General features: G+C 36.8%; 1 protein-coding gene across 2 annotated transcripts; it reads right to left on the minus strand.

Annotated features, from left to right (window-relative positions):
- Positions 1-13427: 13427 nt before the first annotated feature.
- Positions 13428-113362, minus strand: CDH9 (cadherin 9). 2 transcript variants are annotated; one of them, XM_009938092.2, is made up of 12 exons: positions 113088-113362; positions 85795-86107; positions 60768-61062; positions 37128-37247; positions 35730-35897; positions 31675-31862; positions 30110-30363; positions 28676-28812; positions 27160-27281; positions 17838-17955; positions 17497-17748; positions 13428-14659 (listed from the first exon to the last, which is right to left on the minus strand). In XM_009938092.2, exons 2-12 carry the CDS (start codon positions 86020-86022, stop codon positions 14172-14174), a joined length of 2370 nt encoding a protein of 789 aa, XP_009936394.2. In that variant the 5' UTR covers positions 86023-86107; positions 113088-113362; the 3' UTR covers positions 13428-14171. The 2 variants fall into 2 exon arrangements, with proteins under 2 accessions (XP_009936394.2, XP_075273253.1); XM_075417138.1 differs by lacking the exon at positions 85795-86107 and having other exon boundaries at positions 113088-113205.
- Positions 113363-144179: the final 30817 nt, after the last annotated feature.

The following is a 144179-nucleotide window of genomic DNA, read 5'->3' on the forward strand; positions in this document are numbered from 1 at the left end:
AGGTGACAGTAAATACCTAAAAATATTTATCTGTAGTGATATTTTTTCCTGTTCTTTACCAAAAGTAACTTTTGAAGAAACATGTGTTTTAACACAATTTTGCAGTATTTTCTGTAGAGGAAGTTTCCAACTTGCTATACAAATATGGCACAGACATCAAGTAGTATGTTTATGTTCCAGAAGAAGTTCTGATATTCCTTTAGGTAAGAAAACAATAATGAAAAGTACGTTTCAAAATTTCATAAGAAAACATTTATTAATAATTAAAACTCTGTATGTAATAGGTAAAACTTCATTTTAATAATATAGCCTAATTTTAGAAGTTTGCCATGTTGGTTTCTCTGAATCTTCTTCTAGGCAGAATAAAATTATATGAAAGTTAATGCATTCCATGTGCTCAAACTGTAAATAACCTGATGGGCCCTGGCTCTCTTCCTCTGCATGCAGAAGGTCATCCTTTCTTGTTGTGAGGGTTAGCAGTTGCGCCTGTGTGTGGTACTTTTGGTAGCCTTCTGGGTGGCAGAGGAAGGGGAACAGAAACAGTAGAAGCCAGTCAGAGAACCCTACAGCTACTAGCATTTTCCTACAGAAAACAATGAAGTACTCTTCCTCTTTTTTGGGGGGAGGAGTGGGGTGGGGTTGTTTTTTTCATTCTATTCTGTATATATCCCAGTATGATAATGGTAGTAGATCAAATACACTTTAGCATTGTACTATACAAAAAATGGGAAAAAGTAAAGAAAAGGTCCATGTGGGAATGATAATATTTACACACGAAAGTAGCATACAAAATGTGTGTATGCTACTGAGATTCAAATTTCAGTATTTGACATATTGGTCATTTGTTTTTCTTTGATTACATCCTGAGAAGCAGCACAAGAAATGTATGCTGTTAACAGCTGATACATTGAATGTCATGTTTAATAATTTTCAAATATAATAAAAATATTTAATATTTTCTTGTGGTTTCTTTTGCATAATGCTGAAATCAATGCCAATGAAAGCCATGTATTTTTTATATTCCTTAGACATTCAAGAGAACATAAAAATGACACACACGGGGCTGATTCAAACATTTTGCTGTATTAGCATAAACATTTCTTTCTGAAAACATGCATAAGAAGCACAGCAGGATTATACGTTTGGCATTACCATGCCCCAGAGGGCTTATGCTTATGTAGCAGTGCTAGGAAATGAGAACTTTCTTCCAAAAAATAGAATTTTGCTTTATGAAGGTAATTTGATAGGGGTATTTTGCAGGTATACAAAGGTTTGCCAGTGGAGCAGCTCTGCAGTACCAGGTTCTGCATCTTAATATTATGTAATAAAAAATGGAATCTATGTACAATTATTTAATATTGCAGATGCTACTGCTGTAAAAGCGTGATATTGTCTTAGTAATTACCCCTTCATTCTCGTTCCATCCCTTATGCCTTAGCAGAATGATTCTCTACTATGTTATTATTTGCTCTTCTCTTGGTTAATTTAAATTATAGCAAGTAAATGAGCTTGTACATTTTTCTTGGGGAGATTATTCTCCAGTTTAACAAATATCAGTGCTCGGATATTGAATTTCCTCATAGTCTCTCTATACATATCTATTCCTAATTTTAAGTGGAATACTTTATATTTTTGAAGAGAAATGTCTTGTAGACCACACCTGGTATTTAGACTTTTCCATTGGTTTTCTCATATTTGAATGGTGCATTTCTACTGTGGAAAGCTGCTTGGTTTTAAAGGACACTTCTTGCGTATCTTTGTGTGCTTTTTTTTTTTTTTTAACATCCTGTAGTCTACATATGACCCATTGGCTGGATTATTTTTTAACCTGTGTAGTATCAGAGGAAACTTTACTTATTTTTTCATACCAAAAATTTTCTTCTTCCTTCTGTTTCCTTTTTTATTCTGTAAGCTCTAATTGCAGAACTATGAGGGCTGCACGAGCAGAAAAGGGGCACAGCTTGACTTCCTGCTTCCATGCTGCATTTGGGCCATGACTAAGAAGGAAAACAGTATTTTTACTGGGAGACTCAGTAAATATGATCTTGAAGTCACTGGCAGTTAATAAATTTGGAAACCCTATTTTTTTGCTGAGTTATTTACTTGACTAGGACTGTATTGTCTGTCAGCAATCACAATATATACATAAGTTCACATCTTAGAAGGAAAAATATTTTCAAGATACTACACGAAGTTCTTAAAATAATAATGAGCTAATTTAAAAAATAAAATTCAGGTTTGGGAATTACTTATCTTTTGAACACAAATCATAAATTATTTATAGGATTGGTGGCTGAAAGAGGTTTAAAGGGGATCACAGTTTATCCAATGATCAACAAAACCAATTTACAAATGTAACATTTTCCAGTTTTGTAACTCTCCCCACTACTAAAACCTATATCGTAATGCAGACACATAACCAGAGTGCTGATTAGTCAATTTCTGTTCCATTATCTTTCATCCTCCCACATGTCTATCCTTTTTCATGTTATCGTTACAATATCTGTGTATCTTTCTTTTATGATATATTTTGATGTTTCCTGGACCGTAGTCTGAGATCTGTCATCCACAATAATTAGTAAAGAACTTGTGTAAAAGTATTCTCTTGTTCTGCTCTTTCTCCAAAGATCTGTTTATTGTAGGAAAGTAAAAAAAAAAATAAAAAAAAAAAAAAATCTATTTTCTTTTAATTTTTCATCCTTAAGAAAGGATGCTTTATAGCCTATAATGAGCATACTTAGTATTTTAGGAAACTGAAACAACATTAATCATCTGCGAATGACACTATATCCTTCTAAACCTCAGTAAGTTGCTAATGCCATTTAGCCTCCAGGGTTTTTTTTGCCAAATTAACTATTCAAAATCTATTTATGCATTAAAAATTAATTTAGTAACTGTAAAACTTGATCTCATAGTTTTTTGAGAAAATCAGGTAGCAAGCTTAAAGCAAGTGTAAGCCCAGATCATAATTAAATAGAAGCTATTTAAAGCATAAAAGGAATCATAAGAGATTTTAAAGCTTCATGGAAGATGGATGTATTAGTAGCTGTTAAAATGGTAGTCCAGAACAGGGCAGGAACAATACTGAACCAAGCTCATCTCTTTTATTTATAGAGGCTGCTTGTCAGAGCTTACTGGTGTTACTGTTAGACAGAGCAAAAAACACATGTCATTTTGCTGGGGTGGGGGAAGCAATAACATAGGTCTCTTGTATTCCTGAAATAAGAATCAACCAATCTTTCATAAATGAATTTAGAGAAACGGAAACATTAAGATAATCTAATTATTGTTCTACAATGTATCTCTTAGGAAAAATAATAGTGCTCCAATATTTAAACCAGTCTGAAAGAGCTGAACTCCTGGAGGAATCTCTTTGTGTGTCAGCAGGAAGCGGGGAAAGAACATTAGTTCCCTCAGTTTATTCTGTTTACAGTCTGCAGGTTTGGGTGCTTGTGTAAACAAAAGATTAGCAGTAAGTCATCATCAGCAACAATATTCTGGAGAGCAAAACCACATTCACAGTTGCCTCTGTAGTTATACTCAATGAGGAAATTAATACTACAAAATTAGAAGGCAGCAGAACACAGATGTCTGTGGATGCACAAGGTATTATATAACAGTGAATAATTTCCTATATACTCAGAGACTACAGGTGAAAGTCCTGGGGTTCATTGCAAAAGATGGGGAGAAAACAATGGAAAAAAAGAAATTCTAGGAAAAATGATTTTGTTCTTGAACTAGGTAGAACATATCAGTGTTGTTCAGACCTGCTTATAGGCACTATATAGGTTGAATGACTAATGTATTATACATCTAGGCAGCATGAATCTATGTATTTTTAGTCAGTGTATACTCTCTATTAAAGGAATTTTGTACAAGTTCATCGTGACATCATTCACTTACATCATACTCCATAAGGAAAGGATGTGATGCTATGGGACAGATGGCTAAATACTCCATCCAAATCCAAATTAATTTCATCTGGAGAGAACAGAAAATTAAATCTGGAGCTGCTAAGTGTAATGCAATAATTACTTTACCACGTTCTGCTCAAAGCTGGAAACCATTAAAGATCTATCAATGAACTTGCATTTTCATAGCTGTATTGACCCTTGTCTGCAGTGTTCTGGTTGACCAAGATATTTAGAACAATACTGTCACTAACAGAACTGCAGGAATCCACATAGTCATTCAGGCCTGATTCCATGATGATGTTGCAACTTGAGAGAGTAGCCTGTAACAGTATGCGACATCTGAACATTTCTTGGAAGCAAGACTTGGATTTAGCTGAGACCTTTATTGAATCAGAAATGTAACTGACTTTGGAAGAATGAAGGTTCAGAGCCAAATGTTATGTTCTTGCTCTTTATTTTTGCCATCCAGGGCTGCAGCCTGACAGTTGAGAGTTCCTGTCTTTGGCAGGATAACCAAGATGTGGCAGGAATCTTCTTATAATCCAATGTTTGGCTCCTGTGACCCACTGGCTTCAGAATTGTTTGCAATACTTTAAAGAAATGTGTATATTACAAGAGCCACAGGATGAATTACTATTTAATTGCACAGTAAAATTTATTTAGAATATGTATGTGTGGCACATATGAATTATGTATTATTTTGTTACGAAATGGTTTATCTAATAATTTTTAACTAGCTGCTCTGAAATTCTGCTCTTGTGACTCTTTGAGTATGCTGACAATCCTGTCCTACAAAATTCAGTCAGTGTGTTGCTCTACTGGCTGAAAAGTGAGATTAGAAGAATGTTTTCCCATAAACTTCTTTGCTGTATTTATGCACATATAACAAAAATTAATTGAAAAAGTATTATTTGGCAAATGGCCCTAAATGTAGCTATAGGACACATTAGCACATCTATCTTGAAAATGTTGCCTTACCACAATACTCAAAATTTTCAATTTATAAATGATAATTTCTGTTAATAAACAATTAAAAAATTAATTTGGCATTTGGACTTAAAAATCTTATATTTCAGAGAGGCATTAGAGATTTTTCTAGCCTTTGTCAGTCCTGATGAGAAGGGATCCATAAGCCTAAAAATTGGTCTGTTTTTATTAAAGCAGCTAATATAATTGGATGAAATATATTACCTCTCTCCTCAGGCTTTCCTTCTATTACAAGTGTATAAATATTTTTTATTGGAAAGTCTGTATTTACTAGGTAGAACTGTAACACCTTTCTCTTTTTTTCTCTATTGTATATAAGACAGTATAGATTCATAGCTTTTGTAAGCTTATTTAAAAATCTGTACAAAGAGTCTTTCTGCAAGTTACATATACAATATATAATACAGTCTAACACTTTAAAATTTATTTAAACCTGCTTTATAGGATTGTTAGGATCAAGCCTTTAATTTACTTGCAACTATCAGGTTTAAAACATTGAAAGAGATTTCCTTTATCTCACTCAAATATATGTGTAAATTACATCAGATTATTTCACTTGTACAGGCACGTGTTTGTATTAATGATGTAATGCAGAACTGATTTTCATTTAATTTTTAAAGGCTTTTCATAAAATCAAGAGACAGATCATTAATGTGAAGGTTTTGTTTGCTCGAGAAAATTACAGTGCACGATTTTTTATAGTGCTTTCCAATGAGTTTGGTGTTGTGAAGTCCAGCAGCATTTCACTGATTTTGGAAGAAAATTGCAGTGGGTGATATCTGGCCCTTACTGGTAGTGCTGTGCAAAAGCTGGCTGTAAAACAGTGCAGGGTTGGGCGAACATCAGTAACAACAAATATTCTGGCACTATTGCACAAGATGGCTGAAGGCACTCAGGCATGGCACAGAAGAAAGCACACTGCCATTGCTTTGGAAAAGATCAAGCTTCCCCCTTGGTCAGCGAGTTGCAGATGGCAGCATATATGTTAGCAGGTGGGGAAGCTGTTTACTTCCTTTGGCTGTCACCCTGGTTCCCACTGGATGGTGCCATGATGCCTTGTGTCCATTCTGTATCCCAATTTGAGCATCAGTCAAAACAAAGCCCTTCACTTACACAGGGGATGGAGTTGAAGAGCCTCTTCAAGTCTTGTTTTCTCCCTGCGTCGCTGCTGAGTGCTGATCAGGCTTGTTCTTAAAGACTTGTCACTAAATTACCAATCTGACACTGCTGGGGGGAAAAAAAGCATTTTTTTTTCAAAAATCAAAAGAGAATTTCTCATCAAGAAAACAAATGGAAAGGAATGGAAGGAGTTTTTAGAAATAAATCATAATTCATTCTGAAGGAGTGAAGACGAGCTGATGTTTGGTACTACAACCTGATATTCTCCCACTGTCCACCCCTTCTGTTCCACTGTCATCTGCTTTAAATGAAAGATTAACTTTTAGATTAAAGATACTTCTTGGCCAAATCTGGGCATATTCCTGCAGTTTTTAGGGCTTACTCCACATTTCTTTGTCTCCCCTTTTCGCTCTCTGCCTGGACTTAAAAGCCTCTTTTGTTCTCTTTCCTTCAGGAAGCAAGCCCAGAGAGCACCTCAACCTCTTATCTTGCAGCTGCCTTGGACCTGTCTCAGAAACACAGACTTGTCCAAAGCACAACCTTAATTTGGGAAGGATCTTTGACTCATGGTGTCCCATGGAAAGGCACCTTCCTTTAAGATGTCTGAATTTGTGGGGCGGTAAAATCTAATTAAAAGCAAAATTTCTGATAAGTTTAAGCAGTGAAGGTACATAAATTAAGACCTCCTAAATTATTAGCTGTTCTCAAGGCAGTGTGGCCTGTGAAGAGAAGAGCAGGCTTCTGCTTCTGTCTCCACTACTGTCCTGCTGGGTGTTCTTGGGGAAAATAGTGCACAAATAACTGGTTTTCCTACCTGTAAAAAGGTGATAATGATACTGACCTTCTTTGTAAAAAGCTTTAAAATCTAGGGATGAAAAGCATTATATAAAAAGTAAGTAATATTATTGTTGCTCGTAGCAACTAGCAGCCTGCTTCCTGACAGCTGCAAGAGCAATTCTCAAGTAACAAAAATCCCAGCTTTAATTTCCTTCTCTCCGTTTTTGCTAGTGAAACTCCAGCTTTCACCTCTGCTTCCAGTACGAAGTGCCAGATATGTACTTACATGATGCAGTGACTGGGAGGGTCATTCTGCCTTCTTCTGCTGCAGGGAAAGGAAGACTGTAAGGATCCCAGACTTCCAAGATTTTTGATCCTATGCTGCTCTGAAGATATTATTGCACTACTCTAAGAGGTCATAAAGTGTTTCTAATGCTGTCTAAATGTTTACCAATAACTGTAAAGGTAAATTGAAGGACAGAACTATGAGCAGTGAGCAATGTTATTATCATTTTACTCTCACCAAAAATCAAAATCTGTGTTTGTGCAGGCTTACTTTGTACAGCCTGTCATTCCCATGTGAGAAGTGATGGGAGAAATGCTTGGCACACTGACTCTAAAAGCAAATGCTTTTTAAAATTATAGAGTTCATTCGAAGCTTGATGAAGTATATTAATATGTGTTATGACAGGAGCTGTGTCAAATTCCGTGGTAAAATGAACAAAACCAGGAATATGCTCATATTTTATGTCACAAGACGGCTATGAAAATGTATTTCCTGCTAAAATATTGCACACCAGCAAGGGGAACGAAGATGACGAAGTTGTGACAAGACACTGTCACTACTGCTGCTTTTAGTGGTGATCTGAAATTTGCTAAAAAGTATTCCAATGAATTTTACTGGAGTGGGGGAAGGGTGTTGCAGAGTGTTTGCTTTGAATAGGGAAGGTGGGAAGCGGGGAGTAAAAGGAAAGAAGTAAATGTTCCTGGATGTCCTCTGTTGCATGTTGCTCCTTGACAGCCAGTGGGCTGATTCCACGCAGGCACTCGCTTCCCCCATAGAAATGACGCCAACATGGTTTCTTTAGAACACCAGAACAGTGATATTCACAACCCTCTTTTCTGCATTTCCTTTTCTGTGAGATTTTAACGAAGATGTAAAATCCCAAATTTGGAAGTGATTTTTAAACAGAGTTCAGGCCAGATGCCTCCTAGTTTGGACTCTGATTCATGAACTGAAACTGAAGTGTAAAATATACCATCTAACAGCAGGATACTAGAACAATATAAAACAATCTGTAAAATTGGATTGTTTTATGTCCTTTGGTTTGCACATAGTTGAATGTGTCTTGTACTCTGTCATGCTTTTTTCCTTTTAGGTGGACATCTCAGAATAGAAGTAGTACCTAGGTGTTTCTGTTGGTTAACCTTATAGATACTAAAATGGTTTTTTTTATATGTGCATATATATGCACTCACCCATACACATAGACAGATGCCTAAAAACTAATATCCACGTTATATTCCTGAAAATTGCTTCTAGATTTCATCTATCCCCCATTCATCTTCCCATAGCAGAGGCAAAAATTATGGATTTCCCCAGCATGTACTTTTTCTTTTTTTTCTTTGCTTTCTGGAACTGCTCAAGTTCATCTACAAATTAAATTGTAAAATATAAAATTTAACAATATGCAATGGCCCAAACACGTGTTCTAGCTGTCTGCTTAGCACAAGCGCAGAGTGAAGTGTAAATACGACCTTAAAATACAATTTTCAGTGTAAATTAGACTATTAGCAGTTGAAATGACTTTGGCAGAGCAGAAGGTGTTAATGCCTGTTGTCATCAATGCATAAGAAAAGTACTAATGGAAATTTTTATGTATGTTATTTTTGTGTGACTATTCTGTTCTGAAAACAGCTACTTCATGAAATGACTGAAAATTTTAAGCATGCTTCTGCATGGTGGTGGTTGCAGTTAGGTTGCTTAATCTGGCATGATGAGGAGTCTGTTTTGGCATTTCACTAAAAGATGCAACCTTCTGTGGAAAATTGTCTCCAGAATTATTTTTTACTGATAAGAGTGTTTATCAGGATAAGCTTGTAACTCTGTAAAGATTTACAAAATTCAATTAAAGTGAAAAGAAATAGAAACTACATAAACATTACAAAATAAGACCTTCGTCATGTGTTCCTCTTTTTTCCATTTCCTGCTTTCAATATGGAGTAGATTTAATTTTTTTTTTCTTTAAACTTTCATGTGGAATTTTTCTGTATTAATTTTTACTCCTTTTCACTCTTTTTTTCTCAGCTTCTCTGCTCTTAATCCTAGGGAGGCCCCATTCAAAATCGATTTAAGACTTTGGAATAAGTACTAAATCAGGCTCAGCTGCCACAGTATTTCCTCAGGAGTTGGTAAGTTGATCTTGGCCCTCAGCAGTCACAAGTAGTTTTTCTGCAAGAGATCACGAATTAGCCTTGTACATCCTAAGTGTTTCCAGCTACTTCTTCTCCTTTCGAGTGCACCACAACATATCTGAGTGGCAGAAATGTAGATCCATGGTGAGATTAGCATTATAAAAAATGACCTTTCTCCTTCCTATTGAGCCACTTCTAAGATCTCAAGGCCTTGGACTTCCCAATGAGACATGTCTGAGGTTTGAGGCAATCCCATGGATCTGGAACTTTGCTAAGCACAGTTGATTTTACGGAGGATGAAGATGTGCATAAACATGAAATGGACAACATTTCTGTGCCTCAGTTCTTTCACAGAGGGAGGAACATCTGCAGAAGCATTACAGGAAGGAGTTCCTACCTCTCATCCCTCTTTTTCTTTCCTGATGCTTAACCAGTATTGCATATCCCACTGCGCCAATTAGGACTTCTGCTCAGTATTGGACCAATATTGTTTGCCTATCCAGCTGAAACTTGGTCTTTTTTGTTGCACCTTTTGTCAGTGGTATCCATCAATGTCACTAATCTTAAAATGCCGAAGGAAGCTAATAACTTCATCAGTACCAGCTTGTATTGGACAACTCAAATGTTTTTGCTGTATCAGTCAGCTCCTTCAACTGTGCTAGGGTAGTGGTGTCCATGCTGGACCTCCTCCAATTCCTCTAAATATGGACCTGTAAAACCAACAATAGCATCTAAGAGGCCTCTCATGATCTTTTCCTTCCCTGTATCTTTGTGAATCCAAACGTAATGTAATAGTGGGATCCAGGTGTGATGCTCCCTTTAGGACTTAGAGAAATCACATAGCTATTTTTTCACAGACGCTTAAAAGGAGATGGTCTACCAGTAACTGGACTTAAAAATTAGTTGTCCATATATACATATATTATCCAATCTCCTTTCCTTCGCCCTCAAAATTCCTGTTTCTTCATTGAATGGTGAATTTTGTTAATATATATTTCACAAAAATATTGTGTAAATGATCAAAACATTGATGTACAATATTCTATCAATCTGAAGATATTACTGGAAAATGCAAGTTATTCAAAGGGTGATCTGAAGTTTTTGTGCCACCTTTGTAGCCTGACAAGCTAGGTTTCTATATCTGCCAATGCTATGCAAATTCCCATTGGTTTCTATATCTGGCCCTCTGCCTGCTCAAAGGCATAGAAAACCTGGGATTTAATTACACCAACTAGGGCATTAAGAGTGGCTGGCCACGCAGAGGCCTCAGTGAGTCACAGGCCAGAAGCTGCCCCTGGTCATCTCAGAATGTCCTCAGCACTGAAGGTGATACAGCATGGGTTTTGCAGGTATAACCCTCTAGCATTTTGGCTGGGCAAAGTCAGAGGCAGTGCAGCTGCTCTGCTGAATACCCATCACAGCACAAGAGCATGCCTCTGTCATAGACAAAGACAGCAGTGGTACCCCTTGAGGGATATGGCTGTTGATGTGCAAAGGGACTCCTCTGTGGGAAATACCCTGGGAAACAGTCTGACTTATGACAACAGAAGAAGCAACTCATCCTGTTGCATATGGCTGTCACTCATTGATTCTATCATATAAAAAGTCATCAAGAAGCGCCCCCCCCCCCCCAATCCCCATGGAAGTAAACAGATAAAAATGGTATACAACAAAATGAACACATCACAGTAGTTTCCACTGTGAATACAAATTCCTCGTCAGTGCTGTGGTATTTACTGTGTTGTTTCAGATGCAAGAGTAAAAGAAGATCCATTTTTCAAAAAATTATTGTAATAGGAAAAAAGTTTCTGCCACTCGAATGAACACAAGCACATAACTAGCAGTTAGGCATGTCAGGTGATAAACTTGCCAACTAGTTCTAGTAATTTTAAGAATGCTTTAAATGTTCAGCAATTCTGAGAAATTACTTGTTTTCCTGTATCAACTATAGGAGTTTCTGTAAGGTGCAAATCCATGTAGGTCAGCTTTTAAGCAAGTATTACTCTAAGTGGTACAGTGTTCTTGGGCTCACTGAAGTGATGGGAAAGCACGGGAAAGTCTCATTCTCTCGCTGAAAACAAAAGCTAAAGCTGCCTCTCTTTGTTTTAGTGGCAATGACTCATGAGATGAGAAAACCTACAGTGAGAGAAAGGGGGGTTGCCTTTTTTTCATGACCATTTGGAGTTTCTGCTCTTCCCGAAGTACCACAGTGGTACTGGGACCTAATAATACTTAGGATATGTCTCTACCAGAGCATTCTGTGACACAACTTCTACAATACCTTTTTTTCCTTTCTGTCACTACTTTCTGGAAAAAATAAAAGAAGATAAAAACCAATACACAAATAAGATCATTTCTATGTGGAAAATACAATTTCTAAATTAAATTTATACGTCTTCAAGGAAGAAGAATTCCTCACAACCTGTTTCGTTCATCCTGCCTTCACCAGTAGCCTCTCTGACATCAAACTGGTACCCTTTGATGTGTCTTGCATGAACCCTTAACATCTTAAAAACCTATTCCACTGATCTATACCTCGCTTGTATCTGTCCTTACTTGGGGACAGACATCTTTTCATTCTCTTCTCTCCTGCCATTCTACATAACTCAGATTTCTGATGACACCTTATAAGATTGCTAAAAGCTCTTCTCTTAGTCCAGTCTACTGTGTTTATCACTGAAGATGAAGTTTGAGTGTACAATTTCTATAAGTCAATGAAATTTTTCTATATTCTTATTTTGTTTTGTTTTGTTTTTTCTTTTTTCTTTTTTTCCCCCAGTCATTTCTCTTCAGGAACATAGCTGTTTTATAATGTTGTTTTTTTTCTCCTATCCCATCTTAAGGCTAGGGCCTTAAAGTTATGAAAATTGCATTGAAAGAGTAATATATTCCTGTGTACTTTCACTTTGCTAGCAACACGGCTGAGAATATACATTCCCCAAGTCTTTTGCTTTCACCTCCAAAAGACACAAAAAAGAAATATGCATTCTTACGCCATCAAGCTATACACTGATGTCTTGTAACTAGACCACATCCAGGTACATGGCTGACACATGGCTGCAGGTTATTGTGACATTTTTGTGTCATGAAGGTTTTTTTGCCTGCAACACAGTGTTGCAGACCTGACATGCAGCTCACAGTGCTCTGTTCAGGTGCTTGTTTGAACCCCTTAATCCCTTGACACCACCCCCACAGCCCCCAAAAAAAAAAAGTTCAGTGTCAGAAAACTTGAGATGCATCCTTAGGACTGTCAGAAGAATATGGTCGAGGGATAAAATAAATAATAGTAAGGAGATATTTTTTGAGAAATGATCTGAAAGTCAACATAGTAGAAAGGAAAATACTGGGCAGGAGTGTGTTCACATGTCTGAGTGAAGTGACCTTTTGTGTAGCTTTTCTATTATCTTTTTGATAAGAGACGAGCGTCTCAGTAGTCCACATTAAATTTCCAATGCGTATGTTAAGCTTCTCTCTGAAAAGATCTGAAAAATTACTAAGTAATTTAGAGAAAACCTTAAAATATTGTTGTTTTGGATGTCTACATGCATTTGATTTTCCCTAAAGTCAATAATAAAAATGGAAATGTTATGGATAGTGTACATTCTATGTTGTTGATGTCTTCGATTCTTTTTCATATATATGAGATGTTTGTTTGTTTGTTTCTTGAGCAAATGTGGATAAACCTTGCAACTCTCACTTAGATCATATATGATCCAAGTAAATTGCTCCTGTCCTGTGTTGTGAAAAAAATGTGCATTGTATAAAAGCTGATCCAGGAAATAGGTTTTAAACACAAGTATATACTTGAAGATTGTCATTAATGCTTTAGAAAATATGCAAATGTGTACACTTCTTTGAAGGAAGAGAACATGAACTTCTTTAATAAAACATTAGTTGGACTTTGTTTTTATTGCTTAGCTCACTTTGATCTAAAAAGAAGCTATTAGTGACACGTCTGATTTGCCTCATTGCCTCGAAACCCCAAAATAAGATTAGAATACAAAAGCCTTCCTTTCATTATTGATTATTCCTGAATTATTATTATTTTTTAAAAAGCTTATTATAAAATTGTTTTCATACCTACCAGAATAAACCATGGTTCCTCAAATCCCTGGACGTAAATCTGTTAAATCCTCCCACTGGTCACCTGTTCATGAAAGAAGGTATGTGGGGGCGAGTTTCACAATGAAACTACGTTTTTATGCCATATAGCGATACACATTGCGAGTCAGACTGCATTTATTTATAATCACTTTTTCAAATAATTTTTCTTTTTTCTACACTGTGTTCCCATTATACAGAGCAGTCTCTCCATATTGTTCTTGCACAGTACATTTCAACAACTAATCCAAAAAAAGAAAATGCATTCAAGAGTTAACTATTGCACAATATGCAATTCCTTTGTTTAGAAAGATTGGACAATTCCTTATGATTAACAAAGTACATGATTAAGTAGTGTTTATATAAATACTAATTTATTTAATAAAAATACAAAAATATAAATATACATATATAAAAATATCATGATGAATCCACACACAGACATTCTTTAACTCAGTAAATATGACAGTAATATTAATCTTTTTTAAAGTGTATTTTTGTGATGATGCAGCAATGTGGGTGCACACTGTCCCAGATAGTAGGAAAGGTAATGCAAAGCAATTTAAAAAAAATGAAGTTTCATCTCATTATTGAAGGCACAAAAAGCCTTTTATTGTCTTTCCATTGTCAATGAAAACCTTTCAGCAGAGATTTCTAGGAAGAGAGGGTGAATTATAGGTTTTTAAAAATCTAAATCATTCATATTCATTCACGTTGATTGATTGATAAGCAAACCCTTACTAAGACAACATCTATTTTTTGTAAATTTTTTATTCCCAAGTAAGAGAGAGTAGGCCACTTTATCTAGTAACATAGACATGAATTTCACTAACACTGACCAGGTCACAGGTTACTTTCTCAGTCTTGATCACTGTCGTCTCCACCATACATATCTGCCAGTTTTTTAAACCGAGGTCCCCAGTCACTGAGGTAATCATAGTCCTGGTTGCCCTCCGTGGTAAGCGATTCTAGGGAGCTGAGTGAATTTGCTATGGAATCATTTCCTTCATAGGCATATGTTGCTAGTGAATCATAAGGAGGGGCACCTGGGTCTAAATCATTTTCCTTTAACCTTCTATGAATAAAATCTTGGACATCAATGTTTTCCCAAAGAGGTGCAGTCCGTCTTATCTGAAATATAGTTTCTGGGATAACATCTCTTCTCATCTTATTTTCTTCCCTTGCTTCTGGATTTCTCAGTGTGCCAATGTCAAAAGCCTGCGTGTCTTCTTCCCCGCCTCCTTCATCATTGTAGGTCACGATGTTGTCCCGAACATCATCCTTTGAGATGATCAAGGGTTCTTTCTTCCTCTGTCTCTTGAGAGCCGTAAATAAGACAACTAATACTGAAAGGAAACAAAAGATGATTGAAGAAATAGTTAGTTAGAAATTAAATAACTGAGCTAATATTTTGCATGATCTGTTGAACTGATAAAGTTTTAAGGCTGGGATGGCATTTTTAGTAGCAAAATAGTGATTAAAGCTATCTCCAAGGTAAAGTTAGAAAGGAAGCATATTCATGATTTCATAGCAGTCAAACACTTATGCTTATTTCAAACTATCGGAGCAGTGATTAAAATATTATATATTTGAAGTAGATATGCAATTAAGCTGAAGTTGAAAAGAAGACAATGTCTTAAAATGTATCATCCTACTAGGACTGGACTTTCATTTTAGTTTTGTGAAGTACTGCCTTCCTGACAGTCACTAGCGGTGATTTCATCAAATGTAGTTGAATGTCCTCAGCAAAAGTAAATTACACTCTAGAAATCTAGTGATTTAGGTACGACTAAGTGCCAGATTCACTTTTGAAAATGGGATCTAAAGGTACTTCTGAAAATAAGAACCTGAAGATCTTCAGCTATAAATAATATTGACAAAACTATTTTTGGCTTCAATGACTGCAAGAATTGAAATCCAGTCTTTACTACTAAATGTTTCTTTTTAAAATCATGATCCCCCTAGTTTAAGAAGTGTTACTTGAATAACTCTTCTTTTGGAGAGGTAAGGATTGACACAATAATGAACCTCTACAGAGGGAGATGAAAAACTGAAGTTAAGATTTATAAATACATCCTCGTGCCTAAATGACATTCATTTCAGTAGGAATGCAATGCTTATATGTGTTCAAAAATCTGACCCTAGCTCCGAGCAGCTGGAGTAAATAAGAGAGGCCAGTGAGATCATCTGCCAATGAGGCACAATAGTGTTGCTGAACCACAAATTACAGCAGTGCTGAGCACTTCTGTTGAGTCTTAGGAGAAAAGGTTTTACTCTGAATGATTTGAGTACTGGTGAATACAAGGCAAGACTGGACGTGCCGCAGGTGGGGAGAGGGGAACTGAGATCTTCCACATGCCATTGTACAATGCTATGAATGTGAAGGCTGTTCTGTTTTGTTTGCAGTTTTGTATATGTACAGGGGCCATTCTTTGCAAGTTTTGCCAGTGCCAGACAAGTAATAGTGCACTTAAGTAACTTTAAGAATTTCATATACAAGAGCAGGGCAGATCACTAAAAGGTTATAGTGAAGAAGTGTCTTTCATAGCCATGCACTGAACAAGGCTCTCCTATTTTGGACACTATGACACCAGTCCACTATCCTAACACACTACATCTTGTTGAACAATGAAAGAAGGTGCCGAGAACACCACCAGCTGTAGACTAACAATTCTGTTTAGATGCTCTTCAGTCTTGTGCTACTCTGGCTTCAGCTATGTCTGTAGCGCCAAGTAGAGCAGGGTCTCTGCCCCTGGGGAGAAGACACATAAAACAGTCACACTGGTTTTGCACAGCACTGGTCCCTGAGCCTGTTCTGAGTCTCATGTGCTATTGCTGTGGTCCTAAGACATGTTTTGATTTTTGTTTTTGGTTCAATGTTTGGTACTAAAGCATTGCAGCCAATCAAAGTGATCTTTTCATAGTGAGTGAGTAAGAGTATGTGTTTCATGGTACACAAATCATGCTTCATGTTGGCACATGAAGGGTGGCTTTGAAGAGGCAGAGCCTATTGACATGGTGAACTATGCAAAGTGGAGAGCCAGATCTGGCAGAGTTTGAATTATAACTGTCTGCTGGAAGTGGTGTCCTGCAAGTTCTGCTGCTCAGACTATGCCTGGGCAACATTCTGGGGAATCCAAGCTGGCTTACGCCGAAACTAGGCCAGCTGAGATGCTTGAACTTAAGCACTATGGACAATCAGTTTGTCAGAGCTCAAGTACCCTCTCTTCCCTATGCCCAACAGTACAGATATAGTTCCTACACATTGTCCCTCTGCTAACAGCCACTGTGGTCCTCGGAAAACTTACTGGAGGTAGCTTGAAACCAGTCTAAAAACTGAAAAAATGTTATCATCTCCTTTGAATTATATAAAATGACGTCTGTAAGCTTGTCACTGCCATGTTGGCAAGCTGTGTTTTGTAGGACAGGCAGAAAGGCAAAGAGGTTTTCCACAGACTTTGACTGGAAAGTAGAGATAATGGTACTTTTAACGAGGCCTTTCACTGGTAAACAAAACAGGCAAGTTGAAGTTTTGATGTTCTTAACACCAGGTTATGAGCTAGTATTTATTCTCATTTCTTCATACGTTACCTCATCTTTCTAATTCTTCTACTTTCCAGCAACCCATCTAGCTTCTGTGCTTATACTTTATTTAATGAGCTGCTGTTGCTATCACTTGCAATCAATTGAACTGTTCTCTTCTGTGCGTTTGAGCTAAATATTTCCTGAGTATGAAAATTACAAATCATTCATGATTAAATAGCTAGTATAACTGATAATTTTTTAATAACTAAGAAACATCACTCAGCTTCAGGAGTATGACTTTAAAGTCCTGGATCTAAAGAAGATATGTTTATAATGTAAAACATTACTCAAATGAGCATGGTACCTAAAACCAACACTAGATTTTCAAGTTTATTTCAGCTAAATAACATTGATAGATTCATTCTTTTTACATTTTCTTCTGCGTAGTAATGATGACAAACAGCCCGTAGTAGCTCCCTCTCCTACTATCCCATCTCCTTTTCCATCTTAGAAAACTGTTGATTAAAAAAAGTAGACTACATCGAGTATGAAATATTTTACTGCAGGAATATGTGAATAAGGAGTTGAAGAATATCAGGGTTCTAGAAGTGACCAGACCTTTGCCCATTCAATTAAACATTTCATGACAGGTACTTGCCTAGCAGGATAATGATGCAGAGGAGAATGGCAACCAGTGCCCCTGTGCTAAGGCCAGCAGGGAGGAGCAGGGCCTCAGCACTGCAGGACTGCATGTTCCCCCTGCTGTCGCAGGCACACACTCGGATGGTCAGTGTGCCAGTGCTGCTCTGGATCGGGTAGTCATTGTCAAATATTATGACTGGCAGGAGATAGGTACTCATCTTACTACGGCTGTATCCATTTCTTCTAGTCATAATTCCTGCTGTGTTATCTAGAATGGAAAAGTAGAATAAATAAACATTGCTGGATGAAGTTTTAAGTGTTAGGGGGGTGGGGAGGATGGTACTGGTCAGCAGTTACCTTTGTTGTCTACAATGGAGAAGTTCGGATGAACAGCAAATTCTGGCACCAACTCAAAGAAAAATCTGTGTCCTCGCAGAGGCTCATCTTTGTCAATTGCACTCACAGTCTGTATCAGCTAAAAAGAAAACAGTATTTCATGCTATTTTAGAAATCTTGTGTTTGAGATAAGATCTCTGCTTTTCAGGTCCGGTAAAAATCTAATGAATCTCTATCAGAAGACACAAACTGATTTCCTAAGCCAAATGTTCCCCTCATAAGCATAAAAGAGGTTATAGTAAGCAAAATTTTGTTTTATTATTTAAACATTTAAAGGAGGATTGAAAAAAGGGCCAGTTCTCACTGCAAGACAGCCATGCTGTTTGATTTGTACTCAGCATCTTGCTGTGATACAGAAACAATTGTCCATCTGAATAAGCCATAAACCTCCTGTGGCCTCATGTAGCAAAGACAGAAAGTAGCGTGTAAACCAGTTGTCAAGTGGGTCTAATTCCCAGTCTGCCTTGTCTGCTCCTGGTGATAAATTGGAGTACTGCACTCGCAGGATGTTTGGTTCTCCTGAGGTAATACAGAGAGATGCTTTTCTCCTTCCTAAACTGAAACCTCTGGCTGTGAAGCTTGATAGCTGCCCTAGCGAGATGATTCAAGCCCACCTGAGGAGGAGTGATAATAGAGCCAGCATAGGGTCACAGCAGAGTGGACTAAAAAAGAGAGAAGCTTTAGCAGTACCTCTGGATTGCACAGGCTTTCCTGTTGCATCAAAACATGTGCAAATATGTGTAGCCATGCATATATAGACACACATATATACTAGCAATTTGATTCTGTTTCTATCAATGTGCTGCTAGACTGCTAGGCAGAGGCTAAGGAAAACAGCTGCAGAACTGAGGAAGGAAAAGCTACCAAGGAGTAGCTGTGGTTTGTGAAATGAGTTGCGATAGTTAGCACCACGCCGAGTTGCCTGAGTCATAGTAAATCCAGTGAGCCATACGAATGACTGCTATGTCCTTTGCACGCCCTAGTGGATGTCACACTGGAGAGTGACCCATACTCCATCTTGGCTTGCAAGGAAGTGTTTTAGTTCAATCACAAGATGACAAAGCTTGGTGGCATAAGAATGGGAATAGAGGATGCTGCAACTCATTACAGGCAAGTTCCTGTGGCACCTGAACTTAAAGGCAGAAAGACCTCAGCAGTCAGACTTGTTTCTTTCAAAGCTGTGAGGGAGCCAATTCCTGTCTTGAGGTTTTCAAGTGTTTCCAGTGCGTAGGGTGTCCTGAAATTGTACAGACATCAAAGCTGCTTGTTATCAAAGACTTACTTCACAGCTTGTTTTTCTGATATTTCCAGGGAAAGTACAGCATGACTTCATCAAGAAATACAGTAATTGACAAGTAACACTGATAGAATTTTTAAGCTTTGCAGCAATCAAGTAAGGAATGGCTTTTTCTTGTGTACTTTCTCTGAACATCAGCTTGAGTGGGACTTGAGGATACAGAAAGATTTTGGAGGGTTTTTAGAATCTCTCAGGATGGAACACTGTATTAGACAAACATAATTATAGGGCTACCAAAAGTATTAAAATATTTTTTCTTACTGCATTATTCAGAAACCTGCTACTGCTAGTGCTGCACTGCACAATAAGTATTTGGCCCATTTTTCTAGTTAATTTTGAGATACTTTTGTTACAGCTAATAATATTAGGTTATTATAAAAAAAACACAGTAGAGAAGGTCTGAGTTTGGTTCATTCACTTCCTAGCAGCTCTTTCTAAAATAACCACAAGATTTTTTTTAAACAATTCTCTTTTTATTTTTGAGACATATTGAGGAACTTCAAAGGTAGTTTGTGAACATCAGCCTTGTACAAAAGGACATGACTATGCCAAAGGCAGGGTTATGCAGTTTTGCTAGGTGAGATTAGAATGATAACTACATATTAAGGTCTCTTCACTTTTAAAGCATTTAATGATCATTGGTCTTTAGCATTTTTTTTCAGTTTTAGCTGTTTCCCAAGATTAGCCATATTCCTATGTATGGCAAAGTAGCGTGTTCAGTATGTTGGTGAGTCTCTGATGAAGTCAACATTTTTGCAGTGTCCCATTGCTTTTCTCTTTACTTAATCTGCCTTTGAGAGTAACAATACAGACAACAAGATCAGGATGGTCTTTAATTTTAGTTTTGCAATTTTTGATGCAAAAGGGTAATGTTCCTACAAAAAGAAAAATCCTTCTAATAGGACTAAAATACAAAACTGAAATGAGAAACTTTTCCTCTCTTATTTTATAAGTTTGAAAAGACAGAAAAAGTGTTCAAGTACCATAGAGAAGACAATTAGAATAAGTGATAATATTTGCGCAATTACATACTGAAAAGCTGAAGGAGAAAATATCCTGACAAAATAGCTACCAGAAATTGCTCTTGAGTATCTTGCGGTTTTTTGAGATGTAATCAGTAGGATGTTTGTAGGATCTGGATTTGGTTCCCTTCATGTGCAAATCACATGGAGGAGGACAATTGTGCCAGGCATAGAGGAACCTAATTACATTGAAAAATTAGTGTTGAGGGTAAGGCTGAAGATGGGAAAAAACCTAAAACTTATTACCTGCTCTAACTAGTGGCTGCATAAATTGAGAATCAGCAGGTCTTCCACCAGGAAAGATGGGAGAATAAAAGAACAAATAGAAAGGATGATTGCAGGTGAATTTTTCCAAATGATGATTACATGAAAGGAAATAAAAAATGTTGTCTAATTAAGGGTTTTTTTCAGTTACACAGCTGTAAATAAAAGACAAAGATGTTCATTATAATCACTGCAGAAATGAAAGAGATGTGGCTATTTTTAAGTATCACAATTACATGAAAAAATTTAGTAGTCTTTCCTGTACATTTTGTAATTTCATGTTGGAAATGTATTCTTCCATTCTGAAGCAGTTATGGGCATTAAGTTATGATCACTCTTCACCAGGAGTTCAGAGAAAGATCTCTGACACTGTAAGATCTATGAGGGAAGATTTATTTCAAGAAAATGACTTTTACTCATATATGTTTCAAGCATATCAGGATTAGAGAAGATAAAAAGCATTCTTTCTTCCATAGTTTCCCATGCAAAGGAGCACAATATGGAAAATTCAGCATTATTGTTATTGGTTTGAGGGTTTTGTGTGCGTTTGCATGTGCCTTTCTGTGTGTTTAAAGAAACAGTCTCATACTATTGAGTGCATCTTATTAGGTAAATTCAAGTTTTTAGGGGTCATTTGTCTTTGAGGGTACTGAAAATTTAAGCTTGGGCATTCACATAAAGTTTTCTCTTTCACACTCAGCACAAAGTGGTTGTAGCAGCTTGACAATTTCAGGTGAGTTATAAATGAGCAATTGTTACCATTGGAAAGATTTATTGAAGAATTTCTTTCATGATGAAGCCTGAGATTCTGTTAAAGGTTTTGGGCCTATTTCCCGTTGGCATAATTTTTCTATATGTGGGAATGATTCGATTAGAATACTGCTTTGTGGGTATTTTTCCTTCTGGATATCGTGTTTTTAAGGCCATGACTCACACCACAATCGAAATTATGATTATAACTGATGTTCAGGTTATTTTATAGCTATTCATACTCACCTCTGAAAAAATGATTGTGGATGAATAGATTGCCTAGTAACAGATTCCTTACGTATACTTAGTTCATCCCTAGACGTAGCCTGCTCGTCAGTGTTCTTCAAGCTGTTTTAAGGACAGAAAGTGAGTAAAAGCTAGGTGGGGGAATTCTACAATAACAAGGGGCCCTGTGCACTTCCAAGTATGCTCTTACTGTTCTTGAGGCTGCATTTTTGGACACAGACAGCTGCACAAGTAGAAGACTTTAGTCATGGGCTCAGCCTTGGTTCTACCTCTAAAAGGAGTTTAGGAACCATTAAAACAATATTAAGCTACTAGTGCATCTTTAACAGTATAGAGTTCAGCACCAGCTAGCCACTTCTTAGATGGGCTTTTCAGCCTGTGCTGGCTGGGCATGTCATGCAAATAAATTACAGTTACACACTGGCTCCAGGGTACACACTTCAAAACTGCAGCACCATGTTGCGAACAGATTTGTGAAAGGTTCATTGAAAAAAGCTGAACAAGATGAGGTTCATGTCTGGACACATGCAATATATTTTCAGCTTAAAAATTTCTGCTAATAAAACAAAATTTTAGAAAATTAGAATTTCCGCTTCTTATAAAAACAGCAGCACTTTTGTGGTTGCCATTGTATTTTTAAATCTTTGTTGCAAAATTCCTTCTTTTAAAATTCACTGTAAATAAGACAGTGAAAAATAATGCCACTATCACAGGAATTTAAAGATGGTCTACGGTAGTAGACAGTACCTTTCTGAAGTTTTAAATTCTTCTTTTCTGAAGAAGAATTTACATACAATTTTTATGTAATTGTCATGTAGCATGGAATTTGTACTTCCAGTCTCAGAAAAGTAAGACCACAGGAGACAGACTTTGTTAAACTAGAGATACAGTAACTGCTGTTTAATTTTGTTGTCTGTTGTATGGGATTATAGATATGCAGAGGAGCAGGTCTTCAGTCCACTTGAATCATTTTGGCTTTCATTCTTGTTATATTATGATCTTAGTTAAACCTGGGTGTTGTACAACAGAGAAATTTCTCACGTCATTTATCTACTTTCAGCTGCTTCAGAGATAAGACTTTAAAACATCAGTAGGCACTTGAGAAAGAAATGTTTGGGACATATTGCTGTTTGATTTTGTCTGACACTTTTTTCAGAAGTACTACAGGAGAGAACAGAACAAATCCTGGATCTTGGAGCACTGGCTTTGTTATTCTTGAAATTTATTAAGCTTGTTTTTTGCTACAAATGCTTCTCAAAGAATCTGGAATGATCTTGTCGCTTTGCCTGCAATAAATTATGAAAAAACATATTGTGAGAGAGGCTATGCTTTTGACAATCATCAGAACGTAGTAGTGTGCAGATGCTGTGGGGGAATGTTGGAAGAACAACTTTGTGTTTCTCCTGTTCTTTCTTTCTCTTGCCCATTTTCCTACCTGTATGATCTGGTAGGGCCAATCACTACCTAATCTTGAATGTATTAAAAATACAGCACAGTGTAAGTGGATGGGATGAAGATTTTTGTAGATTTTAAAGTGGCTACATTCTCTCTAGGAGTGAAGTAATAATATAGTTTAAGTGTCCCCACACAGAAGTGTTTCAAAATCTGTCCAGATGTCAGTGAATACCCATCTTGACATTTTGTGCCTTGAATGATCACACATGTTCAGCTAGCTGCAGAAAGCAGCCCCCATCACATGTGTGTAAGCTTGAATAGACCTTTGATCTTGATGCTTTATGACTTCAGAAATATTCTAAAATGCCCGCCACTTAGCAAAGGTTCATGTTTGGTAATGTGAAACAGTTTGGTTTTCAAGTTTTGGCTCTGTTCCACAAATATGTTGGCAGTCTTAAAGCAGGACTGAATGTTTATCAGAAGGTGGAAAATTTTCCCTTGAATTCTAATTCTTGCCTCAGAAGAGACAGACTATTAGGATAGATTTCTCACTAAATCACACCAATAAGTGTCTATCTGGAGAAGGTAGCTACATCATATAAACAACTCATGAATGTTAATTGTCAATGGCCACATGAAAAATGTGATCTCTGTATGCTCCATCTGAAAAAGGAAGGGGGGGTATGGAGACTAATGAAAAAAATATCTGCCAGCTTTCTGAAAGAGGAAAGAAGCTCTTTCTCTCTTCTGGTGTCTGAGAGCTCCTGAAAGGCAGGAAAGAATATAGCATCAGTTGAAAAAAAGTGACCCAGGTTATTTTCTTGAGTGTTATTATTGATGAGTGTTGAAATTAGCTAAACAGTTACTAGCAAATTGTGCAGTTAAATCAGTCTCCTTTTCAAGTAAATCTTTCCGGTTTCCATGGAGAAGACTCATCCTCTAATTCAGATAAAAAGACCCAATTAATTCCCGTGACAAGGCCATGAGAGATCTTGTACCAGAGTCGTCCCCACAACAGTCCCTGGGGCTCTAGCACACCATCAAAGGATTAAGGCTTTCTAAATTGTACAAGAGGAAGGCTGCATCATACTTTTCTTTATCCTCTGTATTAACCAGTGGAACAGGACTCGCATGGTGACAAATATGTTCCAGCCTAATGAACATAGCTGTTTATGCACCTCTAGTGATAATGTTTCTCCCCAGTCATACCATTGTTTTTGGGAGACAAAAGAATGGCAGGGGAGGAGGAGAGACTATAAGATTTTCTTCCCTCTGACCCTCCTAAGGCTATGTGAAAAAAACACAATGAATGGAGCCTCAAATATCTGCTGATGTTGAGAATGAGTAATTTCACTTGGCGACAGAGAGCAATATTTGATCATTCTGACTAATTCCTGAAGCAACTGAGATTTAGAGATCAGTGTTATTAATATCTGGGTCCAATTAAAAAAAAAAAGAAAAATTAACTAAATATATTTATCTTCTCAGTCTGGCTTTCCTGCTATGGGCACCAGATGTAGAAGCACTACTATGACGTGTCAGGAAGCAATAATGATTTTAATCAGGCAGCCACTTTAGGTGATCTCTAAAATAAGGTGTAGTAGTAGTAAATGAACACAACAAAATTCTATATCTTTATTGTATTCTAGGGGGACAGCTAAACATAAGCAATACAGGCTATCTAGAACTTAGCATCCTTGACCAAAATATTCAAGCCTGTATACATATATTCGTTGTTATTTGCAGGCGCCAAAATAAAAGTAGTCTCATGTACTGAAGATAGTATGGTCTCTGAAATACTAAGTCAAATATATGTAAATGTCCAGATATGAACTCAGGTGCCTTTCTTGATGAACCCATTTGTTAACAAATTAAAGAACAGTCTGGATCTCTCATTATTCTTCAGCTACACTCGATGCACGCTATCTTTTTAGCATTTTGTGGATTTTTCCAAGTAGAGAAGGTAATTCCTGGCTTTACATTGGTACGCCAAATGGAAGGCAGGTCTGAATAATAGTACCCCTATCTAATGGGACTCTGTCATCTCTGTTGTTAGGAAAACACAGAATTTACCAGAAAGGTAAATGAAATTTTATACATTAATGGATATTTCATCAAGTATGGAAAGTGGGTTAAGGAAACTGACAAGCAGTATGCCTGGATCAAATTTGGTTCAAATATATGACAAAACCTGTGTTTGCTAGTTGATAAAATTCCACATGTTTAATTTCAATGAAATCTTCATTTATATGCTTCGGAACCTTTCATTGTGTTATGCAAATAAAATACATGAGTCATTTTGCTATCAGACATTGTACTGAGATTTAAAGGTTTATTTGTCGCAACTTCACCTTGTGTTTCTTGTACAGACAGAATTTAGGTCATATGCTAGCTGTTTGAAATTAATGGCAAGAATTACTTGAATGTATTTGTCCAAAACCAGGACAGTATTCTACCTGGAAAAACAGCTTATAAATCATAAAACAAAACTATAAGGGTACAACAGACAGAAGTTTAGGGAATTTTCACTCATTGTATAAGGCCTGAACTGTATTCTTATGTGACAATTTATGTCACTGGTTAAGACCAAATGTTCTGATCATAAAACTCAGTTGTTTTGAAAGGTGCTCCTTGTTCATTCCTTCCACTGTTTTAATTTAATTCATGACTGCCTTTGATATGCATATTACTGTATTTGTGTCATTTCCATCAAAAATAGTAAGACTTTCTTGAAAAGTATTAAAATAATGGTCAAGTACCTATTCAAAGCCAAGTGATTTAATTCAAAGTGTCCTCTGTCTTCCTTCTCCACTCACCTAAATTCCAGTATTAGATGCAATGAATGAAAAATAAGCAGAAATTAATGCAAACTCCAGAAATTCCTGTATCCTCTTTTTCTACCTTTTTTGGTCTCTGTTTTTTTATTTTAATTTCTTTTCATTTGTTAAACCATTCATAAAACACCATTTGAATTGCAGCTGGTAAATTGTATGTCTCTATCTAGACATCTCTACTCTGTCTAGAGTTCTGTAGGACCTGAAATTCTACACTCAACTCAGGTATCATCTATGCTGCTGTCACTGCAGCCCCTGTGGCTGTGTTAAACACAACATTGGGCAGTGACCAAGGTAAAACATGAGCACACTTCCCGATGGGTGTCCATATCCCCCAGCCCTGTAAAGCCTTTGAGTGATGTATGGTCACTGCACTCTATGGAAGAACAAATGATGTTATGTTCTGATCCTTTCCACATACTTTCTGTGAAGTTAGGCAGCTTTGGTTGGATGATGTCAGCACAAAACTAGTGAGACAGAAGGACAGACCTAAGCTATGTTTGGGGCTTTACCTGGCCTCTCTCGACTAAAGTAGGAACCCACTCAGGTTTGTTCTAGCAAAAAAAATTATCTCAATTTTTTCTTCCACTCAAAAATGCATTAGTCTAGAGAAGAGGATCATGCATGGACTTAGGCCCATGCTTGAAAGACAATCTCAAGGTAGCCAATAGGCTACTAAATCCATTTTTTTGGTAAATACTTTCACAATTTAAAATCAGCAAAGCATACGTCTTTCTTCACAGGATTTGAAATTGAAAGGCTGACTGGGTTTAGCATAAATAGATGTGGGCTTTAGCGGAAGTAATATTAAAGGATTTCTGTAATATCTTCACTCTGAGTTCCGTCGGTCTGCCTCCTTTCTCAGTTCCCAGTTATCACTGTATTTTCTCTACAAATCTTGTTATTGTCTTTTCAGACTATTACAGAAGTGCTGAGATAGATAGTTTAGAAAGGAATATGGATGAGCTTTGACCAAATTCAACTCAATTCCAAATTGAATTTTAATTTATAATGAAAACAGTTGCATTATCTCTTATTTTTGTAAAAGTTTATTTTTTTGCATCTTCTTTAATGAATCATAATAAAAGATTTTCCTACTTTGTGTACTTAAAGATGTGGCTACATTAACTCAGGCTTTGAAAAAAATCCAGAAAGAAACAGAATTATCAAACAGCACAAAGAATTTTGTAGCATTAAGCATAACTATTTATGAAAAATATTTTCTGATACTAGCAATGAAAAAACACCTTAAAGTACAATTTTGTATTATATGTTATGTTGTTATATTAGAGTAAAATCCTGCATTTTTTTATCTCCTCAAATCTCTTCTGAATCAACTGGTAGTTTCTGTAGAAGGTAGGGAATAGAGGAGTGTTGGTCTGCAGTTGTTCAAATTAAGATACACTGAAGTTTTCATGATGATATTCCAGGATAATCTCATTACAAGTTCTTCAGTAGCATAAGTATTTTTTTACCTGTCCTGCTTTTGCATTTTCGCAAACAAATGTTTCATAGTATTTGGCAAATTCTGGTGCATGATCATTTATGTCTAAAATCCGGATGAAGACAGGTATCTGGCTACTTTGTTTAGGATTATCTGAAACAAAAAAATTATTTAAATTACAATGCAAAGATTTACAGTCTGTGGAAAGACCTGAATTTATTATTTTTTCCAATAGATACTAGAAATTTTCATTTATCTTGATTATATTAAAACAATTGTATTTCATTTTCTAGTGACATATATCCCACATGCATAAAAGCTCTATTTATACTTAAAACAATTTATTCTATTGTAGTATATGTATTTTGAAATAATACAAAGTATACTTAAATCGGTTTGCATTGAAAACAAACCACTGAGTTATTATGGACTTCTATTCCATACATCAGTGCAGTAGATGATTCATTGCAAAATCCGTTTCCTGAGGCTGAGCTGTCAAGAACATTTACTTCTGCAAAGCAGTAAAGCAGTTAAACAAGTGTCAGTTAACAGCAATAACACCACACACACACACAAAAAAAAACAACCAACGAAAATTGTCCTTTCTCCCCAAAATGTAAAATCCAAAACAAAAAAAAACTGAGTAAATGTAGATGTTATCATCAATTGATCTTCACAGACTTGACCTCCAACTTCAAGCTATTGCTAGTGATGATTTTTGCAGTACACATACTGAAAATGGAAATTGTATTTGGGATATAATGGAAAAGCATTTATGAGGAAAAAGAATCAGTCTTTCTGAAAATGGAGATATAATTCATCTCTCCATATTACCCAACTCCCAGACTGTTAAGCATGTAGACTCCTGGGAAATCTATATGGAGAATGAAGGAAGCGAGAAAAATTGTTCCCTAAAATCAGCGTCTTTGTTTCCCCTCTGATGACTGTTATCAGTCGGCTGGAAAGAAAAGGCAGACAAGAGACATCCAGATCTAGAAGGGTCCAACAAAATAGTAAAGAATCCAGGTGAAAGACTTAGGGCTAGGGTTTGCTTCAGACATGGAGCAGAAAGAATTTCCTCAAGTCTTCGCTTTAAATAAAGATGTTTCCTATGATCAGTTAAAGCAGTTGAAGTAAACCATAATTTCTTTCCCTGTTTACAGTGGTCATTCTGACAAAGTATTATTTTCCATCACAGACATCTTTTTTCCCCAAGGATTTTCCTGAAGACTTTGCTTAGTATAAAGCCAGTGTATCCCACCTGCACAAAACTATTTTCTAGGAATTCACAGGGAACCCATTAACTTGTCTAATGTGTACTGTACATGATTTTGTTGAGCCTGAGAATCCCAAATTATGTTTTCAAAAATGGGCAAAGTTAATCCTAAAGTAGTAAATTGAACTTTCAGATGTGCGTTTACAGGTGCTGTCTATTGATAATATCTGAATAAAGGCAAAACTAATGAAACTAGATAAATCAGATACTGGAGAATTTCAGTCTTTTCTCAGTTCTAATGTTCTTCCAAGATAAATGATCTCCAACTTACTGATTTCAGTTGCTATGACAGTGATGTTGTGCCAGGGAGTTTCTTCACGGTCAAGTGGCTTTGAGATGAATAAGGATCCATTTCCTGAATAGATGTTGAATATTCTGTCAAGGTCAGTGTGTCGATCCACAGAATATCTGTAAAGACACAGTACAGCTGAGCATCATATCTCCTGTTACAGTCTCTAGTCTAGCTCACAGCCACCTCAGAATCTTTTCTAATTTTGACTGTGGTTAGTCAAGAATGTTTTCTTTACAATTAACCTAAGCTTTCCTGTAGCTACCTGAGGAGTGCAGCATGTTGCAAATATTGAGAGACCAGTTTTCAAGACTAGAGAGTGGGATGAAGACCAAAGTATTTATGTGGGCAGTTTGTTAGACTGATATTTGAAAATACATTTTAGCTTAAAAGTGAATGCTGGAATAACAACTAAAAGTGAACTTCCTTAGATAATATTTTTGAAAATTAATTGTTTCTTGGAAAACTCAGTCATCAAAGGACACACACTGCAAACGTAATTGATATTGCTGAAATGTCACAACGACCATCAAAATCACTAGTAAAATCTTTAGACTAGTTGTTGTTTAAGAAGAAAGTTCTTAAAAATCGTATTTTATGACTCTTGCTTTTGCTTTGTTATTTCCCAGCAATGAAAATCTTATTTTACAGCTGATTTTTAATTAGTAGTCTAGCAGTTTGCAGCTTAAACTGAGATTTTACACGTAGATTGGTTAAAAAAGATTATATTTTCTTCCTCCTCTTACCCCTCCTGCCCCAAACTGTACTGCTGCAGGACAGAATAAGTCATAAATGCAGAAATCAGGTTTTCTAGTAAGTTACATGGTAAATACAAAAATTTCAGTGCTGTGTCTGTCACTGCAGATAATAATAGCAGATGGCTAACAATTACAGAAGTTTCACAGCACTGAACTCTTCCCTCTAACTGTTGTGAGTTTTTCACAATCATTTCTTATTTAACATAATGTGATCATTAAATACTTAAGCTATGGAACATGGTAGATGGTGCTGTGTTTAGGAGATTACAAAGGTACAGAAGGCTGACCGCCATCAACCAGCAGAAAGTGTAGAAATACACAATGTTGAGTATTTTACATAAATTTGCTGTTGGAAACATAATATAAAAGCATAATCTTACAAAGAGTTTGGTGAAAGTACTAGAATACGATGCCAGTCAAATGCTGGCTTCTCCGTCCTGTTTACCTGGTGCCCATAGGCTGTCCTTCAGAAGCATACCCTGCACAGTTAACTGTGTTTGTCTTCACAAGCTCCCGAAGAAATTTCTGTGCTTGACACTTTCAGTAGCCCTTATGGGCTTCATGAATCAAATGTCATCTATTACATTGCACTCTTATGACACTTTGTGCATGAGACCTGTCCCACATCTAAAGCATTATATATTGTGTAATGTCTTACTTTACTGCATTCTTTGTTATATCCGGATCTTGGGCTACAACCTGCCCAATAATGCTTCCTTCCTTGGCATCTTCGTCTACCTCTATTAAATACCAGGGTCTGCTGAACACTGGAGGTTCATCTATGTCTTCCACAGAAATTTTGACCAAAGCTGTGTCTTTGAATGGCCCCAGCTGAAGAAAACGAGGATCAGGATGAGTGTTTGTTGCTTCCACTCTTAAGGTGTATAACATCTTGTTTTCAAAATCCAAACGCTGGGGAGCAAATAACAATTACAAAGAAAATTGTGTCACTTTACAAGATAATGCTGAATTAGAAGTGTAGGCGCTAATTATCTATAAATGTTAAGATTAATCTAAAATTTAATGTATCTTCGAGAAGATGGAGTATATTAGGGCTTATTCTAGGAATAAGAAAAACAGGGAGTATTATAGGGCAATAGGACAACTATGATCCCTCTGCCTACTATTTGTTCAGATTCCTGGAAAACCAGGAGGGTTCAGTCTATGGAAAAATAGAAAGAGAGAAAGAAGCAGGGAAATTGGACTCAATCCACAAGTAGGAATTGCTAAAGGTCTTATTTATCTCATCTTGTTTGTGGGAACAAGAACAATTACCCCAGCTCTAAATGCTCTCTGTCGTATTTTGTTTTTCCTTATTCCTCCCCCATTACCTTTTACCCTTGCCTATCTTGCAGCAGAAGCAACCCCGACCTGTCCCTTGCCTCCATATTCCAGTGAGAAGAAAAACAGTGAAGTCTGGTTTCCAATCTATGTGACATTTATAATAAGTATATCCATATATGCATATATACATTCATATGTGCACACATATGCATGCATGCACCTACATAAATATACATAAGTTTGCAAATATATGTGTAGAGATCTATATTTTTTATATATGTATATATCAATTAAGTGTTACTGATATGTTCTGTAAGGATAGAATAAAAAATAGTGTTCTGAGTTTGACAGTCTGAATGCTAAAATGCAACCACTGAATCTGTCAGACAGGGTATTTTCAATCAAATTTCTGCCCATGTCTTTGCTCTTTGGACTTCCATTGACATAATCTGTAACAATTTAAGTTTCAGCTAGATTGGACTTAAACAAAGACAGAATTTAGGTACCGAAGATACCTGACTGTTGAACAGATTAAAGAGGGACAGTTTAGCCTTGGAGATGTAAACTCATCAAACTTCAAGTGAGCCTCCAACCCTTGTAAACCTTACTGCAGCATTCTCCTGACAAACCCCACTGTGAACCGAACCCCTCCAGGTTTTCACAGCCCTAATTCAAAAGTAGTGTGTGTGAGAGTATATATATTGAAGAGACAGCAACTACTGAAATATTGCTTTATGTGAAGTGACATGCCAGTAAATTTCCCTCGAGACTTGAAAATAACAGATACCTGCCAAAGAAAGAGAAGAACAAAACTAATACAACAACTCCTTGGCAGCCTGACCCCTTGTGAGATCTACCCTTCCCTTCCCTGGAAAAAGAAGAATAACTGTAACACGTGGAGAGCTAAGTACATATAAAACAGAGGAAGAAAAAATAAACCTTTTTGACAGTTATAATCCCTTCCTGTGTGTCCTTGTCAGTGACGATATCAAACATGTCTGATCCATCCCCACTGGAAATGCTATACTCAATCTCTGCATTTTCACCCACATCAGGGTCATTGGCTTTAATTCTGCCAAGAGGAGTCCCAGGCGGTGCAGACTCTGGAAAGCTGAACTGGTAGGTGCCTGGAAGAGTGAAATCAATTTAGTATTTTGAGATGCTTCGTTCTTCTGAATAATAAACATCTTCAATTTTACCTGGATTTTTTAAGTAATCTGAAGGTTGAAACACTTTAAGAAATACGCTGTTCATCATCATACTAAACTTTAAAACAGGGTTTGGGATTGATTGACAAACTCACAAAAATTTCAACTGCTTCTTCAAAGTCATTACTACTGTGCTTTTAATGCTTTTTTTCTTTTCTTTTTTTTTTTTCAGCTATAAGCAACAGAGAAGCTCGACAATAAGGCACAAGTTCTAACCTTGATTATTTAACTATATATATATTTTTTCTCTCAGTTTTCTAGAAAAGTTCCCAGATACATTTTGAAGCAGTAGGGGAATTTCTTTTGTTTTCTCAAGGCACAGGAGTGGTAAAAACCAGTGTTGATTTTGGAAAGAGACTAAAATAGAATAGGCTTATTTTTTATTCTTTTGAAAAATATATTCAAGATCTGTAGGTGTTCTGTGTGAAAGCAATTCATTCATCTGTTATTAGTAATATGTACTAAAGAGTCATGGTAAAAAGGATTTGGAAACATGTTCATGTTAATTGCTACAGTTAATTGAAATGCAGATACATTCAGATTTTCTTTAATTTACTCTACACATACTTTTTGTGCTTTTTCAATTGTTTTCCTTTAATGTTTTTATAATCAGGGTTTGCTAGAAAGAATTCGACTACATAGACACTTTGATCTTGCCTATGTATATGAAAAGTGAGTTTATATGTATTATCTGACAACATTTGCGTTAAAAACCTAATTAACAAGATATGCTGTTGCAGAAAAAGTATTAATCAGATGGTTTTCTTGAACAGTCAGGACGAGACAAAGAAGACCTTTTGTCACTAACGAGGCATAAATGTTTCTAAATCTCTATTTTCTGTTATTTGCTACCAAGAAAATGTAAAAAAAAAATCTGGTGTATGCAATGTTTTACATGTGACATTCCAGAATCTGATGTTTCTTTTGATCTGTTTTCTCATGTAAATTAATATTAATTTACTAAGTGAAGTGGTAGCATTTGAATAATACCTTAAGAGTCTGGACCTGATCAGACTAGCACCTGATAAAATGCACAATCCTTATTTGAAGAATCCGAAAAGAACCTGTATAAATTGTATTGACCTGTACAGTCAAATATCTTTCTTGCAACTAGCCTGTTTTATACATTTGCATGTCCTTTGCTTCTTTTAAAACACTGAAAGGATCCTGAAGATTCCTTTTAAGTACAAGGACTATACCAAACAACCGAGTGCTGAATGAATTTCTGTCCTCAGTTGTCTAGACTAAGCACAAAAGACTGTCACTGCAAATACCTTTTATTTATATACATGTGTAACAAAACGGAAGCTAATGGTTGATGCTAAACTGTATTTGCTGTTACGGGTTCAAGGTGGTAAGAGAAAAATCAGCAGTAAACTGTTTGGCTGCAGTCCACACAGACTAAAATGCATGTTATCACCTTAAACCAGGCTGAAAATGGGATGAAAATTAGGATTCCTGGCAGCTAACCATAAATTTGACAGCTTGCTCAAATTCAAGAGTTTGACAGGTGAGCCAGAAATACTCTAAGTACAGATATAATCATGCTACTTACGACTTTTTTTAAAGTAAATAGCCCCTTGAGAGCTTTCGCATCTTCAAGCATTCCTTATTTTTGTGGTGCTATGTGAGTGCTACACATTTTCGGCATGCAAGATGTCTAATTTGATTTAGAATACAATTGAATTAAAAACATGTGAGATCTTCATTATGGTGCCTTTTAAACTCAGTTTAGGCCTATGTCTTTTAACTGTCTAGGATTCCTTTCAGGAAACAAATTAACCAGAAAATCTGTTCCTTCTTAATGCAGTTTGTATAACCAGTACTCCACAGTGCACTCTGCCATTTTCCTTTCTTCTGTCCCTCTAAGAAATCAATCTTTAGTTCTGCAGTTCCTTGACATTAACTCCTGTTGCTTCCATTTGCAATTCACCCTCTGCTTTGGAAAACATTTTCACATATTGTTGCCTCTCATGAGAGAAAATGAAAGATAACTGTTTTTGGAAGGAGCAGGCTTCCAGAACTGGATAGTTCTTTGAAGGTATGCCCCTCTTTATAACTATCTAAGAAGACATCAAAATCTCCAGGTATTTCTCTATGTTTTATTTTCTACAGAGTGTTGAAAACCACCCTGCTGAGGACAAAGAAAATGAAAGGGAAGGACAATCAGCAAACCAAAAATGGCACCATTGAATAGATCCCACAGCAGGTCTTCTATAGCCTATCCAATGTGTTTCAGTGATGTTCAAAGTAGAAAGCTACAGAGAATATCATATGAGGCGTCAAATTATGTAATTTTCTCAATAATTAAGTACCAAGACCAAAGCTTATTGAAATAATCAGAAGAACTTCCATAGACTCCAGGCTTCAGCTAATCTTGAAAGAATAGCATCATAAGGAACAAAGGCTAAGGAGACTGATAACCCTAAGATATTTTGCAGTTCTATGCATTCTTCATTATATTTTTAACATTTATTTTATTTTAATTTAATTTAATTCAGCAACAATGCTTACAAGGCAATGTGCTACACTGCTCTCTAATTTAGGTTCAAGAACTCATATTTGCTGAAATATTATGGGATATATTATGCTATACATGTTTAAGCAGTATCCCGTCCTGAAGTCAAACAGGAAGGCTGGTTAAAAATTTCTGTTTGAGTTTGCCATATGAAGGTGATACTCAGCAAGTAAACTCTGAATGTGAAATCATATTTTCTTTAAGAGGACTGCAGTACTTCCTCTCCACTCTCTTTTTAAAAAGCTATCTGCTATCATGAATAGAGATAAAAGAGGATGATACATATTTTCAAGAATCCTTTCTCCCACACTGTCCGAGTTTTCTAATACTTTTAAAAATCTGTTTTAGATTGACCTGTTTATACTATTCTGAGTGTACTTATTGCTATAGTACTGAAGTGCTTTTTAAGTTTCTTCAAGTCCAGGAGAGCATTTTCTAAATCAGCTCTGTTTGTTCAGTCCTTGGCGAATCTGCAAAAAGAGCCAGTTAGGTCCCCAATCAGTGCCTACAAGCAATTCAAATTTTACAATGTGGACATTTTTCCACCAAGCACTGAACTGAGGCTGTAAATTTCTTCTCTCTGCAGCCTATCAAACTCTTATCAGATGCTGATTATAACAATTTGGGATTGGATTTAAAGCTGTAGCCTAGGATGAAAGGATCTGTAGTATCTGTGAAGCTTTCTGTATTGTACAGCTTTCTGTCATTTGCCATGTTTTATTCTACAGAAGTACTTTAAAAAAACTTACATGTGTCAAACTGTTCTAGATTATCAAAGTCATTCAAATCAAGAGCTGAACACAAATTACAAGTACCTGAACCAAATGCTTAGACTTGCAACAAAGCATACCACCTGATCAACTCTGCCTGGGCAAGGCGGTACGTTAGAAAATTTGCTGATTTATTTTTCTTGCCTAAACATATGGAACTACAAGTGCCTCCAAAAACTGAACCCTAGATTTTGTAATTAAATTTGTCTAAAGGTTTTCAAGTCCCTGAAGTTAGCCTAAGTTATTGTTACAGCTCACATTCCTGTAAGCAGAGTAAGAACGAGAAGTAAGTTTATCATTCCAAGAAATATTTTACTATAAAAAAATGGGGGCAGAGATTCCCACTTGCCTTAATAATGCTGCAACATAAACAGATACAGAAGTGGGCCAGTATTTATACTAAAAAAAGGGAGAAAAAAAATTCCAGATGTTGACAGTGAAAGAGCTGATTTTAGAGAGGTTCTTTGGAAAACAACAGAACTATTAGATGCTCCATACTCTGGGGGAAGCGAGGCGGATTGTCGTTGACATCAGTCAGCGTGATGTTTACAGTAGTGGTCCCTGATAGTCCTCCCATCTGGCCTCCCATGTCTTTGGCCTGGATGACCACTTGATACTGTTCCCTGTTTTCTCTGCTCATGTCTGGTAAAGCAGTCTTGATTATGCCTTGGAGAAGAGAGAAAAAGACAAAGAGGTGAAGGTGAAGAAGCACCACCAACTTTAATCTCAGAGTTTTTAAATGGATTCATGTAAGATATACTGTGCAGATGTTAATCCATAGCAATCAAAATAATGTATACTGTAATAATTCTTTTAATTTATGGCTGATTTAATTTGATATAAAGAAAAGAGAAATAAATGTAACAGTGATATTATTGTTTGTGATGCACTAAATTAATTTAATTACTCTTTCAATGAAAAAATATATATTTGTTGAATTAATGGAATTTTCCAGCTACTATGCCAGTTATAATTTTACAGCATTATGTAATCTCCATCCCTGATGAAGTTTTCATATTATAGCACAAAGCTGAACTGTGACATTCTCTGGATTCATTCTTTTCGACTGTAATAGATCACAGATTTTAATGCCCAGTGATGGCCACTGTAAGTCAGCCAGGGGTATAGCTAATAAAAGAATCAGACAAGACTGTAAAATTAGTATTGGAAAATCTTTTTTAGGTGCCAGTCTCAAGAATTTCATAAATTTAATTTAAATGTCTCAGATTCTAGTACAGCACACAAAAAGGGTAGGGACCTCCGGTGAGAAAAACTAAAAATCCCTGATTATATCCCTGAAACAGCCTGAACAAAGAAGTTACCTCAGTCCTCTTGGGATCTAGAACCTAAAAGACCTTTTCATTAAAGTGGGCACACATGTTTCCTTTTAGAAAACCAAACAGAACTTTGGCCATGTGACATGACCACGTGACTCTTAGTATACTTTTGATAGTATACTTTTGATATAATGCCCTTGCTTTGTTTTAAAAAGAAATTGTTTCAAAAGGAAGTTATACATCATTTGAGCATGGTCAATGGATTAGGAACTTCAGACATTCTGGGAAAAATTGAACTTCAGTTCTGGATTCTCAAACCAGAACAATTCTGATAACATGCAGGAACAACCTAATGCAATGCCTGCCAAGTCTTATGTGCATTAGAATTAGGTATCTGGAGGCAAATTCTTCTTCTGCAATAATATTATAACAAAAAAGGCATACTTTTATTGTGATTCCAATTTCCATTTAGAAAAGGTGTATCAGCTTGGTGTCAAGTCATATGATGCCATACAACTGTTTTTAATATTTATTTATTTAAATATTTAAATGCAAGTGAAAAGTGTCTTGATTTCTGTCTCCTGTCATTGCAAAAAGTAAGACGGAGTGAATTGCTAACCTGTTTCGGGATCCACTGAGAAATATGGCTGTCCTTGGAGGATGCTGTACACCACTTTAGCACTGTTGCCATAGTTAGCATCATCAGCATCTGTGGCTGTCACTTGAATAACAGATGTACCTAAATGGGTACCAAAGAAGGAATCAGCAGGTTTTAAGAAGGCACCTACTTCTTGTAAACCACATAGGGGGTTTCACTATTGAATACAGTAAAACATCAAACAGCATGCAGTGGACAAATCCAGTGTTATCCTACCCAAGAAGACAGTAAAATAAAGTCTCGTCTTCCTCGTGACTTAAATGAAAAGCATTATCACTTAAGTTTCATACTTCAGTCAAATGTGAGTAAGTGCATTGGCTGCCACATATCTTTGAAATCCAACACAGCATTAGGTTTTTTTAGGTGATCAAACAGGTTTGAAGATTGTTCTCTGGTAATAACATCACCCCAGTTGAGACTTCACATACAAGGTAGGTAGCTGCTGTGTGAAAGGTACCATAATGACTCTTAAGTTTGCCTTAATGAGTAAATTAACCTAAAGCAAATTTCCCCATAATAATTTTCTGCTTAGATGACAACCTCCAAATACCTGGTCAGACTGAATAAATAATTTTGACTCATCCTAACTAATTTTTAAGATGCTTTTAATAAATTAGCTTGATTTTGTAATAATTAATTCTGGGGTGTTTTTCTCTCTTGATCAAAATTATCCACCTATTTGGCAAATAACTGCCATTAAATGATAACTACATTTTTTCAGCATTCATTTATTTTGCATGAAAATATCTTACCCATGTCCTGTGATCGCAATGAAGAGAATATGGGCTATATGCACAGTGAGACAATACATTTGGTGTAGTTTATGGATTAGAAGCAAATGAAAGCTTCTGTAAGGCCTTTCTTGTAAGATATAAACAAAACTGTTCTTCACAAGCTTTTATTTCTAAGCAATTTTCAAGACGTCAAGATACATTTTGCTAACACAATCTAGAGCTGACAAATGTCTGGGTAAATGCAGGCAGTCCAATAGCTGGAAGGGTAAAGGTCTTTAACTCCTTGCCAAGGGCAGAAAGCTTACTGAGAAGTAGCTCTTTACCCGCTTTTTCGCTGGGTATTTTTTATGTATCTCACTTTCCTTAGAAGAAAAATGTCTAGAGAGTGCTATTCACTTAAGTGATATCATTTCCTCTTCCTTTCTTTCTTCACCCTCAGCCTCTCTAGACTGAAGTTCACCAAGATAACTTGCAATCAAGTATCTGTCTTGACTATAAATTTAGAAGATGCTCATTTATCTGTGACTAATGGAGTTGAAGTGAATAATCTCTACTGTCACTCTTCAGTGTATATGAGGGATGGGGGAAAGTCAAAATCCAGAGTAATCAAAACAGATTTATGGGAGCACAAGTTATTATTAGGTCCTGTTAGATGCATGTATTTTCTCGTAGTACGTAGTACCTCTTTACACAGAATGGTTTTACCTACATAATAGTAATAATTCCCACTCTTTCAGGTTATCTGAACAGAATGACAAGAGGGGACTAATATTTCTTTTTCTGCAACAAACGATCAGAACAAAGTTGTAAAAATGCTTTGTCACATTTCATCAAACTCTGAAAAGCATTTTTGCCATCAGCAATCTAGATTACTTTTTGCCTGGTTAAAGAGTTAGAGGTCATCTCTGTGCCAAGCTGAGCTGTAAAGATAATCTTGAAGAACCAAATAAGCACAATTTTAGCACTAACTGTGTCCAGCAGAACTGCTTATCTGGACAAAAAATGAAGACAATTTTTTGAGAAATGTGAATTTCCATGAGTCCTTTTTGTTTTCAGAAAAGCAAATCAGTTAAGTCCCATGCCTCCTCAAGATTAACAGGGAAAGGGGACTCAATATCACTTGGTTGCTTATAAAAAATGTAAAGGTAATCAGTAGAATCATATGCTTATGCTGTGTGCCATTGTAGTGTTTAGAAGTTCAGAATCAGGGGAAATGTATATGTCCATCCTGCCTCCCCCCAAAAAAAACCCAAAATATCTTAATCAAGAAAACTTCTTGCTGTGGCCTTCTGATCTAGGCACTGTCTTGGGACTGACATAGAAGTTTGAGTATGGTCATAACAACTGAATGCACATGAATTTTCTTTTCCTAGCATACGGTTTTGATGAAAAAAGAATGCTGAAGACTGTTTTGAGAATGATTTTTTTTTTTTTTTTTTTTTTTTTAAGAAAGGCATTTCAAAGCTCAGGGCAGTCTTTGGGAAATTTCTGTCTTTGTCTCATTGGAATGTATATCTTTGTTTCATGAGGCTCAAATGCATAGAGTTATGGTTGCTGAGGACAGTACAGAAGCTGTACTTGAATGTAGAATGAGAACTCATCACAGTTTGCAAAATACTGGTGTTTTATTTGTTGAATTCTGTAGAGTGGTGAAAAAATAGTGTTATAAGAGCTGCTGCTTAGTAGTAAACTAATTGTACAATTGTGAAAAATTATTAACAAAAGTATATCCTCAGAAAATTTAGTGTTGGCATGCAGTTCACTCTCTTCTCTGGCAACAGTCTGCTGTGTCATAAAGAAGGATCCTCACAGATGATAGGCAATGCTTGTGCCGCTTCTCTTTAAGAGGAATGAAACTCCTCTTAGTTTTTGGGGTCCAAAATCAAACCCAGAAAGGCAGTGAAATAAAGGAACTCAGCAATAATCACGAAATATTTGGTAATGAGACAAAACTAGTTTGGATCTTTTTAATCAAAGATAACTATGTCCTATCCTCACACCCAACTGAAAGGTACCCACAGAATGTGGCTGTATTTATTCATTTATTTATTTATACTCCAGATTATGTCACAAGCAGCCTTTTGCCCAAATTTTTCAGCAGTAGTCAGCATGATTAAAATATGAATCAGGCTGCTACTTTAGAAATTAGAAGCTTTCTGAGATATTTCCACAGCTGCCAAGAAGAGCAGAAATAAAGGAGTGAAGTAGAGCCTGGGAAGATATGGGGGTGAGGGGAAGGTATTTCAGTTTTTGTCTTTGTTTCTCACTAACCAACTACATTTTTAATAAGCAATAAATTAAATTAATTTTCCCAAGTCAAGTCTGTTTTGCCCCGGATGGTAATTGGTCAGTGACGTCCCTGTCTTTATTTCAGCTCCTGAGCTTTTCCATCATATTTTCTCTCCATGTACCATTGAGGAGGAGGAGTAAGAGAACAGTAGGGTGGGCTTCTGGCAGCAAGCCAAGATCAAACACACCACACAACCAAACTGGTGTGAAAGATGACAGAAAAAATGTGACAATGACTATAACAGCAGTCTAAGGAGTAATAACATCACTTTTCCATAAAACAAAGTGAACTTCAATCCACTCCTACCCAGCAAACCTATCCCTTCTCGGGATGGGAACTGAATCTCAGAGTTTTCAAGAGGTATGTCTGATTTTGTTTTTTCTGTTTTCTTTCTTTTCTTTTCTTTTCTTTTCTTTTCTTTTCTTTTCTTTTCTTTTCTTTTCTTTTCTTTTCTTTTCTTTTCTTTTCTTTTCTTTTCTTTTCTTTTCTTTTCTTTTCTTTTCTTTTCTTTTCTTTTCTTTTCTTTTCTTTTCTTTTCTTTTCTTTTCTTTTTTCTTTTTTCTTCTTTTCCTGATTTTTTTTTGTTTTATTTTGATGAATTCACAATACTTTATTCACACAGTTTGCAGATTGTTTTGTTGGCTTTGTCTCATAAAGATTCTCTCTATGTCCACATGCAGTGAGCATACAAGGAATAACAGTTTGCTGAATGTGTTGAATTAATCAAGCTTTATGAGTGCTGTAGCATCTGCATTATTATTTTTTTGTTTTCTTCTTTGCTTAGATGTACATTTGAGTCTGAAAGCTTAAGTACTTTGACAACACATCCGTGATGAGTGGAGTCTTAATGTAAGAGTGGAAAAATGCAAAAGGATAATTGTGAAGATAACCAGAGAGATGACAAATGTAGACAAAATCTGTGTAAGTAGTGTCTTTATGTGTGTGGGTTTGTGTGTGCATATGCATGCACGTATGTGCATGCAAGAAAGTAGAGTCCAAAAAGGAAAAATAAATTAGATAGGGCATGACTCCATATCCAGGACAGTATAACTCAATGTCGGAAATGAGTCCCACTGACACAGATTTCTAGAACTCATGAAGAGTGAGACGTAAATTTGAAAAAGCTTTTGAAATGAGAATGTTTTTCTGAATTATGTTTTAAAATGCTTTCTCTTTTTTTGTGCTGTTCAGTCTTTGAAAGAGTCCCTCTGGTATAATTCGATTTCCTAGCACAATACCAGAGTGCATTGCAAAGCTGAAGTAAATAGCCTGCAGAGGATTGTTGTAGTGAAGAAGAGGTCTTCCACTAGATGAGACAGGCACACATCTTGATACCTTTTCATGTAAAGTCATAGTCATCAGCACGCCACTTTTGTTCCTATTTGGCTTCATTGATTGACATGAAAACAACTTCTGCCAGTCAGAAGAATTTATCTGCATCTATTTGAAAATATTATTTTTAGTGATAACTTTTCGTATAACCTTCATTTTGAACAATAATATCCAGCTTGGGTGAAGAAAATGAGGAGATTATGTTGTTAGCACAGTGTGTTTCAGGATTGCACCATGAACACTGGATTAAAAATGACATAATGATTTAAATATCATTCAGAACCAGAATTTTTATTTTCCAAAAGAATTTCTGTAACTTCAAATTGCATTTTGAGTTTGATTCTGATATTTTTTATAAAAGTAGGATTTCAGATCAATTCATATCTTTTATTTTAAGAAAAAACAAGATTTTTGGTTTAGACTGTGGCCTTCTAATATAAAGTATTCAAAAAATAATTTGGGCATAAAAAAATATGAAAATACTGACACAAGAGATTTTTTACATTACCAGGCAGCTTTCTTTCCATTTTTTCAAAATTGATGACTATTGAAAAATTCTGATTTTTACAGGGAACTTGTGTGTGTGTGTGTGTGTGTGTGTGTGCGTGTGTGCGTATCTAGCTCTGTTTAAGAGAGAGCTCCATTCAAAGCAGAAAGTCTGTTTCATTTTCAGAAATAGAAGACCAGCTGGGGTAAGTGGAGAAGCAGGAAGGACTTTGTCTCCCTGAAGGAGAACCTCTTATGCTTGCTTCCTATTTTCACGCACAACGGCAGTCTGCTGTTCATCAAGTTTATTCAGGGAGGGGAGATTTGAGAACTGGATTACTTTTACAAGCTGAAAATATTTGGGAGAGCTCTGGAAAATCTCTGGAGGCAAAATTAGGAATTTGGTTTGGCTAAAAGCCTAAAGAAGGTAAGTGGACAGATAGTTTGCTCAGACACCGTGGCTCCAAGGATTATTTTAGTGTCGACATACTATGGAGCTGCCCTTGCTGAAGACATGAACGAAATTTTAAGTAAACTACAGAAATACTGAGAATTATTAAACCACTTTTATTTTTGAGAGCAGGTTGTTGCCTCTGGATAGGACTCTGTGCTTAGGAAATGAACTGCAGAAATGATGAACTAGGAGCAGTCATATGGCACTACCCAAGACTAAAAAGTTTAGGAACACGTAGAACTGACCACCAAGAATGTCATTACCACATCAGTTGGACTACATCACTTTAGACTGCTTTCTATACAAAAGGCAGGGCTAAATAACGTTGAGATATAACTCTTATGTTTTGACTGGAAGACATCTCTATGTAGAAAGCTGAAAGAATAGGGAGCTGCAGAATGAACATGACCATTGTTTACTGGATATTTCACTAGACTGCTTTTTCTTCGATGCAGAAAAGTCCAGAAGGTTGATAGCATGAAAGATTTGAAAGAGCAAAGAAAAAGGAAGAATACAAGCAGAAAAGAAGCAAGTGTCAACAGGTAAACAGATACATGATCCAAGCTACAAGGTGAGTAAATGGGTGTGACTTGGAAAAACAAAGAAAACCAACTTAGAACAAATAAGGAACCTGCAGAAACAGATTCAAAGGAGTAATAATATGACACTGAAAAATTAAGAAGAAACTTAAAATGTATTTCAGCCATATATATAGAGCAGAAATGTATAATACAGAAAAAAAAAGAAGACAAAAAGCTGGCATAGAAGAGGAGATGCAATATTTAATAAATTACATTTTACCAAGTTGATGATTTTTAATACTCCACTATATAAGTATGAGGTGAAATTTAATGTCACTTGAAAACATGCTGTCTCATTTTTGTGCATATGGTCTCACATTATGGCGGATTGAGAAGTCAGTTATGTGCTAACTCCTGTGAAAGGGTGCTGTACATTTGTTTTGGCTACCCACTGATCTCCCATCCAGGAATCACAAATCTGCACCACTGTGATACACATAAATAGTCTCTGTAATCCCTGCTAATGTGACTAAAAATAATGTATAAGAGACACAAGAAAACCAAGCTGTGCTGCATGGTATAGCCTTTCTTCTTCCCTTGCTCTCTATTTTGCATACCAGTAACAACAGATGGACCTCACCACCCATTCTGGAAATATGAGATACTATTTTTACCCAGCTTTACTCCAGAAATAGTTCATTGTATTTTATAAACATAGTGGGGAAATAATTCTCATAGTTTCTCTTGTGTGTTTTGTTTTGATATTTTGGGGTTTTGTTCAATGCTTCCTTTTCTATGACAAAATGAAGTCACATTTTAGATTGTGTTACCAGAACTTGGATTAAAGAAGTACATACATGTTAATAGTTGTCTCACCACAGAGAAAGATGCAATGTGAGAAAACTAGTCTGTCTTTAATATGCCTGAAGTGCCATGTGGGGAAAAGGCTTTTGCCAGTGAATACAACACATACACCACTGTTACATAATGTCTGAAATTGAACTGGAAAAGAATGCCTAAAGCTGAACAAAGCCTGTAGCCCTTGCCCTCCTGATATTCAACACCTTGATACAGTAACTTTAGTGTTTCTTTGGCAGTAATTGTAACTGTGAAGTGCATCAGATGCTCCACATGCGAATTTAAAAAGCGTTACGGATGCAATAACTAATGGGAAACAGTAAGAAGAATGAGAAGTAGTTTGAAGTATAGGTAGGTTAACAACTCTGTGTATCTTTATTCTTCTGGGAAGCTTTTTCCCCTTCTCACCATAAAGACAGTCACTCCTTAAACAGTAATACTGGTGCCATCAAATGGCAGTGATACGGTAGAGTAGCGAGACTCTTTCAAGTCTGTTACATTGCATTTCCCAATGACTAGATAGGTACAGTATAAAGTGGTCTGCCATCCATAAGAGATGGACTGCAGCTTAGAAATCTTTTTTCATTTTGTTCCACATGCTGTACATAATGACAATCAGAAAACACACTTCTTCTAGGCAGAGCAAACATCTGTAGTCGATGTTCAAAAAGAAATTAAAACTAAAAATGAAAAGAATGAATCACAAAATCATCCTCAAAATTTCTATTCAAAATAATGATGAAACTCACCAGTAACATGTTTCTGGGCCTGGAGCTGCGGTGTGTATGGTAAAGTTGTTCCAACTAGAATTAGTTGCTAATGAAACCAATATGTCGAAGGAGCAACAAGTAATGCCATGATATGACAGTTAATTCCCTTGGTTACTCTTCCTCTGAACCAAATGCTTTTACAGAGTATGTGGAAGTAGGCCAGCTTTATGGGTTGACAGCTGCTCGCTATGGCAGGTCAGTCACAGCAACTCAATTGCTGAAGAATCCTCGAAGGCTTATTTCCTTTTTAAAGATGAGAACTGGCAATCTTGGCACTTTGCTTAAAAGAAACAGTTTTAAATAATTGTCACTTTTTGGGACTAAACTTTGAGTTTCTCATGTATATGCCTGAACAGTTTTCTATTTTACAATGCAGCACAGAGAGATTTATGAATTTTTGGGGAAGGAACAAGTTAGCTTTCGGTTCCTATTTTTCATTTGCTCCCTTTTTTTCAGCTCGACTTTTAGATCTCTCTTAGATTTTGGAGAGTATCTTTGTTATAGATTTCTATCTGTGACTGGGAACTAGAACCTCACTCTCTTTTACATCTTCCAAATTCTTCTATAATACAAGTAAATAGAAATCTTTGCAGAGTTTCTGCCTTTTGCCAGCTCTGCAAGAAGGTGCAATTTGAAACCGTGTGTGAATCTTTATTATGACCATAAGAATGTAGTACCTTATCATTGACAACAGGCTGGCCTCATATTTATTTTATTCGGGGGCATTTTCATCATGTGGGAACTCCTGTTTGGGTGGTGATATAGTCTGTTTCTTTAAACATTAAGTCAGCTGTAGAAAATAGTAATTTTCTGTGAAAATGCAGTAAATGAGGATATTATTGGTAAACTCAAATTTACATTTGTTTATAACACATGACTTATGAAAGCCTCTTGCTTCTGTTGTGTTTAGATACTGTGGATGTTGTCTGTGGAAATGAAACAAGACAGGCCTGTAATTTGGAAGAGAAATGGAATCTAAAGCAGAGAAAATGAAACAAATTCCAGGGTTATTTTAGTCATGGGCTTTTTTTAAAATTACATTAGTTAGAGTACTGTTTTTAGACAAAAGCAAAACAGTTCTAAAGTTTGCATGAGTATGTATAAGTAAATACAGATGTAAATATGTGTGTGTGTGTGTGTGTGTGTGTGTATGTACATGTAGACAAACCCCCTAGAATGTTAAGTAGGGTCACTCTAGGGACTTTTCTGTTATTATTTCTAGACATCTCATTTCTCTTCAAAAGTGTTCAAATGTCTTAAATATAATCTGTCAAACAATTCATGTGCAGAAGTGTTCTGCTAAAGACTGTTGAGTTTTCTCTGTGTTTGCAGATTGATCACAAGTGCATTGGCTATTGATTGCAAGATCACAGTCACAGTAAATGACGCATATCATAAGGACAATCTCATTTTGACAGATCTCATAGATTTTTCTGGTTGAAAAAGATTAAAGGTATTTATGCCAAATTGCTTGTTTGGGAAGTACTCTTAGAAATGCCTGAGCTAATTTCCAAGGGTTTAGACAGTGGTGTGTCTAGCTCTCAGTGAAAATTTTTTGGACATATGCTCTTAAAAAAATTGTTTGTCTTCCTCAGGTAGACACACGTTCCTGATAGACAAGGTATTTTTAAAAATCTGATTCATGATGTCAGTAAGTATTAGTCTTCCAGACCATGAAATATGCAACTTTTTCCCCCTGTCCTCTCTCTTAACCACCTCAGTGGGCTGAAGAGCTGGTTATTATTTAAGTGTTTCTTTCACAACTGTCACGTATTTTGACTTTATGAGGAAATAGACTGATTTTTGTTGTTGTTTATGTATCCAATATATTGTGTACGCAGCCTTATTTATCATAGGGTATTTATCATTTGCCTTGGAGCAGAGTGAAGTGATTGTAACTGAGCTGGCTTTCTGACAGGGAGCTTTGACAAGAATTTGCAGTTTATTGACAGCAACTCTATTAAATGCAAGATATTCACACACAGGTACATACTCCAGTGGACAGCAGGTTAGATTTTTTTATTTTGTTTCGTTTAAATTACCATTTAGGTGTGCATAATATGTGTTTTAAATATTAAGATATAAGCAACTTCCTTAAGGAATAAAACTGATACTTGCATGTTCTTTTTTTCCCAGTGTCACATATGCATAATGTTGTAGGAAAAAAACTATTCTGGAAAGGCTTTTGAGGCATCTGGTTAGATAGCAGATAATAAAGTAAATATGAGCATGAGGATTGCTGTCATTGTGAAAACTTGCAGATCTGCATTTTGCTAGCTATTAAGAAAAATACAGCGATTGCCATGAGAAATGCTGTAAGTTATATTATTCCCTGTACTTAGTAAAAGATGAGTATCAGTGGGAATAATATAGAGTAGTTTTCCAATAAGCAGGAGTTAGGCAAGATAGTCCAGGATGAGCCTTTTCTTATCTTCATTTTCTTGACTCTCGGAAGGCTGTGTATGACACAGAAAATTTCCGAAATGACTATATGATTGACAAGAAGGAAAAATGGTGATGTATAATAGAATTCAAGCTCAATTGTGAATTGAAACTCCTATTTCTAGAATTCATCTTCCATATTGCTAGAAACTTACCAATTCTCATACTGATTTACATTATTTAATTGAAAGAAGTATGATGTTTTATTTCTGTAATATATATATACATGCATGTTTATTATATATACATATATATATATTCTCATTTGTTTATTTAACAATACTGTATCCATTATGGACAGACGTTCACAGTTCATCCACCTCAGTAGAGAGCCATTTGATGGTCTCTTTCAGGTAGAATAGTGGATTTCTTTTGGGGAAGTAATGTACCTTTCTTGAGCTTGCTACTTTTAGGCTGGTGGTATGCTGCAGCTAAATCATTTGTAAAAGAAGTTGTCCTAATCATTCAAATTCACATGAGAGAAAGCTTTCATTTCTCTGTAGCTCTACTAAAACTGAGGGTTAGAGGTGGAGGGGGATAGCTCATAAAATGATGTACACAGGATAAATAAAGACGTAGGAGTCTGGACCTTTGTTTTATAACAGATTGATCTATTTGATGAGATGGCTTTGGAAGACTGAAAATTATGTCAAAGCTTCTTTATGTACATTCTGCTGTCTGTGATGCTTAGTTACTTTAATTTATTTTATATTAGATATAAACACAAATATGATCCATTATATCTTCTTTACACATTCTGGAAAGTTATAGAGAAATCTGGTGAAAAAAAACCCACAAATCACCCTTCCTTTGTGTTTTGCTTTCAAAATAGGTTCATGCCTGTGTTAGCATGATTTTAAAAAACAAACCTGACATTTTACATTCAGCTGCACGATGTTAACAACTAAAATGTATATTCAGCCATTCAGAAAGCTGCCTTTGCTTTTAAAAACTTCTAAAAAATCTTCTATGTTCAGAAGATTAGGGTGAGTAAGCATCTCAGATGTGTTTTGATTTAACAGAATAAAAAATTGAAAAAATACTTCTCAATATAATTTTTTGATTTCTTTTATGGCTGTATTTAACCAATTCTCCAACAGATTTAACTCATATTTAGTTAATTACAATTGCTTACTTGGGTCTGTGTATCCAGTCTTCTCAGCCTACTACAGATCCAACATTTGAGAAATTCCATTCTCCAAAATAATTTAAATGAAGAAAAGAATTTTATTTGAGACACCTAAAACTACACAAGTAGCTTAACTACATGGTGTCAGGAAAGAACCTTGTGCATTAGCATGATGTAAATAGAGATATTAATGTTAGCACTTTAAGAGCAAGGCCTGCCCTTAGACAACAGATTACCTCCTCTCCACTATTAGCTTGCTTATTTTAATGTCTGCCATGTTTTAGTTTTAATAAAGAATATAACATGTGTATGCATCTATTTGACATGTTCCTTCTGATAGACACAGGTGTCCCTAATATTAATAATGTTAAATAGTCACAGATATTCTAGTCCTTAATACCAGCAGTTCAGTTGCCACAGGCTCCAGTATGGTCACATAAATGTGAGAAGGAGCTCACTGCACCTATTATACTGTAGTATGTTTTAAAAGAAGCAAAATTATTTGGTGGCTGGTAGCTCCAAGAGCTCATAAGAGAATAAATTAGGTGCCTGTAAACTGTCAGCATGCATTGGAACTCATTATTTACTGTGGCTCTGAAAACAGATTGCACATGGCCGTGAATTTTAACACGTTTATATCAAAGGATGCGTAAAGGATGTACGTTCATATAAAGATGTGTATATGCTGGCTGATGCAACATGGTCGTTCCTTAATATTTTCAGCATGTCAATGAGATTTTTACTTTTTAGATGTGAAGCCATGAAAGATGAAAAGACCTTGGGTTTACATCCTATCTGTAGGACAGGATCTCTAACAATGTAAAACATATCCCATTGTACTGCACTACAGTGTGAGCAAAAGTGCTGATGTAAAGAATTCAAGCCTATTATGCTTTTGTTCAGAGATTAAAGTATTCTAGCTGAAAATCTACTGCAATAAAAAGAAGGAAAATGGACACATCAACAAGTTTTTAATGTAAGTATGATACAGCCACTTACAATCCTACTTTCAGGATCTAATCTAGAGAGGTCCAGACCTCTGGGGTTTTGTTTGTTTGTTTGCTTTTTTCAGTGTACACAAATAATCAGATATAATAAATTTGCTGCAGTAAAGTAGGCGGGCAAACAGTGTTGCATGAATCATTTCAGAGACATATAAAGGGGAGCCACATTTAAAACAGCCTGGGCCTGTAAATTCCGCTTGGTAAGAAGACTGTCACTCCATGGGCTCTGTGATGTCCATTGCCACAGTAGCTGAAGACATTTCGACATATCTATGCAGTAGAGCTGTTCTAGTCTTCCACTAATTGATGGGAAATTGAGACATACAGAGATTAAATGAGTTTGTGGTCACCTTAAAACTACATCTCCAAAGTTTAGGCCAACCAGTTCACAAAGCCTGAAGTCCCATATAGTGCTTTAAAAGTGATCCATCCTGCTTACTAATGGCTGCATTTGAACCACTGTCATCTTCTTTATTCCTACAAGAAATAGTTTAGGTCAGCATGTCATGAAGGATCAGCAGGTAGAGGTTTATGGGAGCTCAAAAGAGGTGGCAAACTTCTAACAATGCGTTGACAGGAGCCCAGGTCCCATGGGATAGAAATGTGGAAATTATTTATACTTTCCTGTGTTTACAGCAAGTGTTAAATACCTTTGCTTGCTGACAGCAATTCTACAAAACCCTGATTTCTTCCAGCAGCAAAAGTGAGTTGTTACTCAAAGGCAGTGAATAGATGGTTCTGGTTTTCCCATTGTGCTGCCTCAGACTTGCAGTGTCTTAATAAGAACCCAAACTTCCCCATCAAAAAAAGATGAGAAAAGTGAGGAGTCCTGTTTAGAAGATATGAGGATTTTGTAGCTGAAGAAAAATTAATATGTCAAGTGATTTTTTAGCTGAAGTTAGCTACTTGTGGATGAGAGAGTCTCTCCAGCTTTTACCTGCTCGATTCTTTCAAGTGTGATATTAATACTTTTTGCATAAACTTTAAAAAGAACTATGGTATACCTGATGACTTATGAGGAATTTCCCAAATTTTATAAACATGATTTATTTATTTAAGTTTCCTCTTTACCTTCATATATATGTATACATAATATATACATACTATTTTTTATGTGATTGCTTATACTATTTTTAAGTGTTTTTTTTCAGTCAGTAAAAAAGAATAATGCACTAACACTAATGGATAAAATGATTTATGTAAAGATAAAATTAACAAAGCTCTGAAGGAGAAAAAATAATATATAAAGTCAATGTTTATTTTTAATTTCATATGTTATGCTTGGATGTTGAACAGAGCTCTACAAGGATAATCATCCCAAAATGTTACTGTCAAAAAAAAGTTAAATGGCTGGTTTGGATCCTAAAAGGAAAATATTGTTTTTCATTTGGATCGGAGTGTTTATTTGTTTGTTTCTTGAGATCACATAATTATTTGGGAGAATTGTAAACTCATAGATTTTTCTCTGAGGATGGTATCATTCTGTTTCTTGAACAGCCATAATGTTTACATTAGATACGATTTTGTTTTCTAACTAAACATAGCAGAAACCTCAGGAAAAAAATAGCAGTTGTATATGCACATCTAAATTTAACAGAAATTATATACATTATGTTGCTATATCATGAAATAAAGTCCATGCAGGGAGATCCTAGCACTTACGTGACATCCAGCTTGAAGTCAATGGAGCTGCACAAATTCAAAATAACCTTTTTAGAGTATAAGAGCTCTGTCAAGTAAATTCCTTGCAAGAGCAGACCTCCTTTTTGCTAGGAAAATGCTATCCATATTATGTACATAACAATACAAATGGTAGAATAATTTAAAAAAAAAATCATGATCTAAATAAATTTCCTTTGGTGTTCCAGTGGTTTTCTATTTTTAACTGGAAATATAAGGTCTTAAGGCACCCCCTCATACTCGAAAAGTTCTGCCTCATGCTGGTGTCACTGACACAACTTTGGCTTTTTTGACAACAGGATAGCCTACACAGCACCAGGCTTGCTGGTATCAGATGGGATCCACCTTTCTCAAAGTGGAAAGAGGGTCTTTGCTCAGGAGCTTGCAGGGCTCATTGAAAGGGCTTTAAACTAGATATGAAGGGGGAGGGGGAACATATCAGGCTTCCTGGTGACAAACTATGGGGTGATACACAATGGTTGGAGGGACGGGGTGCTAGTATGGGCCCTCAGCCAGTTGCCCAGAAGCATGCTGGCGACACTGCAGCACAGTTAAAGTCTTGCAGAAATGAGCTGGGAGCTCCTGAGGCAGTAGGAGCCAACAAGGAAACTTCTGTGAAACACCCCAAGGGAAGGTGACACGGCCAACAACCCAGATGAAATGCCTCTACAAGAAAGCACACAGCATGGGAAACAAACAGGAAGAGCTGGAAGCTACTGTGCTGCTGGAAAGCCATGATCTGGTTGCCCTTACTGAAACTTGATGGGACGAATCCCATGACCGAAGCATGGCTGTCGATGGCTACAGGCCATTCAGAAGGGACGGGTGGAAAAAGAGGTGAGGAGGCGTTGCCCTCTACATCAGGATATCAGTACAGTGTGACGAACTGTCCCTGAAGAATAGCCACGAGCAGGTCGAAAGCCTATGGCTAAGAATCAGAGACAGAGGCAACATAGGAAATCTTGTGGTCGGTGTCTCCTACAGACCACCTGATCAAGGGGAGCCTACTGACAAAGCCTTCTTCCTCCAGCTCCTGGAGGCTTTGAGCTTGCAGTCTCTCATCCTGCTGGAGGACTTCAACCACCCTGAAATCTGCTGGAAAATTATCATGGCAAGCTGTAGGCAACCCAGGAGATTCCTAGAATGCATTGAGGACAACTCTTTAAGCCAGGTAATAGACAACCTTACCTGAGGGGATGCAGTACTGGACCTGATGGTCACCAATGCAAGTGAGCTCATCGGTGACATCAAGATAGGAGGCAGCCTGGGCTGTAGTGATCATGCATTGGTGGAGTTCACAGTCCTGAGGGATATGGGAAAGGCGAGGAGTATAGTCAGGACCCTAAATTTTAGGAAAGCCAACTTCTGGCTCTTCAAGGAGTTAGTCAGTAGGACCCCCTGGGAAACGGTCCTCAGGGACAGGGGGAAGAAGAGATATGGCAGATTTTTAAGGATGCTTTCCATAGAGCGCAGGATCTCTCAGCCCTCAGGTGTAAGAAATCAGGCAAGGAAGAGAAGAGACCAGCACGGCAGAGTCAAGACCTGCTGGTCAAACTAACAAGCAAGAGGGAACTGCACAGGCAGTCCAAGCAGAGACAGGTATCCTGTGAGTAGTATAGAAGGATGCTGCCTGGTTGTGTAGGAGGGTGTCAGGAGGGCCAAGACATGGCTGGAGCAGAACTTGGCAAGAGATGCAAAGAAGAACAAGAAGGGCTTCTACAGGTATGTCAACCAGAAAAGAAAGGTTAAAGAAAGTGTACCCCCCATGATAAACAAGAGTGGCAACCTAGTATCGACAGACGAGGAGTAGGCTGAGGTACGCAACAACTTTTTTGCCTCAGTCTTCACTGGCAGCCTCTCTCCTCACCCCTCCCAAGTCAATGGACTGCAAGATGGGGACCAGAGGGGCAAAGCCTCTCCCACTGTAAGGGAAGACCCGGTTCATGACTACCTGAGGAACCTGAACATACATAACTCTATGGGACCTGAGGAGATGCATCCCAGAGTCCTGAGGGAATTGGCTGATGTAGTTGCCAAACCACTATCCCACATATTTGAAAGATCATGGCAGTCAGGCAAAGTCCCTGGTGACTGGAAGAAGGGAAACATTGTGCCCATTTTTAAAAAGGGTAGAAAGAAGGACCCTGGGAACAACTGACCTGTCAGTCTCACCTCTATGCCTGGGAAGATCATGGAATAGGTCCTCTTAGAAGCTATGCTGGGGCACATGGAGGACAGGGAGATGATTCGAGACAGCCAGCATAGCTTCACCAAGGGCAAGTCCTACCTGATCAGCCTAGTGACTTTCTATGATGGAGTGACTGCATCAGTGGAGATGGGAAGTGCTATGGATGTGATCTATCTAGACTTCTGTGAAGCCTTTGACACAGTCCCTCACAACATCATTCTCTCTAAATTGGAGAGATGTCAATTTCATGGGTGGACTGTTTGGTGGCTAAGCAATTGGTTATAAGGTTGCAGGCAGAGGGTAATGGTCAACGGCTCAATGTCCAAATGGACACTGGAGACAAGTGGTGTCCCTCAGGGGTCTGTACTGGGACTGGTGCTGTTTAACATTTTCATCAATGACGTAGACAGCGAGATCGAGTGCACCCTCAGCAAGTTTGCCGATGACACCAAGCTGAGTGGTGCAGCTGACACACCAGAAGGACAGGGCGCCATCCAGAGGGACCTGGACAAGCTCAAAAAGTGGGCCTGTGGGAATGTCATGAAGTTCAACAAGGCCAAGTGCAAGGTCCTGCACCTGGGTCGGGGCAACCCCCACTATCAATGCAGACTGGGGGATGAAGGGATTGAGAACAGCCCTGCCAAGAAGGACTTGGGTGTACTGGTGGATGAAAAGGTGGACTTCAGCCACCAATGTGCGCTCGCAGCCCAGAAGGCCAGCCATATCCTGGGCTGCATCAAAAGAAGTGTGACCTGCAGGTTGAGGAAGGTGATTCTGCCACCGTACTCCACTCTGGCAAGACGCTACCTGGAGTACTGCGTCCAGCTCTGGAGCCCTCAGCACAGGAAGGACATGGAGCTGTTGGAGCGGGTCCAGAGGAGGGCCACAAAGATGATCCGAGGGATGGAGCACCTCTGCTGTGAAGAACAGCTGAGAGAATTAGGGCTGTTTAGCCTAGAGAAGAGAAGGCTGCGGGGAGACATTATTGTGGCCTTTCAGTACCGGAAGGGGGCTGATAGGAAAGATGGGGAAAATCTTATCAGCAGGCTTGAAGGTAACAGGACAAGGAGTAATGGCTTTAAACTAAGGGAGGGTAGATTTAGACTAGATATAAGGAAGACATGTTTTACAGTGAGGGTGGTGAAACACTGGAACGGGTTGCCCAGAGAGGCAGTGGAGGCCCCATCCCTGGAAACATTCAAGGTCAGGTTGGATGGGGCTCTGAGCAGCCTGGTCTAGTTGAAGACGTCCCTGCTCATTGCAGGGGAGTTGGACTAGATGACCTCTTAAAATGCCTTCCAACCCAAATCCTTCTATGATTCTGTGTTTCTGATTCTATGCCAAACACAAAATATTTATAAAGCTTTCTATAAATTTTCCTAATAAAAATTTAGTGCAAGCCTATTGTGAAGAAAAATGTTATGCATGTATCTAACAGGATTCATGTCCAAAACTGACAAAACACCCAAATACCCCAAATTTCTTGTGAAACTAAATTCATATTTTGAACTGTTTAACCACAAGGCTTTTTTGCCTTTTTCACCTTGCTGGTTGATTATAAGAAAGTGTTATGAGGCATTGAATTTTTATTTTATATTTTCATCTTTCTTCTGTTGAAAGCTATTTTTTTTCATTATAAAGACTAGCATAAAAAATAAAAAAGAAAATAAATTTTAAAAGGATGAAAATACTGCATTTAAAAAAAGAACCTTATGCATATGCTGACAGTTATGGAAGTTTTGAAATTCTTTACTTACAGTGGCAAATGCAAATTGAAATATGTGAAGTATTCTAGATAAGGATTTCTTCCATCATGCTTAATTTGACTGAAAGGAATTCTAATACTGTATTTTAACTGCAGAATGTAAAATATGAACTTATGGATAAAATAATTTTTGAAATATATCTTTGTTTTAAAGCTAACCTAATAATTCTTTTTAAAATAGAGTATATTTTAACAATTAACAGTCTGAAATTTTGCAAGTTAGCAAAGCCGCTATCAGAATCCTGTTGCAAAGTCAAGATAGTCCTTCAGAGCTTTTTTTTATAAGCGTCTGAAACCAGGGAAAATATGCAGCTGAGAAAAGAGAATTATTTCCTGGTGAAATATAAAAGGTGAAAGCTGCTTCCATTTAGTCATTTAGACACATCTGTAGATTAATGCTTAATGACATAAGCAAATTAAAAAATAGAAAATATGATAGTTACTGTATTTGGTTAGTTTCTTTTTCTTTTTTTCTTTACTATAAGGCCTACTTGTTCTTGTAAAAGCTTCCTATACAAAATTAAAAGCTATTCTTGAGAAATAAGTGTCTATGACGAAGTGATGCTGAAAACATGATGTAACTAAAACTAAATCTCAGAATGAAGTCTTATTTAAATCTGGTAGTAGTTGTGGTGCTTATACATTCACAAGAGATGCTACAGAAACAGTGAATAATGATAATGGAACTTCTAACACGGTCATCTTATAATTGATGTTGCAGTATATACTACTGAACTCAGATAGTAGCACGGTAATAAAAATGACTGTATTAACGCATATTACTCTGTGTGTTTTACTGTAATTTCACCTCTTTTTTTCTCTCTTTCTCTTTGTATGTAACTTATATATACAATTTATTTAGTGTAGCTTTTATATACAAAGTGTGTTTCGGCATGCTATAATCGTGTATGTCGGAGTTGAAAAATTTTATTTCATATATGGTGTCCTTCTATCAAACTTTGCTGTTCAGCTAAAGAAAAAATTATTTTATTCTGATTTATTTACAGTAAAAGTAATTTACTAGAAAACTTATAAATTTAAAATTTTAAATTTAAAATATGGCTCCCTATTCTGATGTATTATACAGATCTTATAGTTCTAAAATTCTGAACCAGGATGTGCCTTTGGTTAGGTCTGTATAATCTAGAAAGTGGCAGTGAAGTGCTAAATTAAAATTTATTTGAAGAAATGAGTACTAAATTAAATTAGGCAGTATCCCTTCTCTTAATAGGATCAATTCCAAGATTAAACATATATTGTGACATAATCATCAGCTGCATGTTAAAGATGTTTAATAAGAAATAATTGTAAGTCTCACTCATGAAAATTAGCAAGGCAGGTGCAGGAGGATGTAATAACAGTGACCAAGAAGTCAAAAGGGATGGAACTCCACAGGACTTCTCACTGATAAATTACCTTTTTAAAAATTCTTAATAACTTTATTTATATCCTGAGAAAAGTGGTTTTCACAATGAGGTGTAGGGTTAGTTTTGTTTTTATTTTATTTAGTTTTTTTAGCAATTGTCTTTCACTTGGAAAAATACCTGAATCATAGGTTCTACTCATGTAAGCCTTGAAGAAGAAATGAGTAGATTTTAAGTACGATTAGAGCCGTACTTTTCCTTCTACATGAAAAGGAAATTAAAAGATTATTCTCAAGATGCATAATACGTCTTTAGCTTCTCTGAAGTTTCCTCTAATAGTATTTCTAAAATATAGCCAAATCAGAGTGGGTTATGCTTCAAATCCACGTGCTCTTCATTGTGACCAAGATTGTATCTTACAGATTTGACATTCCATCAGTTTAAAATGTTTAAACATCTTTTATTCCTTTATTTTCTATATTATATTTTGATTAACTTTTATGGGTTTGTCTAGCACCTTTTCCCCTTTTTTTTGAACTATTTTTTATTGAATCAATTTACCTAGGCTGACATAAATCTCAGGATTCTTTCAGTCAGCTCTAGCACTTTTTGAAAATAAAGCTACAGGAGTTACTATTCTCTAGTTCTTCAGTATAGTAGCTGGTTTTAATGAGAAGTTCCATGTTACTGACTTTTAGAACCTCTTAGACTAACTAACTCATTTAATTTTTTAAGTTAATATCACTGTGAGCATTTAGCGTGATCTTTTCCATAAAAGCTATCTGAAATGCCATTGCAGTCAGCTCACTGCAGTGGTTTTGATTACCTCCAATACTAATTTTACTACATAGCATTTTGGTATACCTATAATGCTGTTGGAGATAGAACTGGATCCTGTTTAGGCATAACAAGGTTAATTTATGTATAGTTTAATGGCTGCAGTGTAGATATTACAACACAGGATTAGCACTAGCACATAGTACTGCACAAATAAGCATTCATAGTTCCCCCTCGGCTTGGATAGGTTGTGCTGAAAATCCATGTTATGCTTTCACTGTTTCTACTACCAAACTAGTTAAACATGAATGAGGTTTGCCTATTGGTACTGAAAATCACACATTCGGTCAGAGGTGTTGACTTATCATTTTCCCTGTGTTATCGAGATCTAGTTGTTCCATGAAACAGAGTGAAAAATATGTAGTATGACATGTCATTTGAATAATAAATACACATGCAGCTGGAAACATTGCTAGTAATGATTCCTCTTCAATTTCTCAATCTTAGTGACATTTTCCTGAGCTTTCATAAATATCTGCTGTCATATTTGTTAAACTTGGCAAACATGATAAGTTAAATACTTAAAAAAATTATATATTTTAAGACACAAAATAGGGAGGAAGTGAAGGATAGGAAGAAGTTGAGATTTTCCCACAGATTTTTGACCTGCTCATCATGAGTATATCTGTTTTTCAAATGTGTATACCGTAATTGTACAGTTCTTTCCAGTTAGAAAAGTTATTTGGTTAGGCATCCAAGAATCTGTGTATATATAGTTATAACAAATCATCTTCATCATCTGAAGTATTTGTGCGGTAATGCAGGACTACAGTGACCTTTTCATTTGATGTGTTCTTAGTAAATATTATCACCCTGTCCCAGGGATTCTTGCTTCTATTCAGTTATTCTTACTTTCTTCCATTTCTTATAGAGGAACATATAGAATTAAGATGCACTTAAATGGTTATTCTGAAGTTTTCTGTTTTTCTTGAATGCACTTTTGTGATCTCTGCCTTCTTTCTTTCTTTCTTTTCATTTTCAGTATATTTTCTGTCCTTTTTCGTTCAGATGCACTTACTTTCACAGCAGGAATAACCTGAATATGCATTGCTCACTCAGTAATTCTTCAGTTTGTTCTTCCTTTATGACCTTTTTTACATGACCCTCCAACCTCAAATTCCATTTTAAATTCTATTTTCCAGAACCAGCTAAAAAGTTTCACCCTACTTCATTACCGAATCTAGCTTTTGGACTTCTATTTGACACCTATTTAATCTGTGAACAGCAATATATACCAAAACCACTTAAAAGATTAAGTGTTGACATGTAATGAACCTACCCACATAACTGACGATTTTGTAAATTTGTGATGTTCTGCAATACACATGATGTTCAGGAAAAAATTGTTTGGACTGCACATCCAGACAACAGGAAAGCTAGCAGTTGTTAGTTAAATATCTATCGAATAAAGAATAGTTACAACTGCTTATATGACATTTTCCTAATGCATTGGAGACTTTTTAATGGATATCGTAGCAGCTGTGGAAAGTATGAACCAGGAGCCACTTACACAGTCCATTGCCACACTGTATCAGTCTTGAGTTTAATTTTTGTTATGCTGTCTTTTTTCTTCTTTTCTCTGCACTTTGTGCTAAGTACTGCCTAGTGCATATTTGCTGGCTTACGTTCATGTAGCTTTCTTTTGTATAGATATTTCAAACACTACACTATCTTCATTCTGTATTTTATGTGTTCTTTTGTGTGCTTTATGGGAAGGTTTACAAAAGCACCACTTGCTCACATCCAAGTTGTATTCCACTTATGGCAAGAATCTCACCTTTCTACTCCCAAGTCATTTTCTTCAGTTATGTCATCTGCTTCCTTATCTGGAGAAGGACAAAGGGGCTCCAAGAAGGAGTATATTTGTGTATTCCTCATATATCTATATGTATATATTGACTGTTAAATTAGCATGCTTAGGACTGACTTCAGAAATATAGAATCTCTGCTTCTTGAATGGACTGATCTGAATTTGGGTTCTTATTCTCTGCTACTTTAAGAAATTACAAAACTACTTTCATTCAAATTCAAATGCTAAAAATTGCCATTCCAGTGTAGTTTTTATATCCCCAAAAGCAAATGTCAACTAAACACAGCAAAGAGTAACTCAGATCCTTTTTTTTGCCTTCATATTGAAAGCTAAGGGGCTTTTTTTGCTATTTAAATCCTTTTCCTCTAATTCTTTCTTCACAGTAAAACTCACCTTTACTTGGGTCTTTTATGGACACTTTTCAGGTAAAAGTACCTAATGGTATTTATACTATCAACATCCTCATCAAATATAGACATTTCATGCACTTAAAATTTCAGGAGCAGTGCCAAAGCACTGGATCTTATTCTGTTCTCTTTTATTCATGCTTCTCCATCAAGTCTAATGGAGGTGGACTAAGTGGTAAGGTTAAACATGAACATCATGCTTTATATCCTATCTATTCATATGGAGTACCTTCCTTACAAATATATTTTGAACTAAACATGTCAGGTGCACTGCCAACAATTTTCCTTCACAGATTACCAGCAAAGTAAATTCTGAATGGAAAGAATTTCTCTATTTTCCATAAATCTTTAAAAAAACCATTCTTGTACTCTATTATGCATAGTAGTGTAGTTATTCCCTTCTCATGATTACAGAAGAGAGTTATAAAAGAGTCCTGTTCCGTTGTGCTTCTGCTACTGCTCTGAGAAATAATTATTAACTTCTGGAAATTATTCTGCAAAGATATATATTAGTCATAAATATTGACTGGTATTCTAGCGTCTTTCCTAGCAATGCTGTTATCCAGGACTGGATTTGCAAACCATTACAGTAATTCATGATAATTAAATGACTCTTGAGAATTTATCTGTCAGTTGTTTCCCATAGCCTATGTATTTTATGCTTACTCATCTTATCAGACAGACTGTCTCTGCTGTAAAACAGTGGAGCACTTAGGTAATCATGATCACTTCTGATGAATGTATGTTGGTGAATGTTATCTATCACATTATGTTATTTGAACAGAACTCAGAGAATTATTTTCCTTTGATGCTATATTTCTCACCAGTCTTCTTCTGTCACTCCACATTTTTAGTTTTCAGTTCAGCAGCTGTGAACAGCTGTAACTTTTTATCCATGAAGAAGAACATTTTTTAAACAAAAAGAGTTATTTTTTTGAGGAAGGTTTTCGTACATTTGGTATCTTGAAAAAACACAAACAGACAAGTTTATATTAAAAAAAACCACCGACAACTACTAATATTGATATCAAAGAGAAATAAAATAAATTTTAAAAAACCCCAAATTTTTAGATATTTGCAGGAACATATTTGGCATCATTGTGATACATTAGTTGATTTACATACTTACGTGTTTAAAGGTGTTTGTGTCTAAAGGTACAGAAAGATATGGTACATTAGACTTTGCAAATAATAAGAAGATACATTTTATGCAAGCGATATTCTCAGCTGTGGCAAAACTATGTAGGTACTGATAAGACAACAATATATGATGCATTCCTTGGTGGTTCCGGTGGGCTTAAAAGAGTAAAGAGTAGCTTATAGTATGGAAAAAGGATTAAAAAGTGGACAAAGATGAAACAAATAAATAAAAGCAGGAACCAATCATTTATGATGCATTACTGGCAACAAATAATGTTCCGTGGATATTCACAGAGGCTAGTATTAAGTGCCTCAAATAATAACTTACTTACAAGTTCCATATCAACTCAAATCCGTTTGTATTTTGCATAAAGATAAGTTTTTACCTACCAACTCCAGACATCTCCGGAATATTGGCGGTGTACATGTCCTTGGTGAATTTTGGTTCATTGTCATTGATATCGTGGATTTTAATGATAAATTCAGACTCTGGCTCCACTTGTCTTCCAGTTTTTCTATCTATAGCCTTGGCACGTAGCACATACAGGGACTTTTCTTCTCTGTCCAATTTCTTTGCAGCATGAATATCTCCTGTATTTTCATCTATAATGAACAGACTGCCAGCCCCATCTCCTGTTAATATGTATTTTAAATTTCCATCTCCTTTATCTTGGTCAGTGTGTAGCTTCAGGGAGGTAGAAAAGAAGAATTCTATAAATATATGTATTGTATTACAGACCAACTCATTCAGCATATATGAATAAGTTTGTACAATCTCGACTGTAACTGAGGTCAGCAGCGGTTATCTTCTGTTTCACTGTTGGAAAAAATGCAAATTTGAGACATAATCATATAGAAAAAATAGCTTCAAACAAACTCATAAGAACACAGGAGTATGTATGGAGTAGCATTTAAAATTATCAATGTATAACAAAAAAATGATATTTCTTTGAATAGTTTGTCCGAGAAACTATCAGAAGTCTCCTTTTTGAAGATGACAGGGGGCGTAAAATTCCAGAGTTTCGATGTGCAAAATAACACTTGTCTTTCAATTTAGTAGCTTCTGATGAGGCAACCAGTTACCTTGTCACAACATAGATGAAGTGGCTCTTAAGGATTACACCTTCTGAACTTCCCAAAATCAGCTATGCGTATTCTAATTTAAGGAACTTCTGTTTCTAGTTGTATTCCTTTTTTTTTTTTTTTTCTTTAGGAATATCTTGCCTCAGCCAGTTACTTGCTTCCTGCTAGTCCTCTCCACATAGGAGAAATAGTTTTTAAGAACAGTCGGGGGAAGATTTTCAAAGCATCAATTGGGGTTTAACCGTCATTTTCCTACTACACCTCTTCTTAGGAGTTCAAAACTGTATCCCTGTGAACTTACGGGCACTGATTGGTTTGCCATGTAACACCATTATGAAAAAGTGCCTAAAACCAAAGCCAAAGCAAGCCATTGAAGCTGACCCAGGCACTAGAAATTCTCACATAATACTCTTTTTCAGAAGTCTGTTCCTCTAATTTATTTTACAGTGATCCACAGTTCCTTTTTATGAGCATCTGTAGTATATTTTCCTCAGACATATGCTTACAGTCACATCTGTCCACAGATTGGTGACCTGAGTGTATTTCAAACACGAACAGAAAGAATCTTATCCCAGCATTTTTTTTATTTCTCTGAGTTAAAAAAGTAGTATATCATCCACCTGAGTAAATATTGCTCAATGTCAATAAACATATTACTCTAGTCACTAGAGACAGATGCGTTGATGTATGCCACTTGCTTCCTTGTTTCTGTGTTCCTGCCAGCGTTTATCTCCCTGTTCCATAGTTGAGCCATTGTATCTTTTTATTACATCATCTGTATGAAGGGTGATCTTGTCAGATTTTTTAAAATTTCTTCACTTCGATTTTTTCCCCGAGTTTAACTCTGTAGCCTAACATTAGTCACCAGACATGATCTGATTATTGTTATGGTCTTCTAGAAATAAGACTGGATGAAATGACTATCCAAACAGTTTTAGCACTTCATATATTCAGTATATATTAGCAATAAATATTTGTGAAAATTCTTAAGAATTGCATACAAGGGGTTGAAAGAATTGTATACAATGTAGATACAGCACTTAAAAAATCATCTCTGTCAACTTGCCAACTCTGCAGGTAATATAAACAAAATAAACAAATATTGTATGGATATCTGGACACAGAATGTGGAGAAGTATGTTATCAATATGCAAAGTGCATTAAAATATTTGATTCTTATTTTCATATTTGATCTTATTTTCACATTTGATTCTTATTTTCAGGGAAAAAGATTAGACTTATTTTTCTGTCAAGTACAAAATTTAATGTATTTCTTTCAGTCAGATGTTTTTGCCTTGTGCCACACAGGACAATTTCCTGTCCCTAAGAAACAGTGCACACTTGTTCTTGTTGAGATATTCCTTACCCTGTGGGATAAATGTAACTTTCTTCTTTTTTCCTGAGGTAGAAGCTTTTTCAAAATATGCCAGATAAGAATCAGACCTCAGGACTGATGACTAGCACCTAAACTTAGTTTTCTCATGAAGACAGTCTAGGTTCTTTCTGAGTCTTTAAAAAGTCCAAAGGCCTGTTATGATGCTCTGTGTTGTTATGTGCTCCCTTAACATCCTCAGTAAGCCAGCCAGCACAGCAGCCAGAGCAAGAGCCATGTCTGGAAGTTCAGTCAGGGTTCAGTCCCGTAGGTCAGGAGAAAGGAAATCACTTGACATAATGCATGAGGGAGGCTGAAGCCTCTGTGAGGATAACATACTTTCTCAACACTGAATATAGGGAATTATTTCTTGATTCCTACACTGTAAGTCATCATTGACTGTAATTTATTAAACCATTTATAATACTAACATTAATCATGTAAGTGCTTACATTAATACGTATGTTCTCGAAAGTTGAGTAGCTGCATATTCTGACCTGTATTTACAAAGTTACTTTTTGTAATAATTTTTTAAAATAATTTCTCTCAGTCTCCCTGGGGCTTTTCTTTTTTTCCTGCACATGTAGATACTCCAACTCCGCACATTCTTATTGATAGAAATTTATTTAACTTGCTTATTGTTATATGAATTAATGGACTCTGGCCCACAGCTATTATCTCCATACCAGCCTGCCTGGCAGACTGCAAAGAAAGACACCTAACTTCTAGGAGCCTTGATCTTTAATTGTCAGGACAGCTATGCATGGGAAGAACAGAGTATGTCCAGAGACACTAGAAGTTTCCCACTTTAAAAACAAGCAGCCATTACTGAAACAAAATCTCACATGGTTCTGAACTAGAAAATGAGAGAAAGAAGGGGGTATAATGAGATTTTTATATTGTTCGTCTTGATTTAGAACACAAAACAAAATTCTTAATTTAACTATGCATATAATGTATATGTGAAATTTTATCAGAAATAAGAATTACATAATATACATTTTATTGTTCATTATGTCTGAAATGTTATTTTAATATAATTTTATTCAAAACCATGGTAATAATATAGTTCATATTTGGAAACCTATGAAATGCTTTTCCCAGGCAGTTCTGAACCTAAAAGATCTTTCAGAGACTATAAACTGACTTAAAGTTAGCACTTTACTTACTAAGATTATATATTTTGCTAACTGAAATTTTTTATTCCTACAAACTCTTTCTAGACTTGGAGGGCTGGTCTTCTGCTGAAAAGAGGCCCTTTATACTAAAAGAAGACAGATGCAGATGAGTAGCAGAGATCCAGGCTGTGAATGTAAATAGTGTTAGCTTGCTAACCTCATTTTGATTGTTCATGTGAGCAACTCTGCTGGTAATCCAGGGATGATAACCTCTTGAACAGGGGCGACGATGAGCAAGTAGTGGGAACGGTGATATTTTCTGCACTAACAAGTGGTTGTGGAAAAAAATCACATCTGTCCATTGCCATTCCTTTACCCTGCTCCTCAACTACACATGGATGCTCAGAGAACAGGTTAATTTATTTTATCTGTCTGTTCAAACTGTCTACAAATATGTCAGGCAGCTCAAACCGTGATGGGTATTTTAAGCTTCCTGCTTATGTCATGCTTCTACCAAATGATAAACAGAGTTTTCAGCTATGACAAATTTGGTAGTAGAATACGATTTCCTAGCAATGAAGTGTTCCACCTGCTATTGCCAATTTTCTATTAGCAGATCACTTGAAGTACAGTTGCAAACTATCACTTATTCTACGTGTAGCAGTTTTGAATTCCTGTGTATGTTTTGTTTTGCACTTCACATTTGAAGACTCTTCAATAATCTGTGAAATAATTTTGCAACATCATAATTTGCGGGGAAAAAAATGGGACAATTCTAATATTTAACAATAACTAAGTAAAGCAAAACACTATCTATCATCTTATATAATAAAATTCTAGTTGTGTAAAACAGAACAATCCAAAATTCTCTCACTGTTTTAGAATTATATACTTACATAACATGTTTTTAATTTATGAGACAAAACAACTCCATGTAGGAGTGTAGATGTTTATGCAAAAGAAGTGTAGGGACATATACATTTGTAAAAAGATACTGCAATTTAATTTTTACTAATCTATACTGTGCCTCTTTATGAGTGGTAATCTTTTATAAACTGCTTAGGTGTTTTGAATGTATGATATACGATATAATTTCACCTTTTCAGATTTTAATTGTTCTACAGAGCGCCTACAGAAAAGCACCTACTCAGAATCACATGGAAAAATGTGATGTGTTATAATATGTTTACAAAACACCATACTCTTAATTCATTAAAACCAAGGAACAAGAAAAGAGAAATTTTCTAAATCCTATTTCCAGTTATAGTAAATAATTTTACACACAAAATATTTTGTGATTTTTTTTTTTTAATTAGTAAACTGTTTATGTGTGAAGCAGGCTCATATGTTCAAACCAAAAAAATAGTATTAATAAATTTGATCTGAAGTAATCTTTGACTGCTGTGTTTTCCCTCTGCATTTTACAGACTCAGCAGGTCTGGGTAGGTTTGCCATTTACTAGCATCAGAAAGTCATTCCTGTTGAAATATTTTGTTTTGTTTTACTCTACATGATCTTTTTTCTCTATTTGTCGTGGGGTGGGCTAGCAAGTAAAAACTCTATATGGGTGGAAAATGAACTTGTCAAATGTGTCCTTTCTCATCTCATAAATTATTCATTCTGCATTTTCTGTGAAGAGCTGGCAGGTCAGAGAAGAACCATGAAATACTTTGATAAAGGAAAGTAAACAAACCAACAAAACCAAAACCAGAAAATGTATAAGGTTACTTAATATATAGTGGCCACACTGATAACAAATGCCATCCTCATTCCATTCAATATCCAGCATCAAGTCATCTGAAATATGTTGGAATGAAGACACAACTTAGAAGATGCACTGCTAAATATCTTGATTTCTTCATATAATTTTTCACACATTTCTTTTTCTGTAGTCTTCTGTGTGGCTGGCTAAACATGTTCTCAGCACAACTTTTCCTGTGGATCATGAGAGACAAAGACAGTAGTAATGGTTATGGGAGTGACAATTAGCTATTTCTGTGAAATGTATGTCTTACAAATATGGGCGTATTTGTAAATAAGCTCTCAATCTTTTTTCTTTATTTATATAGGAAAAGTGTGTATCTCAAATTAGCCTATTCAGTTCTCTGAAACTGTATTTTTATGTGGTGTGATAATTGAGATCTTGATTTTCTTAGAAAAACCTTGACATAAATTTACATGGGTCCCTGTTACTGTGATTTCCAGTAAGTAAATGAGCAGGCAAACAACAGATTATCTGAGTTCTGTAGCATAATTCTGCTTCCTCTATATTAAATACCTTGCTTCTTTGGCTTACACTTCATCCTCTTGTAGCACTCAATGTTTATTAGCAAATGATTATAACACCTAACTGCGTGGTTTCAGGAAGTATTTTATTTGAGTATGCATTCTTAGTATGTCCAAGGCTAATCCATAACTTCTTTTAAAACTGCTATTATTGCACACAATAGATAAAATACCAGCATTCTTTGGAAGGAAAAGCCATGTCATAAATTATCAAGTTCAGGATTTAGTATGGAATGGCAAAAGAAAACACAGAGGAAAAAGAAAAAAATTTGTTACCTTAGAAAAGAGTTCCTTAAAGGCCCCGTGTTTACAAGTACTTGATTGTTTCTTATTAATTCAAATTGAATTTACTGAATTTCCTGTAAACTCTGCAGCTGATCTGGGTCTCAGCTGTTTGTGATAGAGGGTAACACCACTAAAGTCAGGCAGACATATAATCAACAGAAGAGGGGAGAACTAATGAACACAGTTAACTAATTATATAACAATATGAATGAGTTTTCCCTATTTAGAAGTAAGAAATTGCCAGACTTCATTTAAATTTCATTTTAATTGCAATTTATTTCTGTACAACTGTTGTTGCAGGTGAAAAAGGGAAAACAGAGAAGATGAGCTAGTTATGACTATTGAGATTATTATGAATAAATACAGTGAAAACATTTATTTGGTTGCCTAAATTCAGAGAAGAGGTATGATCTCTTTTGTGGTGAGGGATGAGCGGAAAGGAAGAATAAAGACATATCAAGGAGAAGGCAGATCCATGTTTACATTGTGGTAGGTACTTTACTAATGCTTACAACTTAGATGGTTCAGGATATGTCTCTGTATCATGGTACTGAAAAAGGGCTATTACTATAGATTTCTTACCTCCATTGCCTCCATCCACACAGTTGTCTCCAGCAGAGGAATCCTGATATCCCATTGTCTTCTGTCTTAGACCCTCTTTGCCTGTAAATGCCTTCTAGAAAGTGTGAGCAATGTTCTTTCCTTACTTTTTAAGCGAAGATACTTGGGGGATTATTGCTGTCAACTGAACTCTTTTTAGTGTCACTATTTTGGGACATTTGCATATTTAGCGGGACATGAAGACCACACTGATTTCCATACCGTTGTGGTGAAACTACTACCAGAACACAAGTGAACCTCTTCAAGGGTGTGCTGAGGGTACAGGGCTGCATGGACCTGCAACCACACCGCGAATGCAGATGCACGTGGGAGAAACAAAAGGCGCAAATACGGAGTTTTAAAGTCAGAAATCTTTTTTTTCGTATGTGTCATAAACTTGCCAGACAGGTAGGCAGGTGATTGATGTCTGACCTGGAGGACAAGTGAATTCATGGGCATGCCTAGTCCCAGGCCCAAACGCCTGAAACTCCAAACTGTTTAACATCCTGGTCACACATCAGAGAAAGCAGAGGTTCCTATCTGTCTCAGCTATTTTTACTTACTTTCCTCAAACCAGCATGGGTAGGAATGGGAGGAAGATGCAAAACTGAGTCTTTTCTTGACATGGGGAAGTAGTTCTGGGTCCCAAAGGTTAGATATAGCTGTGGCATGTTACCTTCCTTCCTGTGTTCACTATCAACAATGTTGCCTTGTGTATCGTGCAATACTGCACTTGGGTGTTCATCCTTACTTGCTATTTACTGTTCTGTGCGTGTAGAAATAAGCAGTTCTTAGAGCAAAAGTCCTACAAATTACATCAGATAATTTTAATGTCCTTACAACATTTTTTTTAAATTCCTCCTGTAGAATTGTGAAGGAATATTCATAATTTCTGTAAATTTGCTACGATAATTGAAAGGGTTTAATTCCACTTTCATATTATAGTTGCGTGAAGCAATTTCTCTATTCTACTGCCGTCTTTTCTGTTATTTCTTTTCACCTTCACCAAGAAAGTTAGATTGCATCTACATTTACAACAACAATGAAAATGCTATGATAATTTTGTGTATGCCTGTATGTGTATTTTAGATGTTTGGAGCTGTAGCTTATTGCATGCTCTTTGTTAATTTTGGCTGCAATATATTTTTGCTTCAATGTGTGTTATTCAAACGTCTTTCCTGAAGGAGCACATTAGGGTTTGTTTGCTGTTTTTTTTCTTCCAGTTGCTGGAGGCATAACAATAAAAGTGTAAGGTGTAAATGGTGCTAGTTATTTTAGTTTGAGGCTATTGCAAGTCAACAGGTGAACCCTGGAAAGTGTAAAAGACAAGGATCTCCTCCCCCCCCCCCCCCCCCCCCCCCGTGAGAATGAAAACTGAAGCATGAGTTACACTGATATTGTCTTTTTATACCAAATGTATTTCTGTTTAAGTTTTAGCTAAACCACAATGCAGCTGTACAAATACATCTCTGTTCTATTTCATGTGCAGTTTACGCTTCAGATGGAAAACGTTCCCCCTCACCCCCAAAACACTTTATATTCAACCTCTTAGCTCCTGATACATTTAAGGTGCTTTCCATACACCAGTCACAACTTTGCCTTTGCTACAAAGTCTTTTTCTGGAGTTTACCTTTCATAACGTTTATGGCTTAAGGCAAAAGACTCAAGCCATGTATAACTTCAGATTGAAAAACTTTCCCATAAAATTAACATAATGAAGCATTTTATTAGTGGTTTGACAGCTACAAAAAGTTGAGTTGTGGCTGCAATATATCCAGACCTACTGACTGGAAAATGTATAGGGGAACCATAATAGGCTGTATATGGCATAAACTATCAACTGGACAAAGTGCCATTAACTATCGCATTTAGTATGATTCTTTCAAATATGCTTATGTCTTCTTAAATGTGAAAGCAATAAGCATAAAGAGTAAGCAATGGGAAGGAACAGGGAAACATAAGCTATTCGGGTGTGTCCAAAGTGATCCTTTCAGAAATGAGAGGAAAAAAAGAAAGTTTCTGTACTATTAGGATTCCTCAAACATCTTTAAACACAGTTTCTAGCTAAAGCTCCTGGGCTGAGGGAAGAAACATGCAAAATACGGACTCAAGTGTATGTTACTTTTACAAAGCCACATGCCTATTTACATCAAATTTCTGTTCATATATGATGATTCTACTACTCTATTTACTCTGAAACTGGCACAGAAAGACTGAGTTTTCTAAGTCTGCCCAGTATGTACTAAAGCACAATTTTATTTGACCCCAGAAAACTTGCCTGTAATTGTCACTACTCTAAGCTTACTCCAAATAAAGAAAGATATGCATATACAAGTGGGAAAGAAGACAGTATTTGTGTAGGAGGATATATAAGTATTACCTAAAACAAAATAATTCATACAAAAACTGCAAGAAGTATACTTGAAATAAGAGCTTGTACCATCCCACCCAACCCTAAAATCTCACAGAACATGTGTTGAGTGCTAGTGTTGAGTGCGAGTGACAGGTAGGATATTAACCAGTGCTCCCATTTTGTGGTTTCAGACCTTTGTGAGATTCACAGCAGCTAGGATACAGCACCACCAGCAGCCCAGCCAATGTTCTCCTTCATCAGCATTTTAACTGATTAAAAACTCTGGATATCTTCATAAATGCAGTGTCTTTTTCAGTGTGGATTGTAGCAGCAGTTATCTGCATTGCATTAATTTTCTATTTATGTATTTTTTAATCATAAGTTTTATGTAGGTGCTAAATGGCAATTTATTTACCTGACTTGAATTTGTGACATCAGCATGAACTTCTTAATTAAACAGCCAAACTCTGTGTGATGGTAGCCTAAGTGACTGTATATTAAAGAAGGCAAATGACATTTACTTTTCTTATCTTATGTTTTCCAGCATCTAGTTCTCGTGTTCAGCTGTCTATTGTTACAAACTCTCTGGAGAATGATGTTGTGAAAAACAGTGCTGACATCAGCTGCAGGTGCTGATTTTGACTTAGTAGCAAAGGGTAAATCTGGTTTCATTCAGGAAGGGTTCAGCAGAATTCTCAGTAGTCTTTTAATTCTGCTGATACAAACTGCAAATTCATTCCCTCTGCGTACATCTCCCCATAGCTAGGGGGGAGTCCCGGAAACCAGAACTCTTTTCTCAGGTGCCTTCGTCCCCTGCATACCTTCAACATCTCCTGTGCCTTGTATGCTAGGCTGCAGTCAAATCTGGAAAAGTGGATGTTTTCTCACGTCTGTACAAAGAATTGGATTTCAGAGCACATATAATTTGTTTTCTTCTTCTTCTCTCCCTATTCTTCAAACCAACAACTGAACTGCAGGTTTTCAGCCTGATGAAAAGAGCCAAACTAGTTTTTTTATGGTTTCCCATACCCTGTAACATGAGATACAGGTTTACAGGAAGTGACTATAGCCACCAGTTACGTCCACAGGTCAGAAATTATCACATCACAACATCAAGCACTGTCACTTTAAGCAATCCCTGGAACAGGTAGTAAATCCGTCATTATTTTAAAGGCTTCAATTAAGAGAGGATATTCTTCTCATAGATTTTTCTCTCACCAGAAACTTCTGAGTGAAATCTGCCCACGTGTGTGGTATTTCTTGCTGTTTCAGAGGCACTCAAAATGCACTGTATTTCCAAAATATGTGCATAGACATAGACAGGAATAAAAGCTCTGGCCCTGGAAGCAATATGAGTTTGTCATATGCATGGATTGTCCCTTACTCTCCATGGAACTAGTTGATCTGGCCTCATCTCTACACTAATAAGCATATAAGATATATTCTAGTAGGAGAGACCAACGGTTTGTCTACCCAAGTGCTTTATCTCAGTGGCAATAAGGGATGCTGGTTTGAGAGAACATACAGGTCTGGTCACTGTAATTTTTTCTTCTTCTACACTCCCCGCCCCGGCCCCAGCATCTACAACTGTCAGATTAGACTAGGGGTGTTAAAGGGACCTGTGGGGCAAGGGGGTCTTTTTTGTTTTGGGTGTCCTTGAACTTGTCTAGTTACCCATGCTCTAACTTTGGACAAGTACTGCACTGACTGAAATTATACTGAAGTGACCAATGCTGTACTATTTACAGCTGGAGGTCATCCCAGTGGTCTGAAGAATACATCAATAACAGGAGTATTTTATTACTTCTAATTGCAATTTTATGTGTTTATATACATACATGTATGTATACTTGTAGACAGATCTCTACAGATCAAGACTGAATGTTTTTCAAAAAGTCTTGCATCATAATGCAAGATTAATAGAGTAAGATGTTAAGATATGTGGTAATCAGATCAAAGAGTCTTTTTTGGCCTGAAATATGTAAACAGGCTTCCAGGTTTGCAGCACCAAACAAATAAAACCAGACTATAGGTCTGCTGATTCAAAGGAAGCGGATCTCAAAATGTGCATTTTTCCTAAGTTGTTCAGCTATATGTTGTTTCCAGAAATATTCAAAATATTTTAAGTTATTTACCATCCTTTCAACATATTTAATTTTACTTGAATGCATTTCAAACCTAAAACAAGAATGATTTTGAGTTCAATGCTTATTGATTCACAATCTTCTCTGCCACAAAACTTCAAATCATAATTTAAAAAGATGTGTTTTTCTGAAGATCCTGCTTTGCAAACTTATAAGCTAAATATTTTGTGGAGACTGTACACACCTCAGAAGAAGAAATCTATTTATTCCTCAACATCCATTTCACAATCTGGTTGTTAACTGGTGACTCTTTAAATACTTTAAATATTTATCTAAAACTAAACTTTCAAATGAACAGCAGTAGAAGGTAGGTAAGGTCATTGCTTGACTTAAATTATCACTAAGGTCCTTTGCTACTGCTTATTCACTGGCAAAGTTAACTAACAGAAAAGAAAAACATGCTGAAATTAATTTACAGCACTATACTGTTTCTCTATTCTGCAGATGGTATTGGAAATGTAAGCTGTTATACCAACTGAAGGGCACTCAGTGAAAGTATACTGTAGAGCTGTCTATCTCATACCTTACTCCATCTGAGTGCAATTCTCCTGCCCTGTGCATGCTCCAAGACACATAGATGCATTCCCAACTCTTGGTAAAAACTGAGAAGCAGATTCTCAAAGGTACGTATGTCAAAGCATAAGGTTTGAAATCAGGACAGGGCATAATAAGCACCAAACCTTGAAGCTGTGTTGTGGTAAAGTAACTTCCTAAGTGAAGCTGTTGTTTCAAGAAGAGTAAGCTGAAAACCAGTAGGTAGGAAAAAAATATTTAGAGTCATGGTTTTTTTGCTTTTTCTTATTTGCCATTGATTTTCTATTTATTGCAATTTGCATTACCAACTTGTATAGTTCTTTCAAATCTTATTTCAAGTACTAGCTTTGGAAGGTCTTCACTGTAATGATGGCAAAAATAAGGCAGTGGCTGGAGCAGTTATCAAAACAACTTAATTATTTTCCTGATGCTACAGAATCTGATAAATGTAATGTCTTTTGGAGGGGGTCTGAGATGGGCAACAGGTTTCGCATAAACCACAGGCTGATTGTACCTGTCTGATTAAGCACAAAGACTGTGGCTTAGAGGACAGCCAAAATAAGGCTGGCTGGGGCTTCAGATGAAAACTCCATTAAAAGAAAGTTGTTCTTAGAGAAGCCAAACCATAAGGCTCAAACCAAGCATAAAGCCCTGCAAATCAACAATGTTGCTTCACTGAAGGTATGTTTAATTTAATAGCTAAATCTGCAAGCTGATCCTCTTTAATATCTGTATCAATGATCTGGATGAGGGGATTGAGTGCTCCCTCAGTAAATTTGCAGATGACACCAAATTGGGCAGGAGTGTTGACCTGATCAAGGGTAGGAAGTCGCTGCAGATGCATCTGGACAGGCTGGATCGATGGGCCAAGGCCAACTGTGTGAGGTTGAACAAGGCCAAATGCCAGGTCTGCACTTCAGTCACAGTGCTATGAACTGATAGCTTCCCCATGCAACGCTACAGGTTTGGGGAAGACTGGCTGGAAAGCTCCCCGGCAGAAAAGGACCTGGGGGTGTTGGTTGACATGAGCCAGCAGTGTGTCCAGATGGCCAACAAGGCCAATGGCATACTGGCTTGTATCAGAAATAGTGTGGCCAGTAGGATAAGGGAAGTGGTTGTACCCTTGTACTCAGCAGTGGTGAGACTGCACCTCGAATATTGTGTTCAGTTTTGAGCCGCTCACTACAAGAAAGACTTGGAGTTGCTGGAGCATGTCCAGAGAAGAGCAACAAAGACGGTGAAGGATCTGGAGAAAAAGTCTGATGAGGAGCAGCTGAGGACACTGGGTTTGTTTAGTCTGGAGAAAAGGAGGCAGAGGGGAGACCTTATTGCTCTCTACAACTACCTGAAGGGAGGTTGTAGTGAGGCAGGTGCTGGTCTCTTCTCCCAGGTAACTAGCGATATGACGAGCGGCAATGGCCTCAAGTTGTGTCAGGGGAGGTTTAGATTGGATATTATGAAAAATTCTATACTGAAAGAGTGATCAGGCATTGGAACAGACTGCCCATGGAAGTGTTGGGGTCTCCATCCCTGGAGGTGTTTAAAAAAACGTGTAGATGTGGCACTTCAGGACATGGTTTATTAGGCACGGTTTTGTTGGGTTGACGGTTGGACTTCATGATCTTAGAGGTCTTTTCCAACCTTAGTGATTCTATGATTCTATGATTCTAAGCGAGATTAATATGGAGACATTAGACAATGGGGGAGTTATTTAAGAGGGATTTTTTAATCTTTTTTTTTTCATTTCTCAGAGCAAATATTATTGAAACAGAAGCCCAGAAGGTCATTCATAAAGGATGAATTAAACTAATGTTAGTTTAACAGCATGGATTGTCAAAGCATTTGCATCCATTTAAAACAGATAAAAATCTGAATGTATCAGTGCAAATTTTATGTTAACTTTATGAAAAATTAAGATTTGTGGGGGAGCTGGAGTCTGCAATGCTGACTACATCCTTTGCTGAAATTCATTTTTGTCTAAATTGTTACTCTGCACTTTGGAGAAACACACAGCACACAAAGTAAAACTGATTCTTTTGCTAATCATCCCATGACTTCATCTAAAAAGTAAAATGTTGACCATGGTCTTGTTGACCATTTAGAGATAGTTTTGAAGATAAAACTTGACAGTTTGCTACTATTCAAAATCAGGAATCAGGAGCGCTCGTTTTTCAAGTAGTTTTCACTCTTGAAGTGCTGTCCTTTGTGCCTTGATCTACTCTTCAAATAGATAAGCCTTGTCATTATGCTGAATTTGTCCCTGTGCAGTGGCTATTCAGTTCTACATTTAACTGTTTCCATGGACTGGCTCTGTGACCTCAAATCACTGTTTCAGCAACTCTGCTTCAGTCTTCTCCTCAGAATAACATACATTAGGTCATTGCCTGCCTCATCATAGGTACTGTTCATTTGGAATGAAATACTTTGATAAATGTAATTGAATGGTACTTACGGAAGTGGAAATTGCTATTAATAATCGTAGCAACATCATTATAAGGTTTTATTTATCCTTTTCTCTTTTATCCTCATCAGAGATCAACATAAATGTTTTCTTTATCCTAAAGAGCAAAGTATATACATATATATATATGCACACATTTATATATGCAAATATATATATATTTATATTTCTCATAGCTTTTTGGAAGCACAAAATGGTTTTAAACTGTGGGAGGGTTTATTGTTTCTTTTTCTTTTATACACTTTAAAGTTAGACCAGATTTAGGCACCTGAGGTACAAAGATAATTGATTGCAGTACCTCTAATAGAGTGAAAACAGAATGGGTCATTCCTGTTTACCTCTATTAACAATATTTTTGAAGGGCTAAAGAGTTTCTTCTGAGATAGATAGATTCACATTTTGCCCTTAACTTCATGCCTTTCTGCATGTGATTCTAAATCTTTCCTACGGAATGGGTAGGAATCAGACTGTGTCCTCTTCCACTTCACAATTACTAACCTGTACAGAGAAGAATGTATTTTCATATTCTGTGAAGCTCAGAGAGACAGTTAAAAATGTTTGAATGGCTTATTTTGATTTCGTGCAACAACCCTGCTTCCATTTACTTCAGCGACAGTATGTACAGAAATAGTTGTCTGCATGCCAAATTCCTCTTTTCATTTATTTCATTGTGAACACCATTCATTTATATCTAATTTATATATATTTAAAATTAAAGATAAATATACACAGTTATTTCTTTTAGTCACTTATGTTACACAGAACATAAAGTAACTTTTCCACTTTTTAAATAATTATTGATTTAAAGTATCTTCCTGTGTTTTATATTTAATTTGTTAATTCAGTCCTATCAGTCAGCTAGCTAACCCAGTTATATTTGAACATTTAATGCTCTGTTACCTCCAGGTATTTCACAGTGTTTATTCATCACAAATGGTTTTTAAAAAGAAAAATATGCTTGCTTCCCCAATCCATGTAAGAGTGATCTTTCAGAAAAGCACCATTTTTAAAGCTTGCAATCAGTACTTGCAACATTTTTAAGTGTGATATCACAACGCTAATTCCACTTAAGTTGCACAGAGGTTGTAAACCAGAATTTTTTTATAAGAACTAAATTTGTTCTCAATATTTAGAAACAAAATCTATTTCAGCTCTTAATCAGAAATAAGTAGCAACAGCTAAATGTTCAAGGGCCAAAAATGACTATAGGTTGTGACAACAGTCACAAAGTTTAAGTTAGATAAATGCGATTCATGAACACTTGAGTAGAGATGTAACAATACCCCACTTAACACCTCTGTGTTTGTCATTTTTGTGCATTAGGAAAAGTTAAAGCGATCATTTGTGTAATAAATTCAAGCATTCAAGCACTCACCAGCTAGGTAGCTATTAAATATTTAGGTATTTTTTTCCCTCCTTTTCATAGTGTGCTCTGACATCTTATTCAACCAAATACTTCCAAGTCCTGCTTTCAATCAAGTGGCTGATTCAAGGCTGTTTTCATGATATTTCAGAGCTTTTTTGGTTAAATTGTGTGGGATCACCTCATACACAGACATGTTCTAAGGAGAAGTTTCCTTAGGATAAGTATTGGCAGTTACATTTTACATCAAGAAAAAATAAAGCAAAATGTACATAAAGCAAACATTCAATCAAATTTTATTAATAATCATTTCCAGCATCATCAATTATTTCTATGGCAGGGTTCGGCTAAAACTTTATTCTGGTAGCTGAATCAATCATTCCAAAGAACTCTTTGAGATTTTTTTAAGAGTTCTACAGCTCAGACAGAGGAGAATTAATGTCATTTCTCCTTAGGTTCTTTATGTGGAAAAGGAGAACACATAATAACAATTTCTCTTCAGCAAAGGCTAAAACTCATTTAATATTATCAGCCTGATCGTCATTTGCTCACACTACCAATTTGACAAAATGGTATGATGGCTTCCACCTGAAATGGTCACGCTTGTTGCTCAAATGGTAAGCAAGACAGGCAGGAATTTATAGCTTCTGAAGTGTTCATGGAATCCAGAATGCTTTCTCACTCTTTTTATCACATTCTGCCGTGTAAAAACAGAAAAGAGAGATTTCAGCAGAATGTCTTGACCACAGCTTGAGGTAAGAGGGAGCACAAGTTAGCCCAGTGTGTTTGTGTTGCTACGGCAATACATACAGCAAGGATTTGATCACAGTTATTTATTTCTGTAACAGATTAGATACCACAGATTCCTTTTCTGATTGATATCCAGCATAGTATTAAATTGACTGATTACGTGGGCTAGACTAACATATTTTTCTGTTTCTAGAAGGCTGAAATATGTGATGATTCCTGCAGTGGACAGGATATTTGATGTATCAGACACATACAGGAAGAAAAGTCTTGCTGTTCTTGACACTTGCTTGTTGACAGCTCCTCTGTTTGTCTTCAAGATGACTATTCATAAACCTTTATCCAACAGACAAGATGTTGCACAATAGCATCTTATGATGCAATCAAATTGCCCTTTCTAAGTAGTCACATATTGATTTCCTCTGATGAGTTTTGCACTTGTTTGATCACCAGGCTGGCAAGTACCAGTAAACCACAATATAGTCCCATAATGTAATCAATGTCATAAATATACAACATCATGAAAAGTATATTGTGAAGTACACTTTCCCCACCATCTCACCTTTTCATGCACAAAAAAATGATTGCCTGACAACAGGTAATGATAGGTCTGCAGACTGCCACTAGTCTAATTTCTTCCCACAGGATTAAAGGTGCAAGGCTGAGAAATACCAACCTATAAAGTTGTAGTAAGAAGTTAGGGCTATTATATGAATAACAATTACCTATTGCGGCAGGTTTCTGAGCCAGCCAGGTATTTGAAGCAGATGTCCCTAGGCCTTTTAGCATAAGGACCTTGCCAAGACCAAGAGGCTTTTAAGCTCAGAAAAGCCAGTTTTTGTTAAAACGGAAATGGCATTTTAAATGGCTGCTGGAACTAACCATTGGAGACAGAAGAAAACTCCATTCGCCATGCCCAGTTTGACTTTAAATAAGGTTTTTTTCACTTTAAGCCTTATTTTTTGTTAGTTTGTCAACACCCTCAATCCCAGCAAACTCCATAGGGGGGCGCTCCACTGTTCGAGCTCCAGACCCATGTCACTCTTGTACTGGCCCACCCCACGGGTGATCAGGAGATCCCTGGGGAAGGAGAGCTGTGACTAAGCAAAGAGCAAGCACTGTAGTCAACAATAAACTAGACTCCACATAGTAGCCTTTGCCGCTATGCTGGGTATCAGGTGAGCGTAATTTTTCCACACCTGCGAGGAGGAATGTGGAGGGAGAGAGGGAAAAGGGAAAAGGATGGGGGAATTACTATTGTTTTGCCTTTATTAAATTGTCTTGCGTTGGCTTTGTCTTTAAAAGTAGCTAGGTAATTTTTCGGATGCCTGTATTTATGCTATGGATGAAGTTGTTTCAGCCTTGGTAAATTCTCAAAAATTATCTAGTAAATTCTCCTTTTTCCATTAAGCACAAAGGGTCCATAAAAGCACATAGTTGGTAGTTTTCTGCCTTTTCTTTTTTTTCACTTGAAAATCATTGCATATTGGATGTTCTGTCTTAGGAGAGGAGAGGAGAGGAGAGGAGAGGAGAGGAGAGGAGAGGAGAGGAGAGGAGAGGAGAGGAGAGGAGAGGAGAGGAGAGGAGAGGAGAGGAGAGGAGAGGAACTCAACTTGTTGCCCTGAACATGACAAGAACTTGAGGTAATTTTTTAGCAGTCTTTTGAACAGTTGAAGAAACAGAAACTTGTCAGATCTCGTGACAGCTGCTTTATCTGTACCAAACAATGCCAACTCACCCTTGTTATTCATGTATTTGAAGTCTCTGATTACTGCAGTTGTTTTCAGAAATTATTCTTTCTATTGTGAAATATGATGTCCAAATTTGATAGCAAAATTCTAGCTTAGGCATGTCAGTGCGACATAACAGTCAAGATATTAATATTTAATCTGTGTATACTTGTGTTATGTATGATGTGATTAGATCTCTTCACTATTTTTGAAACTTCAGTTAAAAATGTATTGAGTTTCTCAGAAATCAGCAGCAGTCCTTTCTCCAAAAGAAAACTGTCCTACTGGTTTTGGAAGATCTGGCATTTATCTTTCAATGTTCTTTTCCCTGGACTTCCAGCCTTCTTTTTAAAGGAAGCAATCAATTTTTATTGAAAACTTTGTTATTTACTATTTTTTGACAAAAAATGTTTTACTTCCAGCAATTTTTCAATAATGTTTACATTGGAAGCCTTCAGAAAATAAGTTGTTTTTAAACAAATAAACCTATGGCTCTTCACTGGTATTTGTAGTTAAGATATGCATGTATCTGGAGACAGTGACTTGTTGTGGCAGAAATTTTAACCTTTTTCTCTTGATTTTCCAGTTTCCATTTTAGTTTTATTTTTGGGGATCATCTGCCTAGATATGTGACTGCTTGAAACTAGATCAAATATTTGTTGAATAAAAGTTGCTAACTGAAAGTAAGTGGAGATAATTTATTAATTTATTAATTTTGGAATCACATAGGTTTTAAGATACTGTCAGACTCTTTTTCTCATTTCTTTCATCTTTTCTGTCTTGTGACTTTTTTTCCTTTGTGTTTTGATATATTATTTTAGCAGTATTCATTCAAAGATTAAAACTTCGTGTCTAAGAGGAAAGTAAAGACAAAAGGAGGAGACTCAGGAGACCCCACTAGTTTTTCTGCTTCTGTTTAATCTTAAAATACTGATTTTACTTAGGAAAGATTCTAATGAAAATACGTTATTACATCTTCTTCAGAAGCTGTGTTTTAAAAGATGGCTTTGGGTTATAGCGCATGTTAGATGGAACTTGGTAAGAATGTGATAAAATCTTCCACCAGTTGAATTACACTTCTAAATGATTATATGTCAGAAACATATGATTGTTTACGATTCTGTTGGTTCTTTTGAAACTTATTGTACTGCTAAGTCAAAAGATGGCAAAGAAACATGCTGGATTTAGTGGCATTCAGGTGCTGTACTGAATGCAACAGTTTTTCAAATGAGACAAATGGGATGCATCAGTAGGAGGGCACACTTAAAGCACTGAAAGAATAGTGCACCTGTATGCTCTTTCACCCTAAGAAGGTGGTTCTTAAACTGACTTTATGGAGGGAAAAGAACGAATGCTGTAAATAGATCCCTATAGATTAATTACATAAATTGATTAAAGGCACAAGTTAAAAAGCAAGTTCTCTCACATACTTGAAAGGCAAGATTAATACAGAATTCAATACCTAAATAAAACAGTATTAGGTAATTATTAAAAAAAAATACAGTGGATGAGAACATTATGCTTCAGGAAGGAGAAACTAAGGTTACTGCAGAGTTTGGCACTGCAGCGTTGTCAAGAGCCAGCGCAGTGGGTCACCCATTTCGGCAATCAGCTTCTTCCTCCCAAATTGCACAGAGCAGAGACTGGGAATGGCCAAGGCCTTGGCAATGTGATTGAGAGGTCATGTACAAACTGGCATAAGACTGATGGAGTAAGGGCTTCACTGATCCCATTGTCTGACCTCTCTGCTGCTTCGCGTATTAAGAGGGAGCCTGCTCTGGACTTCTGTTGTGTACCAACAGCAGCCAGCAAAGTAACATGAAATAATATTTCCAGGCCTTAGTGCATTTTCTGTTTATATTTACAAGGAAATAGTATCCAATTCCATTAAATAAGACAAAAAAAAAATACCAGTATAAGTGGGCAATTGTGTAACATTTTGTATTAAATAACTGCAAGCCTGGTGAGGTTGGTAATTCAGTGAGACTTCTTGAACTGTTACAGGAATTTCTTATTGGCCTTCTGTCTCTCTTTTCTTATAAGGCAGACTGCTATAGTAGGCAACCTCACTTGTGGATGTCTGAATATTTGCAAGTGCAGACTACAAAAAATCAATGGTTGCATTTAAATATATGTTTTAGCCTTCCCCCCCCCCGAAAAACAAAACACCCCCCCCAAAACCCAGACTGAATATTTTTCTTTTCGCTTTAAACTTTTTAATAAGACAACAGGCAAATGTCATAAATCAAACTCACTGGTTAACTGGAGATAGAGATTTTTCATCAGTTTGTATCCAATTTAAATGATGACTATGACACGCAAAGCCTAGTTCATATATTTATATAGAGATTATTAAACAGGTTATTCATGAAGCAGCTAATTTTGATCAGTGTCAGTTCTTTCTTATTTGATTTTGTATTTCCCCTCTTAATGTTGCAGGTGGTGTACAAAAGTGTTTTTATTGTTGTTGTTTGTTTATAGTTTTTAAATTCTGGGATATGACAGGTGTTTGTACAGTTTATGGTTGGTCTAACATACATTGCGTGCAACTTCACACATTGTCTTCCCATCAAGATTAGCAGCCTTTGATTAGCAAACTGCCTGTTTGATACAGGAAGATATTCGATTTCATGTAAAATACATAACTGAGTAACTTATAAGAAGAGAAAATCTCTTGTCTCTTGAAATCATTTAAATATACTGTTGCAGAGCAGTGCATTTTCCAAAGTAGTTGATGATTTTGATTAGGCCTGTTTCTTCCTGCCTAGGTATATTTCATGAGGACTGGAGTTAAAGGGATGGGATATTTGGCATTTTGCACAACTGAAGCAGGTATCAGGTAAGCTATTTAGAAACAATATCACACAAAATCGGTATTAGCTTTGGAAAATAAAACTGATTATCCCTAAAGAGCTCTTGGTTAGATCCTTCTGTGTATTTTATTAGCTTTTTCTTTAGTTAGTGAACATCATCCTCCTGAATATTTTAATACTTCCTAAATCACAGGTCGGTTTTTTTTCTATTATTATCATCTAATCAGATTGTTTGTTTAGGAAGTGAGTATATTTGGTAGATCTTTTTCTCATAGAATGTCAATGATTTAGATTCCATTTCTTAGGTTCTGCATGTGGCTTAAAGTTAGTAGTAGCTGAGAAGTTGGGTTTATGGCCCCTCCCTAGTTAAAGAAAAGAAGATCCCAGTAAACAAGGAATGCCTCAGTATAATATAGTCAGGTATCTTTTCTCAATGCCTTCATATTTCACAAAAATTGCCAGTTGTTTCTTTTCCTTTAAAAAGAAACTTCTCTCCTACATTTAACTCTGAACGTTCTATTGGGGTTTTTTTGTGAAATCTTAGTAGGCAGAATGAGTTTTACAGCTGCCCTCTCTACATCCTCTGAAAATTCCTCACACCATGATCTCATTGAGATATTCAGCATTCACACTAGACAACAGGCATATTGAAATAATATAGTCATTTTTATGATTTAGAATTTTTTTTTTTAATTTTAAAAGGGACTCTGTGATACTGCTTACCTTACCTGTGTCTGACTGAATATTTCAGTTACAAACTCTCCCTATGCATTCTTTATACAATACATAGCATTATGGAGCCACTGGTTTCTCTTATTATTTCCTGAATATAACTTAAAGGGATAAGAAATCAAAGGACGTAATAAATTCTGGCATTGTTGGAAGTATGAGTAAGAGGACCTTACAAATTGTAAGACTTCCTATGCACTTATTTTTTATGCATGCACCAGTATATGAGACAGGTGGGTCCTCTGAGTTGGGAGAAAGAAAGAAAGATGTGTGATGGATATACTAGAGGCTGTCTGGATTTACCTTGACTCCCATCACATTCACAAGGCAATTGTTCTGCATATATCCCCATCCCTGAAGGGTGATTGGTGATTTAGGTTTGTTCTTTGAGTAACTTCCTTACTACAGTTATTCTACCCACCAAGCCTTTTTGCAGCTGTTGACTGCTAACTTCCTCTGCTCATCAAACTATATTTTCTATTTCTGCTGAGTGCATTAGATGTACTTACTGGTCTCCATTTTATGTCACTTATCATCACTACCACTGTCTTTGACTAAAAGCTATCTAACTATAATTGGGAACATAAGCTCTGTTCTAGTCCATTAACATCGTGTTACCCTTGTTAACAGTCTGGAAGCCATGTGCCAGGTTTGCACGGAGCTGGGTTTTTCCTCTATCTTACAAGTACACCAGACCTCTTTTTTAGTTACTTCGTGTCACAGGGCGAAGCCTACCCACAAGCACTGCTCAGGTAAATGAGACTGTAATTGCATCTGCCAGCTCTAACTGCTTAGATTAGTCTGGTATATGCAGGAAACAAACAAAAAACAGTGATGAGGGAGTAACTTTTCATTTTTTTCCATTTCCTTTCTTGGAAGATAACTGGGAAGGAGACGAGAGGGAGAAAGTAACCCCAATAACAACTGTTATTTGGCCTTAGACACAGGGAAAGCGATCATCCTGGGGCTACTTGGCAAGTGAGGCCATTGGCTGCCGACAATCTAATTTTAAAAGTGCTACTGCAGACACCTGAGACATAGGGGAGAAACTCATCCTTCCAGGGACCTCTGACACCAAGTGGGACCCGATCCTGAGGCACAAGTGCCCTTGTAGGGGCCAAACTGCCATCCAGGACTTGGACAGTCCAGTGGTCAAAACAAGCGTCCTCTTCCCCTGGGTCCCTGCTTCTGGTCTAAACTGGGCTGGGGGGCTGAACAGTGAAAGAGAGAGGTGTGTGGGTGTCACACAATATCTCTCCGTGCCATGTACCCAACCTTCTTAGTAAATAAATTTTATCCCTTTATTTCATACTGAGTGATCCTACTTCACTGCCAATAACAGAAAGCACTCAAAATAAAGCATCAACAAAATAGGATCACTAACAAAACACAAACAATGACCTGACAGATTTAAATTGTTTGAAAATTGAACTGAGGAGGGGAAAACCAATTTTTTAGTATTACGGCTACGATTCCTTAGAAGTTTGTTTCCTGATAAAGTTTCTTAATTCACTTTATTTAATTTTCAGTTCAATGTTTCTTATTCTACACCAGTAATCCATCTGCCTGTGCATATCCATATTAAAGAGGGACTGGATAAGAATACTTGCGGTGAACTAGTCCCTGTGGGTTGGAATAAAAGTGATCTCTCTTCACACATACCAAATTGCTAATTACAATCACTTTGAGCAGGAGAATACTAAATCTAAGATTTAAGCCTTTCTCAGAATAATATTGTTCAAAAAAAAGTTGTTCCTTTTTTTTTTTTTAAAGAAATTCCTTAGTTGACTTGTTGTAGTAGCTCCCTCTTGGTATTGTATGTCACGTGTACCTACGATAGTTTGAACTAACTCAAATGGATTTACTGTGATTTTGTACCACTGAGAACAGAACTATGATCATTTTGTCATGTCATAAACTGTTCTAAAGTTAATGCAACCATATGGAGCTTATCAATTCAATTCAACTCCATCTCTTTGGAACATGGGTCTGAATTTTGGGTGATGTCCATCTGTTTAGAGAATCAGTAATGTTAACACCTCCTCTGGGACTCTGTACAATATTTTTCAATGAAACGTGAAAAATCTCAACATGTTATCTGAGTTGTAAGAAATTATTCTTCTCAGATCCAATAACTGTACAGCCATTTGGACTTAACTCTAGGGTAATTAGGCCAAATGGCTTTTAATTAGTCTGGAGTAAGTGGAAGGTAAGTCTGCATCTGTTGCAATATACCATGTAGGCATTCCTTGTGTGAAACAGCGATGGTGATGACAGTCTTGATGTAAGCGTAATTTATTTGAGGTTTAGAATGGCATAGAAGGTTTGAAGTCCATCCATCTATAGCAGTGGGACTGAAACTGGAATCATCTCTTATGTTTGATATTTCATTCTCCTCTGTACAGCTTCCTGTTTTTACAAAAATGATATTTCTGTGACTCTAGGTAGAACTTCTAGCTATGGATATCTATATTATTGTGTACCTTATTGCATGTTTTCTTCACAAGTTTACTCATTACTAAAAGATACTTCCAGTAAAATCTTGTTTAGAAATCTCTCTATGCAGTTGGTTCCCTCTTTATTAAAGATTGCTTTGTCTAGAATAAACTTTTCTGTTTTACGCACTGATAAATAGATCTGGCAATAGTTTTATTAGGTCTCATCTTATTTCCGCTACTGCAAGTCAGAAATTATTTCACTGAAAACAGAATATTATGGGTGTAACGTTGGTATAAAGGAGGTCAGAATCAAGTTCGTAGTTATCATGGTTGGCTTCTCTGATATTTGTTTCTTAATAAAGAGAGATGATTTCCATATTTTCCAGATGGTCCTGCCTCACTTGACCAGACATATTAGGAAATGTTCAAAAACAATTTTTGGTCTTTTAATTAAAAATGTCTCAATCTATTTGGTAGTTAGGCACCAGAAAGTGAGAAGCAACCTGACAATCCAAGCTAGTGACAGCATTGTGGATGAATGACAGAAGCTGGAATGGACTTTTATTAACTTAAGATCTTAAAATAAATGTTTCATTAATTTGTAAGTTGTTCTGTGTGGTTGCTGTGTGTATTCTAGGTCTCTACAAAGATTGTTTAGTCATACCAGATCATAAGGCAGACCCGTGGATGATGAGACACCAGACAGGGCTAAAACTCTGGAAATCTTTGAGTTGTGTATTACCAGAAAAGGTGGGACTGCAGACAGATGGAAGTCAGATGTACTGTTGTGGGCAATAGCTGATGTAGATAGGACTCAAAGGATGGAAAGTGTCTCCTGCCATTAAGTAAAGATCTCAGTTTATTGCAGAAATGAAGAAAGCCAGATATTTCTTCTCTTCAAACACTCGATTCATACTTAGACTCATGCATAGACATCAAATTTATTATTAATAAATAGCATTTTATATTTCACTTGAAGAAGTACACATCCCAGTATACTGGAAAATGCCACAAGGTAGATGAATGAAGGCATAACTTCTCTGGTCCCTTATCTAAATTTATGTTTAACAGTTGAAAACTGGAAATGATTCAGTGATAAAACTTGCATGGGCATATATAATAAGAAATTGGAACATTTTAGTCTGAACAGTTTCCTGTTTTTTTCACTAAACTACTTCATTTCTCCCATAACTTTGAATAATCATGGAAGCCTCAGGTGGTCCAGGATGTGCTTTGTTTAACTTAAATGAGAAATTGGGACCATTGCTGTGTAAAATGCAAAACAACTGTGGAGAAGGAGGGAAAATACCAACGATGTCAGATGCATCACCACTGAAGAATTCTTTAAACATAAGGCTTACCTTGCCCACATATTGAATATCTGGACCTGTGTACTCCTCCAGCAAGAAAAACTGATTCCACATCCAACCACGCTTGGTACGGTGCAGTGTTTTTCCACCATTCTCTAACAATCCTCTTATCCTTTCACTGTGTGAGTGCTTGTTAGTCCTTTTTTGAGATGGCATCATATGAATCTCATGAAACACACAGCTCCAAAGCAAAACTGTCAAGGAGTAAGTCCTCATCATTTACAAAGATGTTGTTAGCCTCCACTCCTCTAATAATTCACCAGAACAAATTTTTCAAATGTTATATTCCTCTTGTAAGTAGGACCTAGGGGATGAAGAAAAGTATTTGAGTAAGTTGCAATAATTTCTTTTCCCTAAGGCAATGGTCTTAGGGAAACAGGGATACCAATAGCCTAGTGATCATGACAACAGCCCATGGAAATGATGTGCAACCATATAAAGAAAGACCATGTGTATGTTTGAACATTTTCTTGAGACAATTACATGCAAGAATTACTCAGAGAGTTTTAAGGCAAGTTCTTTAATGTCTCCTTCATATTCTTCTGTTTCACTCTCTCACAATTTATACAGACATTAATTTAAAACACTATCTGAGTAAAACACTTCTTCATCGGAAAACTTCAGCTACCAGCAGTATCCTGACAGAACAAAACAGCCAAAATAGCAAGAAACCTTCCAACCTAATCTCCCAGCTCAGCCTGATGCTATCCTTTCTTACAGTCTGTTCAGAATTGTCTGAAAATCTGATTTTTTCTGTTATTTCATGATTAAAACAATGGCTTCTTCCTCATTGTTAGCCCCTCATTGTCCAGAGGATCCACTTCTGTTTCTGTACAAAGAAACTTCATGTATGATGAAATTTAAAGTATTCTTGATGCCTTCAATAGATTCCTTATTCAAGGAAGAAAAAGTACTTGTCATATGTTTTGGTTCATAGGAATCCTGCTGGGGATAACAAAGTTCTGCATTTGGGACAGAATTCTGCATTTGGAATGTATTTTACTTTTTCCTCTCCTGAATGAATGAGAATTTTCATGATATAGAACCTTCTTGTTATTATTATTTTTCTGAAAATGACACTAAAGTTTTGTGTAGAAGTTGGTAAACAACATTTAATCAAAAGACCTTTTTTTTTAAACCCTTACTCTTTATTTGGCAGTACCTCTGAGGTGCCTAATGTCCCAGTCTTTTCCATGACCTGGGTTTCCTGTCAAGCCTGCTTTTGCTTTAGGATATTGTTAGCTGAGCTGTCATTGTATATTACAGAAACCACAGGAAAAAAATTCAGCTACAAAATTATCGTTTGCTTTGGGAATCCTTGTCCATGAACAGTGATAGTAGCATGAAGCCACAACATTCAGGAATTTCAGAATACTGAAATTTTGAAAATTTAGAAAAAGATGCCAATCTATCCTCCTTTCTCCCGTAACACAACATTATGAGCAGCTACTTTCACTTTGGTTTGTTTAGGGGAGGGGAAGAGAGTCTTTTCCTCTATAGACAGAAATTTTTTGAAATGCTTTTGTGAAAATTATTAGCCAGTTGAAAACCAAAACTATTTAACTGAAAACATGCAGTGAATTGTACTCTAAAGGCCTTAATGATTAAACTGAAGGAATTGTGTTCCTGTGTGATGTTTTCCTTAAAATGATAATATTCTGTATGTTCTCAGGGTCTTAACCAGCAATCCTGAAGGAGGATCAAAGTCTTAGCATTTTAGTAACTTCAAACAGAGTTTTAGCTGGGCAAGAAGAGAAGGCTTGGAATATTTATTGCTTTCTAACATCATGTTGAGGAACAAAAAGAAAACAATTTAATAGGTGTCAAATTTATGCAGAAAATCATGGATATAAAGCAGGAAAACTTATTTTCTTTTACTTCTTTATTTTAATTGAAGACTCAAAGCACAAAGTAAACTAACTATATTTGCATAATGTATATTTTTATTTGGCCATTTGGAGAAGTGTGACTACATGTTCAATTTTGCGATAATTTCAAATGGAAATGAAATCTCAAATTCCAAAATTGGAAGACCGCACTTTTGCATTTTCAAAAGTACACATTTTTGATTTCCTGAAATTGCCCCCATTCCTTTCTGTCCAAACATTATTTGCCATACTCATTCAAATGCATAAGATGTTTATACTATACTTTATACTCAAAGAAATACTTCAAGGTAGTGATTGACCTATCCATCTTGTCTTGCAGTTATTTGTTCAAGTGGGTCAGGAGTTGCATTTGGTAGACTCAGAAGGTGTATTTTAACACTGAAACAAAGGATTCTGGTGTAGTCTGGTGAAGTAAGAGCAGCTGTTCAAGGGATCATAATGCACTGTGCACAGATGTTCTGATCCTGATACATTATTCCTACGCAAACACCAATTTTTTAACAGTTTTATTCTTGGAGGATTCTAGGTTCCTGTACTTTGTCCCAGCCAGTGCAGAACTTAATCTGAGATTGTTTAAAATGTGTGGTTTTCTGTGTAGTGCAGCCCTCCACTTATTTCCTTGTTAAATAACAGAAGGATAAGACTCTGTTATTGGAATGACAAAAAAAGAAAAGAGAAGAAAAAAGATATAAACCATTATTTCCTGCTTTTGATTTTTACAATAATTGGATATATTAGGTGTAAAGAGAAAATTATTAGCTTGAATCAGTCTGGATCTACTGAACATTATGGTAAACATCCAACTTTGTTTTTTATAGGAGGAGCAAAGATCTTAGGTCTGAAACTAGAGAGAAGAATTTTAATGAGTTTTGTTCTAAGTAACCGATCAAAATTATATACGCAATCTCTCTCACTTCATTTCAGCTTCCACTGTTTACTCAGTACAACATTCAGCTTATTCTTGTCAAACAATGGAAAATTATTTTCTTCCTAGTTGCATTGGAAACTTCTTTTAAGGTGAGGTATTGATGTATTAAACATTTCAATGCTCCATACTGTGGAGAGCCTGCATTCTTTCCCCACTTTGCAAATCAGAGGATCTGAGTGGAGGCAATAAATGGTTTTTATTTTTACAGCTTGAGGGATCTGTGGTGGTAGGCTAGAACCATCACAGTCTCTCCTTGCAGTAAGAACTCTAATATCAGAATCCTACAACAGTTCCGGGTAAATGAATTATCTCTGTATGAAAGACTTTATTCTCCCCAGCACATCAGCAAGTGGAAAAAAAGTATCTTTTAAAGTCCTTTTGAATGTAAAATATTCTATTCAGATTCTTCAGGTGTACTGTGAAATAAGCCCCGCTGGGATCAGTAGCAGGGATTTGTTAGCAATGATGCCAATTTAAATGTTTCTATAGCAATTGCCATGGCAATGTTTTTAATTAGTGCAGCACAGTCACTCACAAGCACGACATGAAGAAAGGCTAACCTTCAGCAACTTGATAATATATACCACATTAGTTTATTTCATTTGTTAATAGTGAAATAAAATTCTGTTCCAAAAGAAAAAGGCCATAGTTCTCATGTATAGCTAAAAATAGCAGAGTTAACTGCAGCAGCAGTGCTTCATATTGCACTCACTAATCTTTAAATAGAAAACATGCAACTGATGTTCAGGATGATCCAAACTATCTGTAAAACTAAAATACATATTTTAACAGGGAATAGGAAGTATAAATCTTGTGTAGCCTAAGTGCACGGAACTGGTCTCATTGACTTTGGCTGTGTTTCTTTTGAAAAATATTTATCTGAATGTAGCTTTAATCTGCCTAACCTGGATACTAAGAACAGTGAAGCTGTAGCAACAAAAGACTGTGCTATAAATTGTACACTGCCACCAATAATAACAAGACTTACCTAGAGGCTAGGTCTGTGCCACTGTAGGTTCACTTTTATTATTCCCTAAACTAATTAAAGGTAGCCGAGATATGCATACACATGCTTCCCTCCGACTTCAACGCTCAAATATTCTCTGACTGCAGTCATCTTAGAAACATGAATATAGACTGTGGATGTATCGATGGCTGACTTTCAAAAAGCAAGCTCCTTTTGTTTTCATCTCCATAATTTTTTCCTTCCCTTTTCGTTCTTTATAGGTAAAGATCGGGTTGGGGGTAACATTGAAAGGATAAACAGAAAACAGCCAATATGCATGACTGCCCTCCCCTGCTGAACCTGGAAGAACCAAAAAAGCAGTTTGCATTAATTTCAATGACAGCTGAAATAGCTTTTGAGGGATCCTCAAAACTTAAGGGACAGATTTTTGACTCATGAATACCCTTTTTTCAAGCACAAGTACTCAAATCCCATTCAGGCAAAGAAACACGGGCCACTGAAAAAGAAACACTTCCCCGCTCAGCAGCTCCCACTGGAAACCTTTTGCAACAGATTTTCAGAACCGCTTTTTGCCCTGTGGGTTGCTGATCTCTTCAGCAGTATATACAGTGGAGATGCGCTCAGCTGAAAATTTTGCCAGGAAGCACCTAAGGGCAGTTCTTTATGTCTGGGACACCAGTGCAGGTTCCCTTAGCTACACGAGTCAGGGAGCCACAGGAATATAAATAAAGTTTGAGAGGATGTGAACTAATAGTAATTTGTATTGGAAAGTCTATTGAATTAATGTCTTTAGGCAAACGAATCTATGGTTTGTAGGTGCATTATAAGAAACATTTATCTTGCTGTGACAAGAGAGAGGAAGCTTTTATTTTAGAGTTTTGCCAGCCTCTTGGGCATGTCCATTGGAGACACTGGTCCAAATTCAACTCCACATGGCTTGAGTCGCACTCTCTATAGCACTCACAGTGAGTAACGCCAGTCCCCAAGGTGGTGGATCTAGGAAGCGAATGTGTGATTCGTGTTCGGACAATCCTGCTGGCAAAGTCTCATGCAGAGACACAGCTGTGATTTAAAGCAACCGTCCCTCCCTGGGTGGTGAAAATACTGTCTGCCCTTCTTCAGAGCAAGTCTCTTCTGAGGTGTAGGTGAAACTGCTTCTGGACTCTTTTTCACCCTACCATCCTTCCATCAGCTAGCAAATGAAGCCTGCAGCACTCCCAACCCGTCCTATATAAGGGTCTCTCACTTGTTAGTAATCGTTTTCAGTGAAGATAAAAAGAGACTTTTAAAATATCTACTCCTGAGGCAGCAACTCACTGGATTACAAAAGCAAAATGTGTATTTTCACATTAAAAAAAAAAATAGAAGACCCTTTTCTCCAGTAACGATCCTTTTTACAGGATCTGCTTTTCATCAACATGAGGCGAACTCAGAAATATAGCACTTGTAGACCCTTAACACAAGGCCTTTTGAAGATATTCCTTTGATTTTTAGTATTGATTTTTCTCCACAGGGAACACATTTCACTCTTATCACATAATGAAGCTGCATTATATGTTTTTATATCACACCTTATTTACAAATGCAACACACTCATCACATTCATGGTTTTAAAAGAATAGCTTTCAGAGACAGAAGGGAAAAATAAATGCTGTTATCAAAGCAAAGTTGTTCTCTTTGTTTTTCACTTTAAGATTGTCTCGAGTTCTGTCACTCATAAACTGGTTGGCTCTACTCTACTCTCAATATCTACTTTGATATTGACACTGCAATACTTAAGGCATGTTTTGTTTGACTTTTTTTGGTGGTGATGGTGTTTTTTGTTTGGAGTTTTTTTTCCCCATAAAGAGCATAGCCCTGTATCTGCATGATACGAAACAAAGCAGTATCTGGAGGAGTAGGCCCCTATTTTCCAGACCTGTCTATTCTCCTTAGTCTCTCTGCATGAAGCAGATGAGATTCCCCTGTGGCAGCACTGCTAATGACAGGATATGCTTACCAGTTCTCCTGATAACTGGGACTATGTGCTTTCACCAAATACCTCTTTCTTGCTGTTATATATATATATAATATATATAATGCAGCAGTCCACTATGGTCACATAGCTAGGTCCTTATGAAGCAGTCTGAGATGTCAGGTGCCTCCTACCTCTGCATATCTCCTGAGCGTAGCATGCACCAGGATGTAAGCTTGCTAAACTTTCTGAGTCTACACCTTGTATGATGGCCCAAGAGTGTGTTACAAGACAGAATTTCTCAGAATAAAGGCATCTTCAGCCTAGTAGTTTCCAGATCTTTAAAAATCATTAATCTGTCCCATCCTCCGTTTTTTTTGCTGATGTATGTCTGATTCATGTTCTTGCAGAGAAGTATCATGAAAATTAGACATAATTACTGCCTGCAAACGAAGATGCATTCACTTCTCTGGACTGGAAAAACTCAGTTGCTGACCAATTAAAGGTAGTTAGCAGATTTGGACTGGTAATTGCAGCCCGTTGTTGCTGCTTCCTTCCTGAAGGAACCCAGCAGCTGCTGAATGCTGTCATTTATCGGAGCTCAATCCCTGTTCTGCTGTCTTCAGGGGGATCACAAAATCAAGAAAAGTCTCATCATCAGAGCTGAGTAGTCCCCTTTCCAGCACAGGAATTTGTGCACACAAATATTGCATAGGTTTAACATAATTTTTCGCTATTTGTCACCTCAGTTAATCTGAACGGAGTCTGATGCTGCTAAAGCTTCAACCTTTATTTCCATAACAAACACCCTAAAATACCTACAAGTAGTAATTCTAGAGCTTACAGGAACAATATATATCCCAGAGACATAAAGTATGACTTTACTTTTTCTTATTTCTAGATTTGAATCTCTTCCTTAAATATAAAAACCACCACCCCACCCCAAATAACCAAAAAAGCCCTTTATTTGCATCTCATTTGACTTCATTAATGATAGATAAATGCAAGATATGAACAAATTCTAAATAAATGTAATAAAGTATTGCTTATTCTGTTAGTATCCTGATAGTCCAAGATGAGGGTGTCTTCAACAAGCAAACATCCATTATAGTATATAAGCATGACAAACCGTATAATGATTTTTCACCTGTATGTTTTCTCAGTCTGCAAATACCAGGTATTTAATAAACCCCAATAGATTCTGTTTGTCCTGAGTTTCTCCATTTCTGCTTTGAAACCATGTAAGCTTCTAGGAGCCACCACATTCTGCAAGGAGACCCACAGTTAAACAATCTTGTGAAAAGAATGAACTCTTTTTGTTTGTTTTTGAACATTGTAAAGGACAGAGTCGTTAGACAACTATTACTGTAATTGGAAGCCACAGTAAACAGTTGTTACCTCTTCGCTCTCTTTGCCACAGATGAATGTATAGACTTAAATCAACTTCTGCAGTTGTCTCTTTTCCAAGATGAAAAGTTCTGGAACTGCCTGCTTAATCATTCCTTGTTTGGAAGCTGTGCCATACTTTTGATCGCACCCGTAGCCCTCCTCTAAATCTCTTCCATTTTTTTGGTGTATCTTTTGAGATTGGAGATCACAATTTATCGTGGTATTCGAGCTTCAGGCCTATATAGACAGAAGCTTAATCATACTCCTTACTTAATTTCATCATGATATATGGCATTGTTTGCTTTTTTTTTGACCACTGCAGAGCTCTGGGATAAAGCTTTCCTCTTACTATCTATTGTTACATTATGGTATTATTCCCCAAAGGCATCACTCAGACTTTATTATTTTATATGTAAAATCTGGAGTTTACCATGTATGTTGTTTTACAGAATTTCATAACTATTTCATCATCCACCATTTTGGTGTCCACTCACTGTATTGCATAGACTACCAATGTGTATAGAGCAAACCACTACAGTTATTAAACCATTGTAAGGTAGAGACTGGTTGGCATGGCAAGGCTCAAATCCATATTGCTAAACTTTCTCCTTTTATCCACTTCCTCCCTCCAAACCAAGGTTTTCATATTATCTCATATTATCTGTGAGAATTGAGGCTTGGTCCTCAAACACTTTCAGGAATTTTCTGGGAAAGTGCTGGTCGGTACAGGCTCAACTGATGTTAGGGACCGTAATAACAGCGAAATGGTATGAACAATTACATTGCAAAAGCCAGTTTCCTTGCCAGGTGAAGTATGTTAGTATAATCATAGTCATAAGATCCTTTTGCAAGCTTTTGCAAAGGCCCCTTGGCTTTATTATGTTGCACGTCACTTGCAAGGTTTTTCACCTGGATAATCAAACCTGTTTTCAGTTTATTTATGAGTATGTTGAACAGTACTGGCCCGAGTGCAGATCCCTCTGGAACACTACAACAGACCTTATTTCAACGTGAAAACTTGTTATTCACTTCTTCCTGCTAGGTCCTGTCATTTAATCAATTACTGATATATGCAGGGACATTCACTTCTAGCTCATGACTGCTTAAGCGCCTTTGGTGAGTGACATTGTCAAAAGCCTTCTAGAAGAACAACTAGATCATAGCAAAAGGTCAATGCCATCCACATGCTTGATAACTCTTTTGAATAGGTCTGTGAGGCAGGACTTCCCTTTCCAAAAACTATACTATACATCCCCAGTATGGCATGTGTCCAAAAACTGTGTTCTTTATAAGAGTTACTAGCAATTTCACTGGTTTGGGCGTCAGATTTTGTCCCTACAACTTATGCCTGGTAGAACTGAAACCGTTTTTTAAAAGTTAGCATCACATTTAATGCTTTGAAACCCTCATGTGTCAAGGAAGTTGAAGTGAAAAGTAGAAGAAGAGAATGAATATTTCAGCAATTTCCTTACTAAGATTTTTAACATTCCTGATAGTATGCATGAAGATGCTGCCATTTCCTAGAACCTGAATTCCCACTGTACTGAAATTAGAACTTCTGATGAGTCCCTGATTAAATAAATTAAAGAACAGTAAAATGATCTCACTTTTGATTGTTAAGGTTTAAAACTTTTTCTATTTTCTCCTGAAAACCATGAAAAATGAATCACAGACCAGTGGGGAGCCACAACTATAGCACTGATGGTAAAGTTTTTCATGGGCCTTCCCAAACATGTTTGCAGTTTTTAATTACAGCAGCTTGTTAAAATCAAAATGCTTCCCCAGCCTCTGATGACATGACAGAAAGGGTATCATGCAGATACATGGTACTGGATGTTGCATGTATGTGCTGTTCTAGTGCAGCCCGTTTCTACTATTTGTTTCCTGAGGGTTTATGCTTTCTCCCAAGAGCTAGCAGCCTAGATGTGGTCAGTCAAACTCCTTCTGGTGCCTGACAGTCCTGCAGAGAAGCCCACCAAGAATTCTGATCAGTAGCTCAGTTGGTTTCCATGCTCAATTTCTTATTGAAATTTTGATTACATGTTTTAAAGCACTCTGGGGAAAGAAATCCTCGAATAACTTATCTTTTGTTTGTTTCCCCCCCCCCCAGCCCGCTGAGGTTTCAAGATTTCCTACAGTATTTCCCAATTTTGCCCTCCTCAAATTTCTACCCTTAGTGCAGACTTTACATGTGGTTTATTGTTGCTACCATGATAGGCAACTTCAGAAGACCTCAGACCCATCTGGAAATGAGTCAAAAGACGGGGAAATACATCATCTGCTTACACATTTAACCATTTAACTGTGCTCCAATGAGACTGCAGTTGTTATTGCTGATACCAACTGCTTTATTATTTGGTTCCTTTGTTTCTAGCAACCAGAGACAAAAATAACTACTTTATCTTTCTTAAGATACCAGTTATCTTTCAAATGGCATGTGATGTTTCCTTTAGTAAAATCTGAACCAGACTTCAGACTCTAATAGTCTGTATTTCAGCATAAATTACCAGGGTATGCAGATTTTAGTGTGATTTATTTGGATTAATTCAAAACACACATAATACCTTTCAGATAACAGTCCAGAATTAACCCCTGTATTTTCCTGCCCTTTTCATTAAAACTCAGTAAGTAAAAGATATAACTGCATGAAACCATATACAAGGTTCCAGTTTCAGAGTGAAAAAAAGAGTAGAAATATGCCTGAAAAAAATTTGATATAACAAAGCATTTGTTTTGTCTGCTCTAGTACTTCTGTCTAGCTGTGCCCAACATGGCAGGGCACAATCCAGCTTTAAAACTTTCTCACTTAAACTCAAATGCCTGTGACTGTCTCATTTCCTTCTCACATCCCAAAAAGATGAGGGAGAAGGGTATATGAGGGACCATAGCTGTGTTAGGGCTCCATACTGCTAAGACAACTCATAAAATATCTGGCTTCATAGAAAACAAATTAACTCAATTGCATAACAGGAAAAAGGAAAGAGTATAGTCAATCTGTATGTAGGGATATATAAGTCGCTTTTTTTTTATCTTTTGCTGTTTTATGTAGGAACATATATTTTACATGAAACAAAGTTACACTTCCTACAAATTAATTTCCTACCTTCTTTTTATCTTTGTTATTTTGCAATCATATTTACAGGCAAATTTTTATGTCACTTTTTAGTAGTATGGCTGGGGGTACACAGTATCTGTTAGTGAAATTGTTTCATTACTGTTGTCAATAAAGCATGCTAAATTGCCCTTTTTTTCCTGACTCTCAAGAACAGTCATTATATGAGCTTTGCACAGGCAGTTCTTCACGGAAAAGAATGTACCTTCATCTAAATCTTGTTACTAGAGTGTTGATTTGAAAAGAAACACTTTATAGTAAGAGTTACTAATAAATAGAGTGAATAATAATGATCCAGCATAGTGTAATGCAATTGTCCTATTGCTATTCTGGATGCTGTGAAGGGAAAACATGCTGCAATGGTGTAATTTAGATGGGTATCATGATATAACAATTTTAATTTGGTTGATATAAATCCAACTGGTTTTTTAATTGTACAGCCCAACATCTTAATGAATGTTGAGGAATGGCTATTTTTAGTAATAGAGAGTGCTTAAAAAAGCCTGTAGAACAATTAATTTATATATACCTACCTGACATCCATATTTTATGTAAAGCTAGTAAAAAAGCAACAGGAAGGATTTCTGAGTGAAGACTGTCTTGTAGCTGACGCAGCAGAAGTCATTCAATAATGCTACTGAATTTTGCATTAATATTTTTATCAAAAAAATCTATTTCTAGTTGTCTCACAGCAGCATACATGGAACATGGAGAAAATTGAACCTGTTATGTAATGTGGAATTATGCCTAGTTATTAATGTAGAAGAATGGTATTATGCCTCCAATACTTGGGAAAGCAAAATCCAAATTCAGAATTAAATATATCTATATCTATACAGCCAACATTATTTGATTACTGGTCTTGAACTAGGAAAAAATCTTAAAATACAGGAGTTTAGTCTAAGGCAGAATTCACTATTTTGTATTCATTGATACCTTTTAATACTTTTATTCCTTCCTCACCTTTCCCATCTAATAAATTACTTTTTATTTTACAGGAGTGATTTTTTTCCTTCTAAAAATGCTATATGTCTTTTAATTCTTCAAGTGTACGTTCAAGTATTTCCTGAAGCCACTGTGTATTAAGTCTGTGGACTTTCAGGTAGCCCACATTTATGCAGAAGATTTTAAAAAAGCAGCCCAAATGACTGTTTATTTTATTCTTCACTCACAGTTCCTAATGAAGTACAACAGTGTAGGAACAACATTCATTCCTTTCTAGTCACTTATCCAGAGTATAAGTTAGCATAAATGCTTTCCATCAATCTTCCGTTTGTTGTCCTCCTTCATTTTATAGTAACAGCACTGCTGAAATAAGGACCAATCCATAAGAGAATTTTCAGTTCCAGTTTTTATAGGTACTTGGTAGACTAACTTTTAATGTATTTCAAAAATATTCTAACTACAGCCCTAGCTGAGAAATGCATGTCTATTTTTATAGAATGTTGGGATCTGAATATAATTGCATTTTGCAAGAAACTTTAAAAAAATCTTGGTTTTATTGGCTGCATTTATCACTGTTAAGCAGGATCAGGAGGCAAAACAGAGAGGCTTGTGTTATTCTTTTTTTTGGTGTTAAAGACATGATGAGCTTCTTACTATTGCATACTAGATATGCGCTATCCAAAAGAGGGAGCCATAACATTATACTATATCTTTCCACTTTATAGATAGTGAAACTGCATACATTGTTTTTTTTTTTTTTCTTAGTTGTACTTAAGGATGATGTTTGCTCTGAGTTTTTTGGGGGTTTATATGAATAAACTATCGTTCAGAACTAGGTAACACATGCTAATGATCTTACTTGAGCTGAGTGAAATGGTTGTACTCAAGTCAGATATGATTAAGCTAAAGAAAAACATCCTGTCATAAAAAACAGGTTTAAGTAATTTATCTTGCTCTTGATTCCACCACATGCCTTTTTAAATTTTGAGCAAAGAGTTTGATCTCTCTGTACTCAGTTCCCACCTCATGAAATGGAAAATATACATACAATTATCAAAGAAGAGGAGGTATTTGCTAAACATATTTCAATTGCTTGTCTCTGTAGAAAGTGAGATCAACGTAAAATATCACTCTTAATAACTGATGAAGTGTTCAGTTCTATCAAACTTGCTTTGCTTGGAAGAACACAGTACTCACAAAGGCATTACGCATATTTTGGAAGGCATGGATTGGATTGCCTTCATACCTGAAAGATCAGTGGACTAGGATGTATCTGAAACAGTGGAATAGAAAAGCACAGAGTGGTCAATAACACTTGCTTTATTTTCATAATTTCATTAGAGCATTATCTTTGCCTCTTCCTGGTAGCACTGTGTACCTTATGGGGAGCCTGGCACACCCCAGCAAGCCTAAGTGAGGAGGGGTTTTTGGTATTTTTGGCGTCAGAGGAGCATTGGTAGTTGTTTAATTCCTTTCTAATATTTTTGAACCAAAGTATAGGTTTCGTTTGCCTGTTCCTTCACAAAAAATCACAGAAACACAGAATCACAGAGCCGGAGAATCACTTCTTCCTCACTGGAGGCACATGTAATACGTAGCAGTACGTTCTCCATGTGTTTTAAGAGCCTCTGCTACTTTTTGTGGAACTTCAAAGACACATGTCTGGGAATAAGCATTGTTCACAGAAACCAGTATTTACCCCAGTGGTATCTGAAGTCACCTTTCTAATGCAATATAATATATAGATAAGTTTTAATGTAACACTTTATCTGAACTTCCAGATTGAACCCCCCCTCCCACTTGTGCTATAATGAAAGTGAATAATTTTGCGCAGGAGTTAATTTCATAAAATAAAATTTAAAAAAAATGTTATCAGCTGCCATTAAGTCATCATAAAGAAATTATAAGCATGAAGTTAAGCCTGTTTCTTGATCTTTAGCTTTCCCTTTTGGTATTGATGAATAAATAAGAAAATACATTTGTTAACACCAGCCTGTGACTGTTGAAATTATAAAAGACAATTAATTGGAAAATACACTACGTGTGAAACTTTCCTCATTTGGATGTGAGCCTTGTGAATGTAATTAAAAAGAAAAGTGCTTACTCCAACCATATTTTTACCTTCTGTTTTCCCTGTTGGCATTTGAAAATATGTTCACGTTTTCTCCAATTACGTTCGCTGAAGTTCTTTTACATGCCATCAGGCCTACTTTGAATACTCCATTACCAAGTCAAAAACATTCATACTTTCAAGTCATTTTTTTTGTTTAATCATGTAAGTCCTCTGTCATACAGTGTATTACGATTTATACTGAATTACTGTTTCTTTTTAATGCAGGTCATATCTGCACCTACACTAAAAAGGATGGTCTTAATAAGAATTAAGGTACTTACTTCATAGCTGAAATTCCCAGTTTCTGGTGATTTCTCTATGACACATACTATTATATTTTTCTTTGTCTTTCTGAAAGCAAATGTATTCCAGATTTTACTGATGTGCTTATTTCAGTATAATCTTTACTTTGGCATGCATTACAAGACAAAGGTGTGTTAAGGCACTCTTTGTTTTCATTCTGCTTTCCTCCATCACTTACACAGGACATTGCTTCAATAAGCAATTAATCTTTGCATGGGTGGGGTTTTTTTCTCTTTCTTATATGCACTGTATTTGCTTTGCTCAGGTGTGCATAATACTGTTCATGTATTTTGCTGTTCTAGTCTTTGCAGGAAATTTTAGAACTTTCTTCCAAGTTGTGTAAGTCAGTAAGAAGATTCTACTATCTTCAGTGGCTCACAGTTAGGTTTTTGTTGCACGTCTGTAGTTTTTCGGCTTTTTGTCTGGCATCATTAATTTAATGTCTCTGTCTTTTAAGGAAATTTTCTTTGATGATTTACACATTTTAATGCCTTCTAAAGCAATGGATTCTTCAATATGTGTTACTAACGTATACATTAGGTTTTGATTTTTTAAAACAAAGATTTCTTAGCCCTGTGATTATTTTAAAATCTGTACTGTATGGTTTCTATTGTTCTAATTATGCAGTACTCAAGTATAACTGTGTATTTTATCTAATAAAAGAATTTATTACTTTCATGAGCAGTATGTTCACAGTATTCTATTTATTCTGTTTTAAGTGATTCTGAAATTACATTTCAATCTCATTTTGATAGTTGAACAAGCTATAACGTTCCTTTCTCTCCCAGCCTGTGCAGAAAGAATCCTCTTTACACTATCTGGATTTTCCTCTAACTTTATCCTCTGATGTATCAGAAATCAATATTTGTTGGCATTTTGCAATACTTTTTCCTCTGACATTTACCTTGCAAGGAACATGGACTTATTCCACTTCTCTTTTTGAACATCGCTGACTTCTGTGCACAAGATAACGCATTTAAAAAAATAATTATCCAAATAATTTTTTTTAAATATAGTATGTAAATTGGTTTCGTCATGTAAGTTTATCTATCTATTCATATTATATTTACATGCACATGATACAAATCAATATGGATTCTACACACATACCAACCCCTATGCAGGAAGAAGTGTGTGAAGAGGCTGGAAATAAAAAACTCACCATTTAACATCAGTCCTGATTACACAACAGTTGACCATTTCCCCCCTAGTTTGGTTGCTATTAACCAGCCTGCGGCTCTGGTATGGGTCAGGTACTTCAGGCATTCCTGAACAAGCTGGAGCTCAGCTGCATAGCAAATTGTGCCCTTTCTGTCCCTTTTGCAGCTCTCAGGTCCTCTGCTCTGCCTATTAATGAGCGTGACAGTATTTCCTCCCTTTCAAAAGACTGAATCTAAATGTTACCAATGTCTATGGGAGTATTCAGCTTGACAATGTTGAGTTTTCCATCAGGACTATGTGCACTTCTGTTATTTATCTGGAGCTTATACTTAACTGCTTTCATAGAACACTTTGAAATGCATTGTAATTACTGACTGGTAATTGGTAATTTCTGAGGTGCACCACCTGAAACCCAATTTTCTTGGTCTCTAATACAACAATGACCTGCTTTCAGTTCAGTTCAGTCATACTGAGATAGAATCATATTATTACAAAGACATTACATATGATGCACTAATATTACTTGCATAACTTTCTCAGGTTCTAGTATTTCTTCTTCAGTGTTTAATTTCAGTATTTTATTCTGTGCTTGGTAAGAAAACCTGGTATTCAGTATAGGGTATATTTTTTTTTAATGAACAGTAAGCTATGACTGTTCATACTCTACTTTTGTAATTTAACATTACTTCAAATTTAGTAGCAAAATTATTTATTTATTCAAAGACAAAACTTGAGCTTAAGCAATGCAGACCTACTTCCATGCAAATTTCTGAACTTGTTAATAGCATATTTAAACTAGAATGGTTAAAACTTCTCATTTTTAGATCTGCACTCTCTGTACCTTCCTGTCTACCCCCTACCCTTCAGATTTATTAGTGACATCAAAATCACAACAAAATATTAATAAAAAATTCTCTACTCTCAAGTCCTTTCACAACCTCTGCCTTTGTGTGCCTCTAGTATTTGTAGTATATGAACACAAGATTACTTAGGCCACATATCTTTTTTTATAAATCCTGAATCTGTCGAAAATGCTGTAGAACAATATTGATCGAAGATGTTTCCTTTTTGATTGCTATGGTTTACAGACACTATAAATACTGTCTATTAGGAAAGTGGGATTCTGTACAGCAAATTTAAACCTGCTTGTGATTGGCAGGGTCTCATACAAATAGGCTCTTTAAAAGTCAGCAGAATCACAGGGTGAAAAACACCCACTTAAAACAGTGTATTCCTAGTGAGTTAGGTATTGTTGTGTCATTCTATGAGAACTGGGTTCAGTGTCTTTAGTTTACAAATTATAAATTGTCTTTTACTTAAGTAACACACAATATTTCCCATGTTGGGGGAATGCAGAGATATTATTAATGTTTCTATTAGTTAATTATGACAATTTTTTCCAGGCTGTCACTATCAGTGCAACATAAATATGATAGAAGACCATATAACTCATGGGTTGCCTGATCAGTGACTACCCTAATAGGATGAAAAGCTATGGATGTCCAGTGATGTGGATGCATGTACTTAGGCCAGGTTGAATCATGCTTTAGCGCAGGCCCTGACCTTTCTTGGAGGTCTCTTAATGATGCAGTACGAACATCAGTGATTGTTAAAACCTTCTGAAAATTTCATTGTTTGAATATCAATAAAGTGTTAAGACAAACATGATGGTGACATTAATTCTTCTGGACAAGACAGCAGTGAGACTTGGAGTGAGCAGAAGAATCTTTTCCTCCACTTGCTAAACCAGTTTCATCTCCAGAGCAAAGAGAAAAGACTTTTTCACTGACACATCATCCCATGATGGAGGGTCCCACTTTCTTTCTCCTTGCTTTCAAGTATCAGGACGACTCCAGAATCTCTGCCTTCCACTGACTTTTCATCAAACTGACAAGTCTCTCTGATCCCACAAAAATCAATAATGCTCCAGCTCAAAGCACAGCAAGGAAACAGCAAGGCCAGTTGTTCCAGAAAGCAATGAGGCCAGGTGCTAGGGAGGGGTACAGAGTATGAGAAGAGATAAATGTGGGAAAAGTAATGATACTGCTGTCAGTCTGGCAAATAATAATTTTTGTAATTGGCACCATATAACTTAAGATTCCACTGGGATCTTGAAATATTCCTGCTCATTAGCAGAGGCAGTCCATGAAATTATAATACACCTGACGTTCACTAGTAGGTCAACTCCAACTTTTTAATTACACTTATTTATGCCCATAAGTACATATATAGAATCGTAGAATAGAATCATAGACCCATTGAGGTTGGAGAAAACCTCTAAGATCATTAAGTCCAACAGTCAACCCAACACAACCGTGCTCACTAAACCATGCCCTGAAGTGCCACATCTACACATTTTTTAAACACCTTCAGTGATGGTGACTTCACCACTTATTTCGGCAGCCTATTCCAATGCCTGACCACTATTTCAGTAAAGAAATATTTCCTAATAGACAATCTAAACCTTCCCTGATGCAACTTGCGGCCATTGCCTCTCATCCTGTCACTAGTAACTTGGGAGAAGAGACCAACACCTGCCTCACTACAAGCTCCTTTCAGGTAATTGCGGAGAGCAATAAGGTCCCCCCTCAGCCTCCTCTTCTCCAGACTGAACAGCCCCAGCCCCTTCAGCCACATCTCATAAGACTTGTGTTCTAGACCCTTCACCAACTTCTTTGCCTGTCTTTGGACACGCTCCAGCAACTCAATGTCCTGCTTGTAGCGAGGGGCCCAAAACTGAACACAGTACTCCAGGTGCAGTCTCACCAGCGCCAAGTACAGGGGCATGATCACCTCCCTACTCCTGCTGGCCACACCATTCCTGAGACAAGCCAGGATGCCGTTGGCCTGCTTGGCCACCTGGGCACACGGCTGGCTCATGTTCAGCCGGCTGTCGACCAGCACCACAAGATCTTTTTCCTCTGGGCAGCTTTCCAGCCACTCTTCCCCAAGCTTGTAACGTTACATGCAGTTGTGACATATATACATTGTGATTTATACATAAGCAAAGCATACCTATGTTCTTGTATTTAAATACTGAGGGTCTTTACACTGATTATGTTTAAATGTCTTTCACATGTACTTTCACAGATCTGTGGTCAATAAACCAAATGAGCACTGTCAAATAGTTCTTATTAAATTCTCTGTGAGATAAACATGCTGCCTCCAAAGATGAACAGCATTACATTTCAGGGCAAATAACAATTCTTCATCTTTTGAATGGCATAGGTGCTGTTTGTAAATTGCACCTGAGAAAACAATTGCTTGTAAAAGGAGGTGGTAGCTTTGTCCTATGACTACCTTTTTATTGAAATTTAACATCTATAATTCTCTTTTTTATAAATAGGATAAGAAATTTTGGATGCTCTGTGGCAGTCCTGAAAACCATCAAGTGTGCCTTATAGTTAACCACTACAGACTACCTGGAAAGTAGAGAGAGCATGTCTCTATCTTCCTTGTCCTTTCTGTCCTTCAGATAACTGATAGTGACCACTGGGATGGAAATTTTTGTTTAAAAGGAGCGTGCTCACATCATTTGACCAGTGAATTATTAGGGTAAAGCTAAACTTTGGGATCAACTAGGTAAAGAAGGAAGAAGAATTCAAATTCATATTTGCACTGTAAAGGGGCATTTAAATTAAAGTTATCAGAGGTGTTGCTTTGTCTACGGCTTAGATGACCATCTATCATTTAGATGACCATATAGTAAGACTGAAGATATTCTGAAAATTGCATTGGAGCAGCAAAATTCCAGGTTTCCTGAATCTTCACACCTGGAGATGAGAAACAGTAAGACAACCTGAAATAGTCACTTAAATTTTCTGAAGGTAAGAATTTTGTCAATACATGTAATCAGGTAGAAACGGTATGGGTATTAAAGTAAATACAGATGCTTCACTGGAAGTGATCAATCATGCCATATAATTGTATTAAGGTGGTTTAGTAATTCCTCTCTCAGGGAATTCTTGCCTCAATACAAAGTTAGTGAATGAAGCAGAAATTGTTTCCTGACAAATCTGAAAGAATAAACTGAGGCTGACTGGTTGGTGGAACCTGGGAAATACCAGCCAGTAAGCTTCACCTCTGTGCCTGTTACGGTCATGGAAGAGATCCTCCTGGAAGACATATCAAAACATATGGAAAGCAAGGAGGTGATTAGAGATGGCGAATGTGGCTTCACCATGGGCAAATCCTGCCTGACTAATCTAGTGGCATTCTACAGTGGAGTGACTGCATCAATGGACAAGGACCTATAGATGTTGTCTACCTGGACTTCTGTAAGGCCTGTGAAATTCACAGGCCACAACATTCTTGCTACTAAATTGGAGACATATGGGTTTGAAGGTTATACATATATGTGGCTATATGTATATATGATGTTTATATATATATACATGTGTGCGTGTTTTCACCACAAGCAATGAAATCTCAGGATTTTTTTTATTGCCTACCAAACTCACAGGCTGAATGGTATGAAATTTAATTAGTGCTAATCAACTTCAGGTGAAGGAAGCAGAAAATTAACCTGGCTCATTTATTTTCCATTCTGCAGCAATGTCCCCCTCTTTATGTTCCTTAAAAGCATGATTTTTCAGCTTTCAGTCTGTATGAATTAACAATTCTGATTCTATTTGCACAGAAAGCATAGAGAAAACCTACAACTTCCGTTTTGTTCCCATTGGTATTGCAGGTGCCCACAGTACTGCATTTAAAAGGAGATCAAGTCAAGTAACCCACAATCTTATGCTGGTTTACATAAGAGACAGCAGTGACAGGACGAGGGGTAATGGTTTTAAACTAAAACAGGGTAGGTTTAGGCTGGATATAAGGATGAAATTCTTTGCAATGAGGGTGGTGAAACACTGGAACGGGTTGCCCAGAGACGTAGTGGAGGCCCCATCCCTGGAAACATTCAAGACCAGGTTGGACAGGGCTCTGAGCAACCTGATCTAGTCAGCAGTGTCCCTGCTCGCTGCGGGGGGGTTGGACTAGATGACCTCTAGGGGTCCCTTCCGACCCAAAACTTTCTAGGATTCTATGATTTACACAAATTTTTATGCTGCTTCATCTTTGTGAATCCACTCTTCAAGCTTTGGAGAGGAAGCCAGTTAGCCTGCCTGCCTGCCTGCCTTCTCCAGAGAACTAGTGATTCGTTCTACCAGGTTGGCAAGTTTTCTTCTAGTGGCTCTAGGCATGTGCTTTAACTGTTGCATCAGGTTACTCAGTGTCTGTTTCTGCTCTGGCTTTGTATTGTTTGGGATCCCCATATGTAGGTCTCAGGAAAGTTCTCAGTGACATGCATGGGACATAGCTACTGTTTCAAAGTACCTGCACTTTCAGAAAAATATCACTTGAATAGTTCTCCTCAGTTTATACAATTTTCTGCCAGTTAAAAAGTAGTGAAAATCTTTTTGAATATAGGTTGAGATCCTCTTTATGTCATGAGACCAGGAACTTTAATCCTGTGCTGGTTAATCCTTAAGACATATTTTAGTTATGTTCAGCATTCAAGCTGTGAATATATGATAGTCCTAGGGTGTTATACACACAGATCTGTACACAAACTACAGAAGTACTGTCTAGTCTCATCTGCAATTGTTAGGAAATTTTCAGATGTATGTTTCTCTGAAATCATCATCTATATATTACTTGCCATTGGTGAATACATCTCCTGAGTAATCAAAAGTAACTATGGTCCTGTGTCTGTACACAGCAGTGCAGTTCACGATTTAATTAAACAAATGCTTAATAAATACAATCCTTAAAGTAGTTTAAAAAATGTGTTTATTCTACCTGTAGGCTTTTAGTTTTGAGAAAGCATCATGAACTAGAATCTGAGCACGTTGAGGACAGAAAAAATCATAAAGGACCTTTGCATATTTGAGTTTATTCTTTGTGGATCTATGTTGTAGGGGGGGTTTAGACAAATTTGCTCTAAAAGGTAAAAGTGAACTGGGTGAGCATAAAGTCAAATGACAAATAAACTATTACAGTAAGCACTATTGGCAAGAATGTTAAATCTTTCCTTCTAGCAGTGCTAACGGTTATGTTTCTGAATGTTTAACACTAGATACATTCCTAAACCATTATCTATTAGATTCAGCCTTTTCAGATCTATATCAGACTGTATGACTGAGCATCTTTCATTTTACTGTTTAATTTTTTGCCAAAAACATCAATCTATGGTGCAGTCTAGCCAATTCCTACTGTACTCCCATTTTTTACGCCCCTAGTGCTATTCTTCTGTTTCCTGAATGAAAGCATCAGTGAAAAGTTCTCAGCCAGTAGGTTTTTTGGCCTCTTGTAGCTGAGAGCAGCTGTGTCAACTTTTTGGAGAGTTTCTTCTCTTTAATTGCCTTAAGAAGTAGCTAGGAGTACATTAAACACATGACATGCTTTTCTGTTTTGAAAGGCCTGTTTGCTGTAGAGGTGGTTTACCATTGTGAGTAGTGAGGATTTTTCAGTAGGACCACGACTGGAAGAGCAGGTAGCATCAGAATCTTGGATTTTACTAAAATGTAACAAATCTTTTCAAAACGTTACAAAACCCTTACCTGAAGTCATATGTGGGTTCTCAGCCTTGATAACACTACTACTGCTGCTATTACTGCTACTACTAAGCAAAGAACAGTATGTTCAGTATCATAGATAGAGAAGTTCTATCTCATTGAAGGAAAAAGAGGAGATTAATTAATTTTCATTAGAACACAAGGGGAGTTACTTAGTATCGTACTTCTAGAAAAGATATAAATGCAATCCAAAAATGTGTCTTGATTAGTAAAGGAGGTGTGTATCACACAAAAATAAAATGATTAGGAGTAAGATCTGGTAATCCATGGGATGTAGATTACAGCAAGGAAGAGTCTGCATTAATTTCTAAATATAGTTCCAGTTTTCAACAAGTCTGAATTCTCATTAGAGGTAAAATTTCCTTTTACATTTGGGAAACAAATTTAAGAATTATTGCAAATTTTGCAGGAAATGAGAAAATAGTTTCTGTAACATAATATTTTTATTTTTACTCTGAGGAAAAAATATATTTTCATCAGATAGAATCATTATGAAAACAGAGATTCAGCACTTATTTTTTACTCTGGGTAAGGGAAATGCACAAAAGCAATTTCATTGGTTTCAGTGGGATCAATTTTATTGCAAAATGTTAGTCATTCTGAATAAGAGTTCCAGAATGTGGCACAAGAACAAACAACTCTCTTTAAAAATAATTGAAACAACTGCAAGAATTTACTTTAAAAATAGCTAAGTTTTCCTTATTTTTTTTCTGTTACTACAGTGGCAGAATCATTTCCATGAGATTTCCCACAACCAGCCCCTACACCTTAAAAATCAGAAGAAAGAACATATTTACAATACTTTCTCACTACAAAACTGGATATTTGAATTCATTATGATACAGTATTATGACAAAGAATAATGCAAATCACATGAAAATATTATGATAAATAACAAAGTAAGCAGGCAAACGGTTTCGGCCAGAAAGTAGCACTGCAAACTTAAGCAAACCCATTTTAATCTGTTCCTTTTTAAGATATTTTATAATTCTTCTTACAATTTGCCTGAATTATGCTTGGACTTATGTCTGTATTGAGATATATATATTTTTGCAAAATGTACATGTATGTATACGAAGAATTTTGTCATGAACTGGGGCTTTATATGATTTATTAAACTCAGGTATAGGTAGTTGACCGATACCTTTAATCATATATAAACAATAAATACTGGATTCTAAAATGTTTCATTTGTACTACACCTACTTTTTCTTTCAAAACAGAAGTAATAAAACTAACTTCACCGTTATTGCCAACTCATGTCATTTTGGCTTTACCTCTTCGTCATCTCCTCAGGAGCAAATATTGAACGATGGATTACAGAGCAAATAAAGAACAATTATTTTGGTAAGCTCTTCAGCTGAGGATGTTAGATCATTATGCTTTTTAAGTTTCCTTTAATGGACACTCTTACGCAACCTGGTGGTTTTCTGAATTCTTTTTTAAGAGGTGTCAAAACACAAAAGTCAATTTCTGCACCATTGATTATCAATGTAATTGATCATTTTCTGAAAGTAATGGCTGAATCTGATAATTTCTGTATATATTTCTAGATAGTCTTGCAAATATTAGTTGCCTTCAGTTGAACTATTAAAACTATGCAAATTGACATAATTTCCTTGTGATTGTTGTTGTGCAGTTTGTGTAAAATGATGGAAAGGCCTGCTGTTTCCATCCCCAAACTTTAAAGCATTATCTACAATTTTCTCTATTCATAGAATATTTTCTTGGATATCATATCTAAAAAGCTTGTTTTGAATTTGGAAAGTAATTTAGGAGCTCTTTTTCAACATACTTACATACAACAGGAAATTTCTTTCAGTATTTTTTTGAAAATGGGAGTCTCTAAGCAATGACATGCATGGCCCAACACTGTAATATTCTTCCAGGCAGAATTTCCATGAAGCTAGTGGCTATTTCCCTTGACTGGGGTTTGTGAGGATGAAGCAATCTGAACACCAAGTAGCACCTAGAAAATTTGTACTTACATAAACCTCATCAACATCTGCGTTTTCATATCAGGAGATTCTAAAATGAAAGCTATGGTCATATGAGACGGGAAAAATTGAATCTAATGTGATGTTGTCTTGATGCTGCTATTATTCATACTACTAAAAGGTTTGAAATTTAAATACAGAAATTTGTATTTAACTAGCAAAGAAATACACTGGCCATAACTCATGCATTCCATTTTGCAGTTACAGAAATATATTTCCAGAGAAATATTTGTGGCTTGGTGTTATTCAAGTATTCAAGGCACTTTTATTTTTGTGAACATTGGTGCATTCATATGGACAAACTGGAGGACTGGGAAAGTGGAGGCCTCATTCTAGCCCTGGCTCTGACACAGAGCTACTCCATAACTGAGACCAAGTCAGCTCAACACCCTGTGCAATAACCTCTGCGTATGGGATGAAGGCAATGCCACCCATCCCCTTTTGTAATCTTTCCAAGATTGTGGAATGAAGGTTGTAAATAACATACTTTGCTTCCTACTTTTCTATAATTACACTACACACTACGCATTAAAAATAATTTCTTTCTAACACATAATAATTTTGGAGCTTTCTTGTAAGCTGCAGTATATATCCAGTATTTTTACTTTTTCCCTGAAGTCAGTAACACCATTTTCCTTCAAGTAACCAAAGCCAATTTTTTCTAGGATTTTGCACTGCAAGCACATAGTATGATCTGATCAGGATATGTCTCTGCTATTCAGCCATGCTCAGCAAGTAGGCCTCGATGCCACTGGGCTGTTTTATCATGATCAGTTGCTGAAAGTCAGGACAGTAACTTGCCTTTTGTCATTCAGCAATTTCCTATCTGTTGAAAAGCCAAAGTGAGAAAGTTATTAAAATTATGCTGGACTGCTTTTACAAAGATTTTTTTGTTCACAGCTAAGAATCATTTCTCTCTGATTTATTTTCCTTCTCCTCCCATCCCCTTTCAGCAAAATTTTGGATTTATTCCTGCAAGTGACTTTCCATAAACTTTCTCACTCACATGCAGAATGTAGTTAACTTTCACTCAGATATCCCTATTCATGTTCAAATATTTGTGCTTCTGCAGATAGCATTTGCATGTCACACCTGCTGCAAGCCTTAGAAATTCAGAAGGCATTCTGATATGAGTGGGAGAGGAATTTTTATGTAGGCTTTTTGCTCCAGTTGCCTTCTCCATTAAAATAGCACTGACTGCATGAAAGAAACATACAAAATTATATACCTCTATTGTCTTATATCCAGGTCTATAAAGCCCAGTTTTCTTATAAGCACAAGATTTGTGCAGCAATTGCGAGAATTTTTAAACAGTGATCATTACTGAGTTTTTATTTTCATTAAGGTCTTGCTGAACTGATCTCTTTCCAGAACAGTTTGCAAAATTGAGAAAAGAGGGAGGAGGAAGAAGAAAAGGAGAACACTTCTGTGTTTCTGTTCATTTCTGAAAATAGGGGCAATATTCTCTGTGCTGTGTGTTGCCCTAGAATAAATGAAAATTCTGAAGTAATTATTGTTCTTTCACGTGTCCTGTTATCATCAGGCTTTGGACAGCAAACAGGAGACATCAGTCTACCTTGTTTTATCTCTTGAACAAACTGGTCACCTGAGGAAACTGCCAGTCCTGTTACTTTCTAGATCTACTTCTAAACTCTTCTGACTGTAGATGCCCTGCAACCTGTGTTGTGCAGCTTCAGAAACCATGTCCTGATGCCAAGGGCATAAGCGAACATCACAGTTAGGTTGTACAGTTCCTTCTGCAGCATTATGGCTGATAACATCTATCTAGTGGATTTAGGTTATTACATTTTGTTTGGCAGGTAAGTCAGGAATGAAGTCATCCTCATTGGCTGATCCAATGATGAGAGGCTGTCTCTGCCAGTGCCATGCAACTGCCACTGAGATCAGTATCCTTGTGGAGCAGCAGCCAAGTGATAGGATAGCACAGGTCTCTGCAAATGAGCTACTGTCTGGAGGGGAGGACGGCCTTTTTAGAATAAACACTTCTGTAGACAAGTATGAAAATGCTGAAAGCCTGAAGCACTTTTACCATGGAGCTGTACATAGCATACAGCAGAGCTGTTTCTCTCCACTTTTTCCTCTCCAAACTGCATCTCCAAACTGCTTTTTGTGTTTAGGTGAAATGTACTAGCTACTCATGCAACACAATTTTTCACAGTAACAGCTGCAAGACAGCCTCTGAAATGAAATACTTTACTTTGTTCACACGAATAATCATATGACAAACTTTGATTGCTGAAATCACTTGATCAAGTTTGAAAAGAATTGACAACTACTTTAGGTACAAGTTTAGTCTTTAGTACTGGTACATTTCCTCATTTAAAATTAATCTAATTTGAAAAAACAAAACAAGAATAGTTTCTTTCACAGGCATTTAATTGTACAATGTGACCTTGTAAAAGTTTTGTACTTTTGCTAATAGAAAATCACATTAGCTGTAAGCATATTTGATTCTATCTTGAATCTATAGTATTACATAGTGCAGCACAAATGACAGGACAATGTATTTTACCTGTCAAACTGAAATATAGATAACAGCACACCATTTTTAAAACTGGCATGTTTCTTCTATAGAGTTCTTAATAATTGTAGAAAAAATATAACACAAGACTTCTAAATATGTGATTAGACCATTCTCATGTTTTGGAACAGAAATTAACATTCTGGATGTAGAAAATGACTTGGAAACAATGATTTTTAAAGATCTGTCATTAGCAATTCCTACCACTACCACCAAAATTATTTATTAATAATAAGCTTTTGATCCCATTAGCGAAACTATTGCAAGTATCACACTTGCCTTTTTATCCATATTTGTTCTTCCCATGAGAAAACTAATGTTACACTTAGCAAGGAAGCATAATCCTGCTGTGATTTAAGTAAAATATGAGTTTTGTCACTGCCTTTAATCAGAGCAAGACTGATACATGGGTTATAAATTTGTCTATTGAAAATAAATATCATCCTAAGAAAATATAATTCTATTTTCTGACCTACTACTTAAACTTGTGAGAAGGCGAGGGGCTACTCTATGTACATTGCCATACAACTGCAAAGGATATCGATTTCTTCATAGTTCATATGCATGATTCTTTCTTTGAAGCTCATACAGTGAAATAGAATGGATGTGGCTGCACTTTTCTTGCATGTGAAAAGAAAAAGCAAAATGTCATTCACTGGGCAATTGGTTTCTGCTGGTTCTTTCAAAAACAAGTGGTCAGTTTGACCTTTTATGCTTTCTGCCTTGCTTTCTGTGCTGGTCTCTGATTATGCGTATTAGGCTGATCAGGTTGTTTGGTAGCACTTCTGGAAAACCACGTTGCACTTCAAGTCAGTTGACTTTGACTTACTACTATGAATATCCAAAGGGACATCTCCCTCAGCTCTCAATCTTTCTGAATAATGAGCTACCACTTCCCCCTGTCAGATGTATTAAAAAAAATACTAATTTTGCTATTCCCACTAAAGAAAAACAAAACAAAGGCTGGGTACTTCAGTCTTATTAGTAGTAAACACCTCCTCCTTTTTCATCCTTCTTAACTGTGTTTGTTTGGATTAGGCGTTTTCCATAAAAACAAAAAAGGAATAAAGAAAAGGAAGATAGCTTCTATCCGGACAGGCAAAAAAGCATTCTGCACAAAAGTAAAACTAGAATAATATCTAATAGTATTACCAAAAAGCATACACATTGCTAGCTTTCTAATATGCATGAGCAGTTGTCTTATATACAGCAACAGAGTTCAGATTCTAGCAATTTAGTACGATTATTTTCTTGCCAATCCGTATAAACGAAATCTCCCCCTAAGTGGTCTGCTGACCCTGCCCCCACCCCGAAAGTATCTGTAAGGCATCTTTAACGTTTTAGACACTTTTTCAGAAAGCATCTGCTCTTTTGCTGTGAGCAATTTCAGTGCTAAAGAAAGTTCATCTACTCACCGTGGCTGTCGGTGTGAGCTTAGCTCTGCCCGTCCGGTGCTGCTCCTCCACCTGCTTCCTCCCCGCTGCCTGGTACCGTATCTCCAGCGCTGTGTGGGCTTGCGTCTCACTAGGGCTCCCTCCCTCCCAGCATCACTTTTAAGTCAGGCAGGCAGGGAGCTGAAGCCAGAGGGACTCTCCATCTGATTGGTTTCCATGCAGTGCCCCTGCTTAATAACAAACGTCCCTCACTGAGAGATGCTGGCGCTGATGGAGATGCAGTGCTCAACATGAGAAGGTTTGGGGCTGGGGGGGTGGGGAGGAGGGGGGGTGAGGCCGCCTTTGCCAGCCATACAGTGATTTGCAAGTGAATGCAGTGGGAGGGTTCAGAGAGGAGGGCTTTGTTAAGGATCCTCTTATTAACTGAGATTTAAATACAGAGACTCATGCTACCAGCTCAGTTTGATCTGTTTTCAGTTTTAATAATGAGGAGAAAAGCATGCCCATAACCTGTGAATTACGTGAAGAAAAAAATTAATTACCTACACTAGCAACACAGCATCAGTTGTGTGCACATACTCATTGAAGAGCGCAAAATTCTCCTGTAACACTACGGTGACAAAAGATGTAAAGTTGAAAGGGGGAAAGGTGTGGGAGATTTCTGTCTGTACTCAATAGGTTCACAGTGCTAGTGTCACAGCATAGATAATGACAGGCTTGTCACTCTATCTGAAAAAGGGCATAATATAAAGTTGCAAAATTTGTTTCAGGAGTAGTGGCCAATAACGCTCAGGTCATTCACAGTAATGTATGGATTTTCCATCAACTGATGAATTTCCTGTTTCGTGGTGCAGCCCGTGTGGGTACATGTGATCACTGTTCCCTGCTATGCCACCAGATGTGCAACATTACAGAATGTTGTGATTTGCTTGAACTAGCATCATGAACTGAAGATGTTGCCTGTTAAAACAGGAGACCTGGAGTGTCATAAATTCAGGTTTTGGATCTGCTATTTGTGCATTTTTGGGGGTTTCTGGGTACTAATGACTATTTCAGTCACTGACATAAGGTAAACATTTTCAGTGGGACTTCTAGGAACTGGTACTTTGCAATCACTTTCTGTACCAACAAACCCTGAAGATAGTTTGCATCAGATGCCTGTTGTGGGCACCAATAAAATAATATGGAATGCTGCAAAGTGTAGTTTTCTGGGCTTGTAGCATAATTAATTTCGTACCAAGATTTCATCTTAGAAAGATAAATTGCAAGATTAGTTTCTAATTATGATATATCGTTAGGGCTATGGGTTCGGTAGTTGGGGTGAAAGGAGGAACCTGTTTATTCTGGAGGAGAAACTTTACTATAACAAAAAGAATGTTTATATCAAATAGCCAATTGAGAAATCCAAGTAAATTACTCCTTTTTCTTTATACTGTTATTATTGCCTTAATGCTACCATCGATGAGCTCAGCAGGCTCATATTCACAGTACACTGTTTCTAATGAGAACCATTTCACCATTAGATCCCATTTAAAATGATTAAGGGATTGATGCAATTTGTATAGACATCATTCAGAGCATTTCCATTGATTTCAGTGGCAGTTAAATTGAATACTGAACGAAATAAGTCTTCTCTGAGAATGTTACACATCCATTAAAACAATATTTGCATATGTGTAACAGAGTGCAGAACTCGGTCGAAGATTTTGAAATCAAAAATAAAATCCAGACCCAGAACAAAATCAGTTATCGTATCTCAGCTAAAATGTATAAAGCAAAGTTTTAATCAGTATTTTCCTACCACAGGCAGTCCACTTTAGCAGTGGAACTATTGGAAAAAAATATTTAGTATAATAGTTGTCTCAGCCATTACACTGGAGAGTAAAAAGAAAAGCTACTAACAAGTGCATATCTCTGATGCCCTATGGTCCCAGTGCAGCCTTTAATCTTGGGAATCCTAAAAGATATTTTCTTAATAGGAAGATGTCTGGATAATAAAAAGGCATGAGTAATGGCTCTACTTTTCCCACTCTATTGTTTTTTTTTTTCACTCTTTTGGCTGCTCTTTGAGAATATTGTGGCTAGTCTAATCAATATTAGGAGACTATCCAGGTACAGAGGAATCCTTGAAACTGGAGATATATACAAAACATCTTCTCACAATACTTACTTGAGCTTTAGAAAGCATTATTCTGTGGCAGCTGGAGGACTGGCCTCTGCTTTAAGGGCAGGCATAGAACTGTTAAATAACAGGCAGAGGACACTCAGATAAATGGGAATGACTCCATTTCTGTTGATGTCATCTACAAATTTTGTAGTAAAACAAGCAAAATTATTTATACTATACAGCGTAATTACTGCTCTCTTGCATATATTTTTCATGGTGTTGTAAATACGGCACAGTAACTACTACAGGGGAAAAAAATGAAATTACACGCCATACATTCACGAACAAGAGGCACTTTTAATGCAAACAGTGTTGCATGATGGGGGTAAAAACTTTTCCAATATACACTGTAAATGGAATATACATCAAAAGTAGGCCAAAAACGAAAAAGTGTAGGTGTGACAGAAAATAGGGAGAAATGGGTGGAAATTTGAGGCTGTGATCTAACACACAGAAGGCTACTCCACAGAGGGGAGGAAAACAAAATGCTACTTCTGAAAAAGAGTGGGCAGTGGAAACAGATATGGAAAAGCAAAAAGTGTACCGAAAGGATGTGGCAGGATTGTTTTTATTGCAAGACAGGTTGTACATCAGTTTTATGTTTTATGAAGTCTTTTTTGGAATCAGGTCTCTTCTCTTTTGACCTCTATTCATCTTCTTTTCTTTACCTTCCTAAAGATTTGTCTGCTAGCGTCCATGGGAAACAGTGAGTACATACACAATCTTCATTGAAATTCTGAACATTTCCTTATTTCACAGAGGCTAAGATCACTTAGCGGTGCACAGAGTTGGGCTGGTTGCCATGTTAAATCATTTTCAGTTCAATCACTGTTTCCCATCATTTTTTCTTGTCCTGACATGTTTTGACTTGACTTGTTTAGGCAAAACTAAATGCAAATAAAACTTTAGAAGAGGAAAGGAATAATCTATTTTTATCCCTAGTTTTTTCCACCTATATGCAGTCAGGAGATGATGTCTAGAAATCTGCCAGTGGGACTTTAGTATGTCACACAATCTCTTCCTATGCTTCTGATAAGCCAGGGCACGCCTGAATTCTCACAAATCTGCATACCCACAGATGTTCTAGGTTCTGCAAGGAAAAATTGGTCTGGGGCTTTAGGAGTAACAACTTCCTGTTAATATGCCACTTATATGAGCTTTTTCCATTGTCAGAAATGTTAAATACATATTTAATCTTTCTCAAATAAGACACACTCTGTGATGCCATAAAAACCCAGAGCTGAACAGAATGGAGTAATCAAGCGGCACACAAATAGGAAAAGCTCCCCGAGATTCACAAGAACAAAGCTAACAGTTGTGCAACTTCAGCTCTGTTCATTTTCACGGGAGCCTTCAAGGTTCTGAAACATGAAGAAACTGGATCAAAAAATTACCACTAGTTGAAAAGCCAGTTCTAAACACTTCTGTATTTTCACTTAGTGAATCATTTCAAAAGAATGCTATTAGCTTCTTTTCCAGCTTTTCTCCAAGCTTTCTTCTCTCTGTCTAGGAAAGACTTTAAATGATTCATTTGTTAAAGAATATGAAGAAATGAATCACTTTGAAAGACTGTCAGAACATTGCTAAATCAGAACTGACAAGCACTAGATTTTGGCTGCCACCCTTTGATATACATAGGATAGAGCGTAAGCGAGAGATTAAGAAATCTTCTGCTCCTTTCCCACTTTTGAACCTCTTCCTTTGGTACGATTATGGAAGGAACAGCCACTGTGTCTTCTCTGAGGAGAATTACATTTCTGTATATGGCTCCAAGTTCCCAAAGACGACATGAAAGGAGGGAAGACTTGTGTGTGAGAAGCGGGAAGAACGTGTAACAAGACCAAAACATGGTAAGAACAATTAGACATTGCTAAACTTTGAGCTGTTTTAAAAAAAAGCATAGTTAAAACATGTATGTAAGGCAACCCTGTGCCACAAAGACCATTGGATTAGGCTAACACTTCCTGCCTTATTTGTGCTTCCATTTTGAGAAACATAGGAGTAAAAGCTGTGGTTAAGAACATATGCAATAATCAGTTTCATAGCTTAATCTGTATACTCTGTTTACAGCATTTTTAAGTAAATTAAATCCCTAAATTTGATTTTTTCCCAGCTTGATAAAAACCCAGTGAGTTTTTTTAGATAGATGTCACAAAATGACTAGAGTTGTTTGCATACACAAACAAATGCACGCATGTGCATATTTACATATACGCACATCTCCATTTATTTCTGTGACAATATTTATTTATCTCAGTAAGTCAAGATTCAAAAGAAATATTGAATTAACTTGATTTCATGGGTTAAATGGGTACAAAAACATTTTTAGAAATCCCTAGCAGTTTCAAATTTATTTATTTATTTTGAATAATTTTTTTTTTCAATCATAAATTAGTCATATTGATCACTTCTATCTTACTTTCTTCTCTTGGTCTGCAGATACAATTTTTTTGAACACTAAAATACAATAAATCGGATTAGGTTTTGCTGAAGTTAAATTTTAAAACATCAGGCCAGATTTTAAAACAGCAAGGCTTTAATATTCTCTTAATATTGAATCAGTTCAAAGCAGGTGAAGATTTTGAAAGTGCATAGTAACCAATGTAACTAGTTATAAAAATTAAAATACTCAAATTTTCAATCAATTGACCAAAATGATCACCAAGGCACGATTTATTGCACATACAAAAAGTAAAATTCAGTATACTCAAGTAGAAATGACAAATATTGGATGGAAGATGCTAATACATGAAGAGAAAGTGAAGAGAAAGTCATGTACATGAAAGCATGAGTACCAGGTTGAGTTTCAAACAATAACTCTTTCACAAACTGACTTATTTAGCACTTTATTTTTAAGTTCTATATAAAAAAAATTTACATGGATAATTAGACCTGGTCACAATGTTTAACACAGATTTTTTTCTTGGAAATACTGGTTTACTGGCACTGCTGACGAATACCTGTTTCTTTCTGTTTACTTCCTCTAGCAGTTCTTTAGAGAGAAAATTATGAGCATACAATTTCTGCTTGAAAAGAAACCTTTCCATTTGTATGCATTGTTTTGATTGACCTAATTGAAATAGATTTTCTGGAGGATTTTTTTTTTTGGTATCTCAGTCTGTAAAATATTTTGAAACTCTTTTACTTGGGGATAGGACTTCCTATTTCTCAGAAATTTGAAAAATCAAATTGAATGGAAAATTTCTTGTCCCCTTTACAGTAATTATCCAATTAATTGCATGGTAATACACTTTTATATGATGTACTTGCAAAAAAATTAGTTTCATCTGCAGGGGTGAAATAATCAAGTTAAATACTATTTTGGTACAGGAGGTAAAGTAAAGGCTGTAATTTGATTTGGATATCCTGAATCCACTTTCTACTCAAAGCAGCATCAGCCTTACCTCCAAACCTTAAGAAAATAGGGCTTCTTAAATATTAATAAAAGTATACAAGATCCCTGACCAGCCCAACAGACCGTATCTTGGACCATATGTGGACCTCCATATACACTACTTACAGAACAGAAGATCAGATCTAAAATGGTATTTAAGTACCTTCTAGAGAAAATCAGTGTATAAATAAAGCATGTAATTCCTTTTAGAAACTGTGCCACTCCCATGGTCAGACATAACCCACCCTTATTTTCATGGACTAGAAACATCACACTGATGGGCCACAGCAAAGACCTCACACATACACACATACACTACCTACCTAACTGTTTCAAGGCAACAGTGACAGACTTTGTGGCTCAGAGAAACACAAGCCAAGTGCTCTGCAGTGTGAACGCCACCTGCTTGCTACAGAAACAACGAACCCTAGGCAGTGCAGATGCACACATCTATGGTATTTGGACTTACTACTTATTTGTAGGGCCATATCTTAAATTATTAAAATTAATTTGCAAATATGACCCTTAAAATAATAATATTGAAAAATCTAGAAAATAACGAATTTGAGTGGAATTTTAGAATTTCAATAAAAATATCGATTAAAAAAAACCCACTTTATTTTATGAAAATAAAAATAGATATTTTGATGTTTCTGACTTGCTAAGGAGCAGCTAGAAAGTACTTTAGCTTCACATGAAATTTCCATCCTTAATTCCATAGCTAGAGTCCACACAAGCTTTGTAGGTGCATTAAAAAATTTATCAAGATGCACTGTTAACCCTTCAGCTGCCATTGCTTCATAAGCTTGATCACTAAATTCTTAGCTTACAGTGTGTGACTTGTGAAAGTTGTGAAGAGTTACTGAAGAAAGTCGTTGGAGGAGAGTTGTTTTCCTCTAATGTTGAAGAAGAAGCTGGTTTAGAATAAAGAAAATAGCAGAAGAAACAGCTTTTTTTAAAAAGAAATAAAGCTCTGTCAGGTGACATTCTGCACCTTTATCAAAGGTAAAGAATGATCCACAAACTGAATAAACTAACTTTCATTCTTTCTATATTGGGATAATTATACATGCCTAAATATGTCTATTAACAGGGATCTTCGTTTTTCCGTGTAGAATATTCTCAGACCTCTGCCATGTTGCTCTTTGCTGAAGGATGTCAAATAATGCATAAATGCATATTCTTCACAGCACATGTCATTGCTGTCCATCATTCGGCTAATCTCTATTCTTTTTACCTTAGGTTACTTAAATGAACTTGTTCATCTTCTGTGTGGTACTGCTCAAGTTCCCTTCCACTACAGTCCTTGGAGCACAACCAAAATCTGTAATGGTGCCGTAATTGGATCTTGAGATGGAATTAATTTCACCTGTTTTACTGGTCCAGAAGTTAGGCAGTCACTTTAAGCTATTATTTCATCTATAATCATTGGAAGGAGAAGGAGGTCTCCAGAGGAAGGTTCATCCCATTTTAAGATAGCTGTCTAAGATATCTGAAGAAAATTGGAGTTGCTAAGCAACCTCATATGTATTTTTTTTTTATCCTCTCAGCTTACTGTGGAGGGAACCCTGCTGAGAAGCTCAACTGTTTGCCTAATTTCCAGCTGCTGATGATAGGTGAGATGAATCCTGTCCTCAAGTTCCAGCTCATGGAGTTCTGAAATGTCTATGATTCATGTTGTCAAGTATTCAAGATTCCTCTTTCTGCCTAACTTGTTATTAAAGTACGTTTCTAGTCGTCATGAATAGGAGGAAAGAATGAAAGTGCAACTGAAAAATAGGGCAAGAAAGATTTTAGCACATTAACATTTGTTCAAGAATATGATGGCCTCTCACTGTTTCCTCAGAGCTTGGCTTTGCCATGCTGCTCAGTTACAAATAGATATCTATATAGATGTATAGATGTAGCAGTACTGAAAGAATAAGCAATGCTATGGACTAGCTTGACCCGGTCAAACCAATTAGATTAAATGAATTTATAGATAGATTCTGTTAGTCTTGCATGCACAGGAAGTGCACAGATGACTAAAATTTTTCCAATTCAAAATATTTTAGAGTAGAAAAACAAGCAAACAACAATAAGTCCAGTTTGTCAATAGCAGAAGATTTCAAGGAAACATTTTGAATTGTTCAAGACTTTACTGAAGCACAATCAGGAAGTCAATGGGACCTGGTTTGGCCTTTGGGTACTTCTTAAGGCAATCAGAGTTCCTGGGCTTTGGTAGCTGATTCAGATTTGAGGACTCAGCAATAGCCTTGGCGGCAGCAACACCTAAGAACCCCAGTCTGGAGTTGTGGTGCTGAAGGCAGTGTCCATCCCTTGAGCTAGAATATGTGGCTCGAGTGACAAGCAGTATTCTCTGTGGGCAAATCTTCTTGGTGCCTTGTCTAGGCTTCCCCAACAGGAATACAGTTCAAAGTACATGGGGAAACCAGCTGGCTCATGTTTTTTGAAAAAATCAGGCCATTTTGATATTCTGAAGAGCGTGAGATTTTTTTTCTGAATATTTCATCCTCTTGATTTTTTTTTAATTACTAGCATTTTGGTCTTTAATTTTGATTTGAAAAAAACCACACCCTGAACTGCTTAACAAATTCTGTTCCAGTCAACTCTAATAGCATTGCTCTCTCTAATAGGAGGAGTGGAAGAGAGAGCAGTATTATTGTGCTCTTATGTTTATATGCCTCCTATTTTCTTATGTGAACCCTATGCCCTGTTTTATGGAACTATCATCTACAGAGTGTTTAGTCTCCTGGCCCTTATTTTCATAAAGCTGTGATTGGTTTAATGTGAAATCATGTTAACTAGAAAAATTATGTGATTTCAAGTCCCACACAATCATTTTTCTCTAAACTACACACATTTTTGGTAAATATTACTCTAACCACAGCAAGATAATTTAAAATGAAAGGCCCTTATGGGAGGCTCTGTGTAAGATCAACCTTTCTTTTTAAATATTAGAAGCAATGCTGTCTAAATTACATTGAATTCCTGGATATTACCAGGAGGTTAATGGAAAGCCCGCAACCATATTTTCTAAGTGTTCACACAGTGACTCTTGAACTTGTAAAGGTTAGCATAAAAATGCTATACTTGTTATTTACTTATTGTTTTTACATTACCTGAAATCAGTGACTGTTTTCTGCTATTTTCTAAGCACCTGAAGTTAGGTATGGAGATGGGAAAAAATAGCAGGAGGGAGCATATCTCAAAATAAGGATAAAAGAAAGGAAACAAATGAGAGGAAAATGTATCCAAATTTGAGGCCTCATCATCTGTTTATACTGTTGTCTAGTATAGCATTCAAAATTTATTCAGAATCACATTTTATTCAAAATCCAAAAGATACTTGCATGCTGGTGAAAAACTGTATACAGTGCTCTAAAAATGCATTATCCTTTGAGGTACAGAACAGCTCAAGTTTCAAAATATTATCCTGGAGTGTATAGGTATCCTCTTAAGATGAAGGCCAGATGGAGTAGTGGAGTATTTTGTTGCTGAGTTCCCCCTAACAGCAAAATAGTCAGGTTACTCCAGCAGACAGAAAACACAGTGATTTAGATGTGGCCGGCTTTATACACTTGTGTTTGAATGGGTCTCCAACACTATGTTGTGACAGTCGGTCTTTCTTATTATTATCTGTTTCTATTTTTATGGTGAATAGAGGGCTTTTGTAGAACTTGGGAACATAATGTTCTAGATGCTTTGAAAGCATGTTGTAAGACAGTGCTTTTGCATTACAGAGCATACAGTTTAAATAGCAAAAGACCTCTTGATGTGAGTGGAAGGGATGCGAAGGAACAATACATACGAAACTGTGCTGAAATGACTCCTCTCAGTCATATAGCAGCTTAGGAAAGGGATGGGAGGACTCAGCTCTCCACATTCCCCCTTGAGTGCTTTGTCTCCTCTAGACCATAATACTGATTTCACACCACTTTACAGCAACTTGTGCAAAGCTTAATTGAGGCCACATTGCCCATGTTAATGGGAATGGAATATGCACCCTTTGCTCTCAGACACAGCAGTCAGCTCTTCAGTAGTGCACTGCCTGCCAGCCGAGCAGCAGCAGTTTTTGCCATGGATAGCTTTTGGATTTTTCTGTGGTGTTGTTGGTGTTGTTGTTGGGGGGGGGGGGGGGGGTGGTGTAGTGTGTATTTTTGCGGTACAATTCAACGACCACCTGCACCTGGATGAGGGGGCTTTCCTCAAATGGCCATAGGTCTTCAGATCACCAGCTTCAAAAATGTAGCATACCTGTGACAATGTTGAGCTATCTCCTGTCTCGTCAGGAGACATTCAGTATTTCTCAGCTCTAACCATTGCATTTATTGGCCAAATGACTATAGCACATGTTATCCAGGAAGCTAACTTAGGGATGACATGGTTCCATCTGCTTGCACATTTTGGCCAGTTGCAAATCACAGCAACCACATGAATATATACAAATCCTACCAGCTTGCCATTTCTTTCCTTTTGGAGCCCTTCTTTCTTAGAAATAATTATTAGTTATAGAACAAAAAGAGTGCTCAGAAGCACTCCCACCCACCAAGATCAAAGCTCTTGAAGTCAGATACTGGAATTAAAAAAAACCACATCCAAAGTAATCACTCTGAAAAGACGAGCCAGACAAACTAAGTGGTAGTACTTCTGAGCTTCTCTGCTGTGCACATAACTTTTAAAACTTTATTTTGGAGCAAATAAAGAAGAAAAAATTATAGCTATGTCAGCTGTAGCAGTTGGGAAAATTAAAACAAAAAAACCCAAATCAAGCCATCTTTCTTGAAAGTCTGAAGTAAAGTATGGGAATAAACAATGCAAACCCAAAATTATGTATTGCAATAATTAAGCTGCCAGTAATTTTTTTTTCCTCAGTTTTTCCACATTTGCTTAGCAAGTAATTTATTTCTCCTACAAGAGGACATCATTTTCCATTAGCCTTAGTTATTTCTGAGTACTGAGTCTGTAATTTTGATTGTAGAAATGTATTGTGGTCAATTCAAATATTAAGACTCTTGACTAGGAATCATTATGTCTCAAATTTCAGTAAGAATTTTTTTACAAAACTTCAATGTTGTCCAGTTTCTACCAAGAACCGTCTTTATTGTATGCATAAAAATTAATTTATTGCCTTGAGCACAAGCTTAGCTACTCAGTGTATAGGTTGTTATTAACAGTGAATTCTTTTCTATTCTCTCAAGCCACGTCAAGCAGAGCTGAGGCCACTGTAGTAAGGAAATCTGCAGGTTAGAGGCCCTCACAGCTGATCAAATATGTAACAAAGAATGTATGTCTTTGCTATAGTGATGTCATTTTACAGTTTCAATGTAGCATTTGCTAACTTTTCTATTGCAAGTATAATTTTGCAAGCTTACCCAGTTGTTTGGAAAAATGACTCTGAGTAATACTTAGTTTAAGTGCAAGAACTCAGCAGAATAAAAGAAATGCTTATGTTTTAATCTCAGTGCATTCAGCTTCAGCCACAGTGCACCATTAACAATTGTCTTGGTATAAAATCTCCAGATTCAGTCAATGACCTGATCTTACCACATTGCCAGTCACAATTCTTCTCTTCAGGGATGGATATGGGCACTGCTGGGAAGACTGAAACAGAGCAGCCACCCTTCTGTTGGCCCCTGCAGAACAGAGCCCTGGGGCGATCCTGCCTCAACACTTGCTTTCCTGTTACTTCTTTGCTCTTTTCCTCGTTCATCTGAGAAGTAACAGAAGGATTTTCATGCTCTTCCTCAGTATCTGAGCCCTAAGAACCACTTTGCTGCCCTTTAGCTTGAAACTGGATGTTTTACAGCAGACAAAAACAAACAGTTGGAGGGCTGATAAAAAGGGGGCTCTGAAGTAAAAGAATTTCCTCAGCGGTATGACTCTGAAGAGCTTGTATCATAAAATTAATTCTCTCCTGCTAAGCTACAAAACTAGTGCAGCCAAAGGGTCCTTCATGTCAGGGAAGATGCAATGATCTTTTATCTCTCAGACCTGTGGTCAGAATCAATATTGGGACTAGCTTACCAGTGCTGCTGGATTTCCTCAACTGTAAGTTGCATTCTTTTAAAACTACCTCTGGGATTTTTTTCAAGACTCCCTTCTCCTTTATAAATTCTAAATTATTAGTCTTTCAGTTTATATACCTTTTGCCAAGCTTCTTAAAAGATTAAACTGAATTTCCTCCCCTTTCCAGTTAGGGATGCAGTGAGAGTGAGAAAGGAATTTGATTATAGTCTACATGTCACTGATTAGCTTTAAACTATGTATTATCACTGTTATTAACCACCGTGCCATTCATAATCCTAATGACAAAATGAAAAAAAGAAGTACATCTATGTGCAGTTTTCCCCAGGGACAAACACTGTTGTTTGCACTAAGGGGAAGGTAAATCCTAGGGAAATGAGACCACTGCTGAACCCCAGTCTGTCTCAGGCTGCCTAAAACTGTTTGTGGCACTGTAGACCAAAGGGAGGTCTCCTGGGAAATCGCTCGATGTGTCAGAAGAAGCATGTGGTCTGTGTGCACTACTGTTCCGGAGACATTAACAACCTCCATGATAGATTAATTCAGCCCAGATGCTATGCCAGCCTTGCTGTGATAATTCTGACACATTTCCCTTTACCCCAAAGCAGAGCCACTCTCATTTACTCAAATGTAATTTCGCCTCTGACCGACAGCTGTTGTATTTAGAGATTAAAAATGTGTAAAACCTGCAACACTTCAGTTGTTGACTTCTTAGCACAAGCAGTAGGCAATCATAAACCCTCAGACTAATAGGGCTTCAGGGCAAATTTGCTTTTTTCTGACAGTTTCTGCTTCGTTCTGTTGTGTTCGTCTGTTGACAGAAGTTTTGCATTCATTAATTCCTTTTTAATAAATAAATTTTCATGTACAAAATGTAAACAACTAACAAGGGCTAAACATGCAAATAACTGTCAACAGATGTCCACTTTTATAAAAAAATAATATGGTTATGTTTGTCTAAAATACACTTAAGAAACAATTTCTTTAGGATTTATTATTATTACCTTGATCAGTGTTTACTAGTCATGTACTGAATGTATGGTATTGCTCCTTCCATATTTCTCATAATGAGTGTATTTTTTAGAATTACAAACCCAAGGACATAAATGAGTTGCACTTCACAAAAACGTAGAGTCAAAGCAGATTTTTGGTAACCAGACAAGAATTTACTGATCTTTTGATTTTCATTTTTTTGTTACTTTTCAGGGGAATTCTGGTGTCTTTAGCTTGTGTGTGGTGTTTCTTAAATTAAAAAATTGCCTTCAAGCACATTCACAGAAGCAAGCTTATCATCCTCCTACTGAGAAGTCATCAGTTTGCCATGGTTGTTCTCCGTGTAGATTTGGGGATCTAGTAAATAGAGCTGACTCTAATAGAGCTGACTCTAATATTTTAACCATTTTTTTAATGTTAAAAGTATCTTAATTAAAAGGCAATGAATAGTTTAACAGAAAATTTCCGATGTAAACTACTGTACTTTAAAACCACCAGTGCGTTTTTTTGTTTGCAAAACACAATATATGAAGCTAAACTGGGTATGGACTGAAGGATTAATCAGATCTCACTGGTTTGTTCTGGGTATTTTGCCTTTTCTGGCCTCATTTCAAATGGGAAAATATTTAAATATGTCAAAAATTCTCAAAGGACAGGAAAAGCATTTCCTGATATCTGTACTGATATGATCAAGGTTGTTCAGCTTCAGACTATAAATTAAGATATTCTTCCACAACATTGAAACTGATGTATGGCAGAATACGACAGAATATTTTTCAAAGTAGCATGGAAAAAGAATAAGCATATTCACACTAAACAAATATGATATTTTAAATAAAGTATATGTTTAATATTGAACATAAATTTCATGTCATGACAGTGCTATTATTTAAGCCTATGGGATAAGGCAATACAGTAATGTTTTTCTTTGCCACTGAAAGATTAACTCATTCTCTTTCTTACACACACCAGTGCTGCCAGTGTGTCATTATCATTGCTTTCCAAGTAATTACTTGTTCAAGACAATAATAAAACTGGGATTTCACATACAAATATATTATGATTTATTTCCTTTTTACACGCAAAGCAACCTTTTAACACAGCATGAGCTTCAAAAGAGGAATTCAGGCATGCTTGTGAAGACAGACTGAGCCGTGTTCTGCATGGTAAGCAAGCAAATCATACTTTCAGGTCTCGGTGACAAAATTCAGAAGTTTTGGAATATGTGTATATGGTGGATCGCTTGTTTGTTTTTCTGTGTTTTTTCATTCTTCTAGTACTTCAGCAAATCAGGTGGCATGTTTCAAACAGCATTTGGGGAGGTGTCTGAAGATGTGATGATGTTGTGATGTATACTACCCGATTTGGCTTTCTGGATGCTCATGGTAAGAACACCCCTCAAGGATGGCAAGCGTGTATAAAGAAAAGAAGGAAATCGAAGAACTCTGCAAGATCACACTGCAAATACAGCAAATAGAATGAGCAGAGACATGCCAGAAGAGGCCATCCTTCACAGTGGACAAAGAAAGCAGTCCATGCACTTCAAGAACCATTAATTTATTAATAAATCAGTGGAAACTTGATACTTACTGACTAAACTTTTAAAGAGGCAACTTGACACCCAGTTATTTCTTGAATAGTCACTGGTTAATACTTTATTGCCTAAGCACATTAGTACCTTGTAGCACTGCCCTGGATTACAGGGTGATAAGAGAAGTGCATTCCCCATTAAAGAAGTTGGAAACTTTCTCAAAAGCTTTGATGTGTACTCTGACCGCAATGGGCAGAGCAGTTCCAGATTCTTTGAAATAACAGTGTTGGAGCCTGCTCTTTTCCATCAGTAATCACATTCCTGTACTGAATCCATGTTCAAACCACCCTTTCTTTTTGCCAAACACTAGAGGAAATAATCTGTAATATTCCTAATGTTAGCAATATAAAGCCTGATAAACTATAAACCATAATGATAGCAGTTGAAGTGTCATTGTCTGGACTGGAGTGCATGATATTTGTGATAACAGGAAATTTGGTGCCTCTTTGTGGGAGACAGACAGATATCTATGTTTCCTTTACTTAACTTCTGTAGAATCATAGAATGGTTAGGGTTGGAAGGGACCCAACCCCCCTGCTATGGGTAGGGACACCTTCCAATAGACCAGGTTGCTCAAAGACCCATCCAAACTGGCCTTGAACACTTCCAGAGAGGGGGCATCCACAGCTTCTCTGGGTAACCTCTTCCAGTGCCTCACTGCCCTCAGAGTAAATAATTTCTTTCTTATATCTAATCTAAACCTACCCTCTTTCAGTTTAACGGCATTACCGCTTGTCCTGTCACTACATGTCTTTGTAAAAAGTTTCTCTCCAGCTTTCTTGTAGGGCCCCTTCAGATACTGGAAGGCTGCTATAAGGTATTCCTGGAGCTTTTTCTTCTCCAGGCTGAACAACTCCAACTTTCTCAGCCTTTCCTCATAGGAAAGGTTCTCCATCCCTCTGATCATTTTGTGGCCCTCCACTGGAACCACTCCAACACGTCCATGTCTTTCCTATGCTGAGGGCTCCACACCTGCACGCAGGACTCCAGGTGGGGCCTCTCCAGACCAGAGCAGAAGGGTAGAATCACCTCCCTCAACCTGCTGGCCACTTTTCTTTTGATGCAGCCAGTTGGCCTTCTGGGCTGAGCACACATTGCTGGGTCATGTTGAGCTTCTCATCAGCCAACACCCCAAGTCCTTCTCCTCAGGGCTGCCCTCAATCCACTCTCCACCCAGCCTGTATCTGTGCTTGGGATTGCCCTGACCCATGTGCAGGACCTTGCACTTGGCCTTGTGGAACTTCATGAGCTTCACACAGGCCCACCTCTCAAGCCTGTCAAGGTCCTTCTGGATAGCATCCCTTCACTCCAGTACATCAACTGCACCACACAGCTTGGTGTCATCAACAAATTTGCTGAGGGTGCACTCAATCCCACTGTCCATGTCACCAACATAGATGTTAAATGGCACCAGTCTCAGTACTGACCCCTGAGGAATGCCACTTGTTACTGGTCTCCACTTAGGACATTGAGCCATTGACCACAACCATGTGAGTGCGACTCTCCAGCCAATTCCTTATCCTCCGAGTGGTCCATCCATCAAATCCATGTCTCTCCAACTTAGAGACAAGGCTGTCATGCCGGACAGTGTTGATGCTTTGCTCAAGTCCAGGTAGGTGACGTCAATTGCTCTTCCATTATCCACCAATACTGGTTGTTATATAGGGAGCAGCTCGGACTGCCTTACACAGCTCCAGCATCTCTCCTGATGTGATGGCTCTTTCCTCTTCTGTCTGCAGAGTAGTACAGCAGCTTTGAAAGTGCACCTCAGGGTTCAGGGGAAGTCTCTTCCTCCTGCTGGTCCTTGCCTTTGCAAGCTTCCATTCCTATGCACTATTGCCCTCCCTCCCTTGTGTGTGGGCCAGTGGGGGAGTCTTTGGCTTTTTGGCTGTGGCTATGGGTCCACTGCAAACTGCACTTAGGACTAACTATCTGTCTCCTCACCGTCTCCTGCAGCTCAGCTACCTGCTGCAGGAAATCCTCCACCTGGGCACAACTTTTGTAGGCAGGTCTGCCTCCAGTCCCTGCCCCAGGAGGAAGATCTAGGTGCTTTCTGCAGTCTGAGGTCAGCAGTGCAGCCTCTCCCTTCAGCAGCTTCGTCTGGGTGGAGGCATCGGCCACCGCTGGGGTACGTGGTGCAGACCGCCAGCCAGAGCTGCAGCCTTTGCTTTCAGATGAGTGCCCACCGTTCTGCCTTGAGGGCCAGGCAGGATGAGTGCCCTTGGCCTGTGCAGATGGTCACAGAACTGTGCCCAGTTGCTGGTTTACATGTACTTCAGGTCTCCCACTCAGACAGTAGAGTGCCCCTCCATCGGAGAGGTGCCAACCTTTACAAAGTGCCGCACAAACTGCTGCATCATGCCTTGGGTGTCATGCCAAGCTCTGTTTACCCACTCTGGTCACCGCGCTCCCCGGGCTGCTTTCTATAGGCATCAGAGTGGTTGCCGTTGCTCTGGCATCGCCCAGGCCTCGGTGACTTCTCTTGTGAAAGCTGCCGGCTTCTGGTTGGTCTCTCTGCTGCCCTGGCATTCACACGCATTAGTTTGTTCTTAATCACGAACAGAAATATGGAAGACACATTCATTTAGGTACCAGAACATATGTTACTTCTTTCTGCAAAAAATGTACCCAAATAAGTCCTTTTTGAGTGAAAAATAGCATGATCAAAAAGTAATCTGAAAATTACTTATGTTTTGATGGAAGGTTTAAGTGACAAGCCAAATAAGGACTTTTTGCTTTAATTTAAAAATAGAAAACTATTTAACAAAGCAATCCTGTCATATTTCTGAAGGTCCTTTATTTTTTTGTTTCCTAGGTTTTTAATTTCTTTAAATTAAAACTAAAATAAGAATCCAGAAGCCATAACCTCTCCATGGAAACCACTTTTGATTCAAAATAAATTTTATATGTCAGGCAAAACTGATACAAGAATTTCAGCTGTCCATAGCACAAAGACATCGCAGATTGTAAACTAACATAGAACGTTTTCAAGATCCTGATTATATGAACCATCTACCTTTACAATGTCTGAAAGTTTTGGTTAGGTTAGCTAAACAATTCAACAGTTCACCTCTTCACAAACATGTAAATATCTTGTTTACAGAGATGTCAGATTCCCTAACATGCTATCAAATGCCATGATGCCTTTGCAATGATGCTGCCCTTCCCTCTGGTTTGACATCCCATTGGCAGATGAATCAAGAGACAGACAGATGGGGCTCTGCTTGCAATAGGACTCTGATTAATCTTGTGATGCGAGAGGCATATATTTTCCCATCTCACCAGCAAACCATTTTTTTTTTCTGATCCTCTCACAGCATCTGTGACACTGCCTTCAGCAACCACTTCATTAGCCCAGTTTCCCTATAATCAATTTGGAAATCAGCTGATGTTCTCTCCATGGAAAACTCCATCTACTCCACATAACAGTTGCTTATAACTGGGATAGAATTGCAGAACTCACAGAACTGAATGTTTTTGTAGAAGAGACCATCTCTTTGTCTGAATTAGATGTAATATCCCAGATTTTAGATAAACAGAGGGAGCTGTTCCCTGTTATATGTGGTTGCAATGTAAATCACCTTGTAATGGCCATATAGTGCAATCTCCATTGTCTGGAGAAATACCCCTTTGTGAGTTTTTTCTAGTACAGTATATTAGATTTTTTAGCCTTGAACTGACAAGGAAATCTAATTTAGATTTCCAATTGTCTAAACTGACAATTGGAAATCTAAATCAGCTGTAAATTTTAATTTGGTCAGGATGCTTCCATTGTTTTTATTTTTCTGAGTTAAACAAAAGATCCAGATGATACATGTAAACTAAAAGCCAAAAGTAGCAAGGCCTTTTCTGATGTTCAGTTTAGCTTCAAGTTTTCTAATGCAAATCCTTAAATTGCCATATTTGAGAGCGACATTTTCTTCCAGAATGTATTTGATTTGTATTTGTCTATGATTAAAACACTTTCATGGGGAGTTCTCAAAGAAAAGTAGGAAAAGTTAGAAGTACACATTTATACTTCCAGAGCAGAAAGGATTATGGTGATATAATTATCATAAAATCAAGCACAACACATTCAGAAAATGTAGTGCTAAAATTTACTTTAAAAGAAATTCAAACTGCTGTTAAAATATACATGTTGAAATTCTAAAACTCTCAAAGATCTTTTGCAACGATGCTAGAGGGCAAAAATTTTAATGGATGTCTCAAGAAAAGACCCCATCAAACATATTCCTTACCCCTAATTTTGTTTCCTGCTGCATAATTTAAAAAATAATGTTGTTTAGTGGCCTTGATTATACATTTATATGTAATAATATGTTTCATTTTTTTAAGATCATAATTAATTCTGAAAATCTTCTGAAGGACATTCAAACTTCCTGACTGAAATCCTTCATCCATTGGAGCTCATGACATTTCATATAATCACTACTACAGAGCCAAGATTTCACCTCTTTCTTCTGTATTAACCTCCAATTTCTAAGGATGTTTTGGAGTTGTTTTCATTTAAATCACAGATTACAGATTAGTGCTTTCAACTTGTTTTAACACTCTTTAAACATGTGGATTATACCACAGAATCATAGGTTGGAAAAGACCTCTAAGATCATCAAGTCCAACCATCCATCCAACAAAACCATACCTGCTAAACCGTATCCTGAAGTGCCACATCTATACATTTTTTAAACACCTCCAGGGATGATGACTCCAGCACTTCCCTGGGCAGCCTGTTCTAATGCCTGACCACTCCTTCAGTAAAGAAATTTTTCCTAATATCCAATCTAAACCCCCCCTGATGCAACTTGAGGCCATTGCCTGTCGTCCTATCGCTAGTTACTTGGGAGAAGAGACCAACACCTGCCTCACTACACCCTCCTTTCAGGTAGTTGTAGAGGGCAATAAGGTCCCCCCCTCAGCCTCCTCTTCTCCAGACTAAACAGCCCCAGCTCCCTCAGTCCCTCCTCATAAGACTTGTGTTCTAGACCCCTCACAAGCTTCATTGCCCTTCTCTGGACACGCTCCAGCACCTCAATGTCCTGCTTGTAGTGAGAGGCTCAAAACTGAACACAGTACTCTGGGTGTGTCCTCACCAGTGCTGAGTACAGGGGCACGATCACCTCCCTGCTCCTGCTGGCCACACTATTCCTGAGACAAGCCAGGATGCCGTTGGCCTTCTTGGCCACCTGGGCACACTGCTGGCTCATCAACCAGCTATCAACCAACACTCCAAGGTCCTTTTCTGCTGGGCAGCTTTCCAGCTACTCCTCCCCAGGCCTGTAGCATTGCATGGCGTTGTGACCGAAGCGCAGAACCCAGCATTTGACCTTGTTGAACTTCGTACAAGTTGGCCTCAGCCCATTAATCCAGTCTGTCCAGATCCCTCTGCAGAGCCTTCCTACCCTCGAGCAGACCGACATTCCCATCCAACTTGGTGACATCTGTATGTCACTACGGGGCACGTGTTCTGGGTTTGGGAAGAAATTTAGTATAGCCTAGTCTCATATGAAAATAACATTTCTTTTGCAAATAATTTTTTCTTTCCTTCTGTGTTTTCTCTGGACTCAATCTTTTGAAGCCAATGGGTTTCACTGGAAGAATTTGGAGGTATTACAGTTTCTACAAAAGCTCCTCCAGAAAATATTTCAGATATTTTGAAATAAATTTTTGAATGAGGAACTACAGGAGGGAAGTTGGCTAAATTGCGTATGACTAACATTTTTAATCTCAAATATTAGGCTTTGACTTTTTGAGATGTCTCAGCTATAGAAAGTTAGTCTCATGTATGCTTGCTAAACTGATAATGCCGAGCTCTTTTTCTCTACTTTATATTCCAAATTCCTCAATAATATTCATTCTTGAAAAGTAATTTTGTGGGAAAAGTCATTGTCTTTATGTATTTGAATAATCAGACCAAATTCTAAATTTCAAAGTCATTTTCAGTAATTGTAATTGAGTTGCATTGTTGAGAAGTATGTGAAAAGTGTTCTGTATTCCTCACCTACATTATATCCAGCTATAAACAACTGTTGCATATGTCACCAGGTCTGGTCCTTCTATTTTTTACTGAATTTGACTGTTACCACTCCAGTAATATCAGGAATTGCATCTCAGGGTGTTCATTCAGCAGAGCCAATTCCTGCAGTCAGTGTCTGATTTGTCATACAAAATATGACTCCAAAGAAATAAAATTAGTTTGGGACTAAGTTTGCATACCAGGTAGATTAATTTGATGCAAGTCTAAATAGCTTCTATGTTATTCTGTTTCTTAAGGGTTGCACATGTTGACATGTTTTCTTGTCTCTCCTTCCTCATTGAAAGTTAAATGCTGGCTTTTGTTGTGTTTTCTTTGGAGCCTGGGATATCTATTTAAACACCTGCCTTAGTGTTTTGAATGAAATTCATAATATGCTTCTGACAGACACTGGGACATTAGAAATGTAGTATTGAACAGAATGCATCTAGTTATATTGTAAAAAAGGAATTTAAAATGTCAGTTTACTCTGTCAGGTGAAAGCAATCCTATTCTAGGAATTAATTAAAAGGGTTTACTGCTATAAGTTGTCTCAGGTCAGGATGATTAGAGAAAGAATCCTACTTACTTAAATAATTATGGGGCATTATTATTATCTGTACTGCCAGGGTTTAAGACTTTGCTGTCAGTTGACAAAAGGGTTTTAAAAAACTACTCTCCTATGCTAAATTATTTTGTATTATTAGAAAAAATGATCTTTGCTTTCATAGAAATTACTTGGTTCTATACAATCCTAGATTGCATTCTATTTGTTCCTATTTTAACCTACTTTTCCCTTGTCCTTCTTATTTCTTCATCTGCTTGAGTTCAAATGTGGCTAAAGGACAGAGCTGGCAAACTGTGTTTTGTAAAGCACCATCTCATAACTGAATATATTCTGTAGTATGATTTTCTGCTCATTTCAGCTGTTATTTGAACAAAGGTGTAATGCTTAACTTAGGGTTATGATAGTTTGGGTGGCAATAAATAACACTTACTATTTCTTTTTTTAAAGAAGGAGATAAATATAGGCTGGAAACACAGTAAAAGTTAAGAAACAAGTGACCCAGGAATACTTTAATCCCTTCAAGACAGCCCTGAAGCTCTCCTCTCAGGTGAAGTCTAACCTTCACACAACTAATATAAAATGCATTGTGCTTCTTTTTTAGTTCTAAGGAATCAAATTACAACAAAAATTCAATGAAAACAAAGTGGTTTATTGTTTTAATCTGAGTTATTAGTGCAAGTTAAAGTCATGAGGGAGACAAGAGTTTACTTTGACATGTTTACTCATGTGAAAATTACAAGTTAGCTTGTCATCCTCACAGTAGTTGAACTGTGTAGTGAAGCTGCATAGTGCTTGCTGGAAGGGAAGCAAGGATGAAGTAAGATCCAATCATTCTTCACATTATACTTTATTCTCATTTGAGAATTATTTAGTGAAATACATTTTTTATTTTGAAAATACTAACAGGTTTGTAGAAATTGTTCACTTCCTTACTTAGATTCTTTCTCCAGTGATGGATGCTTTCACACTGATTGGTGTCTTCTTGGGATATTAATTTTCTATGTGTATGTCAAAAGTGGAAATGCAGTGCTATTGTTCACTCTGTTGTTACTTTATTTTTAATCTGTTTTTATAAGGTAATGCTAAAAGGCTCTGCAAGTGCCTTCTTATTCTGTTATGACTCTTTGTCAAACCATTGATAAATGTCATCTCACTCACTCGTGGATTTCTGTAAAGAAGGTCACTTCCCTGTGTGTTAAAGTTTACCTGTGCCTCATATTACTAATGATTATGCACGGTAATTCCTACACAGTATTCCTCTTTCAGGTACTCTGTGATTCTTAATTCGTCCTCTTCTTGGAGTGGAGGTGTTTTCAGAATATCCTCTTCAACTTGGTGACTACAAGATCAGTTTCATGGGAATAAATCCAAGGAATGTGTTTAAATTTTGGAATGTTAGAAAAAAGGGAAAGCTGGAATCCTATACGGATGTGATTGGTCAACTGACAAACTTGTGGCTTATAAACTTACTGAAATGAGTTCAAATTTTTAAAATATTGTATAGTTTTCTTGATAATTATTTCACTAGAGATATGTGTAGGCTTTGTAGTGCAGCTGTGGTTTCTTCACACATACCAGTTATTGTATCAGCCTTTAAATTTAATCTCTCTATAACTGTATTTAAATACCTGTTCCTTGATATGTGTGATAATGGCAAATTTTCTGGCCATCCATTCTGACATTGCCAAATAACTGTTAATTTTTTGATTAACACTAGTTTATTGAAAAGGTTGCTTTCATTTATATCCAGCTACCTACAGAAGCAGGTTGTTTCAGGAAATAGTAATAGGCAGAGAATAGGGGACTTCTCCTTAACCCAACAGAGAGGGCAAGGAGGTCACAAAATCCCTGCTTCTTCACATGCAGGGAAAGTACTGCAACAATTTAAACCAACTTCCTATCAGGCAATAGACCAGAAAAATACTTACTAGAGGGAGAGAAGTATAAAAGGCAGAGGAAAACATTTTTTAAAAAGGGCGTTTAAGTATCTCTTTGTTGAAGACTTTTCTAATTGTTTTCCTTCTGTCTTTTCTAGTGTAGTCGAAAAACTAGAAGCAAAAAACTGACAAAGCAGAGGAAAGACAACCAAACCATTTTGCCTTTTACTTTTATTGTTTGCTTTATAAAATGTATGAAAAAGAGTCCAAATCTTAATATATCCCACAAAGAAAATTACGATTTTTGACCTCTCTATTAAAAAAAGTTGAGGACTAAGAACTCACAGAATCTTCATCTTGACATGCACCTTTGATCCAATTCCGCTGTAATCAGTACCAGGCTTGCTCTTGACTTCAGTGAAAGCTGAAGTAAGCCTTGACTAGGAACCTGACTAATTAGTCTCATTGTACTTGGACTTTGCCCTCCAGCATTTTCATTTTGCTTTTCTTCAGCAGCAATGCTACTCTATCAAAATGATCTTAAAAGTATGGGTTTGGTCAGCTATGCAGACAGAGTCATCAAATGAATGTTTTGGTACTGTGGGAAGTAGCATTACCCATCACACAATTTCAAAGATCATGAGTCAGAAAATTTTGTAAGACTTCAAAACTGAATAGAGATTTTTATGTTGCCTGTTTGTAGAGAATCAGTTGGAAGGTGTTTTGGGAAAGGTTTGCACTTGAAAAATGCTGTTTCATGTATTGAGTCACCCTCTTACACATTTCATAAGTTTTTTTTAATTTGGGGTTTTTTTTCATTTATCACTTGCTGCAATGTTTGTACAACCTGATTCATCAGCCATCTTCTACTCCTCTGTTCTTCCCTCTAATTCCTCCATTTTCTCCTTTTACATCATCCTCTTTCTTCCCCTGATCTCTCTCATGACAATTCTATTTTGATCTCTAAATCTTCTTGATTGTCAGTTCTTTCCTTGCTCTTTTTTTTGTGATAAATCATGCATTCTTCCCCCTCAAAAAGTCCTCCAGTAACCTTTTTTCTTTTCCAATTCTCCTGTCCATTTGCTCTTCCACCAATAAAGTCAGTGGATAAATAGTATTTTGCAGAGCTTGTCTTATCACATTCCTCTTTATCCAGAAGGTCTTCCTGAACTGTTCTTATCTACTAAGAGTATTCTTATTTTTTGTTGACAACATCATCATTCTGAATGGCACTCAGGTCCATCTGGATATCACCGTTACTACAGAAATTTACAAGGTATTAAGTCTTTCAGTTTGTTCTGTATAATGTCTCTAAGACAACTCCTTTGATGGCTACTCGCAAAGCTAAACTCCCGTTTCAGCTACTACAACATCATACTGCCTATCCTTGATAAATATATAAATAAATAAATCAGAAACCTTTTTTCTGCGATTCATATAAAATCCTGCTGCAAAGTTTATCTATATTCTCTTTTATCAAGGCCATAAATGCTTCCTTGCTTTTGTCTCCTTCCTCTGGCTTACTTTTCTATACCTTATCTAAAAAGACATTGTTTTTAACATCATCAATCACAATTTTTCCCTGTGCTTATCATTCTTTATTCTCTACAGAAAAGTTACCTGGAACCCCTGATAAGACCAAACATTAGCCGCCATTGTTATTTGCTAAACATTGAAATAAACCTCTTCAGAATACTTTATAATGCTTGTCCTCTAACTTAAGAGGAGTACAAGTCCAGGTATTGCGTTACTTGTCAAAACCTTCTTTTTTTTCATTTGTCAAAAATGTCTACAGAAAATTTGACTGTATTTAGGCTGTTAATGTTTCAAAATCACTGCGTGCCAGGGCAATACATCTATAATTTTTGCCTTATTTACCTCATACTTCTTATTTTAGAACTGGAGTGAAAGTTCTGTGGTATACAAATTTTAAACTATTTTATACCTGTGCAGCACTGCGTCCTTTGATGCTGGTTCAGAACTGTGACATTAAAGTAATATAAACATTATAAACAGTCAAGAGAAATCAATGATATTTTTTTCTGCAGCAAATAAAGCAACGTTATACTCACCAATGTCCTCGGTTGGCCTTTATGGTAGCCAACCTGTTACAAAGTCAAAACCCCAGGGATTTTAGTTCCTAGAATAAGAATTTAAGAGCCCTAATAGGTCAGACCAAAAGGTTATCTAATCCAGTATCTTTTCCACAACTGGGGAGATGTCTCACAGGATTCCCTTCAGCCTGAAGAAGGTGAAATGTCCCAAAACTTTAGGTGTTATTTGATTTATATTTGTGATGAAAGCTTTACATCTATCCCTTGTCTTGACACAGCCCCAGAAATGTTCTATTCACATTTACATCTGGGGTTTTCTATTTATTTTTTTTCTACATTGTTTTCAGGAAGATTAGTACAATGTTTTTCTGTAAAATATGAAAGCTATGATTTTCTTTGGTGGGGTACTGTACGATTCTGTGTTTCTGTGTGATTCTGGGAATCCTGTTCCAGTGTTTCATGACCCTAATTGTAAAAAATTTCTTTGTTGTATCTGGTCTAAATCTACCCTCTTCTAGTTTAAAACCATTACCCCTTGTCCTATCGCAACAGGCCCTGCTAAATACTTGTCCCATTCTTTCTAATAATCCCCCTTTAAGTATTGAAAGGCCGCAATGAGGTCTCCCTAGAACTACCTTAAACAAACCTAACTCTGCCAGCCTTTCCTCAATAGGAGAGGTGTTCCATCCCTCTGATCATTTTTGTGGCCCTCCTCTGGACCCACTCCAACAGGTCCATGTCTTTCCTTTGCTGAGGGCTCCAGAGCTGGATGCAGTACTCCAGGTGGAGTCTCACCAGAGGGGAGTAGAGGGGTAGAATCACTTCCATCGAACTGCTGGACACTTTTGGAGCAGCCCAGGACAAGGTTGGCTTTCTGGGCTGTGAGCTCACACTGACAGCTCATGATGAGCTTCTCATCAACCAACACCCACAAGTCCTTCCCCTTGGGGCTGCTCTCAATCCCTTGATCTCCCAGCCAGTATTGCTACCAAGGGTTGCCCTGACCCACGTGAAGGACCCTGCACTTGTAGAACCTCATGGGGTTCACATGGGCACGCTTCTTGAGCTTTTCCAGGTCCCCCAGGTTTTCCCCACACTCCAGCTTCTTACGGCTTCACAGTTTTTTATTCCTAAATCTAGATGTCAATGAGGATTATTTTCAGGCACTTCCCTGGCTATTTTCAGAAGGAGAAGTCCTGCCTGAAACCCACAATGACACCTGCTATCAGGTAAGGTGAAGCCTTCTGATATGATCCTTTCAGCTCAGGAAGTTCTCTTCATTTACACTGTTTTTGCTATTATGACAATGTCCACTTTCAGAAGAGAAGACTTCCCAATATCATCCTAAAAGTCTACTGCTGATATATATGGTCTTTTAAACTGTAATACTTCTCACTTGGACAAGCATTATTCCTCTGTCAGGTGGTATCAGCAAGACCTCTGAATACAGAAAAAATTTGCGGGAGGAATTTCAGCTAGTTTCCCAGAAACTAGCTTTGTCTGTGACCCTAACTAAGGTTAACAATAATGAATGCCAGGCCACAATCATCATCTGTAGATGCATCAACAGATTTCAATTCTAACTAAAATACTGTATATTCCCTCTGTCTTGCATTTCTGTCTCCAGAGTATCCAGAATGTATGATTTCACTGCACTCGTATAGATGTGCATGCAGACCTCACACATACATGCACAAATTGCATAAGCCTGCTGCTACATTGCTATGACAAAACACAGTAACAAGTGTTTTATTTTGTTATTTTTTTGTTTGCTTGTTTTTCCTGTACATGTATATTACTGCACCATATTTGAGTCAGTTGAAAGGCAGATTGACTCTGGCTTTCATAAAGGTTATGATTTTGGCCATATGCATGAAATGGATAATAAAATTTGTGCTTTTTTTAGCCTGTGTTACTTAAATTCTTCTGTTAGTTTGACTTTGTGGTAGTTATTGTTTAATTTATAAAGTTACATATTTTCATAATAAATGATCCAACTTGCTGTTTCGTACCTGGAGTTGTTAAAAGTTAAAATACGACTTTGAAGAAAATTCCCGTTCGTATGAAATATCTCTGAACTCTGATGCTGAATAAACAGGACAATTCAGTGAATTGCCAAATGTGTGCAAATTATGTCGATGAGCATTCAAGTAGATCAGAATTTAAACAGGGAAGAATCTAGTCTGAAGACATATATATATAGTTTATTTGGATACTAAGTTTACAGAAGAATAAATTAGCCTGGATTTACATCAAATCAGTATTTCGTTGGTAAGAAAGATGAACAAGATTACCATGTAAATTCTGTTCTTCTTACTGTTGAAATAAAGGTCAAGCTGTCTTACAAAATTCAGTTGATCTGAAAATGTATTAGAGGGATCTGTCACCTTTTGTGTGATCAACAGCCCTGGAAAACATTCAAAAAGTGTTTTGACTGTTCCATGAGATTTTTAAAATCTCATTTTGAAAGCTCTATAATTTGACCTATCATTAAATTTCAGTCATGTCACTCTGGTCAGGGATGTGAAACTTTAGAGAAAATCTGAACACAAATGCAAAGCAAGACTAAGATTTAGCTGTGGAGAATTGTTCTTATCTGACTTCAACCCTGGCTGACAGCTAGATCCCATGTCAATAGATATCATAAGATTAATTTTCTCCACTAGTGGAAAGCTTATGAAAGCTACTACTTTCATGACATTTCAAACCTCTAAAGTTAAGAACACTTAGAAATGAACATCTCCTCTTCACACACTCTTTCCAAGCTGGAAAATAAATATTTCCATTTCCAATTCAAATGACCATAAAACTATAAAACATCACTTGCTTCAAGTTTAGCCTTATTTTTAAATGTTCTTTCCATTCTCCAGAAGTTGAAAGAAGTTCATAATCAAGGCTTCAACATGTTGATTAATTTTCTATATAGATGGAGTATTTTTTAATATACCTATAAGATACAGAAGTGGAACTCCTATTTGCAGAAATTACTATGGTACTTGGGAGATCAAGAATACCATTTTTCTGACTACATAGGTGACTGAAACTAGTACATAGATACTTGTCATGATTCAGTCTGGCAGCTGGCAACTAGGACCATGCAGCTGCTCGCTCACTTCTCCCCCTGCAGTGGGATGCGGAGGGGAATGCAAAAAAGATAAATCTCATAGGTTAAGATAAAGACAGTTAAATAAGACAACAAAGGAAATTCTAATACTAATAACAACACTAATGAATATGCAAAACAAGCTATACAAAATACGATTTTTCTCACCACCTGACAACCAATTGCATGGCTAGTCCCTGAACAGCAATCACGGAACCCATGGATTTCCCAGATTCATGGAAAACAGACCAAATTCATGGAAAAATTTTGAACTCACAGAAAAGATTGAACTCACAAAAAAAAGATATTTTAAGACTTGGAAAAGAGGTAGATCTCCTGCCCCCTGGCCAACTGTTACTCATAAACTGAGCATGACGTCTATGCTATGGAATATTTCCTTTGGTCAGCTTGGGTTACCTGCTTGGCTGTGCTCCCTCCCAGCTCTTGTACACCTGCTCATTAGCTGAACATGTGAAACTGGAAAAATTCCTTAATTTCTTTAGCAACAACTAAAAACATCAGTGTATTATCAACATTCTTCTCATACTAAATCCTGAACACAGCAGCTACTAGGAGGAAAATTAATCCTATCCGAGCCAAAACCAGGACAATACCTTAGAGAAAACAAAAAATAGTCTCTATGACTATGGAAAAAAAATGACACTATATCTGAAAAATGAAGTAGCATTCAAAATTATCCAGAACAAGTCAAGCTAGCTGCATCATAAAAATTAGTGTGTGGAATGATAACATCTTCTGTTTTGCATATACATCTCATCTTACACAAATAGAACTTGTTCAGTTCCAGAGTGTGGTGGATTGACCCCTTCTAGCAACTGAGCACCTACCACTCATTTTTTCGCTCCCCAGTCCCAGCAGGTTGGGGAAGAGAATCAGAAGGGCAAATGCAAGAAAAACTCATAGGTTGCGGCAAAGACAGTTTAATAATTGAATGAAAAAAAAACCAACAAAGACAAGAAGTGATGCAAAGGTGTCTGAGCTATGTCTATCTCGGATAAACTCCACCCCCCCCAATTTTTATTAGTGAGCATGATGTTATATTGTATGGTATATCCCTTCAGTCAGTTTGAGTCTGCTGTCCCAGCTATGTCCCCTCCTAAACTCTTGCGGATACTTAGCCTTCTTGCTTGAGGGGCAGAGTGGGAAACAGAGAAGGTCTTAATGCTGTGCAAGCACTGTTCAGTAATAGCTAAAACACAAGTCACTTATCAACACTTTTTTATTCACAGATCTAAAACACAGGACCACACAGTCTGCTATGAAGTAAGTTACTTCCATCCCAACCAGACCCAGTACACACAGCCCACATAACAAAAAAACAAACAAATAAATAAAATTAATTTTTAAGAGGTAATGCTCTTTTTATTGTTTTCTTTTGCCTCTGAAATAGTGATGTTCTTAATATCATGAATTCAAGTCAGGAGGAAAGAAATTATAAGTGTAAGTGTTTAGGAAACCTTAAAATATTTCATAAATCAGAGTCACAGTGTAACTCTCAAAAGACATACAGCACCCTATCAGATCTTCGAAGGAAAGAAATTTCAGATGTGTGAATCCTTGAGGAAATTAAATGGAGGGATAATGCAGCTGACGTAGCCAGAATTTCAAAAAGGGAATTTTAGAACATGATTTTCCAGCTGTGTGTGTTTTATAAATATCTTTAATATCTGTTAGAACGAATGTTTCTGCTCACCTCATTGGCAGTAAAAAGCTTCAACCGGGGCGTGCAACCCAGACACAAAAGTAAATTAACTTCAAGACATAAATTTTATACATTAGTTCCAATGTTCATAAAAAAACTTGTTTCAAGGTTGGGGGGGGATATTATCACAGTGTTTCAAACTCATAGGCAATCATGACACTACGTCCTGAACAAGCTGCAAGCAGCAGATGAGTCTTGATAATACTTCAGTGAAGAAGAAATCTTAATAAACCAGCTTTGAGGTCACAGTGGCATATGTTGCTATCAGTATGTCATCACGTAAAATATGTAAGCTGACTCACATCTAAATAAATCTCCTCAAAGCACGAGACACAAAGGAAGGTTTAATTATTCCATGTCTTCCCAGGGTTAAGGGCAACATAACCTGACACTAATGTAGTCATACAGATATTTCTCCAGAACTGAGAGGGTTAAGAGCAATGTGACCTGACACTAATATAGTCATGCAGGTATTTCTCCAAAACTGAGAGGGACTTTACAGGGGAGATTCATCTCAAGTATATGTTGTCAGTTTAGTCGTTTGGTTTCTTCTATGAAACTAGTATAGATAAGAAAGCATTTCTAAAGCATACTCAGCCTGTCCTGCCTTAATCATCTGACAAATACTGTGGCCAGCTTTTTATGGCTTCTTGGATCACCTTCTTCCTTCAGGGGCATAATATCCTCTTTAGGACGTGGAGGAGATATATCTGAAGTATAACCACAATCATGCCCTTCAACAGACATGTCTATTCTCCTTAACACCTATGTCTCAGTTTTGTTTGTCTGCTGAGATGTAGGCTCTCAGTGAAGCCAGGAAAACTGTATTTCCTGTGACTGAATGCAACACCGCTAAAGGAAATGAAGGAAAAAGACCAGTCTGAGAAGAGTGCAGAGAAAATTGAACTACATTGTAGTAAAAAACCTGAGGAGATAAAAATAAATGATGATGACTGGAGGCTCATGAGAAAGGGAAGGAAGCACTGAAATCGTCCATGAAAGTATTACAGTAGATTAGGACTGTGACTGAAAAAGGAAGAAAAAAATGTAGGGACCAAGTGGGAGCTGACTGGGGTATGACAGAAGCTGCCTGGGTGAAAACATCAGCATGAGCCAGTGGAAACAATAAAAAGAGGAAGAGGAGTTTGTGAGACAAATGTCATGAGGCTTTGTAGCAGGAGAGGAGAAATTATCTTGCTGAGCAGAGTAGACTAAAACCAGACAGAGTCCAGAAACTTCATATCTGACACTACTACACATACTGGCCTTTTTCATGTGTTCACTAATTTGCATGTTTTTAATATATAAGATGCATGTTGAATGAGGTTAAAGATGAGAGGAACAAAAACTATCTCAGAGAACAGGTAAATGGAAGTCACGGTGAAAAACCCCTGTTTTTATCTGTGCAGTGTATATCATACATTAGGCTGCACCAGAGATTTAAATGGAAATGTTTTGAGGAATCGCAGGGCACCCTTTTTCTCTACGTGCTGTGCTTAAGACCTTCCAGTCCAGCATGCAAAAAAGCAGAACTCTTTGAACAGCGGCTGATGTCAGTAGGAACATATAAAATGCTGTATTGAGCTACCTGCCCTGAGAAGCTGGG

Source organism: Opisthocomus hoazin, chromosome 3, assembly GCF_030867145.1.
Source record: "Opisthocomus hoazin isolate bOpiHoa1 chromosome 3, bOpiHoa1.hap1, whole genome shotgun sequence".
NCBI lineage: Eukaryota > Metazoa > Chordata > Aves > Opisthocomiformes > Opisthocomidae > Opisthocomus > Opisthocomus hoazin.

Bases quoted from the DNA above. Each gene is read 5' to 3' on its own strand.
- CDH9 (XM_009938092.2), bottom strand. From the start codon at position 86,022: ATGATGAGGACTTACTCCTTGACAGTTTTGCTTTGGAGCTGTGTGTTT. The intron at 31,863-35,729 runs GTATGGAGCATC...TCACTCTTCCAG, and splicing joins TCCGCCTCGCTTCCCCCAGA to GCACCTACCAGTTCAGCTTT. The intron at 17,956-27,159 runs GTAAAAAAATAC...TTTTCTTTTTAG, and splicing joins AAAATGCAAAAGCAGGACAG to CTGATACAGACTGTGAGTGC.